The sequence below is a fragment of the Hyperolius riggenbachi genome, chromosome 6 (assembly GCF_040937935.1).
Source record: "Hyperolius riggenbachi isolate aHypRig1 chromosome 6, aHypRig1.pri, whole genome shotgun sequence".
NCBI classification, from domain to species: domain Eukaryota; kingdom Metazoa; phylum Chordata; class Amphibia; order Anura; family Hyperoliidae; genus Hyperolius; species Hyperolius riggenbachi.
Genome location: NC_090651.1, coordinates 48,971,788 through 49,115,966, shown reverse-complemented (window position 1 = coordinate 49,115,966; position 144,179 = coordinate 48,971,788). Strand labels below are relative to the sequence as shown.

General features: G+C 46.7%; 1 protein-coding gene across 1 annotated transcript; it reads right to left on the bottom strand.

Moving 5' to 3' along the window:
* Positions 1–38,773: 38,773 nt before the first annotated feature.
* Positions 38,774–105,477, bottom strand: PTGER3 (prostaglandin E receptor 3). Its single transcript, XM_068239229.1, has 3 exons — positions 104,556–105,477; positions 43,915–44,300; positions 38,774–38,994 (listed from the first exon to the last, which is right to left on the bottom strand). Exons 1-2 carry the CDS (start codon positions 105,399–105,401, stop codon positions 44,016–44,018), a joined length of 1,131 nt encoding a protein of 376 aa, XP_068095330.1. The 5' UTR covers positions 105,402–105,477; the 3' UTR covers positions 38,774–38,994; positions 43,915–44,015.
* Between the last annotated feature and the right edge of the window lie 38,702 nt (positions 105,478–144,179).

The window sequence follows — 144,179 nt, the reverse complement described above, 5'->3', positions numbered from 1 at the left end:
CTTTCCAAAATTGTGAGGACGTGCTTGAGTATTTAACACAGAAGACCTCATCTCCCGCAGCCAGTGCTACCAGTGCTAGTACAAGCACCACATCCGCTGCATTTGACACTTTGCAGGAGTTATTTAGTGGTGGTGAAATTACTGATTCACAGCCACTACTGCAACAACAAGAAGAAGGCGCAGGTACACCACCTCATACATCTGAGTTAGGTGGTGGTAGTATGGATGTAATGTGTGAGGAGGGGCATGATGAACCACCTGAAGTTGGTGCAGTTGTGGAGTTGTCTGAGGAAAGCGAAGCTGGGCAGGAGGATTATGATGACGATTATACGGATGCCAAGTATGTTCCCAATAGAGGAGATGACCAGGGGGACAGTTCAGAAGGGGAGCCAGAGAGGAGTAGGAGGAGACGACTCCATGATAGAAGCAGAGGGAGCTCGTCCTCAGAAACAGCTGGGGGCAGTGTCCGGCGCCATGTATCGCCAGCTATGGCCAGCCAGCCAACATGCCCTTCAACGTCAGCTGCTGATGCCACCATAGCGCCATCACCCCAGGGGTGCTCAGCGGTTTGGAAATTTTTTAACGTGTGTGTCTCAGATCGGAGCAAAGCCATCTGTTGTCTCTGCCAGCAAAAATTGAGCCGTGGAAAGGCCAACTGTCACGTAGGGACAAGTGCCTTACGAAGGCACCTGGAGAGAAGGCACAAACAGCTATGGTGAGAACACCTGAGGAAAAGCAGCACCCCTCAAAAGACAAGCCACCCTCCTTCTCCTCTTCCTTCTTCAGGTGCATCGTCTTCATCCTCTTTCTCCCTTGAACCTTCACAGCCACCCTCCTTCACAACGCCTCTGCCCTTGAGCGGTTCCTGCTCCTCTGCCCACAGCAGTAGCCAGGTGTCCGTGAAGGAAGTCTTTGAGCGGAAGAAGCCAATTTCGGCCAGTCACCCTCTTGCCCGGCGTCTGACAGCTGGTGTGGCGGAACTATTAGCTCGCCAGCTATTACCATACAAGCTGGTGGAGTCAGAGGCTTTCCGTAAATTTGTGGCCATTGGGACACTGCAGTGGAAGATACCAGGCCACACTTATTTTTCACGAAAGGCCATACCCAAACTGTACCGTGCAGTTCAGAGGCAAGTGGTGTCATCTATTGCGAAGAGCGTTGGGTCAAGGGTCCACCTGACCACTGATGCCTGGTCTGCCAAGCACGGGCAGGGCCGCTTAATTTACGTACACAGCCCATTGGGTAAACCTGGTGACCGATGGCAGCAAGCAGGGAGTACGTGGCTGTTCAGCGGACCGACTTGTCACACCTCCACGGCTTGCAGGCAGGCCTCCTGCCACCTCCTCTCCTTCTCCTCCAGCTACATCCTCTTCGCTGTTAACATCCTCCTCCTCAGCTGAGTGTCAGTTGAACTCTAGCGGTGCTGCCATCTCCTCTTCCTCTCCAGCTGCACAGCCCCATCTCCCCAGAGCCTACGCTGCATGCCAGGTACGACGGCGTCACGCAATTTTAGACATGTCTTGTCTCAAAGCGGAGAGTCACACTGGAGCAGCTCTCCTGGCTGCTCTTAACAAACAGGTGGAGCAATGGCTGACCCCGCACCAGCTGGAGATCGGCAACGTGGTACGTGACAACGGCAGCAATCTCCTTTCCGATTTGAATTTGGGAAAGCTGACACATGTACCCTGCAAGGCACATGTGCTGAATCTGGTCGTGCAAAGATTTGTCTCAAAGTACCCAGGCTCGGAGGACGTCCTGAAGCAGACCAGGAAGTTGTGTGGGCATTTCAGGCGGTCTTACACGGCCATGGCACGCTTTGCGGACATTCAGCGAAAAACAACTTGCCGGTGAGACGCTTGATATGCGATAGCCCGACTCGCTGGAATTCCACCCTGCTCATGTTCTCTCGCCTGCTAGACCAGGAGAAAGCCGTTACCCAGTACCTGTACAACTACAGTAGAAGGACACAATCTGGGAAGATGGGGATGTTGTGGCCCAACAGCTGGACACTGATGCGAAATGCATGCAGGACCATGCGGCCGTTTGAGGAGGTGACCAACCTGGTGAGTCGCGCTGAAGGCACCATCAGCGACTTGATCCCCTACGCTTACTTCCTGGAGCGTGCCGTGCGTAGAGTGGTGGATGAAGCTGTGGAGGAGCGGGAACAGGAACAGCTACGACAGGAGCAGTCATGGGACCAATTTTCAGCCGAACCACAGGTTTCCTCAACACCTGCGGCACCACAGAGGGGGGAGGAGGAGGAAGAAGAGGAGTCGTGTGGGGAAGGAGAGGAGTCAGACTCGGATGATTATGAGGAAGGTGTTTCTGTGGAGGAAGAAGAGGCGGCAGCGGCAGAAGGACAACCGCAGCAGCCGTCACAGGGGGCTTCTGCTGCTCCACGTTCCCGTGGTATTGTTCGTGGCTGGGGGGAGGAAGAGGAGTTGCGTGACGTCACTGTGGAAGAGCAAGAGGAGATGGAGAGTACGTCTGGATCCGACTTTGTGCAGATGGCCTCTTTCATGTTGTCCAGCCTGTTGAGGGACCCCCGTATCAAAAAACTCAAGGCGAATGACCTGTACTGGGTGGCCACGCTACTAGACCCTCGGTACAGGCACAAAGTGGCAGACCTGTTAGCAACTCAACACAAGGCGGAAAGGATGCAGCACTTGCAGAACAAGCTGTCAATTATGCTTTACAATGCATTTAAGGGTGATGTGACAGTACAACGCAGTAAAGGTACCACTGGCAGTATTCCTCCTCCTCCTCACCAGTCCACGCAGGCAAGGACAGGACGCTCCAGCGATCTCGGGGTGATGTCGGACATGCGGACATTCTTTAGTCCAACGCCTCGCAGTAGCCCTTCGGGATCCACCCTCCACCAACGCCTGGACCGGCAGGTAGCCGACTACCTGGCCTTAAGTGTGGATGTACACACTGCGACTGCGAGCAGCGACGATGAACCCTTGCTCTACTGGTTGCGCATGCTTGACCTGTGGCCAAAGCTGTCCCAATTTGCCATACAACTTCTCTCTTGCCCTGCCGCAAACGTCCTGTCAGAAAGGACCTTCAGTGCAGCTGGAGGCATTGTCACTGAGAAGAGAAGTCGCCTAAGTCATGACAGTGTTCAGTACCTGACCTTTATCAGAATGAACGAGGCATGGATCCCTGAGGGCTATTGCACGACTGAAGACTGAGTCAGTCCCCACACACAGCATCTCTGCCTGCAGGCCGCTTGACTGTCTTTTCCGCCACCACCACCACCAGGGTCCAGGACTCTAGGCGGATTCCAGAATTTTTAAGGCCGCTGCTAGCAGCGGCCGCTATACTAATTTTTCTGGGGCGTGCACATGCCTGCCTAATTTTTCTGGCTGAACTGCAGGCGGCTGCAACAAAAAAACAAAAGGCATGTACATGTGCCCATCCCCCTTCGTGATCATTACCTTGCCACGGTGAAGGGGCTTGCGTATCACAATGAAGCAATGACCGCCGGCTATATGAGTGTCTCCGGTGGGGGTGGCACACCAAAGATAATAAGGTCGTTGTTTTATTGTGGTCAGACCAAATTTAAACAGCTGGACAGTCACTGTTCTGTCATTCAGCTACATCAGCCGGGTGACCATATGGGCTGAAAAGCCACCATCACCTGCACTCTCTTCATGGTGCGCACCAGTCCAGCACGCCCGTCACTACACAAACGGCTGTTTGCAGTCACTGCATACCTTTCACTGCATCTGTGACTGCACATAATACCTGGCAGTCAGTGCATAACTTGCACTTGAATGGATACAGTTTTAAACAATTTAAAAATACAACCATCTACATTTTCAAACAATTTAAAAACACAACCATCTACATTTTAAAACAATTTAAAAATACAACCATCTACATTTTAAAACAATTGAAAAATACAACCATCTACAGTTTCAAACAATTGAAAAAAAAGGCAAAAAACTTGCCCTCCGTAAAACATTCTTGGCAAATGCTTTCGACTTGGTTTGTCTTTTGCTGGGTCAAGGGTCCTTCTGATCACAGATGCCTGGTCTGCAAAGCACGGTCAGGGCAGCTACAGCATAGGTCTCAGCAGGCTCACACTTCGGGCCAGAATCCAACCTTCATTCCCCGCCCATTACCCGTGGTGACAATGTCAGACTTGCCCGCCTCCATATGATTCTCGAGAAAGGAATGTGGTGTCATCTTTGCCCGCCATAACTGGTTCTCTTTAAAGGATTTAAAGTACATTCATTTCAAATACAGCAAGCCCTTGATAGTCCTCCTGTATTGTTATTTTTGGTCACTACCTCGGGGCGGGCGTGCATGCCTGACTGCTGCCCTCCTTGGATGTGTAGTGGTAGCCGTTGCTCAGGCTCCACACCGGATTTCATCCCTCATTCCCCGGCCATTACCCGGGGTCACAAATGGCAGACTTGCCCGCCTCCATATGATTCTCGTGAAAGGAATGTGGTGTCATCTTTGCCCGCCATAACTGGTTCTCGTTAAAGGATTTAAAGTACATTCATTTCAAATACAGCAAGCCCTCGATAGTCCTCCTGTATTGTTATTTTTGGTCACTACCTCGGGGCGGGTGTGCATGCCTGACTGCTGCCCTCCTTGGATGTGTAGTGGTAGCCGTTGCTCAGGTTCCACACCGGATTCCATCCCTCATTCCCCGGCCATTACCCGGGGTCACAATGCCAGACTTGCCCGCCTCCATAGGATTCTCATTGTAGCGGTACTGAACAAGTACACAGCAAGTAGAAAATGTAATTTAAAAACAAGACGTAAGCTTTTTAACAATGCCATGGAAAGTTGAGAAGGCAGTCACACATTACCTGACATCACTGAGTGAGGAAGAGCAATCTCGCCATGTTGCGCAGTAGTCCAGCATGGCCGTCACTACACAAACAGCTGGTAACTTGCGGGGCGTTACACAGTTAGTTTGGTGCGTCAGTGTGAAGCAGTACTCTAATTACACTCCCTGATTGATGTATACACATGCAAGATGTTTGAAAGCACGTTAGGCCTGCAATTTAACATTCAATGTGATTTCTGCCCTTAAAACGCTGTTTTGCGTCACATCCAGATTTTTCCCCGGGACTTTTGGCGTGTATCCCACCCCGCCATGCCCCCCTCCAGGTGTTAGACCCCTTGAAACATCTTTTTCATCACTTTTGGGGCCAGCATTATTTTTTCTATTTTTCAAAGTTCGCCTCCCCATTGAAGTCTATTGCGGTTCGCGAACTTTTCCGCGAACCGAACCTTCCGCGGAAGTTCGCGAACCCGGTTCGCGAACCTAAAATCGGAGGTTCGGCCCATCACTGATGGCTGGTGATCCCATCGCTAATCTGCTGAGAGTGAGTGAGTGATGTGGCGCCGGTGCAGCACATACCCGGCATCCTGGGGATTAAATGCAGCAGGCCAGCAGGGAGGAGGAAGCAGAGGGAGGTCAGCACAGTACCAGTGCCTGCAATGCACAGCCTGATGTGTCTCTCCTCTCTGGTCCAGCTTTGCACACACACCGTGGTGCCATCCACACATTGTATTGCTTCAGGCGGCAAAAAGTCTAGAACAGGTCCTGATAAGAACACATACTGAGAATTGAATCTGGCATATAGGTAATAATAGCACTACAGGGTAGAATTCATACATATAGAATAAGAACAGATAATGAGAATTGCAATAAGCCTCTAAGCCAAGAGAAGTAACAGTACAGCAAAGGACAGTGCCCTACAATCCAATTAATTCTAGGTATCTGGGGTAGTGAGGATCGTAATCAGCTAATTACGATTACGCAAAATTTTGCGTACATTTTCGCAATTACGCCTATACGTAATTACAATTTGTAAATTGCATTGATTTTGTATAGTCATTCTTAATTTCACGTAAAATTTCACATTTTTTCGCGTTATTTCGTGCCGACTTTGGCAGTGAATAGGAAAGTCCCCATACATGCTATTGACACCAAAATTTCTACATGTGTTAAGGAGAATAGTGGGTACAAGTCAAATTTTCCAAAAATACCTTGTAGTCTTTGAGAAAATCGATTTTAAAATAGCACAAAGAAAATGGTTTTTATAATGAAAACTGACAGTTTAAAGACCATTTATCTTTGCATTTTTAAAATCGATTTTTCTCAAAAACAAAAAAGGTCTTTTTAGAAAATAATTTTTTGACTTGTAGCCACTATTCTCCTTAACATATGTAGCATGGTAGCAATACCGTGTATGGGAGCTTTGCTGTTGCCTGCCAAAGTCGGCAGAAAATTACGCGAAAAACTTGAAAATTACTGGAAAAATTACGCGAAATTATACTATATTATAACATTACTATTACATTCGAAATTAATTAAGATTTTCTCTGAAATTTCACATTATGATTACGATGGGTAATTGCGAATTTTGATGTGAATATTTCCATATGTAAAATTTCGGCTCACTACTGATCTGGGGTGGAGGCTTTTTGAAAATGGCCTCCCACCAGGATAAAAAATTCCTACCGATAACTGTTCCCATTTGTCAACATTGCATAGCACCCTGTGTAGCTGCACAGCGTACGAACGCTATGGGCGGGACCTGGTTAACAATTAAAATAGATGGTCACACACAATTAAAGAGTACAGGAAATTCTAATTTAGGATACAATGCATGTAATTAATATATTGCATCATTTAATTGAATATGTTTTCACTGGAATCAATCAAAACATCTATAATTATGTGCCACATCAAAATGATTGATGAATGCTCTGCTTGCTACTATTCTGGATGTAATTGCATATCATATATTGAGAAATGCTGTGATGTGCTTATTCTCAGTGGATCTCTGTAGAGCATCGGTGTCAAACAGTAAGGCCCGCAGGCCGAAACCCCCCCCCCCCCCAAACTTACACACACATTATACAGTATGTGGCCGTCGATACTGTAGGGGGGTCGGGGGAAAATGAACTGAACTTACCCGGGGCTTCTAATGGTCCCCCGCAGACATCCTGTGTTGGCGCAGCCACTCCCCAATGCTCCGGCCCCGCCTCCGGTTCACTTCTGGAATTTCTGACTTTAAAGTCAGAAAACCACTGCGCCTGCGTTGCCATGTCCTCAATCCCGCTGATGTCACCAGGAGTGTACTGCGCAGACACAGACCATACTGGGCCTGCGCTGTGCGCTTTTAATGAAATCAGCGGGATCGAGGACACGGCAACGCAGGCGCAGTGGTTTTCTGACTTTAAAGTCAGAAATTCCAGAAGTAAACCGGAGGCGGGGCCGGAGCATCGGTGAGCGGCTGCACGGGCACAGGATGTCTGCGGGGGACCATTAGAAGCCCCGGGTAAGTTCAGCTCATTTTCCCTCGACCCCCCTACAGTATCCCTTTAAAGGGACTCTGAGCAGTAAAAGAAAACAGGATCGGAACTTACCTGGGGCTTTCTCCAGCCCACCGTAGGTCGGGAGGTCCCCTGGCTCCTCTACCGGTCCCTCCGCAGAAATCACGACCGGCGACACCGGGGCCGATTGTCGGGCTGACACTTCCTGAATGATGACGTTTGTCGTCATCACGCTGGCCGCTACACGTCATCAAAAAATCCACTTACCTGAGGCTTCCTCCAGCCTCTGCCAGCCGTTCTGTGCCCTCGCTGCAGCTCCGCTCCACGCTTGTGGTCCGGGGTCCCCTCTGGCGGAAGATGCTGACTGCGCCTGTGTGAGTGGCTCTCAGAATCGCGCTGACGTCATCCAGACTGTACTGCGCAGTAGTTCTGCGCCTGCTCAGAACAGCCTGGATGACGTCAGCGCGACTCAGTGAGCCACACAGTGGCACGCAGGAAGATGCAGGCAGATGCCGACCTGGCAGGTTGGCATCTGCACTGGAGGGGACCGGGAGGCAACGGAGCTGCGGCGAGGCCACAGGTCGGCTGCCAGGGGCTGGAGGAGGTAAGTGGATTTATGTTTTTTTTGTTCCTCGGGTCTTCCCTTTAAAAACATTGTTTAGCTCCCTAACATAGCATAATCCTATCCTTAATCTACTGTACAGTGCCTAATCTTATCCCAGATTCCTTCCTTGCTGTTGGATCTCGAAAGAGTAAAATATCCTACCCTTCATAGCCTTTATCTGTGCTGGATTTTACAAGCTGATCCTAAAGTGGGCGCCATAAGGGATGTAAGCATGTGCTTTTTGTTCTATGCAGCCAATCACTCGCACAGTGAGACCAGAATTTGGCAGAGTTCTGTGCACTAGAAGAATCTGCATGCTTTGTAAGTGTAGTGTGCTGTTTTCTGGGTTTGCAACCCAGGGCCAGAATTCTGGAAAAGCCACCAAGGCCCTGGCCTTGGGCAGCAGCTGGCCAAGGGGTGGCTGGACATAGAAGAGGGATTGCTGCATATGGAAGAAGATGCTGCAAATGGAATAGAAAGGTCACAAATAAGGAGCAACACATGAAAATAGGGAGCTGCTGCCCAAGGAAACATGGGAGAGGGGGCTGCACAAGGAATAGGAGGGGGTACTGCACTTAGAATAAAAGCTGCAAGAAAGATGTCCTATGGGCGGAAAAAGTATAAATCCGTCCTTGGCAATGCTGAGAAATTTGAACTAACTAGAAAATTTCAGCTGGCTGCAAATTGAAATGGAAATGCGGTCTTCAATAACAGCAAAATAGGTTGTAGAACCTCGGCAAATGCTGTAAAAATCTTTCAGTTAAAGTTGAGTTTTCCGTAAAATGTTATCTTGCCTTTGTTTGCGTAACATCAGGTTTCTGTACCGCACTGGACTGAATGCAGATGAGAGGCGGATTGACTTTTATGAGCGGCCCATGTCTTGCTATAAACTATACAATCTGCTCAGCATAGTGAGGACGGTTTGTGTTTTCTCCCCGATTGTCTTATGAATAGGATGAGTAACGGATAGTGACAGCTTCCTGACGTGCTGGGTTCACACTATGCGCTCTGTGCAGGAATTTACGGCACTGTGGAATAGGCTTACCGTGACTCATTAGCTTGCCTCTATTCTATAAATCATTTAGTTCTGTACAGAGACTTGGCTTCAGGAGAGAATAGTCGAGGAGTTCTGTTCTTTTATGTACACTTTACTGCCAAATGTACTGGCACACCTGCCTTTATACCCTAAACAGGGCCGTTTCTGGCCACTTTGGCACCCAAGGCAAGGCAGCTGGTACCCGTCCCCCCAACCCCCAAACTTATGGATAGCAAGTCTGTAGGCTATGTTGATTGGCTATGCGGGCAGCAAGGTTAGATAAAAAAAAATGTTTCTCAAAACAAGTATACAAAAGATATACGCAATATTACCAGGCCAGGTACACCTCACTGGCTCAAACGCTTCCATAAATGTTAAAGGTAGTCTGAAGAAGATGGGCCAGAGACTGTTCTCTGTCGCTGCGGGAGCCTTTGGAAGTCTTTAGGAACCCGAGTGCGTCCAAAGATAGGCCGCTCCATACTGTGCATGCGCAAACACGCTCTCTTGTGCACTCGCACATGCGCAGTATGGAGCCTCCTGTCTTTGGGAACACTCATGCTCCCGAAGACTTCTGAACTCTCCCACGGCTGGGGATTTGAATAATGGAGCCAGCGTTGGAACGAGTGGACCATAAGAGGAACGGGAAGGCTCTATAGGAACCAGATCCTTTTGGTATAGTAGATAGCGCTCCACCATGCATATAAACAGCAGCAAGCTTCATATAAATGATTGCACTCACCCTGTCCAATTGACCACTATTAGACTGGTCATAAGATCGCTCATGTGTTGTCCTCCACGATCAATATCTCCGTTCCGTTGCTCCTTCCTGTTACTACCGGTCTCAGTTGTTATATATACCTCATTGGATGAGAGAAGCTCACATAGTACAGTTCCATTTGATAAAAAGTAAGTTTAATTATAAAAATGCACTCACAATCTGTGGGATCAGATACAGCGCTCAGAGTTTTAAAAACGGGCTCTCTCCCATGCCTCCCGGTCAGGCTCGTTGGGTCCGCTCCGCTCTCGCCGTTCGTCCACCACTTGTAGCTAAAATCCCCACGCTGTGCGCTCCGTGCTTCCTGATAGGAACCAGAGCCTTCCCTCTCCTCAGGTAAGTATCTGGGTTTTTTATAGTATGGCTTCAGACTCACTTTAAGAGAGTTGTGTCTATGGAAAAAAATGATATTGTTTGCCAGTGGCGTAGTGACGGGGGGTGGGGCCGTTGCGGAGCGCAGGGAGAGGGGGTGTCATTAACAATTAGGCTAGTAGTAATACACCAATTATTTGGGTAAATAGTTTGCATACATCTCCAGCATACATGAGATAACCCTACATAGGTAACTAAACCAAAAAGGTAACATTCAAACAATATGTGTACAGAGTTTTCACAGGCTTTAGTGCAAATGAATCAGTGAGAATGGGTCTGCTTCTCTTTTCTTGAAAAAAAACCCAAAAACAAACAAAACACATTACCGTATTTTTCTGACTATAAGACGCTCCGGACCATAAGACGCACCCAGGTTTAGAGGACAAAAACCAGGGGAAAAATATATATATACTAAACCTGCTGCATCCATGGTGAAGGGGCATCTTGAGAATTATGCCTCCTTTGTACCTCGTGTCTCCTTGTAACTCTTGTGTCTCCCTGTGTCTCCCTGTGTCCGCCTCTGTCCTCTTTGTGTCCTCCTCTATGCCCTTTGTGTCTCCCTTGTGTCCTCCTCTTTGCGTCCCCCGTGTCCTCCATTTGTCCCCCTGTGTCGTCCTCTGCATGGGCACAGTACAGGGAGTCCCCAGCATTGCAGCAGGTTGGAGGTTTGTATTGGCAGATGTTCACAAGTCAGGAACTCCCTGCATTTGGACTATAAGACGCAGTGACTTTTTTCCCCACAGTTTTGGGAGAGAAAAAGTGAGTCAAAAAATACAGTAACAAGGTCATAATCTTTGTGAAGAAAGAAAATACACGGGAATTTCCAAGATATTGTGTGTAGAATGTTGACATCACAAGCAAGATGGTGGCTCCCATGCTGGCAAGGAAAAAATAGGCTGTAGAAATCGGGTATGGGAAACAAGTAATGGTGGGCTCACATTGTGGTAAGCACTAAATCAGGGGCCCCAGTGTGAGTTTTAGATGGGCCCTCAAGGACTTTGTTAGTTAAAGGAGTTATCAGGCTAAAATTAACAAAATCAGTGCTACTTACCCGTGGCTTCCTCCAGCCCCAAGCTCCCAGCATGTCCCTCGCCGCAGCTCTCCCTTCAGCCGTTCTCCGCAGCTCCCTCCCGGTCCCTAGCGATGATGTCAGGCCGACCTCCAGAACTACTGCGCAGTCCGCTCCAGTCCACATGGCGGTGATTGACAGCGCCGCTCGCACAGGCGCAGTACAGGCCGACTTGGAGGTCGGCCTGACGTCATCACTGGGGACCGGGAGGCAGCTGTGGCGAACGGCTGACGGCAGAGCTGCGGCAAGGGACATGCTGGGAGCTTGGGGCTGGAGGAAGCCCTGGGTAAGTGGCACTTATTGTGTTAATTTTAGCCTGATAACTCCTTTAATGATACCACTTAGGGAAATCATTAGTTAATGATACCACTTATTTATTGCACATATAGAGGTGCTCTTTACCAGCAAAGCTTAAAGGATGGATGAAGGAGGGCCCCTCTGGTCCAGGGGCCCCGGTGCGGTTGCAACCTCTGCATCTCCTATTGCTACGCCACTGGTAAGCACCTCTGTTATTTCATAATATTTCTAGAGCCCGATTCAATTACCATTGCCAGGTGATTGTTAAACTGAAGCAAATAACAATTAGCACAATTCAATTATTACAACTGTGTTGGGTAAACACTACTAAATGTCAGTGTGGGAAGGTGTTCTTTGATGTGAAAAATTAGCACTGCGTTTACCATCTGCTCTACCCAAGTGCATAGTTTCATATATTAATTACACAGTCCCTATCTCGTTCGTTAGCCGGGGACTACCTGCTTGTCCACAATTTTTGAAAAATGTATTTTTAACGTGAACCCGAGGTAAAAATAAATTGATGATATAAACAATTGTATTTATCCTTCTACTCCTAAAAAATGACACTTTTTTAGATATCCCATAGTTTTATTTTATATTTAAGTAGATTTCAAGTAGATTGAATGTTTTGTTGCCTTTGCTCAATAGCAGTCTATTAAAGGACCGCTATCGCGAAAAAAGTAGGCAGTTAAAATCTGACAGAAATGACAGGTTTTGGGCCAGTCTTTTTCCTTATGGGGGATTCTCAGGGATCTTTGTTTTCAACAGCATTTCCTGAACAGCAGTTGCAAAGTCTAACTGACAAAATAGTTTGCAAGTGAGTTGGGAGGCCGGCTGGTAACTTACTATTTTGGCAGTTAAACTGCTGCTCAGGAAATGCTGTTAAAAACAAAGAAAAAACAAAGAGAATCCCCCATGAGGAGATGGACTGGCCCAAAGCCTGTCGGCTCTGTCAGAATTTAACTGCCTACTTTTATTGCGATAGTGGTAGATATCTGATGGTACTTTTCCGTTAGCCGGGCGCAAGTGTAATAGGGCAAAGTAATGTGTTGTGTGAGCCCGTTAGCCGCCCGCAACTTAAATGTAACAGATGAAGCCGCCGGCTTCGGCTCAGCCTCCTCTCCTCCCTCTGCCTCTCTCCTATACAATACTGGCAGCCGGGGACATGCGTGTTCCCCAGAGTCGTTCATCGCAGCAGGGAATCCTGCCGTTCGGTCTTGCGACCTCTGCAGCAATGTCTGCAGCCTCCCCGCTCTGCTTGTTTCTTGCGACGAACGACTCTCGGGCTGGCTGCCAATGTTCTATAGGAGAGAGGCAGGGGGAGGAGAGGAGGCAGAGCCGAAGCCGGCGGCTCACGGAATACATTACTTTGCCCTATTACACTTGCGCCCGGCTAACAGAAAAGTACCTATCTGATTACATAGAGCTAAAACAGATTAAAAGTTAAAGGGCAGCTCAACTATGGATAAGTAGCGACACGTTATACCATATATCTGTGCTCTTTAAAGGATAACTATTAATAGAAACATTTGTACTGTATTTATCAAATAATAGTATAATGGTTATAGAAGATAAATAATATTCCTAATATAATGTTTGTGTAAAGGGTCTCTGTTTACATCTGTACTCATGAGTCCTAATGTCACTCTTAAAGAAAACCTGAACTGAAAATTAAAAGTCAAAATAAGCATACACAAGTCATACTTACCTTCCATGTAGTCTACTCCTCAGTGTCTTTCTCCTGTCCCGCGTCCTGTTTGTTCACTGTGATCAAGGGAATTTTCCGTCCTCAATTTTGAAAATGGCCATTACCCATAACCGCTTTCTGGTCAGCACACTGTTAAACTGTAACATCGCCCACTTGAGCCATAGGGAAACATGGACATTACCTGGTACATCAGTTTTCCTCTCAGCTATAACTGACAGCAACTGATATTTTACTGACAGCAACTGATATATTTCAGATCTGACAAAATATTGTCAGAACTGGAAGGGATTATTGTCAGAAGAAAATGGTGAGCTTCTGAGAGAAACTGATGGCAAGGTAACTATGTAATGTTCATTTGAAGTTACCTCATGTGTTTATTTTAAATATTTTTACTCGGTACAGGTTCTCTTTAAGCCTAGTACACATGATGCAATTTTCCATCAAATCGATCCGATAATTTTCGATCATTCCCATCAGATTCCGATCAATAGCATGTTCGATCTTGTGTAGTTATCAACAGGAAATCGATTGGAAGCAGTTTGGATGTCTACACACGATGCAACGTCCTATCCAGGGCCACATTTATGGAAAGGCCAAAAAGGCCATGGCCTTGGGTGCTGAAAAAGCAGAAGGGCGTTAGGACTTGGGAAAGATAAGAGGTCACATATCAAAGTTAATCATCTCTCCTGAACTGAAGCTGCCCTGCTTTGCTGCACACACTGCCTGAATTCCAGAGCTCTGCGCATCTTCCTTACTTCCTGGTGTATGATGAGGTAGTCACCACTTGCTCTGCTGCATCTGCTGTCTGTGTCCTGATGATCCCGGGACACACAAGCTTCAGGGATTAGTGCCAGGGTTGTAGAAAGCAGAACTGTTTATCCAATAAGAAGTTATAGCTGGTCAGCCTGAGCTTTCTTCTCTCCCCCCTGACTCATAAATAATCGCTAGTCAGTGTGTTGGACGGAATGCTGTTGGGTGGGTGTTGGTGGCAGCAGGCCTTGGGCGCTGGAAAGTACAAATTCGGCCCTGATCCTTGCCAATTGATCTAACGGAAAATTGCATTGTGTGTACTAGGCGTTATAGGTCGCGTCAAAAAAAAACAAAGGGGAGGAGGGAGGGAGGAATGTGCTGCTCCTGGCTCACACTATACCTTGTACTGTGTCAGGGAGTAAGCTGCTGCTAATCAGTGAATGTCTTCAGAAAAAGACAATTTATGATGGTTCTGTAGCAGCCTGTAGTCAGACGCTTCACAGGAATGTTTATCGGTGAGGTGGACCCGAAAGCCAGAGCAGCCTCTTCTCCTCAGATCACAGCTAACATCAGCCCGAGTGACGGTGTGCAGAGGAAACTGCAACAATACAAGCAGCTCTTAATACTCACTAATGCTGGGAATACACGTTTCGTTTTTGCCTTCGTTTAAACCTTCGTTTCGATTGTGCCTTTTGTCCTTTTCGATCCCGAAATAATCAACCGTACGGTTAATATCACCACCCACGGTTTCGTTTTTTTTTTCGATTCTGTTGGTTTCATTTTTCCAATGATCGAAGGCTGCAAAGAAACGAAACGTAGTACAGGGACGGACGGCATAAACGAATATATAATCGATCTGAACAGCCATCAAGCCTACCAATGGCTCGATTAGATGGATAAAGAGAGATAATATCAAACATGTTCGATCACTAGTCGTTCGTTTTTGGGGTCTATTAATCGAAACTATAATGAGATTATGACTATTTTCACATACGTTTTCAACACTCGATTCGTTTACCGAACGAATCGAAGGCTAAAACGAAGGCAAAAACGAAACGTGTATTCCCAGCATTAGGCCTCGATTCATCATTGTCTTTGAGATAACTTTTTACAGTTCGTTAAATTACCTAATTCGAAGTTTATCGATTTCTAGTTGTATTCATTCGGTAACGTGTCGATAACAATGTAACTATTCGGTAACGTGATGATATTTCCATTTTACAGCGGTAATTTAACACAAGGCCATAAGATTCCCATGGAATTGTGGGTAAAAGGCAGTCTTTTGAACACCACCTAGCAACATTCCGAATAGGGCTTAACACCTGGACCAGGATTCTGGAAGTGGCTTGGGACAATCCCACAATTTTGCCAGCTACGGCTTGCTAGGAGCCTTTTTCTCTCTCCCTCTCTCTCCCCTCTCTCTCTCTCTCTCTCTCTCTCTCTCTCTCTCTCTCTCTCTCTCTCTCTCTCTCTCCATCCTCTTATGTCATCCAGTAAGGAATTGCAGAGCCGTCACACACTGATTGCTATTACACTAAGAGGTGCCCCAGGGCCCCCAACCCCCCCCCCCCCCCCCCAACACCTTAATCGCTACTTATCTGGCTTGCAGTCGCTGCCATGTATCACCTTTTCTTATTTCTTTCTGCTTCAAACACAATTGGGAATGACAGCTGAATGAATAGTGCACCCCCTCCTACACTGCGCCCTGAGGCTGGAGCCTCTCCAGCCTCTGCCTCGGCCTGGCCCTGAGTGTGGTTGATGGTCTAGGGGGTAAGACAGATACCTACTACACACTGTGTCCTGGGTTCAAATCCCAGCTATGGTATATGCGCATGCTTTTCAAAAAGTACCAATCCTTAATCATGCTACTTTTTCTATTGAATTGATCATAATGGTAGTATGGTTTATGCTAGGCTAGCTTTACCATGTAATGTGGTTCATGGTCTAGAGCAGTCGTCCTCAAACTAAGGCCCGCGGGCCGACTGTGGCCCCCTGAGGCTTTTTTACCGGCGCCCCACACACAAAATGTATTACTTATAGATACGGTCAGCTACATATTTAAATATTGGTGGTCCACATATAGAATAGCAGTGCTGGCACCACCCATCCACATGGAAGCCAGAAAGCAGTAATTCACTGATTTTCGATCAAATTCCACATCAGGCGACACTGCTGTCCACTGCAGGTTGTCACCTGGGTATGCTTCACTGTGTGGCCCGCAAAGACTTCTACATCATTTTATGTATACTCCGGCCCCCCAGCAGTCTGAAGTATGTTGACCCGGCCCTCGACCCAAAATGTTTGGGGACCCCTGGTCTAGAGGGTAAGACAGATACCTACTACACACTGCATCCTGGGTTCAAATCCCAGCTATGGTATATATGCATGCTTTTCAAAAAGTACCAATCGTTAATCATGCTACTTTTTCTATTGAATTGATCATAATGGTAGTATGGTGTATGCTAGGACAGCTTTACCATGTAGTGTGGTTCATGGTCTAGAGGTTAAGACAGATACCTACTAAACACTGCATCCTGGGTTCAAATCCCAGGAGAGAGAGAGAGAGAGAGAGAGAGAGAGAGAGAGAGAGAGAGAGAGAGAGAGAGAGAGAGATTTAAAAAAAATTTACGACGGAATTCCGTATACTTCGGAGTACCGTCAGACTGAAACGGTAGCGGAATTTAGGTAGTGGCGGTATGCGGAATTACCACGGAATCGGAAATTGGCTCTTCCGACCATGCCTGCCGGTAAATCCATTCTCTTGCAAATTGATATGGTTCTAGACCTTATTCTTCCCCTTCTGCGCCTTTGAATCACTCTCAGCTGATACATAACCACTTAAAATGGCTCCATCTTCTCTGTCAGCAATGATCTGACAGGAATAACGACAGAGCAGTGAAGGAGATAACTAATCCTAAATGTAACGCTAAACCACGCCCACTTTCATTTTCATAAATTGCACTTTCTGACGTTTTATCGCATCATTACCGAATGATTACAAAATTCTCGCTAACAGCTGTAGATAACTTTGATGAATCCTGAAATCAACTTATCGAGTTCGGTATATTCCATAATGCATAAACGACCGCTGTTGAGCAGAGCGTGTGAATGGGGCTTAACAGACAAGTTTGGCAGATAGTTGGACAGATAGTTGGTAGGTGTGTATGAACCTTTATGCCTAATACACACGGTATGATTTTCCGTGCGATAGATGGATCCGATTGATAAAGTCTTTCACATTGATTGTGGTAATGTACAGAACCAAAACTAGAAAAAAAATAGTCTGTCCAAATATTTTTTGGACTTAAGTGTAAATCAACCCCTATTCAAACCTTTTTTCAAATGTTTTTAAAGTGAGGCTCACACTCGTCCCCCTCCCTCACTGCACTGCTCCCACTGAAACACTGTAATAATAAAGACATTGGGTTTGATTCACAAAGCCATGATAACTGTTAGCACGCCTGTGAAAACCCCCTTAGCACTTCTAAACGAGCTTTTCGCACGCAAAACTTTATGCGCGCAAAACTTTATGCACGCAAAACTTTATGCGCGCACTGCACAGAGCGCAGGGCGCTCCGCGCGAAGTGCCCATTAAAGCCTATGGGACTTCGCGTGCGCAAAACTTTGTGCTCGATCTGATTGGGAAATCCGGTGCTAACCTACTTAGCACCCTGGTTAGCACGTCTAAAGACTTTAGACGTGCTAAGTAGGTTAGCACCGCTTTGTGAATCAAGCCCCTTTCCTACAAAAATTCATAACCATATTTCTATTGACCTACAATTCACTTCAAAAAAATCTTTATAGAAAAGCCTCCCATTGACTGTCTGTTTCTCTGCAATACTGCCGCAATGCTGAAAGAGATCCCTGGCAAAAGCATCTTTAAAGTCTACCTAATGGTGGCCATACATGGTACAATTTTCATTTTTTTTTTCGATTAGATAATTTAGTTTGATTATTCCGATAGATTGAATATAAAGATTTTTCAGCATGTCCAATCAAATTTTTCTCGGAAAAACGGGATAATCGTTCGAATTTCTTGATCGGAAAAAAAAGTATTTTCAGCTTTCATTCGATTCGATCATTTAGATCGAATAAACGGGATAATCGAACGTTTTTATTGTACCATGTATGGCCACCATAAAACTGTAATAAAAGGGATTTATACTTACCTAGGGCTTCCTCCAGCTCCCCTGTAGTCTGTGGGCCCCCTTGGTGTCCGTCCTGCCATGTTTGTTCCACCGCTAGGAGCCGTGGGAAAGTCCCAGACTTTGCCAATCGGGAACTACTGTGAATGCATGGCCCTGGGCCCCTGGCTGCCCAACTCCTTGGTCGCCATCCATTGCCGGGATAGTTAAGCCCCTGTGCAGTTACAAGCCTTAACTAACTGGGCAGGAGCAAAACGCTCGCGGCTAAGTGAGCGCAACTAAAGAGTCGAAGGCTGTGCATGCACAGTAGTCCCCAACTACCCGGACTGAAACTAGTAGAATGTATTGGACTGGACGGACATCGAGGGAGCCCATAGCCTACAGGGGATTGGAGGAAGCCCTAACGTGGTTTCCACTAGCTGCAACATGATCCAAAAATGGGATCGCTAATATTTTGAGGATCACAAAAGCACCATGATTAACATCGTGGTGCTGGTTTTCCACTAGTGCAATTTTTTTTTTCTGAATCTCCACTGCAAATTATAGGATTTTTTTCACTTCAGTGTCACTTTAAGAGCACAGATAAGATATATGGTATATTGTGTGAATGTTTAATTCAGAATTGAGCTGCACTTTAAATGTTATTCTGTCTTAGCTCTGTGTACAGTCCGATATCTGTATCGCATCTGAAGGAAGATGAGAAATGGATACAATCTCTATGAGTGCTGCATATTTTATTAGTAAATGCGTAGTCTGCTCAGCAGAGAGAGGATGATTAGCTACGTCTCCGGATTTTCCTTACGAGTACAATTAATAACAGATGACAACTTCCTGATTGTCTGCTTTCCCACCATCCAGTCTGTGCATCAATGTGCTTCATTATCACGGAATACGTGTGCAACACATTCTACACCTTGTCCAGACAATGGTCGTTAGCTACTCTCTCTTCTCTTCCGTAGAAAAAGAATAATCCCTGACACAGAACTGAACTGTATCATTTTTCTTTCTGATTAATCTCATGCTCATCAGAGAAGGGCATGATGGGAGCAGAATGCCACATTATATTACACTTATTCAAAGTAATGATTTGAAATAAGACTTAAGAAAACACTCAAAATATATGTTAGAAAGAAAAAGCTGATGAATGTCTGAACAACATATTCCCAGGGTCAATACAAATATAACACATCAGATGTCACAAATTCTTGGCAGTGTGAGCAGCAACTTAGCTGCATGGATTCTTTACAGTGAGTCATCTGACTGGTGGGGAACTGAGAAAACACATAATCCTCAAACTGCTCCTCAATCCTCCCATCTAGGTGTCTTCAAAGCTTTATGTGGTCCTGTCCAATAAGAGTGGCACCCACTGTAGCTGGGGGACTAGGAATTATTGCAGGAAAATAACAGAAAGCTCCTATTTTGGATAAGATAAGGACACTGTGGTCAGAAGGTAATTGAATCCCCACCCCACCCATTAAAAAGATATTATACAGTAAGTCAGGGGTGTCAAACTCAAATACAAAGTGGGCCGAATCTGAACACTGGGACCACCTTTCGGGCCAATCTTAATGTCTAGTGGCCAACTCCCACCCCTATAAAGATCTTTGGTGTCTGATGGGCCTTCCCGCATCTCCTATGCATCTCCTATGACACCTGCCTCCCATATACAGTTCCCTAGTGTCTAGTGCCCCACACCTCTCCTATACAGTTCCCTGGTGTCTAGTGGTCCCCCTCCCATCCCTAAACATTCCTTGGTGTCCAGTGACATACTTCAGTGTTGCCAACCTTGGAAAAAGACTTTTACAGACAAAGCTAAACAAATTTAGTGACAGAACATGTTTTTTTTACTGATGTCTAAAATTACTGAAATTAAATTAAGCGTAGTATGGATACAGAGGCGCCAAAAGGATTAAAGTATCTAAAAAGGTCTAGAGTGGGGCAGACATAATGCAAAGCAAGGAAAACACTTGCCAAATTTGATGGCTCTGCAGGCAAGATGTTTGCTGTGGGAGGGACAGTAAGCTGAGGCAGTAAGGAGTAAAATTAACACTGAGCTGGGTGGAAAAAAAAAAAAGAAAAGAGCAGAAGTGATGACAATTTTGCCATCACAGAGAAACAGTAAAGATGGAAACCAGCAGAAATATTCTTATTCTAAATCTGACAGTGAACACTAGTAAGAACAGGATAGGCAAGCTAAAAAAAAGTATTTTTTTTTTTTTTCAGTTTGGAGTTTCATCCCATTTTAAAGTTTCAGTTTTAAACTTTTGGAGTCTGTTTATTTGTTTCCATACAAATAACACCTGGATCTTTTGAAACTGGCCCTGAAAAAGTCCTCCAGTCAGGGCGCAGGTGCATTCCAGCCGTGCGTGCTCCTGTCACACTACCGTGGCCGTCAGCATTCTGTGTCTTTGCAGTAGTACTGTGCCGACTGGCATCGACTGGAGGACTTTTCGGGGCCAGTTTCAAAAGATCCAGGAGTTGGAGGAGAGCAGCGAGAGAGCGACAAGCCTGGAGGAGGCTGGAGGAAGTCCCAGGTATGTGTAAAACTTTTCTTTCCATCCGTCTCAGGTTCTCTTTAACCTCCTTAGCGGTATGGACGCATTGTTACGTCCATTACCGCCGGAGGTCGCCGCTCAGGCCCTGCAAGGCCGATTTTCATCAAGTAAAAAGCAGCACACGCAGCCGGCACTTTGCCAGCTGCGTTTGCTACCTGATCGCCGCCACTCTGCGGCGATCCGCCGCGAGCAGCGGCGAAAAAGGGTCCCCCCAGCCGCCGACCCCTGCGCAGCCGGACCAATCAGTTCGGATCGGAGGCAGCTGACGTCAGGACGTCGGCTGACGTCCATGACGTCACTCCACTCGTCGCTATGACGACGAGGTAAGCGAAACAAGGGAGGCTGCTCATTGCGGCCTTCCTTGTTAATTCTGATCGCCGGAGGAGCGCCCTCTAGTGGGCTTTCATGCAGCCAACTTTCAGTTGGCTGCATGAAATAGTTTTTTTTTATTTAAAAAAAACCCTCCCGCAGCCGCCCTGGCGATCTCAATAGAACGCCAGGGAGGTTAAAGGACCACTATTGTGATAGAGTGCAATTTTAAATACAGGTGTACACATAGACAAGACAAATAACATTTGTATTGCGCTTTTCTCCTGACTCAAAGCACTTGAGCTGCAGCCACTAGGGTGAGCTCAGTAGGCAGTGTTAGGGAGTCTAGCCCAAGGACTCCTTGCTGATGATGTGCTGGTTCACTGAACAGGAAAAGATTTGAACCCTGGTCCCCCATGTCAGAGGCAAAACCGTTAACACTATCCAGACACTGAATACTTATGTATAAGAAGTACATTTCCCAAATTACCATTCACTATACATTACTTTTCTCATACGTAGCTGTCACTTACAGTAGGGAATAAAATTAGACAGGCTTTGGACTAGTCCATCTCCTCAAAGGGGGGGGGGGTGTTCTCAGTCTCTCCTTTATTTTTTACTAAAGCAATTCTTGGAACGGGTGTATACAAAGATGTCAACAGGCCCCTCTACTCACACTATTCTGATAGTCTGGATGGACTGAGTAACTGCCATTGAGTAAACACTTTCTAAAATAAAATAAGAAGTTTGCAACCCCCATAAGGAAATTGACTAGTCCAAAACCTGTCAGATCTGTCTGAGTTTTACTGCGACAGGAACATCTGATAAAAATAGGTTATAGTGTATTTTTATCTGGGAGACATATACTTCATATAAGTAGTTCTTAACTCATTTAGGACCAAACGCTCTGGTCCGTTTAACAACCAAAAACTTTTTTTCTGTTTGGCTCACAGTGATCAGGAGGTCAGGAGCCAATGAAAACAGCTCCTGACGGAGTTACGGAGCTCTGCTGTCTTTCGCTATTGCATCCTGTGCATAGCTCTGCTGTCTTTCGCTATTGCATCCTGTGCATGGGATCGGGTATTGTTAAAACAATGCCACATCAGGCAGCCACAGGTGTGGCATAGTTTTAACCATGCAAAAATCAAGTAACCCTTCGCACTCTCGCATGCAAATGTTCAAACAAATGCATTCACAGATTCACTCATCCAGGCACCACTGTTATCCCTACAGCTAAGTAAAAAGCCGGGGTCTTAGTTCACAGAAGAATGCATTCTTATGCTTAGTCACCTACACTGCGCAGAAGTACCCAGGTAAACATAGGTGTCCTAACTCTGGCCCTGTAACATGCATAGTGCAGGCATGCAAACATTCATTGCATCAAACCTATCAAGGGATTAGGAGCACACATCCTAACTTCCTCTCCTGGGATAGATAGCGTATCATACCAATCGCACAATGGAGCTAACGTAATGCATAGCTCACAACTGTCCCTCTTTCGGAGGGACAGTCCCTCTTTGGGAGCCCTGTCCCTCTGTCCCTCTTTCTTCCTCATTTGTCCCTCTTTCAGGACTTTGTCCCTCTTTCTATGTAAATGTATACATTTATCTACTAAAATATGTGTTTGATTGACTCTAAACTTTATTCCCATCCTTTAAATTGACATATTACTAATTTAAAATGTTAATATGAAGGAAAGTTAATCAGGATAGAAAGGACCAGTGTGGTTTGAATTATAAAACAACATTTTTCTTTTGAAATCTTTATAGTATGCGTGACTACTGGCGGGGGCGTGATCAGGGGTATGGCAGGGGCGTGGCTTAAGTGTCCCTCTTTCTCATCTCAAAAAGTTGGGAGGTATCGTAATGTATCCATGCGCACAATGCACATACACCAGCATAAGCTGTGTGCAGGCTGACAAAAAACACAAACGGGAAGAAGTGAGTGCACTGAATTAAAACCCTGGCCACAGGGGGTCAGTAACTGTATGAATGCATTTGTTTGAACATTTGTATGCGAGTGTGCGAAGGGTTACTTGATTTTTGCTAACTTTCTGGCCACACCCCCTTCAGCACCTCTCTTTCCTTAATAACTTATTTAATGTCCTAACTAGAGGCGATGTGCCTGAATATATGTTTTTTCTATAGTTTTAACCATGGTCTGTCTCAAAGTGGTTAAAGAGGAGCTGTAACTAATAGAGATGGCCCAAACGGTTCCCCGGCGAACTTCCGGGGTTCGCGATCGCGGAGAACAGCAAACTTCTCCGGAAGTTCGATTCGCCCCCATAGTGCATCATTAGGGTCAACTTTGACCCTCTACATCACAGTCAACAGGCACATTGTAGGCAATCAGGCTACACTCCCTCCTGGAGCCACTCCCCCCCCCTTATAAAAGGCAGGCAGCGTCAGGCATTGGACTCACTCGTGTGCCTGCAGTAATTAGAGAAGGGAGAGCTGCTGCAGACTCTCATAGGGAAAGCTTAGTTAGACTCTTGTAGGCTTGTTAGCTTGCTCCTTGCTGAGTCTTATTGCTAAAAAAGCACCCCTCAACAGCTCTTTTGAAAGCTAATCTTGTGATCTTTTTTTTTTTTTGTGTGTGTGGCCAACTTATATACAGCCCTGTCAGTCAGTCTCAGCTGGCCTTTGGTGTAATTTCTACTGTGCCACTGCCAGGCCCAGCACATTCAGTGACTACCTGTGTGTGTGTTACAGGCAGCTGCAGATTTGTAATCCCATCCAAATCACTGCACCTGTTCACTGTTCAGTGCACCTACCTACCTACATGAGCGCACACAGTTAATACCACCAGTCATTGCACCTGTTCACGACGGTACCTGTGTGTGTGTGTGTGACAGGTGCACTGCAGCTGCAACAACAAAACAAAAGGCATGTACATGTGCCAATTCCCCTTCGTGATCATTACCTTGCCACGGTGAAGGGGCTTGCGTATCACAATGAAGCAAGGACCGACGGCTATATGAGTGTCTCGAGGAGGGGGGGGGGAATAATAAGATCGTTGCTTCATTGTGGACAGACCAAATTTGATCAGCTGGACAGTCACTGTTCTATCATTCACCTACCTCAGCCCGGCGACCATATGGGTTGAAAAGCCGCCATCACCTGCACTCTCGTCACGGTGCGCACCAGTCCCGCACGGCCGTCACTACACAAACAGCTGTTTGCAGTCACTGCATACCTTTCACTGCATCTTTGACTGCACATTGTATTATACCTGGCAGTCAGTGCATACCTTTCATTTGAATGGATGGCAGACTTGCCCTCCATAACAGATTCTCGTTAAAGTATCTAAAGTTGATTCATTTCATATACAGCAGGGCCTCGAAAGTCCTCCTGTATTGTTATTTTTGGTCACTACTTCGGGACGTGCATGCCATGACTGCTGCCTTCCTTGGATGTGTGGTAGCCGTTCCTGCTCCTTTGCCTGCAGCGTGCCTGCTACCTTCCTTGGATGTGCGCTGCTAGCCGTTTCTTAGGCTCCCACTCCGGACCGGAATCGAACCAGGATTCCCTGGCCATTACCCGTGGTCACCATGGTACTGAGAAAGTACCATTGAAAGTTTCACACAGTTGAATGAATGGCAGACTTGCCCTCCATAACACATTCTTGGCAAATGCTTTCGATTTGGTTTGTCTTGCACTTGGTCAAGGGTCCATCTAACCACAGATGCCTGGTCTGCAAAGCACGGTCAGGGCAGGTACATTACTTATACAGCAAATAGGTCCTTACTTGGATGTGTGGTGGTGGTAGCCGGTTCTCAGGCTCCCACTGCAGACCGGAATTGAACCCTAATTCCCCGGCCATTACCCGTGGTCACAATGGCAGACTTGCCCTCCATAATAGATTCTCGTTGAAGGTACTGAACAGCAGGGCCGGCCCTAGACTTTTTGCCGCCTGAGGCAAATTTTGAAAAAATTATTGCTGCCGCCCCCGCCGAGCTGGAGGGGTAGCGGGCAGGACGGGGGTATTGGGCCTAGCAGCGGGGAGGGGGGTTGGACCCCCCTTCCCCCCTCGCCTGGATCCCCCGTCCTCCGCTCCCCTCCAGCCTTAAAGGGATACTGTAGGGGGGTCAGGGGAAAATGAGTTGAACTTACCCGGGGCTTCTAACGGTCCCCCGCAGACATCCTGTGTTGGCGCAGCCACTCACCGATGCTCCGGCCCCGCCTCCGGTTCACTTCTGGAATTTCAGACTTTAAAGTCTGAAAACCACTGCGCCTGCGTTGCCGTGTCCTCGATCCCGCTGATGTAATCAAGAGCGCACAGCGCAGGCCCAGTATGGTCTGTGTCTGCGCAGTACACTCCTGGTGACATCAGCGGGAGCGAGGACACGAGCGTGCAGGCGCAGTGGTTTTCTGACTTTAAAGTCAGAAATTCCAGAAGTGAACTGGAGGCGGGGCCGGAGCATTGGTGAGTGGCTGCGCCAACACAGGATGTCTGCGGGGGACCATTAGAAGCCCCGGGTAAGTTCAGCTCATTTTCCCCTGACCCCCTACAGTATCCCTTTAAATAGATCAGAAGCGCTACTCGTAAGAGGCAGTGGACGGGGAGGACTCACCTCTTCCTCGCTCGATCCAGCGTGCGCTCCACTGACGTCACTTCCTGCAACGCCGTCCACTTACAATACAGTGGGCGGCGTTGCAGGAAGTGACGTCAGTGGAGCGCACGCTGGATCGAGGAAGAGGTCAGTCCTCCTCGCCCACTGCCTCTTACGAGTAGTGCTTCTTATCTATTTAAGGCTGGAGGGGAGCGGAGGACAGGGGACCCAGGCGAGGGAGGGGGGGGTCCGACCCCCCTCCCCGCCGCTAGGGCCAATACCCCCGTCCTGCCACTAGCCCTCCAGCTCGGCGGCCGGCTCCCCACACCCACCGACGGGCGGATGCCGCCCCTAGAAATGTGCCGCCTGAGGCAAAAGTTTCACCCCGCCTCATGAGCGGGCCGGCCCTGCTGAACAGCAAGCAGAAAATGTAATTTAACAAAAATAGATGTAAGCTTTAACAACGTTAGAGAAAGAACCATCGAAAGTTGATAAGGCAGTCAGACATTACCTGATATCACTGAGGAAGAGCAATCTCGCCATGGTGCGCACTAGACCAGCATGGCCGTCACAACACAAACAGCTGTTTTGCGGTGTGTTACACAGTGAGTTTGGTGTGTCAGTGTGAAGCAGTACTCTAATTACACTCCCTGATTGATGTAGCAATACTCTAATTACACTCCCTGATTGATGTAGCAATACTCTAATTACACTCCCTGATTGATGTATACACATGCAAGATGTTTGAAAGCACTTTAGGCTTTTTCCCTGGGACTTTTGGCATCTATCCCACTCATCCATGCAAAAACTCAGATGTTAGACCCCTTGAAACATCTTTTACATCACTTTTCTGGCCAGCATAAGTGTTTCTAGTTTTCAAAGTTCGCCTTCCCATTGAAGTCTATTGCGTGAACCGAACTTTTGCGGAAGTTCGCGTTCGTGGTTCACGAACCGAGAATCGGATGTTCGGGCCGTCTCTAGTAACTACATATGGTGAAATGTAATACATTTTCCAGCAGGCCAATTTTTATATTAATAAACCAACATAAGAAACACTATTTATTGCTGTATTTTTAATGTAACAAACCCTCCCAGTGACATTTACCCTTGGCTATTTAATTATGCAGCCTTCTACCCCAGAGCACCTAGGAGACCAAGTGTTATTCTTGCTCAATTCACAACAAACATTCCGCAGTGATGCGCCTTGCCAACAGTAAAAACGTCACCATCTGAGATAAATTTAAGAATGTAAATCAGGGTGAGAAAAGACTTTACAATGGGCAAACTGACTAAAACATTTATAAAAAATATATAAAATTGTATTCATTAAAGGGACTCTGACCTCTAAAATGAAACTAAATTGGTACTCACCCAGGGCTTTCTGCAGCCCACCATAGGTCGGGAGGTCCCCCGGCGTGGTCCTGGTTCCTCTCCTGGTCCCTCCGCCGCATACCGCACCGGGCTCCCACTTCCTGAACGGGGACGCTCTTCGTCATTACGCCGGCCACTGCGCGTCATCACGGCTGCCGGCGTGACAGTACTGTGCATGCACGATTTAACCGCGCATGCGCAGTACTGTCATGTGATGACGCGCAGCGGCCGGCGTAATGACGAAGAGCGTCCCCGTTCAGGAAGTGGGAGCCTGACACCCGGCGCTGGTGTCCCCGGTGCGGTATGCGGCGGAGGGACCAGGAGAGGAACCAGGACCACGCCGGGGGACCTCCCGACCTATGGTGGGCTGCAGAAAGCCCCAGGTGAGTACCAATTTAGTTTCATTTTAGAGGTCAGAGTCCCTTTAATGAATACAATTTTATATATTTTTTATAAATGTTTTAGTCAGTTTGCCCATTGTAAAGTCTTTTCTCACCCTGATTTACATTCTTAAATTTATCTCAGATGGTGACGTTTTTACTGTTGGCAAGGCGCATCACTGCGGAATGTTTGTTGTGAATTGAGCAAGAATAACACCTGGTCTCCCAGGTGCTCTGGGGCAGAAGGCTGCATAATTAAATAGCCAAGGGTAAATGTCACTGGGAGGGTTTGTTACATTACAAAAATTCCGCGGAAAGCGGTGACCATCCCTACTAGATAGAGAGAGAGAGAGAGAGATGAATTTACCTGGCTATCTGGGGTTCTCTTTGGACAACTGTTGAACACGAAAGGCAAGGCCATGCTACACATCCTTAAGCAGTGGCTGGATGGTGTAATGGTTAAGGGCTCTGCCTCTGACACACGAACCAGGATTTGAATCTCGGCTCTGTCTGTTGAGTAAGCCAGCACCTATTCAGTAGGAGACCTTAGGCAAGTCTTCCTAACACTGCTACTGCCTATAGAGTGTGCCCTAGTGGCTGCAGCTCTGGCGCTTTGAGTCCGCCAGGAGAAAAGCGCGATATAAGTGTTATTTTTCTTTTGGACTGAGCATAAATTGTACATGCTAGTCTAGCTTCAGCTAGAAGTGTTGGTGGTATAATGGATCTGTTAGTTACCTACCATACACTGATACCTGGGTTCAATCTCCAGCTCTGGTGCTTTGAGTCTGCCAGGAGAAAAGTGTGATATAAATGTTATTTTTCTTTTGGACTGAGCATAAATTGTACATGCTAGGCTAGCTGCAGCTAGAAGGGTTGGTGGTATAATGGATATGTTAGTTACCTACCATACACTGATACCTGGGTTCAATCCCCAGCTCTGGTGCTTTGAGTCTGCCAGGAGAAAAGTGTGATATAAATGTTATTTTTCTTTTGGACTGAGCATAAATTGTACATGCTAGGCTAGCTGCAGCTAGAAGGGTTGGTGGTATGATGGATATGTTAGTTACCTACCATACACTGATACCTGGGTTCAATCCCCAGCCATGGTATGTAAGCTGGCTTTTGAAATACTGGAACTCCCTGGCAGATAAGACCCTCCTCCCTCCGGTAGGAGGGAATACGCAGAAGGGGAGAAGGGGAGAAGGGTGGAGGGTAGCAGCTGTCCCTTATCTAATTAGTGTAGGCAGACAAGTGAGTCAAATGGTATAAGGACCTTGCTTGGAGGAGGTGGAGGAGGAGGAGGAGGAGGTGGGTGGGCCTCCAGCAGTGAGAGCATTGTGTTTGGCAATAATGTGCCTGCTGACTGTGATGTAGAACAGAGGTCCCCAACCTGGAGGCCGCGGCCCCCTGGGGGTCCGTTGGCAGATTTCTGGGGGGCCGCGGCGGATCTGGCCTTTCTCCCTCTCCCCCCAGCGGCCGCCGTTCCTGATACCTTATGAGCGGCGGCCGCTTTCTTCCTTATATTCCCCATGGCCCCTCTCGCATCTCGTATTACAGCAGCGCTTGCTGTGCGACTGCTGTAAGGAGGGAAGGAGGCGGGGCAGCGTTCCCATGGTAACGGCGATCGCCGCTACAGGAAGCCGCTGCCCTATTTCCTACCCTTCCTACAGCAGCCGCGCGGGAAGCGCTGCTGTAATACGAGGTGCTGCAAGAGGAGAGGAGCTATGGGGAACATAAGGAAGCGACTGCCCGCTCGTAAGGTAACAGGAGCGGCGGCCGCGCGGGGGGAAGAGAGGAGAGGCTACACTGGGCTAACTGTACTGGCGACACTGGGGCAGCGATACTGGGCTAACTATGCTTGCTATTCTGGGCTAACTATACTTGCTATTCTGGGCTAACTATACCTGCTATACTGGGCTAACTATACCTGCTATACTGGGCTAACTATACCTGCTATACTGGGCTAACTATACCTGCTATACTGGGCTAACTATACCTGCTATCCTGGGCTAACTATACCTGCTATACTGGGCTAACTATACCTGCTATACTGGGCTAACTATACCTGCTATACTGGGCTAACTATACCTGCTATACTGGGCTAACTATACCTGCTATACTGGGCTAACTATACTTGCTATTCTGGGCTAACTATACCTGCTATACTGGGCTAACTATACTTGCTATTCTGGGCTAACTATACCTGCTATACTGGGCTAACTATACCTGCTATTCTGGGCTAACTATACCTGCTATACTGGGCTAACTATACCTGCTATACTGGGCTAACTATACCTGCTATACTGGGCTAACTATACCTGCTATACTGGGCTAACTATACCTGCTATACTGGGCTAACTATACTTGCTATTCTGGGCTAACTATACTTGCTATACTGGGCTAACTATACTTGCTATTCTGGGCTAACTATACTTGCTATACTGGGCTAACTACTGGCTATACTGGGGTAACTACTGGCTATACTGGGCTAACTATACTTGCTATACTGGGCTAACTGTACTTGCTATACTGGGGTAACTACTGGCTATACTGGGGTAACTGTACTTGCTATACTAGGCTAACTGTACTTGGTTTAGTGTGGTAACTGTACTTGCTATACTGGGATAACTGTACTTGCTATACTGTGGTAACTGTACTTGCTATACTAGGCTAACTGTACGTGCTATACTAGGCTAACTGTACTTGCTATACTGTGGTAACTGTACTTGCTATACTGGGGTAACTATACTGGCTATACTGTGGTAACTGTACTTGCTATACTGGGGTAACTGTACTTGCTATACTGTGGTAACTGGACTTGCTATACTGTGGAAACTGTACTTGCTATACTGTAGAATCTGGGAAAAAAGGGGGGGCTGCTGCCGCCGACACTAGCCACGCCCACTCAACCCCCCCCCCCCCAGGGGGGCCCCGGGGAAAATTTTGGTCGGGATAGTGGGCCCCGGGCTCAAAAAGGTTGGGGACCCCTGATGTAGAGGGTCAAAGTTTTGCTTTACGGGCGAATCGAACTTCCGCGAAAGTTTGCCTGGTGCAGGCGAACGCGAAGCCCCAAAGTTCGCCTGGAACCGTTCGCATATTCATGCGAATTTGCATATTCAGCAGTAGTGCATTGTGGGTAACCACAAATGTTCACTTATAGCTGAATTATTGCAGATTTCCTTCTGTTTTAAGAAGGCAAATACACCAAGCTTTGCTTTTTTTAGTAGGAGGGCTTTTTGGTTCCTTTTATCCCCCTATACATTCCTAGTAGTTTGGGTCACCCTGAGCTACTTGGTTACTCTGCTGGACATACTACATAGCGGAAAAAATGCAAGTTTACACTGTCATGAAATCCCATTTGAACTTCAAACAGTGTGTATAAAGCAAAGTGCAAACGTCAAACAGTGTGTATAAAGCAAAGTGCAAACGTCAAACAGTGTGTATAAAGCAAAGTGCAAACGTCAAACAGTGTGTATAAAGCAAAGTGCATGACTTAACCTCGTGAGTGACATCACGCCCCCGCACCCAAGAGGATTGCGCTTCTCATCAACCCAGCTTATCCCACAACAGGCAGATTAGTTGGTTTTCAGCTCCTGCTATATATGTTGTTTTTAGATTACAGGAAGCCCTATAGAATCCATTTTTGGTTTCAGGTCACTTGCCATTTCTCTTTCCATACATTAATCAATCTTTAAAGAGAACCCGAGGTGTGTTTAAAGAATGTTATCTGCATTAGAGATGGGCCGAACCTCCGATTTTAGGTTCGCGAACTTTCGCGTAACGTTCGGTTCGCGTTAAAGTTCGCGAACCGCAATAGACTTCAATGGGGATGCGAACTTTGAAAAAAAAAAATAATTATGCTGGCCACAAAACTGATGGAAAAGATGTTTCAAGGGGTCTAACACCTGGAGGGGGGCATGGCGGAGTGGGATACATGCCAAAAGTCCCCGGGAAAAATCTGGATTTGACGCAAAGCAGCGTTTTAAGGGCAGAAATCACATTGAATGCTAAATGACAGGCCTAAAGTGCTTTAAAACATCTTGCATGTGTATAGATCAATCAGGTAGTGTAATTAAGGTACTGCTTCACACTGACACACCAAACTCACCGTGTAACGCACCGCAAACAGCTGTTTGTGTAGTGATGGCCGTGCTGGACTGGTGCGCACCATGGCGAGAGTGCAGGTTTTGGTGGCTTTACAGCCCATATGGTCGCCTGGCTGATGTAGCTGAATGACAGAACAGTGACTGTCCAGCTGATCAAATTTGGTCTGACCACAATGAAGCAACGACCTTATTATCTTTTGTGTGCCCCCCGAGACACTCATCTAGGCGCCGGTCATTGCTTCATTGTGATACGCAAGCCCCTTCACCACGGCAAGGTAATGATCATGAAGGGGAATGGGCGCATGTACATGCCTTTTCTTTTGTTGTTGCAGCTGCCCGCAGTGCAGCCAGAAAAATTAGGCAGTCATGTACACGCACCAGAAAAATTATTACAGCGGCCGCTGCTAGCAGCGGCCTAAACAATTCAGCAATCCGCCTGGAGTCCTGGACCCTGTTGGTGGTGGCGGAGAAGGTAGTCAAGCGGCCTGCAGGCAGACATGCTGTGTAGAAGGACTGGGAGCGACTTAGTCTTCTTGGGGCAGGCCAGGCAGCCAGTCACACGGCGTGCAGGCAGAGATGCTGTGTGTGCGGGGACTGACTTAGTCTTGGGGCGGGCAGCAGCCCTCCGGAATCCATGCCTCATTCATTTTGAAAAAGGTGAGGTACTTAACACTTTTGTGACTTAGGCGACTTCTCTTCTCTGTGACAATGCCTCCAGCTGCGCTGAAGGTCCTTTCTGACAGGACGCTTTCGGCAGGGCAGGAGAGAAGTTGGATGGCAAATTGGGACAGCTCTGGCCACAGGTCAAGCCTGCGCACCCAGTAGTTCAAGGGTTCTTCATCGCTGTTCACACCAGTGTCTACATCCACACTTAAGGCCAGGTAGTCGGCTACCTGCCGTTCCAGGCGTTGGTGGAGGGTGGATCCGGAAGGGCTACGGCGAGGCGTTGGACTAAAGAACGTCCGCATGTCCGACATCACCATGAGATCGCTGGAGCGTCCTGTCTTTGACTGCGTGGACACGGGAGGAGGATTAGTGGCAGTGGTACCTTGCTGGCGTTGTGCTGTCACATCACCCTTAAAGGCATTGTAAAGCATAGTTGACAGCTGGTTCTGCATGTGCTGCATCCTTTCCACCTTCCGGTGAGTTGGTAACAGGTCCGCCACTTTGTGCCTGTACCGAGGGTCTAGTAGTGTGGCCACCCAGTACAGCTCATTCCCCTTGAGGTTTTTTATACGGGGGTCCCTCAACAGGCAGGACAGCATAAAAGACAACATCTGCACAAAGTCGGATCCAGTACCCTCCATCTCCTCTTGCTCTTCCTCAGTGACGTCAGGTAAGTCAACCTCCTCCCCCCAGCCGCGAACAATACCACGGGAAGGTTGAGCAGCACAAGCCCCTTGCGACGCCTGCTGCGGTTGTTCTCCTGCCGCTGTCCCCTCCTCCTCCTCCTCCTCCCCCAAAGAAACACCTTGCTCATCATCCTCTGAGTCCGACTCGTCTTTTGCACACGACTTCTCTTCTTCCTCCTCCTCCCCCCTCTGTGCTGCCGCAGGTGTTGAGGAAACAGCTGGGTCTGATGAAAATTGGTCCCATGCCTGTTCCTGCCGTAACGGTTCCTGGTCACGCTCATTCACAGCTTCATCCGCCACTCTACGCACAGCACGCTCCAAGAAGTAAGCGTAGGGAATTAAGTCGCTGATGGTGCCCTCACTGCGGCTCACCAGGTTGGTCACCTCCTCAAACGGCCGCATGAGCCTGCATGCATTTTTCATCAGTGTCCAGTTGTCGGGTCAGAACATCCCCATCTTCCCAGACTGTTTCATTCTACTGTAGTTGTAGAGGTAGTGGGTCACGGCTTTCTTCTGTTCTAGCAGGCGGGAGAACATGAGCAGGGTCGAGTTCCAGCGAGTCGGGCTATCGCAAATGAGGCGTCTCACCGGCATGTTGTTTTTGCGCTGAATTTCCGCAAAGCGTGCCATGGCTGTGTAAGACCGCCTCAAATGCCCACAGAACTTCCTGGCCTGCTTCAGGACATTCGCTAAGCCAGGGTACTTTGCCACAAATCTTTGAACCACTAGATTCATGACATGTGCCATGCAGGGTATGTGTGTCAGCTTCCCTATATGCAAAGCGGCAAGCAGATTGCTGCCGTTGTCGCACACCACGTTGCCTATCTCCAGGTGGTGCGGGGTCAGCCACTCATCCACCTGTTTCTTAAGAGCAGCCAGGAGAGCTGCTCCAGTGTGACTCTCCGCTTTGAGACAAGACATGTCTAAGATGGCGTGACACCGTCTTACCTGGCATGCAGCATAGGCCCTGCGGAGCTGGGGCTGTGTAGCTGGAGAGGAGAACTGCCACTCAGCCAAGGAGGAAGAGGACAGCGAAGAGCATGTAGCAGGAGGAGAGGAGGTGGCAGGAGGCCTGCCTGCAAGCCGTGGAGGTGTCACAATTTGGTCCGCTGCGCCCTGCTTGCCATCGTTCACCACCAGGTTCACCCAATGGGCTGTGTAGGTAATGTAGCGGCCCTGCCCGTGCTTGGCAGACCAGGCATCCGTGGTCAGGTGTACCCTTGACCCAACGCTCTTCGCAAGAGATGACACCACTTGCCTCTCAACTTCACGGTGCAGTTGGGGTATGGCCTTTCTCGAAAAATAAGTGCGGCCTGGCATCTTCCACTGCGGTGTTCCGATGGCCACAAATTTACGGAAGGCCTCAGAGTCCACCAGCCGGTATGGTAACAGCTGCCAAGCTAACAGTTCCGCCACGCCAGCTGTCAGACGCCGGGCAAGGGGGTGACTGGCCGAAATTGGCTTCTTCCGCTCAAACATTTCCTTCACGGACACCTGACTGCTGCTGTGGGCAGAGGAGCAGGAACCGCTCAAGGGCAGAGGCGGAGTGGAGGAGGGTGCCTGTGAAGGTGGAAGGGAGAAAGCGGCAGAAGCAGATAATGCACCTGATGGAGGAGGAAGAGGAGAAGGAGGGTGGCTTTGCTTTTGTGTGCTGCTGCTGCTTTTGCTCAGGTGGCCATCCCATTGCTGTTTGTGCCTTTTCTCCAGGTGCCTTCGTAAGGCACTTGTCCCTACGTGAGTGTTGGCCTTTCCACGGCTCAATTTTTGTTGGCAGAGCGAACAGATGGCTTTGGTCCGATCTGAGGCACACACATTAAAAAATTTCCACACCGCTGAGTCACCCTGGGATGTGGGCACTATGGGGACCTCAGCAGCTGATGCTGAAGGGCAAGTTGGCTGGCTGTACATAGGTAGCGATACATGGTGCCGGACACTGCCACCAGCTGTTTCTGACGAAGAGCTGCCCCAGCTTCTTTCAGCAACTTCTCTCCTCCTACTACTCTCTGACTCCCCCTCTGAACTGTCCCCCTCTTCATCTCCTCTATTAGGAACATAAAGAGGATCCCTATCATCGTCATCATCGTAATCATCCTGCCCAGCTTCGCTTGCCTCAGAAAAATCCAAACATGCACCATCAGTAGGTCCTTCATCCTCCTTACACGTTACATCCATAGTGTTGCCGCGTAACTCAGACATATGAGCTGCTGAAAATTCATCTGGCTGTAACAATGGCTGTGCATCAGTGATTTCAACACTAAATAATTCTTGCGAAGTGTCAAATGCAGCGGAAGTGGTGCTAGTAGTAGCGCTGGTGGCTGAGCAAGATGAGGTGTTCTGTGTCGCTAAATACTCAACCACGTCCTGACAATCTTGGGAGGTGATGGGACGTGCCTTCTTCCGAGCACTGTACTGTGGGCCAGGTCCACACGAAATTACATTTACACGACCTCGCGCAGACCTGCCGGGTGGCCTTCCTCTGGCTCTGGCACTACCTCTTCCTCTACCTGTTTTGTCCATATCGGGTATGCACGGAGTGGTATATCACACTGCGTGCACTCACGTAGGTAGGTGGGTTCACTTAACTGCACAGGTATGCACACTGATGCGGTGGGTTCACTGAACAGAACAGGTATACAGTGGCGGGTTCACTGAACAGTACAGGTATACAGTGGCGGGTTCACTGAACACAACAGGTATGCAGTGGCGGGTTCACTGAACAGAACAGGTATACAGTGGCGGGTTCACTGAACAGAACAGGTATGCAGTGGCGGGTTCACAGAACAGGTATGCAGTGGCAGGTTCACTGAACACAACAGGTATGCAGTGGCGGGTTCACTGAACAGAACAGGTATACAGTGGCGGGTTCACTGAACAGAACAGGTATGCAGTGGCAGGTTCACTGAACAGGTATGCAGTGGTGGGTTCACTGAACAGGTATGCAGTGGTGGGTTCACTGAACAGGTATGCAGTGGTGGGATCACAGAACAGGTATGCAGTGGCAGGTTCACTGAACAGGTATGCAGTGGTGGGTTCACAGCACAGGTATGCAGTGGTGGGTTCACAGCACAGGTATGCAGTGGTGGGTTCACAGCACAGGTATGCAGTGGTGGGTTCACAGAACAGGTATGCAGTGGTGGGTTCACAGCACAGGTATGCAGTGGTGGGTTCACAGCACAGGTATGCAGTGGTGGGTTCACAGCACAGGTATGCAGTGGTGGGTTCACAGAACAGGTATGCAGCCAGACAGGAACAAGTTAAGCCTAACTAATCTTTCCCTGAGAGACAGTCTGCAGCAGCTCGCCCTACTCTCACTAACGCAGGCAGCACACGAGTGACCATAATGGCCGCCGCTGCCTGCCTTATATAAGGGGGGGTGGGGCTCCAGGGGCTAGTGTAGCCTAATTGGCTACACTGGGCCTGCTGACTGTGATGTAGAGGGTCAAAGTTGACCCTCCATGTGCATTATGGGGCGAACCGAACTTCCGCAAACATTCGCCTGCGGGACGCGAATGCGAACCACTGAAGTTCGCATGGAACCGTTCGCAGGCGAACCGTTCGGCCCAACTCTAATCTGCATACAGAGGCTGGATCTGCCCATACAGCCCAGCCTCTGTTGCTATCCCAAACCCCACTAAGGTCCCCCTGCACTCTGCAATCCCTCATAAATCACAGCCATGCTGTGAGGCTGTGTTTACATCTGTAGTGTCAGTCTCAGATGCTCCCCCGCCTCCTTCATAGCTCCGGTCCCTGCCCCCGTCCCTTCCCTCCAATCAGCAGGGAGGGAAGGGATGCAGGCGGGGACTGGAGTTCTGCAGGAGGCGGGGAGAGCAGCAGACTGACACTATGGAGATAAACACAGCCAGCTCTGACAAGCTGTTTGTCAGCAGCATGGCTGTGATTTATGAGGGATTGCAGAGTGCAGGGGGACCTTAGGGGGGGTTGGGATAGCAACAGAGGCTGGGCTGTATAGGCAGATCCAGACTCTGTATGCAGTTAAAATTCTACAAACCCACCTCGGGTTCTCTTTAAGGAGATTTATTAGGTATGGGAGAGGGAAACAACTTTCTGTTTGAAGGAGTAAAGAAGCGCCGAGGTGTATATAAAACTGTGTTAAAAACACTTAAAACATAGGAGGTAGAGGTGGCTTACCTCAATAACGACAGACTCAAATGACACAAAGTTTATTTAGCACAGGCAATGCATTTTGTGGGTATGAGCCTGCTTCCTCAGGCCAATAAAAGCGCCAAAGGATTTATAAGCCAATAGCATTGAGCGCCTCTACCTATGCAATGCTATTGGCTTATGAATCCTTTGGCACTTTTATTGGCTTGAGGAAGTGGGCTCATACTCACAAAACACATTGCCTGTGCTATATAAACTTTTTGTCTTATGAGACTGTCGTCATTGATTATGGTTTAAAGAGGAACTGTAACCAAGGACTGAACTTCATCAGTAGCTGATACCCCCTTTCCCATGAGAATTATTTACCTTTTCTCAGACAGTCAGGGAGCTCTGTGTGGCTGATATTGTGGTGAAACCCCTCCCACAGTGTGAAGTCAGCACCTAGGTACTGACATCACACTGTGGGGCTTGTTCCATTGTGGGAAATTAGAGTGGTTTCCAACTGCCAAAAAAGCAGCATGTCCTTCCACAGAGATCACCTGCCAACAGTAAAAATGTCACCATGTGGTAAATGTCAGAATGTAAATCAGGGAGAGGAACGATTTTACAATGAGCAAACACTGACTAAATAATTTAGAAAAAATTATTGAAAAAATTAAGCACTTTTTTTCATTACTTTATTTTCACTGATGTTCCTTGTGTTTTTAACTCAGTCTTAGGGCTCGTTTCCACTATCGCGAATCTGCATGCGTCCAACGCATGCAGATCCGCACATGTAATACAAGTGGATGGGCCTGTTTCCACTGTAGCGTTGTTGAGGTGCGTTTTTTTCAGCGTGAAAAAAACGCACAAAAGAGCCAACGATTTCGCCTGCGTCGGGAATCCGTGCGAATCGCCGCTAATGTATTTAATAGTAAAAACGCATGCGTTTGTTACATGCGTTTTTACCCGCGATTTCGCGTGCGATTTCGCACCTTTTTCAATTTTATTTAGCCCTGGCAGTGTCATGGTTAATTTCGCATGGCACCCTGCCATGCGAAATCGCAGGCGAAATCGCGGGTAAAAACGCATGTGGAAACGCATCCGCATGCGTTTTTACAAGCGTCGGAATGCGGCCGAAATCGCGTCGCAACAGTGGGAACGAGCCCTTAAGGTGGCCATACATGGTACAATTTTTCAATTAGATAATTTAGTTCGATTATTCCGTTAGATCAAATATAAAGATTTTTCCAGCATGTCTAATCATTTTTCCCGAAAAAACGGGATAATCGTTCGAATTTCTTGATCGAAAAAAAAATATTTTCAACTTTCATTCAATTCGATCATTTAGATCGAATAAACGGGAAAATCGAACGTTTTTATTGTACCGTGTATGGCCACCATTATACTGTATATACCTGGGAATCTCTTTACTCCTTTGTGCATTCCCCCCCCCCCCCCCCACCACCACCAATAAAGGTTTACACCATTGTGACAGTCCTTTTTACCTGGAGAGAAACCGCATCCAGTCCAGGTTGGACATACGAAGTGGAGTTGAGTTATTAATCTTCACCTGCCTCAAGTGGTCGGTTGCCCCTCATGCAACCCACCTTTGAGAGTAACTTTTTGTCACCCATTTCCCCCTATTACAACATACTACGCTATTTGGGCTCCCGTTGTCACTGTGTTTTTTTTCGAGGTGTCAAGGCTCCCCACTTTCTCTCAACTTTGTGTTTGGCAAGCTGAGGGGAATCGTCTTTAGATCGAGGAAGAAGGCTTCAGAAAAACACCCTAAAAGCAAAAAATACGCTCGCCCTGTACACTCGCTCCCAACCATTCTACTTTTTTTTTTTAAATAAATAATTTAGCCATATTCCTGCCTTATCTCCCCTCTGATCCATCCCCCGCCTTCCCACCATCCATTTCACAGAAGTGCATTAATATAAAAATATTCCTTTGTAGAATAAGACATGCCGAAACTCAGTCTGATAACCTCCTTTATTTCCCTGCGTGAATTTCATTGTAAAGACTCCGTCATGCACATTACAGACACGGCCTCTTTGGTTATGCTTGTCGGACGTATTTAATAAATCTTTGTAGAACATGCATCGTGGTGACTCTGGATGCTCTGCTTTCATGGTGCACAACACGGCCTTCAGTATACAGGCGGGATGTGTAGACTTATTCTCTGCATTGCAGTCCTGTGAATAGATGTGCACACTTTACAGTTTTATTTTATTTGGCACAGAGGAGACGTAAAAGTTGTCCATAGTTAGCAGCTTTAGATTCCATCACTGGAACGGTGGGGGCCACCCGGACCCTCTTCACATTTATGGTTAAAGGATCATTCCGTTTTGAGTGAGATTTCAGTTAGGAGGAGAAACCGGTGAATGGAGTCACCCATTGGATAGTAATGCCTTTCTGTTGGCAAGGTAACGCACCAGCTCCAGCTTTTACTGTGATGTCTAGATTCTATACAAAGTTACTGAGTGCTTTAATCCCGGTGGGTTTGAGTGGTCCGTAGGCTGTTGAGCTTTGCTCTAGGGATGGTCACGCCTAGGAGAACTCACGGAGTAGCATGTGACTTGTTTGATCAGCAAAGCTCTGATCAGGGCCGGCGCTACCATAGAGGCAAAGGGGGCAATTGCCCCAGAGCCTGTAGGGGCCCCAAAGGTGTCTCCCCAATCTTAACTGTTGCTCTCCAGGGCCTCTGCAAAGTCTTTGGCACAGTAGTGTCATCTGTGCTGGCGGGCAGGTGAGACACTATACTGCCAAAGACTATGCAGGGGCCCCAGGGAGCACAGTTAAGTTGGGAGGAGATTGGGAAGGAGTGTCAGCAGCCAGCTCAGGGGCCAGGAGGGAAATTTTGCGGTAACAAAGGGACCCTAATGCAGATTTTTGGTTAGGGTTGTCTGACGGGGGGCCCCTGGGTTTCTTTTGCCCTGGGGCCCCATTGGTACTAGAACCGGCCCTGGCTCTGATTTGTTTTGATCACATCTTGCTTTAGCACATGATCATGACTAACATATCAGGGAGTTACATATCTTCTTTCACCTAAGGAACATAGCAAGGATTTAAAACCTCATACCTCCAGTGCATCATCCAATCCTAGTTCATGCCTTCATCACATCACAGCTGGACTACTGCAATGTTCTCTATACAGGCCTTCCAAAGACCTACACCACCTGCAATTAGGACAGAATGCCGCTGCTGCAAGGCTGTTAACGAGCCAACCCCGCCATTGCCACATAACACCAACCCTTCGCTCACTCCACTGGTTACTAGGGATGATCACAGATATGCAAATTCTTCTGAGTTGATGCAAATGTACGCAAGATCTTATGCAAATATATGCAGCTTGAAAATGGAACAAACAATTTAAACCTGGGTCTAAATTGACTGGTCCATTTTCAAACTGCATACATTTGCATAAAAAAATTGAATAATTTCAGAATAATTTGCATCTCATTGATCATCCCTACTGGCTACTGTTAGAACCGAGAATTCTGTTTAAGGCCTCCTTTCCACGAACTGTTGAGCTGTGTGCCCAGCAAGCAGTTACCAGTGAGCAGTTGAGAGAGCATTTCACTGCCTATCAGCGGTCAGTGGAAAGGAGGCCTAAGTTTGGCTTATTGACATTCGGAATACCCAAGCAGCTCGGGGTGACTAGGATAGTCAGTGTTCCCCAACCCTGTCCTCAAGGCCCACCAACAGTGCATGTTTTGTGAAAATCCACAGAGGTAGTTAATCAGCTCTGCTGAGACACTAATTACCCCACCTGTGATTGTTTGTGGTTTTCTGCAAAACATGGACTGTTGGTGGACCTTGAGGACAGGGTTGGGGAACTAAAAGAACTGAAATGCCCTCCTACTATAAAGTCAATACTCAGTGTAGTTAGTTATTGACATTGACATCAAGCTACGTACACACATACGACAACGATCGTTCATTGTGAACGACGAACAAACTTTTAATTGACGAAAGAACGACCTAAGTAAAGTTAGCTTTTAAAGGTGTGTAACGATTTGATCGTTAGAACGAACGTTACATCACGTAAAGCAACTATTGCGCTTGCTCATAAAAATGAAAAGCTCCATGGAGAAATAGCGAAATGCGCATATCAAGCCTAGTACGAACAACCGTTTTCCAATGATGTACTACTTTTGCAAACTATCGTCGTTGGAAAAAATCCGCCAAGCTAGATTGTTCGTTTTTAACAATCTAGCTCATCCATCGTTAGACTTAATGGTCATTGGCTGCTTTTTTAAAAATGATCGTCGTTTGAAATGATCGGGGAACGATTGTTTCAAAAGACTATAGTCGCATGTATGTACGCACCTTTATATATACCATGTATATCTATCACCTGACCAAGCTGATCACATGCTTCTTGATGAGCTCTCCTAGACATGACCATCACTACTCTGCTCCTCTGATGCAGCCATTATGAAGCTGAGCTCAGGTTTAGGATCGGTCAATGAGATTGAAAGAAATTCCAAGGTGATAAAGGATCATGAAAAATTCGCATGCAAATTTATGCAGTTTAAAAACCAATTAAATTCCACCTTGCTGGGGTTAGATTGATCCATTTTCAAGGTAGATATATTTTCATACAGAATTTGCTTATTCCTGTATCATCTGGTAATTGTTTGCATCTCACCGATCAGCCTTTCAAAAGGGATAAATGGAGAATCCAATGGTAATGCTAGGTACACACAATACAATTTTGTGTTAGATACATGGTTCGATAGATAATTTCCATCATGTCCGATATTATTTTTAATCGTGTTTCTGGTCAATTTCTCCAGTGAATGGAAATTGATAAGAAAGGATAAGAGAATCGAGGGGGGAAACGAAACGAAAATCATTGAATGGAAAATTGACCAAAAAAACGCATTGTGTGTACCTAGCATAAGGGTGAGAGTTGAGTCCCAGTGCGGTGGCAGCCTCTGGATCGCGTATTGCTACGCCATAGCTGGATCCTCTTTGAGGGAAGCACCCCGTAGTGGATTATAAGCATGGTTGCCTGACCTCCATCCACATTTACATTCAAAGATGAGTTCATGCTTAATTCCCAAATACTAGTAATCCTCCATTCACCTCAGCTACTCATACTATGCAGTATATCTCAGTCACAAAGGGGTTGATTCACTATAACAAATAGTGTGCCTTATCAGAGTTAACATACCTTATCAGAGTAGCATAGCGAGTGCTACGAGCTTCGAGCCCAATAGGCTGCCTGTCAAGTTTCCTGTCAAGTGACAGGCAACCTATTGGGCCAATCAAAGTGCGGGGATAATGTCCTTTAAAGTGACTGGACCCGCAGGGGCTCAGGGCAGGAAGAGTGGAGCTCTCGTCATTGCCAATTAGCAGGCATGAGTTTGTAGCGCTCGCTATGCTACTCCGATAAGGCACATTAACTCTGACAAGGCATGTTAACTCTGATAAGGCATGTTAACTCTGATAAGGCACGCTATTTGTTATAGTGAATCAACCCCATAGTGTCAACCAGTTGAAGCTAAATTGGGAGGAGCTTGCAGTTTCCGTGAGATCACTTCCTGGAACTTTTAGCTCTGGGTGCACAGAAAAATAAATAGGCGCTGTGGCTACCTTTAGGCACAAAAGAGTGAAATGTACCATTAGTGTTGAAAATTAGGTCTGAGCTTGATCCTGTGTGTGGCACTGTAGGGAATGAACTGTTACTATGGGGTGGGGAGGAGGGACAATTTGATGAAGTGGCTTCTGGTGGGCGGGTTAAGAAGGTGAACAGTGTGTTCAGCCGTTGATGCCAGCCTGCTAGATCTTTAAGCGACCGCGGGGGGCACTTGTACATGTGCTAGATACTTAGTCGAGGCGCCTGACTTGGATTAGTTCCATGTAGTACTTGTACAAAGCTTTAGTGAGAGAGGCAAATCAGGAGTGGAGATGAGTTTCAGATTGTTTTGAGGTGTCAGGGTTGGCCAGGAGGTGGGAATGTAGTGTATTCTGAGGTAAATGTATACAGGCAGCATGGTGGCATAGTGGATAGCACTCTTGTCTTGTAGCACCAAGGTCTCAAGTTTAAACCTGGGCCAGGACACTAGGAGTTTGTAGGTTTCCTCCAGGCAATCCAGTTTTCGACCACACCCCAAAAATATATAGATAAGGTAATTGGTTCTTGTTGAAATTAGTCTTAATCTACAATAGAGACATATATTTAGGCCCGTACACACGCCTGACTTAAGTCGGAGGAGGCGGACAATAACAATCGCCTCAGGCGTGTACGATCCCCGAGTGTTTTGCTCGGCAGAACTACTCAACCCCAGCAACGCAGATACCCCGCCAATCCCACTGTTTGCGCCGTACACCCACCCAATGTTCGACATCATGCAAGCGCCGCTCTCAGTCCCTTTGCCGTCCCCTCATCACCCCACATAGCAACACAGGACACATCCATCAAAGGTGTGTACACACCTTAAGAGATTAGATTGCAAGCTCTTTTGATGGACAGTTAAGGGCCCTGCCACACTGAAATTTGCAATCACGATACATTTCACAGTGATTTTCATGCATTTCCAAGCACACGTCGATTTTTGGGTGCGATCGGCGGGCACGACTGCACCCCATAGTGTAAAAAAAAAATTAAAGGCAGATTTTTCAAATGGGAGATCGTATAGCACTGCATTTGCTATGTGATTTTCATGTGCTCTCATTCATTAATCCCAATGACATACGCAGGCAAAATGCAGCATGCACTGTGTTTGCGATTGGGCCAAAAACGGATCGCACCACTCTGTACAGGGCACTTCACTATGGTAATCACAGTGGCTTTGTGATCGCCAAAACGCATCCGCTTTGAAAATCGGATCGAAGCGCATGCAGCATGAAAGGGCCCTTAGTCAAATGGGTGCTACATAAATAATAATAGATTTACTGTGCCCCGATCATATAGTGTCAGGGGAGCAGCACTGAATGGCGCTGTCCACGCATTCCATTGCAATGGATGTAACGATTGGCTGAGCTGGGAACTCAGACGTTGAGCGCTTGCCAACTCTGCAAAGCATGAGATATGCTTGTAATGTCAGTTCTTGGCTTCCAGTTTCTCAAGAAACAAAGCGTATCCAATAGATGACTCAACGCACCAACATAAATCTGTCTCGGATACATCAGCGGAATGACCCTTTAAACGATTTGCGTTTTTTTTTCTCCTTTTGTAGCATGCAAGTGTCTGCAGACACATCCGTCATCCCTCCGGTTTCCTTGCTTCTGTGTTTAATAGGACGGGCTGCTCCTTGCGTCCGTCGCTGGAGCAGTTCGACACAGCGTTCGCCACTTGGCAAAACTTTCGAAACAGAATTTCCCTAAGCAGGAGGTAGACCCAGGGGTCGAGTATTTGGTTGAGGGAAGCCAAGCGGACGGCTGTCAGAAAGAAATCACAGTCTTTTTGCATCTCTGGGCTTACTGTTGCCATAGTCGACTTGCAGCGTTCAACTGAGGTATGGTTGAAGATCATTTTTAGCATAATTACCTACGGAGAGAAGAGAAAAAAAAGCTTATTTTTCTGTATGTCTTTATACAGTTAAACAACTACAAAATCAGGGGTGCAGTTAGGTTATGTATTCATTAAAAATCATTTAAAGAGGAACTGTACTGAAAATGACATAATGAATAAAATGTCTTATTTTTTTACAATATTTATTTATAGATTATTTAGTCAGTGTTTGCAGGGGTGTAACTAGAAATCCCTGGGCCCTCCTGCAAGAATTTGGATTCCCCCCCCCCTCCCCCGGGCCCGCTCAGGGCCGTTTTCGGGGTCGCAGCATGAGGAGAGAGCATTTGACATAGGGCTCTCTCTCTCTGGCTCTCTCCTCAGCGCTCCCATCCAGCATCTATCACTGGCAGCAGGCGGGCAGGACACATCCCTCCATCCACCGCGGAGGTCTCCGATCTCAAAGTGCTTCACGGTACTTCCTGTTTAAACTGGAAGTAGCGTCAGACACTTAGACGAACCTCCGGCGGTGGAACGCAGTAAGGTATGTGTTCCTGCCCGCTGCTAGTGATAGATGCTGGAGAGGAGCGCAGAGGGGAGAGCCCGAGGTGAGGGAGGGAGGGACTGTCCCCGCTCAATGTATAATGATCTCCCCTCATGCGGAAAACCCTCCGCCCCCCCCCCCCCCCCAAAACGGCCCTGAGCAGATCCTAGAGGGGCCCCAGATGCAGAGGATGCATCCCCTATTAGTACGCCCCTAAGTGTTTGACCATTGTAAAATATTTCCGCTCCCGGATTTATATTCTGAGATTTATCACTGGTGGTAACATCTTTAGTTCTGCCAGGTGATCTGTAAGGAATGTTTGTTACTGAGAGTTCTATGCACAGAGGGAGATCCTGCTTGCTTATAGTTGGAAAAAGCCATTATTTCACACAACGATCTTGGTCTTGGGCATCACACTGTGGGAGGGATTTCACCACAGTTACAGCCACACATCTTTCCCCCTCCCTGATGATCTTTTTGAGAAAAGGTAAAGTAAACCTGAGGCAAACCTATTAACAAAAAAACAGGTAAGAAGGAGGCGTCCTGTGTCCTCCTGCAGTTTACTGCCACTGCCCAGGACCCTTTTTAAGATCCTGAACGTGCTCTGTTTAATGCAGGAGCGCAGCTGTGCTGCACAAGCACGCCTGCACAGTAGCACAGAGCTGCTCATGGACCAGCAGCTCTGGTTTATTGCACAGGCGTGGTCTTGCTCCCACTGGCACAGTACAACTTCCCTAAAGAGGAGGGCTACCACATAACATATCCAACAAGCTCCTGTCGGATATGTTCTGGAAGTCCATGCATGGCAACGGTGGGGGCCAGGAGGACGTGGGAAGCCTCTGCAAGAGGCTTAAGTATTTTTTTATATATATATATTTTTTTAACTCAGGTACTCTTTAAGTGGTACCACAATATATTTTTATTTATTTAGTCAGAGGGGAGCAGCTCCACATGCAGAGCAGCCACAGCGGAGCACAAATTACGAGATCCATCCCCAGGTCCTCCTTCAGTATTACGCCCCTACCTCTGCTATAACCATTCGGCAGCATCCCATCTCACTGTAGGCTCCCAATGCTGGTCATATGCCATTGTGATCCTACGGAGAGATGCTACTGCATGATGATAGGTTGCAGTGCAGAAGAAGAGAGGACCCGACGATGGACGAGGTAATTGTGCCTCACTGTAGCTGCCCTGCATACTGAAAGGCCACCTCTCCTGTGTGGCTGTGTGTGTTTGTGTGAGGGGGGGGGGAGAGGTGTAGAGAAAGGAGTGGGGGCACCTGCAGGGCTTATGGGAGGGGAGGGACAAGCTGCAGAAGGTGTAGAACCAGCCTTGAGGAGGAAGCATTGAACGTGTATGGATGGTTTTAGGTACCCTTCCAGCCCCACCAGAAAAAGCAGGAAGTACAGAGAAATATCTCCAATAGCAACACAAATAGCAATGATAAAAACAGATCCATGAGGCTTTTATTGCCATCTGTGTCCCTGCTAAGGAGATTCTCCTAACTTCCTGTCTCAGCAGACAAAACTTGGCAGATTTTCTAAATATTCATATGAATATAGCGCCAACATCTTCCTGACGTCCCTGGTTCAAATCCCAGTTGGGGCACTATCTGCATGGAGTTTGCATGTTGTCATGTATCTTCACAGGTACTCCAGTTTCCTCCCACATCCCGCAAAAAGCATAAGTTAATTGGCTTCCCCCTAAATTGGCCCTAGACTATGATGGACATATGGCTATGGTAGAGATTAGATTGTGAGCCCCTCTGAGGAACAGTTAGTCACATGATATTTTTTTGTCCAAATAGACGCAGCTAAAGGCAAACTGGACAAGTATTCTAGTCCAGTTTGCAAACAGTGGTACCTGCGGGGTGCGTGGGGCCGCAGCCCGTGCACCCCGACGGTTTTCTGTGTCGGCGTTTGGGGAAGAAAAAGAAAGCTTCTCTGAACCAATCGCAATGCCTGTGATGAATGGACATGACCCGGATCAGAGGCCATGTCCATTCATAAGAATGGTATTTTTTTTTTTACTTCATTAAAGGGACTCCGAGCTCACCCAAAAAAAGAAAGTTGTACTCACCAGGGGCTTTCTCCAGCCCAGTGCTGGTCGGGAGGTCCCACGCCGGCGTCCTGGCTCCTCTCCTTCTCCCCGCTCCGGAATGGCTGACAGGCCGCAGCCCGGGCGACACTCGGCAGAGTGTCGGGCTGCTCCTTCCGCGTATGAAGCGGCTGACATCACACGCCGGCCGCCTCGCGTCATCACGGCGGCCGGCGTGAAAGTACTGCGCATGCGCGATTAAAGCGCGCATGCGCAGTACTTTCACGCCGGCCGCCGTCATGACGTGAGGCGGCCGGCGTGTGACGTCAGCCGCGTCATACGCGGAAGGAGCAGCCCGACACTCTGCCGAGTGTCGCCCGGGCTGCGGACTGTCAGCCATTCCGGAGCGGGGAGAGGGAGAGGAGCCAGGACGCCGGCGTGGGACCTCCCGACCAGCACTGGGCTGGAGAAAGCCCCTGGTGAGTACAACTTTCTTTTTTTGGGTGAGCTCGGAGTCCCTTTAATGTTAAAAAAACTACCTTGTAAGCCAAGGAGTGTTTATCGCCATCTAGTGGCAAAAAGTGAAATTACCCTGCACAGATTTTGTATTTAAAAAAAAAAACAGTAAATACCCTCATGACATACATATTAAAAAAAGATAAGTCCCTAAGGCAACTATTTATGGATTTGTTTTTTGTTGTTTTTTTTTTGTTTTTTTTTAAATCGTTTGCTTGGTAACTGGGGGTGGGGGCTTTGGAAGTGATTTAATTACAGTACATTAATTTTAGTAGATAAGGGTTTACAATTGATGGGACACACACAAAAAAATCACAGAAAAAATACACCTTTATTTCCAAATAATATATTGTCGCCATACATTGTACTAGGAACATAATTGAAATGTTGTAATAGCCGGGACTAATGGTCAAATAAAATGGGCGGGTTTTATTTATAGTAGCATTGCTTATTTTAAAAATATAGGGGGTGGAATTGGAGAAATAGTGTATTTTTTTCTTTTTTGTGTGTGTATTTGTCTTCAAAGTGCATAGAAAAAGTAATTACTGAAAACAAGTATCGCCCACAAAAAGCTAACTTTGTGGCAAAAAAACCAAGATATAGATCATTTACATGTGATGAGTAGTGATAAAGTTATTGGCGAATGAATGGGAGGAGCACTGACAGGAGAAAATTGCTTCCGTCCTGAAGGTGAAAGCACCTGCGGGCTGTAGTGATTAAAAGGAAATAAATAGGGCAGCCTCCATATCCCTTTCGCTTCAGTTGTCCTTTAAAGGATACCCGAAGTGACACGTGACATGATGAGATAGACATGGGTATGTACAGTTCCTAGCACACAAATAACTATGCTGTGTTCCTTTTTTTTTCTTTCTCTGCCTGAAAGAGTTAAATATCAGGTATGTAAGTGGCTGACTCAGTCTTGACTCAGACAGGAAGTGACTACAGTGTGACCCTCACTGATATGAAAAAAAAAACAACCTATAAAACACTTTCCCTAGCAGAAAATTGTTTCTGAGAGCAGGAAAGAGATAAAAAGGTTCAATGGTTCATACATTTTAGCTCTGGAATACTTCAATGAATGTGTCATTGAGCAAAATCTATAAAACAGTTAAAACATAAAAAGTAGATTTAAACATAAAATAAAACTGTGGAATATCTTAAAAAGTAATTGTTAGGAGAAGGAAGATAGATACAATTGTTTATTTCATTAGTTTATTTTCGCTTCGGGTGTCCTTTAAAGTCATACAGTATATGAAGTAGCATCTACTTTTTCACATCATATATTTACATGTAAATTGCCCCCATTACCACTCCGATGGCTTCTGACTAGTTTAGCAATGACTCTGCTGCAAGATGCTTTTGATGTGCTAATTAAGTTCATAGCAGCTTCACATCTGTTCTTTGTTGACTGTTTCAGCATTTTTAGATTCTTCGACAATATATTCGCTGAGGAAATGTTCGGTTTTCTGCACACATAATAATTATGCCATTCCTTTTTATAACTAACTGTCTGCAGATATAATTGTCACGGCTCCCGCAAGAAAAACATGTGACCTGACACAGCCAATCGCAATCTCCCTATCACTTTCCTCATGCAGATAAGGGCACTCATGAGAAGTAAGGAAAAGTGCAAAGCCAACACTTCTTCCAGAACTTACAGCAGATGAAATGAATTATTCTGCTATATTACTGCAGTAAAAACTATTTTGCGCATCTGCAATTCAAAATATTTCCCTGCCTGTTATTTTCTCCAGCTGGAATTTGCAAACAGACAGGCCGGTTTTATACTTAAACGGTGCGGCGATTGCTTCCCTGCCGCTCCATCACCGCACCAATCAGTCTTCATATGACCCTGCACCACGGTGCGGTGACAGGGTTATATGCATCGCGCCGCCCCCAGCTCATTGACATACTCCCTGCTGGGCAAGAAGTCACTGGGATTTCCGTCGGTCCACACAGGCGCGCCACGCCCCCTTCGTGCACACTGCCTCTGTCGCCCATTGACTTGCACTAATGCATGATCTGTGCGGTAAGCACAGATCATGCGGTAATGCGCTGCGGCCTTTGCGACAGCATTGCGGTAATCTGGATACTTCCGTCGCACCACATTGCGTCAATTGTGCAAGTCACTATAGACTTGCTTTGTGGCAGGGAAGCAGGGGCGTATCTGGGTAATATAGAGCCTAACACTGAAATTGCGCCCTCTTCCCCGCCCCCCATTCAGAGCCCACTTCCCCGCTAAAAACAACAACCCTTATCGTCTTCATAAGTTATAGTTGCCTATGTAATTTGGCTTGGCATATTGCTAAAGTTACTTTTTTGGAAATATCTCTTCTTATTCCGTCTCTGTACTGTATTGTAACATTAAGCCAAGTGCGCCCTACATACAAAAATTAAGTAACCATGTTCTCCACATAACAGAACTAATCGGATTTGAGGTCTGAGTGATGAGGGGGCCTGGGGGCAGGCATGGCGGCGAAGCACAGGGGCAGGCATAAAGGTGAAACACAGGAGCAGACATGGGGCCCAGCACAGGAGCAGTCATAGCGCCCATGTTGCTGTGGCGCCCATAGCATGAGCCATGCCTGCACCCCTCTACATACGCCTCTGCAGGGAAGAGTACCTCAGTGCAACGCAACAGGTTCAGTGTGCAAGGGGCCTCAATCGCACCATACTCCTGGTGGATCGGCCAAAAACTGCGTCAGAATCACTGTAGTGGAAAATGGTAGAAACGTGATCGAATCTCAGCGCAATCATATTTCTCAATGGAAAACAGCCCTCAATGTAAAATTCCTCAGAGGAGTCGCTCTTTAGGCAGCAAAAATTCAGCAAACCCTGACAACACGGAGAACATAGTTCCTCTGTGGGACTCCTTTTTTCTTTATTCAAAGTAGATGTGATTTACACTTATGGTTACAAATGTTTCAAACAAATCTATGCAGTGTCGGATCAGAGCGCTGCGGTTTTTTATTTATTGACATTCCCGGGGTCGCAACAAATCATGTAAATGTATTGTCTGCACCGGCTCACATAAGCATCGGACAGCTCTGCAGACAGCCTGTCACACAGACATGTATGGGAACGTGAACCGGAGTCAGGCTGTATCCTGTCCGCTCCGAACGGGACGTAACGCTGTGCGCGAAACTTTATCCTCATCCACGCAAGAGATAGAGAATAAGCTATAAAACCCTGCAAAGAATGCGACGCTGCTAATAAAATGTGTCATCGTAAAAGAACACACAATAAACAGGACTGGTTCATACTCATTAGATAATACGAGGATATTTACAGTGTCGTAAAAAATATTTAGCTTCACGTTGCCGATGTGCTGTAATATCTGGTATAAGATAAAGGGACTTTCACCCTTTTTTTTCTGAAAAGTTTTTTTGAAAACCTTTTAGGGCTGGTGTACATCAAGGGCTTCATTCACAAAGCCGTGCTAACTCATATAACCAGTTTTGCGTGGAATTGCGGCTGTTTTTGCGCAAAAATTTGCGATTGCATGCGAAAATTCGCAATTGCGCCCAAAAACTGTTACAGGCATTATAACACACGCAAAACACTAGCGCTAGGCTTTGTGAATCAAGTCCCAAGAGAGCTTCTGAACGCTTTTAAAAACGCTAGTGCTTTGAAAAGCGCTTGGCTAATGTATTTGAATGGGATGGAGCACACCAGCAGCATTTAGAGGTGATTCAGCCTCAATGTTAAAGAGGCTCTGTAACAAATTTTTCAGCCTTAGTTCTTCTATCCTATAAGTTCCTATGCCTGTTCTAATGTGCTCTGGCTTACTGTAGCCTTTCCTAATTGTACTGTCTCTGTAATAAATCTTATCTCCTTTCCTCTGTCATGTCTGTCGGGCTAAGGCTTGAATGTGTGGAATGTGCAGAGCTGCTTGTGATTGGATAGAAGCGATACACACCCTCTGCAGGCCCCCTGCACACTCTGTATGACTCACACACTCTGTTTATGTGAGCATATCACAAGCTGGTTAGTTTGTTTGTAAACACTGCCTAAAACTGTTAATTACAAGCCAGGATTGCAGCAGAGAGTGGCAGAAACAGCACAGAGGGGCACAGGAGAAAATAAGGAATAGAATGGTATGCTTTTTAGTGTAAGAATATTAGAGTACAGATTCTCTTTAAGTATAGGAAAGTGGAAAATCGCTCTGAAAACAGCTAGAACAGCGATTTTCCAAGCGTTTTTGTTACAGAAGCTGTTCAGTTCCAGCTCTACTGTAACAAAAAATTAAAAAAATGCTACACCAAAACGCTCCAAAAATCACTCGGCATGATTAGAAAATTGCCCTGCACATGCCTAGAATCGCTCTGAAAAATCACTTCAAAAAGCACTGAGCGTTTGCGATTTCGCTAGCATTGTTTAGTGTGCACTGGCCCTTAGGCCCCATTCACACTTAGAAACGCAAAACGTTTTGCAGGAGTGATTTTTCCGCGATTTCACGCAGAAAAATCACTGAACAGTGCGGCGATTTTGCCGCGATCGCGTTTAGCGCTTCTATAGCACTGAAACGCAATCGCCGGGAAATTGCCTGAAAATGGTGCAGGCGACGCATTTGCGTTTTTGCCTGGTTTTGGGCGATTTGCGGTGATTAGCGCAAATCGCCCAAGTAAGAACGGGCCCATAGGGTTTCATTACGCTAGCGCTTTTAAAAATTGCTAGCATTTGAGCGTTTCGCTGAAATTGCAGCAAAACGCTCTAGTGTGCACTGACCCTTTGAAAAACTGACGGTTTTACTCCTGATTTTTGCATTGTGGTGGGGGTGCAATGCCATGCTTCTGCTACAGCACACCACAACTCAAAAAATGACAAACATATGACACTGCAGCAGAGTGCGTCCACATGGTCATATGCAAAGTGTCGTGATCAAGCACAGGTGCAGCAGCGGCTTTCCACTCGGGCTACAGCGGAAATAGCTGCTCCTACGCTAGAGCCTGGGAAGATAAATATTGCAGGCGTTACTGCGTCTGCGCCACAGCCGACAACATGCTACAAAACTTGTGTTTGAAAAAACGCACATTGCAAAGCGCAAACAGATGCATTTTTTTAATGCAGCCCATTGATTTGCCTTAGCTGCGTTAACGCTAGTGTTTTCCGCAACGCTAGCGTTTCTGCCTAGTGTGTTCCTAGCCTCTGTAAATTTACCCATATTCCACTACCACCATTTCCGGCGCCCTGTCAACTGAATCTTTTTTTCTCGGTTTATACGGCACCCAAATTAGCGTGCGTCCCTTTTAAATGTGGGCAAAAGTATGCATTATCAATAAGAGGCTACTTAAACAGCTGGTCCATGTTATAAGAGCGTTTATCTGATCGTTGGCGATTTGCAGGGCCGGGCCGAGGCATAGGCTGGAGAGGCTCCAGCCTCAGGGCGCAGTGTAGGAGGGGGCGCACAATTCATTCAGCTGTCATTCCGAATTGTGTTTGAAGCAGTAAGAAATAAGGAAAGGGGATACATAGCAGTGACTGCAAGCCAGATAACTAGATATTAAGGTGTTGGGGAGGTTGTGGGCCCTGTGGCCCTCTTAGTCTAATAGCAATCAGGGTGTGACAGCTGGGGTGGGAGGGATGGAGGGGCGCACTTTGGTGTCTCAGCCTTGGGTGCTGGAGGAACTTGTCCCGCCTCTGGCGATTTGCTACTGATTCCAAAGGCACTTTGCTAATGTAGTTCTGTGGCAGTAATCCCAATAGAGCGATTTGTTTTCCTTCAAAATTACAAATGCGTGCCCGCAGAATTTTACGAGCGATTGCAATTGCCTACAGGATCGCAAACAGATACAAACACAAAATCTTTGGTGTAATGCTTGAAATCGCATGCTAAAAATGTGGAAAAGAATCGTCACCAAACCGCTTAGCGATTGCAATTCCTAGAAGAAAAATGTACGGTAAGCATTCAGTCCTCCTACAAAAGCCTGTGCCAGAAAATACAAGCTACCGACAACAGGAAACACAATGTTGTTTATGAAGCATCGGCCTCATCAAATGAACATGAGATTGTTCTGTTTATCGTGTGATATTTTACCCTGGCACATTTTAGTAGCAGCAACACGTTCTTCACATTTCCATGAAGGGAAATAAAATCTCAAGTGAACATTGTTCCCACTCCAAGCTGATAGAATACAGCCTCGTTTCCCATACATGTGTACATACCGTGCCGCTACAGCGCAACAGAGAGCCAGCACACACAAGGGGCTTGTTTCACTAAACCGTGATAACTCAAATATCACACCTTATCAAAGTTATCACACGTTATCAAAGTTAACACGCCTTATCAGAGTAGCATAGCGAGCACTATGAACCTGCAGGGGCTCAGGGCAGGACGAGTGCCATTGCCAATTAGCAGGCATAAGTTCGTAGCGCTCGCTATGCTACTCTGATAAGGCGTGTTGAATTTGATAACGTGTGATAACTTTGATAACGTGATAACTTTGACAACGTGTGATATCTTTGATAAGGTGTGATATTTGTCTTATCGCGGTTTCGTGAATCAAGCTTAATATATGTATTATACACAATATAAAGTGTGTATGATGGGAGCCCGAATGGTGCAGTACGTCACAAAGTACGGTACATAATAATGAAAATTACGTGATGTGAATACTCACAAAGGGAGGTTGCATAGGGAAAAACCAACCACTGAAAGCAGGTGGGGATGCACAAACCTGACTCCACTGGGGTATCCAGAGAGGGTGGTGATGGTTGCACTCTTGAAAAAATGTAAAACCGCTAAAATGCCAAATAAAGCGCCAAAGGGTTTCAAAAGCCAGGTGCAGATAGCCTCTGTACCTGCCCTTCCGCACTTTATTTGTCCCGAGGAAGTGGGCAGAGGCCCATGAAACGCATTGCCTGTGCTCATTAAAAATACATTATATTTATACATAGAAATTTGTCGTTATTGATGTAAACCACCTCCCCCTTTTCTATTTTATTTGTTTTTAACTCTGTTTTATACACTCCTGGGCACCCTTTTGTGTTACATACAAAAGATAATTATGGAACCTTTTTTCAAAAAAAGTGCTAATGTCCCCTTTAAAGAGAACCAGAGACGAAGCACCCTCATGTATTTTACCATATACATCAGTGGGAACATTAGAGAAAAAATCCCCCACTGAGCATTCAGTCTGGCTTTGCTCAGGAATCATTATAGCTGAGTCATTATAGCAGAGCCAGAAGGGGGCAGGCTCAGGCTTGAAAAGACATCAGAGAAAACAGACTCAGCTTTAATAATTCCTGAGCAAAGCCAGACTGAATGCTCAGTCTGGGATTTTATCAGGGCTGATAACAAGCAGGCTGAGCAGTGAAGGATGAAACAGAGAACAGGGTAGGTGCTTTCTCTAATGTCCCCACTGATATGTATGGTAAAATACATGACGGTGCTTTGTCTCTTCACTTTCAAGACAACTGAGCTCTAAATGGGTAAAATATATAAAAATCTATCAAACAAACCTTCCCCTAAGAGAGGTTTATAAACAGTGCGGGCCTTTGGGGAAGGAGTGAAAGGCACTACCTACCTTTGAGGGTCTTCTCCCCAGCCCCCAGCTCCACCATCTCCTTCAGCCAGACCCATAGCGGCAGCAGTTTGAAGCTCCCACGGTGGTGTAACGCATTCCCGGCCTCCAAAATGCATGCTGGGAGACAGGAGAGTAACTAAAAACTTTGGATGGGGCCACCTCCCACCTTCTCTCCATGCCTAGACTCCTCAAGCATCACTACAGTGCACAGCACTTGGGAAGGGGTAGAGAGGCTGGGGATAGAGTAGTAATGTACACAAGAAACTGCTGCAAACTGAATAGGGACTGTCTACAAATCTTTGTCTACAAAACCTTGTATGACTCCTTATCAGTGGCTGAGCAGATGCAGTCATTAGAACAACTAAGCAAAGAGCAGGACGCTTTTTCTCTCTTTGCCCTTAGTCGTCAGTCTGTCAGGACGGGGACCCCTGTGGTTTCTGGGCCTTCCTGCGGCTGCATTCCTTGCAGAGCCTATTGTTACGCCACCCTACCGGGAGATTAATACATTATAGGACTTCATCTCCCGGACATGCACTGCACTGCAGTGGCGAGGAACGCCCTATACCACCACTGGAACTTCAAAATGAGGCACCCGCAGGTCTGGCTGGAGAAGGTGGCAGAGCACATTACAAGTGGGGTGCCAGAGAGCAGCCCCCTGAATCTAAGAAATTCCTGTCAAACCCCCTTCCCTCCTAATGGCCTACACCATTTATGAATCTCCCTTAGGGATTGTACACACAGGAAGTGTATATACTAGTACGCACAGGAAGTAAACATACATTCTAAATTCTGTGCTGCCTGAAACAAGGCCAAACAAGCTTACAAACTGAGCCTGATATTACATGATTAAGCAAGACTACTGCTTCCAGGACCAGCTGACTATGGTCATTGTAATTTTCACATCAATTACGTCACTTTGGGTCCAGACTTTTTAAAGTGTACCTGAACTGGCATGTAACACGATGAGATAAACATAGCTACATATAGTACTAGTTCTACTAATACGTTGCTTGACGTTCCTTACTATTTCCCTAGAGCTGTCATCTATGCAAATGAGGCCATCGCACAGCAAGTGGAATTCAGCCCTTGTTTTGAAAAGTAAGTAGAAGGCGAAACATCCTGATGATGCGCCACCACACTTAATCGGCGCGAAACGGCTGTCGACCTCCCTTACTGCCTATACCTCTCTTTCCACTTCCAAGGAGATGTAATGTATACCTTTTAACTGGATTTTTGAATTAAAAGTGAAGTTTTAAAGGGATGTGCAAGGCCTCTTTTTCTCTTGATTGGAACTGTTGCATAAATGATTGGCCAATTGCACTCCATGTTTATACCATAAAGTTTTTCCTGTGCACGAAGCAACATCTTTCTATTTGAATTAGAAGGCGAAACACTTTTACCTGGCTGAGGAAACACTGCTGATAACAGTTTAGTGCAAAACAGTTCAAAGGGTTATTATGTCTGTTTGTTTTGCAGCTGAATGAAGCAGGTTTTACATCAGACTGTCATGGCTGCCATTTAAAATACAGTCTTAAAAATTCAGATCTTAATCTCAGAAGATAAAAAATTAACAATCTGTTCTATGTTACTAATGTACTATTTACCATTAGTACTATACATACAACTAAATATCACATCATTAGTTTATTTTCAGTTCAGGTTTTCTTTATCTATAAAGGTAATAAGGAATTCGGAGACTTCTGATGTAGTTTTAGCTCTTGGCTGGAACATGCTGGACAACAGACCCACACTGTCTTGGATTTATTACAAAAAAAAAGTCTGTTTCTGGGTCTGTACTACTCCTTACCACACTCAGTCATAACGGACGGCTCCAACCCTGGAAGTGTTTATATCCACATTTTAAAGTGAACCCGAAGTGAGAAGAATATTGAAGCTGCCATATTTATTTCCTTTGAAACAATACCAGTTGCCTGGCAGCCCTGCTGATCTATTTGGCTGCAGTAGTGTCTGAATGACACCAGATACAAGCATGCAGCTAATCTTGCCAGATCTGACACTAATGTCAGAAACACCAGATCTGCTGCATGCTTGTTCAGGGTCTATGGATAAATGTATTAGAGACAGAGGATCAGCAGGGCTGCCAGGCAACTGGTATTGCTTAAAAGGAAATAAGTATGGCAGCCTCCATATCAGTCTCACCTCGGGTTCACTCTAAAGCCCATCTGTTGAGTCTGGCATATCAGCGCATGTAGCTCGGTCCTCTGACCAAATCCATCCTGCCACAAATTACTGACCTGAGACCTGCCATGTGCTGACGGCAGACAGACATGGCAAATGAGATTATCATCATCTGAATGTATCATCAAGTAATTTACAAACGCAAATGTGCAATGAAGCTTTGCAGTAATGATTCCAAGCATCATGTCAGCTACTGAAGTAAAAAAAAAAGAGGTTTCCCCGACTTTATACGAATATACTGGACTTCCTTGTTCCATCCATATAATATACTGCCTGCTATTCCCTGGCTAAAGTTTACTTGCCATCAGCATAAAACTGCAATGGCCCATCCCCATCCCCTCACAGCCTCTGAGCCGACTCCCAGGACTCCTCCCACCACACTCCCAGCCGCACAAAATCATTAGGTGTCCATCAAACCCCAAAAGCATAGTGGATGACTCCATTATCCCCCTCCTCCTTTCCCTTACACATCCAGAGTCTTACCTAATCCAGGCAGGACACAGGAGGCAGCACCAATTCATACCTCCCAACTTTTTGAGATGAGAAAGAGGGACAGTTAAGCCACACCCCTGCCACACCCCTGATCACGCCCCCATCACACCCCTAGTCACCCATACCATAAAGATTTCATAAGAAAAATGTTTTTCTATAATTCAAACCACACTGGTCTTTTCTATCCTGGTTCATTATCCTTCATATTAACATTTTAAAATTAGTAATATATCAATGTAAAGGATGGGAATAAAGTCAAACACATTTTTTAGTAGAGAAATACAGGTATATATATTTACATAGAAAGAGGGACAAATGAGGAGGAAAGAGGGACAGAGGGACTGGGCTCCCAAAGCAGGACAATTGGGAGCTATGATCACCACCTATGCATGGCATGTATGGGGTCACCATAGCAGGAGGGAAGGGGACACACATTGGGGGCCCCTACAGGCTCTGGGGCAATTTCTCCCTTTGCCTCTATGGATGCGTCGGCCCTGCAGGGCAGTATCTGCAAGGAGTTTGTATTTCCTTTGTCTGCGTGCGTTTCCTCTGGGCACTTTGGTTTCCTCCCACCTCCCAAAAACGTACAGATAAGTTCATTGGCTTCCCCCTAAAATTTGCCTCCAGACTAGGATATAGATAGTCCCTGTATGCAATTTCAGTGTTTGCCATAGCCTCTATATTACCCTGGTACGGCGCTGATTTTATGGCTGACAATACCACACCTATTTCAGGTGTGGTGCAGGAGAGTGGAGCTCTTAATATATAAATGCTTGTTCTCAGATGCCACTTTAGCTATGACTATAGACCCAGGAGGGTCAGAAAGCTCTTGTGCTGTCATGTACCATTGCTGTGCATGTTATCCATTAATCAATAAAGGATTTGAATTTTAAATGACAAGGAAGGAGTGTGGAGAACTTTGCTCTGATAAGCTGCTCAAGGTTTACAATCCTTTCATTGGTACTGCAGGTAAAGAACACGCAGTACTGTGCCGCTATGAGCATTCAGTTTTGGTGCATAGTCATTTCAGTAAATATATAACCTCTGAAGCAGCTACTTCCCTCCTGCCTTATCTATGGTCCCCGGATGATGATGCAAGTGGCATTCTTTACCACAATGAAACATTCCATCCCGGCACACTGCAGCTCTCCTCTGAGGTCACCGGAATGTATTTACATAGTTGTCTACCATCCTGTACCGAGGCATTCCATCACAGCTCAGCCACACGCTTGTGCCAGCCGCACAGCGACCGTCACAGTATACACAGCTGTGCTCCTGGAGAAGGGACTGCTTTACTCCTGATACAGGTGGCAGAGAGGAGACAGCAAATCAAGCAAAGCTCCAGGAAGGGTTAAATACCCCCCCCCCCCCCCCAATAGTTGATCTCTTCTTACAATACTTGCACTATTTTTCTGCACGGATCAGTGAATAATGGCGCATAGCGCCTATGCATAATAATGGCGTTGCATTAAAAAGATACGCTTATCGCTATTTATCGTTAGTACTGCATAATAATGGCGCATAGGGAAAAAAGAAGAAAAACGGCACACACTAACGTTATTTATCAATAGTGCCGTTCATTTGCCAAACAGCAGACGTTATTTAACTGCAAAACGGTGAATGGATTTAATGTAACACTGTCAAGGTTAAGGTTAGGCACCACTGGGGGGGTCTTAGGGTTAGGCACCATCAGGGGGGTCTTAGGGTTAGGCACCGCCAGGGGGGTCTTAGGGTTAGGCACCATCAGGGGGGTCTTAGGGTTAGGCACCATCAGGGGGGTCTTAGGGTTAGGCACCGCCAGGGGGGTCTTAGGGTTAGGCACCATCAGGGGGGTCTTAGGGTTAGGCACCACCAGGAGGGTGGTTAGGGTTAGGCACCACCAGGCGGGTGGTTAGGATTAGGCACCACCAGCGGGTCTTAGGGTTAGGCACCACCAGGGGGGTGGTTAGGGTTAGGCATCACCAGGGGGGGTCTTAGGGTTAGGCACCACCAGGGGGGGTCTTAGTGTTAGGCCCGGTTCACACTTGCGGTGGCCCTCCGGAATCGCCGTGCCGGAGCCGCACCGCCTGCAGAACGGACGGAACGGACGCACGGCATAGCAATTAAAGCCTATGCGTCCGTTCACATGGGTCCGTTCTGCAGAACCGGAGCCGGACCGGATCCGGGTCGGATCCGGACTCCGGCCTCCGTTCCAACATGCGCTATTTTTTCATCCGGCCCCTCCGGCAGCCGTATCCGGGGCGGAGCCGGACTGCACCATCCGGCCAATACAAACAAATGGGAACCGGAGGCCGCACAACACACTGGCTGAGAAATCCGGATCTTCTACCCCACTTCCTATGCGGATTTTTGCGGCGATATTGGCTGGGGACACATGGGCAAGCATTTTGGAGTGGAGCAGCACGAGCTGGAGGTGTTGGCAGGATGTTGGCAGCATGTCGGAGGTGGAGGTGAGTGCTAAACAGCAGAGGGCCTGATTCCACAGGTCCTACTTCTGCTGACCTCCCAGACCCCAACATTTTTTTTTTTTTTTACGTATATTTTGCCAAACGGATCCGGATCGCATCCTGATTGCCACCTGATGCAACCTGACCGGATCCGGATCGGATCCGGATCAGAACCGTACGGTTCCGATCCGGATCCGGTCCGGATCCGGTCAGGTCATCCGGTCCGTTTGGCAAACAACCGCTAATGTGAACCGGGCCTTAGGCACCACCATTGGGGTGGTTAGGGTTAGGCACCACCAGGGGGGGTTTAGGGGTTAGGGATAGGTACAGAGAGGGTTCTGTGTGTTAACGCTAAATAACAATAAGGCCTCTTGCACACTGCAAGAAATTCAGATTCAGATTCCGCTTTTTAATCAGTTTTTACCTCCGATTCAGATTCAGATTTGCAGTGTGCAAGGAGAAAACTGCAAATCTGAATCTGAATCGGAAGTAAAAACAGATTAAAAAGCGGAATCTGAATCTGAATTGCTTGCAGTGTGCAAGAGGCCTAAGGCTTCAACGTTAAATAACAATAAGGCTTTAATGTTAAATAGCGATAAGCGGCAAATGGATTAGTAGCAACACCGTCCGCCATTATTCGCAGGCGCCATTTTCAGATGGATCCGTTTCTGAATATATATTATCTTGCTTACAAATTGCACTATAACATTTCAAGCAACAGGCTACGGATCCATGACATGAGAATGCATCCTATCCATTCACAAGAGACCAGTGACATTACTGAGAATGTAATATATCCATTCACTAGACACCAGTGACATGACTAAGAATGAAGCCTATCCCTTCACTAGAGACCAGAGACATCATTGAGAATGCAGCCTATCCATTAACCAAAGGCCAGTGACATCACTGTGAATGCAGCCTATCCATTTACTAAAGACCAGTGACATCACTGAGAATGCAGCCTATCCATTCACTAAAGACCAGTGACATCACTGAGAATGCAGCCTATCCATTCACAAAAGACCAGTGACATCACTGAGAATGCAGCCTATCCATTCACAAAAGACCAGTGACATCACTGAGAATGCAGCCTATCCATTCACAAAAGACCAGTGACATCACTGAGAATGCAGCCTACCCATTCACTAGAGACCAGTGACATTACCGAGACTGCATCTTATCCATTCACTAGAGACCAGTAATCATCAAAGGTGCACACCATCCAGTATTCAAGTTTCTTTATTTATAGCTCTTAGTAAAAGACATCAATAAAAACAGGTCTGCATGATGATGACCCACAGGCGTTTCGACCCTTCTTTCTCAAATCATTGCAGATAATATAGATTATTTAGTCAGTGTTTTCCCATTGTAAAGTCTTTCCTCTCCCTGATTTACATTCTGAAATTAATATATACAGAGGGCTTGATTCACTAGTGAAAAGTCACTCAGTGCCCGAAATGTAGCTTTTACGGGCACTAATAGCTGCGCAAAGCTACATCGCGCTTAGTCCAGGGCAGCGTGAGCAGAGCCATTAATAGTGCCCGCTTTGAGGGCACCCGATGCGTCGTTTTCAAAGCATCTGCGCACTATTAACGGCTGCGCGCGCACTGCACTGGGCTGTGCGCGATGTGTGGGCGCAAACCACTTAACTCTGAGGTTTGCGCCCAGTAGGTCTTTATGCACATTAACCAGCTTAGCGCTGGTTAGTGAATCAAGGCCAGAATGTTGGTTACTGACAGTCCTATGCATAGAAGGAGATTCAGCTTGCTTGACAGTAGGAAAAAGCTGTTATTTTCCATAATGCAACAAGGTTCACAGACAGGAAACTGTCAGGACCACAGTCATGACATCACACTGTGGGAGGGGTTTCACCACAATATCAACCATACAGACCCCCCTGATGATCCGTTTGTGAAAAGGAATAGATTTCTCATAGGAAAGGGGGTATCGGCTACTGATTGGGAAGAAGAAGCTCAATAATTGGTTAAAGTTCCTCTGTAACAATATTTAGGGCCCGTTCACACTTATAATCGCAGAACGCCGGCGATTACCGCCGGCGTTTTGCGGTAGTGATTTTCCCGGAAAAATCACTGGACACTGTGGTGGTTTTGGAGCGATCGCGATTAGCGTGCTTCGCACGCTAATCACGATCGCTAATCGCAGAACACTCGTCGCCGGCAAACCGCTGCATGCAGCGCGGTTGCAGTTATCGATAACCGCAACCGCGGCAGTGAAAACACTGCCACTCGCTACATTGTGTCTTGGTTTTTGCAGAACCGCTAGCGGTTTGCTGTGAGCGGGAATCGCGAGAACGGGCCCTTAAAGGGTTAATCGACTAAAACAAAACGAACTACAGTACATAACATAAATCACCACAATACAAGACATTTTGTGACTGAATAGCATAAATGGATATATTTAGATGCAATTGATTTGGCAGGCAGTGGGGGATCTGCTTATTATAGTAATTTATTTTGTGGTGACCAGAGCGACAATGTTTTATGAACCTCACGCACCATTTCTTTATGCTTATGTGCTTTCACCACTTGTCATTTTACATTACAGAGAGCCCTTTAGGCAGTTTTCCCATTGATTCCTTCTCACAGTGCCAGCATTCCTCCACACAGCTACTGAGGTTTAATGGATACTAGATTCAGATTATAAGCGTTAAGGAAATGCATTTGGCGAAAACCACGGTGACCAACGGCCCCAGAAAAGAAAACTGTGCCGGAGACCTGAATTTATTAGGAAATAATTACAGTTTTCTGGTGTGGCACTAACTGCACCTCTGAAAGGGTTATAATAGCTCATGAATAAGTCAAAGGACCAAAGGATGTCAAATAGTGAGTTATTAAATGCTGGAATTCCGTTTGGCTTCAAGGGATCCGTTCAGCTCTAACTTTTATAGCAGACCTGAACTCAGAACTTCCTCTCTGCTCTAAGAGATAAGCAACAGCATAACAACATTTAAAGAAAAAAAAACATTTCTTTGTTATAGCCCACACAACTCCTGCAATAAATCTGCAGTGTGTCCACTTCCTGCTTTCATGGAACCAGACAGAGGGTTAACATCCTGTGTTTACAAATTAGCTGAGGCTGCCGAGATTGCTGTGCTGACGCAGCTGAGAGCTCAAATTGCAATTGTGATTACTTGCGGCTGCGGGGGAATTAGACAGGCTCTTCTCTCTAAATACAAACAGTGTGGATTCATCTGTTTTCCTTGCGTCCCGTGCAAAAGTTCAGGTCCACTTTAAAGTGAAACTAAACTCAGGACTTCCTCTCTTCTCTAAAAGATTAGCCACAGCATGATAACCTTTATGGAAAAGAAAATGTCTTAATTGTTTTTAAAGAAGGCACTAAAAGAGTTAAGCCTCAGGCCAGTTTCCGACTGCAGATTGGTGTTAGCATTGCGGTGCAGCCTGGTGGCTGAACTGACAAAACCAGGCCTTTGGGGATTACCGCGTTAGTGTAATCCCCAACTGGCAGCCTGGCCAAGCAGGAAGTAACACTCACTTCCTGTGGCCGAAGCGGTCACGTGCACGGAAGCGTATTGCTAAAAATATGCTTTCGCGCATGCTTGACACATAAAACTTGTGGTGGATTTTCACACACACAAACGGCGCCATAGACTTGCATGACTTCCTATCCGCAAGTCTCCGCAGAACTGCACGGTAACGTAGATTTGTCCTAGCATCGAGGATCCTGCAAAAATTGCATCCGTACCTTGTCGGTATGAAAGTCTCCGTAGACTTTCATTGACCTGCGATGGGGTGCAGTAAAAATACTGCACTGCACCGGCCCAGTGTGAAAGCACCCTCAGTGTTTAGCATATGGACAGAGCTCTCCTGCAGCCTATTCACAGTTGCTGATAAGTACTAGTTAGAAAGGTTGATCTACCTAAGCAAACACAAAACACAAAGAAGTTAATTTCTTCAACAACTCTATGTGGAGTAGAGACTTCTCATTGTGTGCTTTACAAGAGTTCGGGTCCACTATAGGCTCCTTTTACACTTGCCTTGCCCTTTGCCAAAGGGTAACACAATGACAATGCAAGGCAATGGGGCCTAGCACACTTATCGTGTTACGCCGGAAGTGCCCGAGCGGCTCCCAACCTGCCACACTTTTTATTTTAAAATTATAATGGGTAAAAACTGAGAAATAATTATTTTTTTCATTTTTTTCTTCTTATTTCTGGTAAAATGCATATACAATAAAATAATTAGCTAAATGTACCATCCAAAGAAAGCCTAATTGGTGGCGAAAAAAACAATGTATAGATCATTTTGGTATGATAAGTAGTGAAAAAGTTAATGGCAAATGAATGGAAGGAGCACTGAAATGTGAAGATTGCTGTGGTCCATAAGGGGAAAACCCTCAGTTTTGTAGTGGATAAACATGAATAAAGAAAAAAATGACATGCTACTTATTGCTTGTTAAATATCAAGTGTATTGAAACTCATGGCAGTATTTACACAGCAAACCTCAAACCGCAATAAAACCTGTCAATGCTGCCCCACCCCATTAAAGGACTTACGAGGCCAAGTACAGTAAAAAAAAAATAAAAAAAGTTAGCTACCTGGATCAGCTTGTAAGGCACGGAGGACGCCGTCCGCGCCCTCCGTGCCATTCCGCCTGGTCCCCGCCGCCGAACAGCCCCCCGAACGGTCCCGACCGCGCGGCCCGGGTCGGGCTCCCCAGCCTGTACCAAGATGGCCGCCGGAGCTGGCCGCGGCTGCGCAGTCTGCATAGCCGCGAGTGCGGCTACGCAGTTCTAAGGCCAACCCCCCGATCCACGCTACTGTTACGTGATCGGGGGGTTGGCCTTAGAGCTGCGCAGCCGCACTCGCGGCTATGCGGACTGCGCAGCCGCGGGCAGCTCCTGCGGCCATCTTGGTACAGGCTGGGGAGCCCGACCCGGGCCGCGCGGTCGGGGACCGTTCGGGGGGCTGTTCGGCGGCGGGGACCAGGCGGGAGGGCGCGGACGGCGTCCTCCGTGCCTTACAAGCTGATCCAGGTAGCTAACTTTTTTTATTTTTTTTTTACTGTACTTGGCCTCGTAAGTCCTTTAAGCCTTGAGACATTATGTGGCTGACCAAAAAACTTCAAATGTCACTTTTGCCAATGGATTTGTATCCTTTATTTTTGCATATGCCTTGCAGGCAGCTTACCGCTTTCAACAGTCAAATCACGTCTCCTGTCACTTTAAGATTTACATCACTTTCACTCAAGCTCTAAATCACTGTATCGTCTTTATGCCCAACAAAGGCCTTGGATATATTGCAATCCTCAAAGCTGTTTCCTCATCACAAAAGCTTGACAGCATACCAGCTAACCAGCATAATCACACTTAGGGGATACTGCCCAGGTTCCCAGTGCATTCTGTCTTTGACCACTCTCCCCTGTGCACTGCGGGTGCAGGGCCGGTTCTCTCATGTAGCAAGGTGAAACATTTGCATCAGGAGCAGAGATTACAGGGGCAGCATTTCTGTACTGTGTTTACACTTACAGCATGCAGTCAGAGTAGGAGGAGAAGCGAGAGGAGAGTGAGGTGAAGAGGTCATCATTGGGGAAAAGCAGCTTGCTGTGCTGTGTGAGGAGTCTGACAGTGAGTGAGGAGGGTGGAGGCAGGAGAGCAGCAGTGTTTCATTTGACTTGCACAGCTGAAGGGAGGAGGTTGCACTGCTGTCCTGACTGAGGAGGAATGGAGAGGCTGAGCAGTTTGTTTGTCACAGACTCACAGCTAGCCAGTGTGCTATTGTGTTGAGCTGCAGCATGTCATGTGAGAACATTAAATGAAGCAGAGTAAATTGTCAGGGGCTGTGCGATCATTCCAAATTGTGTGTGTGTTTGGATGGTGCGCATCCTCACAAGTTTGCCTCAGGCAACAAAAAGTCTAGAACTGGCCCTGTGCCGGTGGTCTGTGCTTATGCCCGTTACACACCTTTTTTCCCTTCCCAGCTGCTATTGTATCAGACTGTCGAGCGGGTAGATGTTCACTGTGGGCCTCCACACATTTTAAGACGCAAAACCCTCTGCTCTACACAGACACGGAGTCCAGAGGCTCTCCTTGGATGATGGCCTGGGAGTACCAAAATTAGTCAATGCATTTTACCTGGTTTACCAGGTTTCTTCTGGAGTCAGGACCGATTGGGTTTTTCCTTTAGGAGCACCCCCTTGTGGGCTTTTTTTGTTAGTATTGCAGTCATAATTATCGTAGAATCTCTAATCTCCAAGGGACCAGGCAAAGTAGCTTACTATATCAGAAGTTTACTATATCAGAAATTGTCATACACATAAAGTATACTATTGTATAGTATCTCAATTCAGTCAATGATTGGGAGTTATTATTTTTTTATCAATGCTTCAGCAAGTTAGCACAGTGTCTAAGCTAGATCAAAATGCAGAGTGCTCAGTATGCCGGGATTTGGATGCAATAATCATGCAACAGCTTGCACAGGAATCATAGATTTCACAATTTAATGCAGGTACAGTACTGACAGTGTGCTCACCTGTCCACATATCTGTGCAGCCTGGATGATGGTGTAGCGTTGCAGCCATGCACAAGCAAGTCACAAATGAAAGGCAATTCCCTCAGTAATCAGGCAGCAGCTTGCACAGGAAGCATAGAGGTGCGTACACACATGCGACTATAGTCGTTTGAAACGATCGTTCCCCGATCATTTCAAACGACGATCGTTTAAAAAAAAGCAACCAACGATCATTAAGTCTAACGACGGACGAGCTGGATCGTTAAAAACGAACGATCTAGCTTGGCGGATTTTTACCAACGACGATCGTTTTCAAAAGTAGTACATCGTTGGAAACGGCCGTTCGTACTAGGCTTGACATGCGCATTTTGCTATTTCTCCATGAAACTTCTCATTTTTATGCGCAAGCGCAATAGTTGCTTTACGTGATGTAACGTTCGTTCTAACGATCAGATTGTTACAAACATTTTAAAACTAACTTTACTTAGGTCGTTCTTTCATCAATTAAAAGTTATTTCGTCGTTCTCAACGAACGATCGTTGTTGCATGTGTGTACGTAGCATAGGTCTTACTGGCTGGTGTTTTTGAGGCAATCCATGCAAGCCTATAGTAGCATGCAATATAGCTCATAGGTGACATATGATGCATGCGCCTGCCCACTTTCCACTATAGCCAGATACAGAATACCTCAGGGGGCTAAAAAACAGGTTTACTATAACAGAAGTTCTAGACACTATATCAGTATTTATTATACCAGGTGTTTCTCCCATATACTTACAGTAGCAATAAATTAAAAGTCAATTAGCTTTTTTCATTTGTTTGTGACAGATGCCTTTGAACTGAACCGCCGATGAGATGATAAGCAAAGCAACACATGCAGCCCCGTCCACAGAGGCTGCCGATATATCCCTCATTTGCGCTATTTCACATTTCCATATGCAGAAGCCTTGATTGACGCAGAAATGCTCACATTTGGGAACACTGCTTACTACACTGTCTGATGGCATCTTTTTGTCAGATGCCGTATTTTAGAACTTTTCCTGTAGTGTAGCTAAGGAGCTATGGGCCCCGGTGTGAGTTTTACATGGGGTCCCCCCAAGTACTCTATACATAACAATTGATACGGCACACCAAAACCTGCCAATGGCAACTACAGTGTCAGAGGTGCAAGAAGGTGATGGGGAACAGCTTGCTAATGTCTATTATCAATCAAAGCATTAATAGAAGTGATTATTACAAGCACAGGACCAATAAAGAGCTAATACTGCGGTTGATGGGCCCCAGTGTGGTTGCAACCTCTACGACCCCTATTGCTATGCCACTGTGTGGAGGGTGATCAGACAGCACCCTACAAGGAAACAGCACAGAGACAACAGGAGCCCCGATGGTGCAGTATGTCACAACAATGAGTAATGAAAAGTATGTAGTGATAGAATACTCACAAGGGGAGATTGCAGCCGGGCAACCAACTGCTGCAGCAGGTGGAGTACTCAAACCCGACTTCACTCGGGTGTCCAGCCTAGCTCTCAGAGAAAAATAACCAGGAAGGTACCAACGTGGTCAAACTACCACGTCAAATAGCACAACCCTCCAAAGAAGGTTGACTAACACAATAGGTAAAGAGGCGCCCAGGATATAATAAAACTATGTTAAAAACAAATAAAAAGATAGGACGAGGTGGCTTACCTCAATGAAGGCAATTTGTGTAAAGAACAACAAATTTTATTATGCACTGGCAACGCGTTTCATAGGTCTAAGCCCACTTCCTCAGGCTGAATAAAGTGCCAGAGTAGTATTTGAGCCACAATAAAGGAGCCTTTATTGTGGCTCAAATACTATTTTGGCGCTTTATGGACACAAATTGTTTTCATTGTGGTAAGCCACCTCATCCTTTTTTTATTTGTTTTTAACATACTTTATTACGGTATATCCTGGGCGCCTCTTTATCTCATTGTGTTTTCCTGAAGTTGCACTGTAAAGCTGGCCATACACTGGCCCGATTTGCCGCCGTTCGACAGCAGATTCGATCACTGGGATCGAATCTGCTGCCAATCGTTCACGCGAAACGCACTTGCCAATCCGAAATCGGATCGGTCCGTCGATTGCGCCGTGCGGGAAATTACCGTCGATCGCTCGCAGGTAGGGAGCGCGTCGCTAGCGATCCGATACAGGTATACATTGCCTGACGCTGGCTCCCGGGCATCTTCTCCGCGCTGGACCGCTCTGTTCCTGCTCCATCCCAGCGTACATTAACTTCCTGTGTCACTCCAGTGACCAGGAAGTTCAAATAGAGGGCACTCTATTTGAACTTCCTGGTCACGGTGTGCCACAGTGTACGCTGGGATGCGGTGCAGTGTGGGATGCTGGGATGCGGTGCAGCGCGGAGAAGAGGACCCGGAGCCAGCTTCAGGTAATGTATACGGGGGGGGGGGGGGGGACAGGCGGCAGGAGCAGCTCAACAGATTGTGATCGGTTTCAGGCTGAAATCGATTCACAATCTGTTTGCAGTAAAGGCAGCTATACGATCCCTCTCTGATCAGATTCGATCAGATAGGGATCTGTCAGTTGGTCGATCTAATGGCAAATCGACCAGTGTATGGCTACCTTAAACCTCGTTATTCAGGAATCATGCTAAGAACTTGATAAAAAAAAATCTTCCCACCAAACACCAATCAGCCATATTTACAGTGCGGATTCAATGGTTATTATAAAGTATGTTCTTTGCTTTTTAATTTCAAAAAGTCAGAAGAGACAAAGTTAGCTGGCCCTCAATGCCAGTTGAAAAAAAAACTCACTTGGAGGACCATTAAGTACAGACTGTACTCAACAGCAAAAGATTCCTTGATTCCCCAATTTCCAGAAGTATAGCGTCCGGCACCAGTACTGCAGAAATGTCAAGACTTTAATGGGAAACATACAGCTACAGACACTGGGGGTGACAAAGCCCTAAAAATGCTGCAGCTAAAAATTGCTCAAAACTGTAGGGAAATAAAAGTAATAGATATAAACTTAAAATGCTTCTTTTTCTATGTAATTGCCAGTCCAATGACATTAGTGGTATAAGTTATACAAAAGACTTAACAGCCCTCCTCTCCATGAAGCTGCGTGATGCCTGGATCACTTGAAATGACCTGTCCATTCCATTTGCAATACCTAGAAGTATGATTAGTACAATGTATTTATCCTCCATATTCTTGCATTCAGTTGCTCTTGAGGAAGTGAAAGCAGTTTCACGAAAGCTCAGCATTATGTATAATATTTTCTACAACATTACAGTGTTTATATCATGTACTGTATATTATGCAACTTGAATACACTTGTACCTCCCTTGCTTGTCCATTACACGGACACTTTTAATGCAATATATATATATATATATATATATATATATATATATATATATATATACAGTGGAGGAAATAATTATTTGACCCCTCACTGATTGTGTAAGTTTGTCCAATGACAAAGAAATGAAAAGTCTCAGAACAGTATCATTTCAATGGTAGGTTTATTTTAACAGTGGCAGATAGCACATCAAAAGGAAAATCGAAAAAATAACATTAACCTCCTGAGCGGTATGGACGAGCTCAGCTCGTCCATCGCCGCCGGAGGCTGCCGCTCAGGCCCTGCTGGGCCGATTTTTATCAAATAAAGTGCAGCACACGCAGCCGGCACTTTGCCAGCCGCGTGTGCTGCCTGATCGCCGCCGCTCTGCGGCGATTCGCCGCGAGCAGCGGCGAAAGAGGGCCCCCCTAGCCGCCTGAGCCCTGCGCAGCCGGAACAAAAAGTTCCGGCCAGCGCTAAGGGCTGGATCGGAGGCGGCTGACGTCAGGACGTCGGCTGACGTCCATGACGTCACTCCGCTCGTCACCATGGCGACGATCTAAGCAAAACAAGGAAGGCCGCTCATTGCGGCCTTCCTTGTTTATTATGGGCGCCGGAGGCGATCGGAAGAACGCCTCCGGAGCGCCCTCTAGTGGGCTTTCATGCAGCCAACTTTCAGTTGGCTGCATGAAATAGTTTTTTTTTAGTTAAAAAAAAACCCTCCCGCAGCCTCCCTGGCGATCTCAATAGAACGCCGGGGAGGTTAAATAAAAGATAGCAACTGTTTTGCATTTCATTGAGTGAAATAAGTTTTTGAACCCTCTAACAATAAAAGACTTAATACTTAGTGGAAAAAACCCTTGTTTGCAAGCACAGAGGTCAAACGTTTCTTGTAATTGATGACCAAGTTTGCATACATTTTAGGAGGAATGTTGGTCCACTCCTCTTTGCAGATCATCTCTAAATCCCTATGGTTTCGAGGCTGTCTCTGTGCAACTCTGAGCTTAAGCTCCCTCCATAGGTTTTCTATTGGATTAAGGTCCGGAGACTGACTAGGCCACTCCATGACCTTAATGTGCTTCTTCTTGAGCCACTCCTTTGTTGCCTTTGCTGTATGTTTTGGGTCATTGTGGGAAGGAGGTTGTCGTTCAGGATTTCACGATACATGGCTCCGTCCATTTTCCCGTTAATGCGATTAAAGAGACACTGAAGCGAGACTAAATCTCGCTTCAGGTCTTATATATAGCAGGGGCATGTGTGCCCCTGCTAAAACGCCGCTATCCCGCGGCTTAGCGTGGGTCCCTTCACCCCCAACCCACCCCCCGCAAATGTTGGTCGGAAAATGGTCGCTGGAGATATCCTTCCTGGAGGCAAGGGCTAACGGCTGCAGCCCTGCCTCCCAGCGCGTCTATCAGACGCGCATCGCCGCCTCTCCCCCGCCCCTCTCAGTGAAGGAAGACTGAGAGGGGCGGGGGAGAGGCGGAGATACGCGTCTGACAGACGCGCATGGGGCAGGGCTGCGGCGGTTAGCCCTGCCCCAACCAGGAAGCGCTCCCCCGCTGCACGGAGGGGGTTTGGGGGGACAGGGACCCCCGTTAAGCCGCGCTATAGCGGCGTTTTAGCAGGGGCACGCATGCCCCTGCTAGCTATGAGGTCTGAAGCGAGATCTATTCTCGCTTCAGACTCTCTTTAAGTTGTCCTGTGCCCTTAGCAGAAAAACACCCCCAAAGCAAAATGTTTCCACCCCCATGCTTGACGGTGGGGACGGTGTTTTGGGGGTCATAGGCAGCATTTTTCTTCCTCCAAACACAGCGAGTTGAGTTAATGCCAAAGAGCTCTATTTTGGTCTCATCAGACCACAGCACCTTCTCCCAGTCACTCACAGAATAATTTAGGTGTTCATTGGCAAACTTCAGACGGGCCTGCACATGTGCCTTCTTGAGCAGGGGGACCTTGCGAGCCCTGCAGGATTTTAATCCATTGCGGTGTAATGTGTTTCCAATGGTTTTCTTGGTGACTGTGGTCCCTGCTAATTTGAGGTCATTCACTAACTCCTCCCGTGTAGTTCTAGGATGCTTTTTCACCTTTCTCAGAACCATTGACACCCCACGAGGTGAGATCTTGCGTGGAGCCCCAGAGCGAGGTCGATCGATGGTCATTTTGTGCTCCTTCCATTTTCGAACGATCGCACCAACAGTTGTCACCTTCTCTCCCAGCTTCTTGCTAATGGTTTTGTAGCCCATTCCAGCCTTGTGCAGGTCTACAATTTTGTCTCTGACATCCTTGGACAGCTCTTTGGTCTTTCCCATGTTGGAGAGTTTGGAGTCTGCTTGATTGATTGATTCTGTGGACAGGTGTCTTTTATACAGGTGACTAGTTAAGACAGGTGTCCTTAATGAGGGTGACTAATTGAGTAGAAGTGTCTAACCACTCTGTGGGAGCCAGAACTCTTAATGGTTGGTAGGGGTTCAAAAACTTATTTCACTCAATGAAATGCAAATCAGTTGCTATCTTTTATTTAAAGTTATTTTTTCGATTTTCCTTTTGATGTGCTATCTGCCACTGTTAAAATAAACCTACCATTGAAATGAAACTGTTCTGAGACTTTTCATTTCTTTGTCATTGGACAAACTTACAAAATCAGTGAGGGGTCAAATAATTATTTCCTCCACTGTATCTATTGTACCACGTTTTGTAATATGTTAGCACTTTATAAATAAAATGTATAGTAACTAGTTTGGAGGACAACAGTAATATAGAGCAGGCTGCTAAATTTGTTTTGACCAACAAATAACCAGCCAATGGCTACTAAGCACAATTCTGGTAACAGGAACGTCCACTGATAATATCACAAATGGTGGCGACAGACAAGGGTGTGGATGTAAACGATAAGTCAAACTATGGTGTGCGTGAGCTCAATGACATTATCTGCAGCAGCCTAGAGAGGTAAATTGTATAGTCATTATATAGCAACGTAAGATAAACACAAGGAATGGAGGATAATGAATATAACCGTATTCATATAATACAGTACAATCTTGTTACAATAAACTTCAAGTCATCCAGGAAAGGCGGTTTATTATATCAGAGGTCTGTCCTAGACATGGCCCAGCATGTCTGGTACATTTTCTGCTGCTAAGGACCAACTCTGTCCTTCCATTGGAGGTGCAGTACAAGCACTTGCACATTTGGTGGACTACAAAGTTAAGTATACCTTAGGGCTACATAGCCAGGTTGGACAAATTTCAAGGCCATGCCTGCATGAGACGCCTTCTCCTCCCGTGGCCTTACCCACCCCTTCTTCCCTGCCTGACCGGAACGGGGCTCCCCACACTTGGACCACACCTGGCACAGCACCTGGGATTACTATTGGCTTGGACAGCATGCCATTCTGATACCGCCCAGGAGTTGCAGCCTTAGACACACCACTGGACACCTGTCAGACGTGGCAAACTTGGACTACTTCCACGGGTCACGCCATTGGACTGATACATGCTGTCACATCTGGAACTGTCAAACTTCTGTCTTTGTGATGATTACGGAGTGGTGAGATATTGTGGAACTGCACTTTGTGTTACAACCACTGTTGCTGTGATAGCTATGGTGGATATGCTATGCTGTGCCCCTGCATACTAACAACTTTGCTTGCTGCCTCGCTTTCCGAGTTCAGTCCTGGTGCCAATTTGATTGCTTTTGCTGTGGACGGTCCCGCTTCCCATAGGCCTCACCCATCTAGTGTGAGCTCACCTTCTATTTAGATCTGGCCAGTTGGATGTTTGGGCGGTGGTGTGGTGTGGGTCTGTGTGAGGAGATGACCATCTCATGTTATTTTTTCATTATTCACAGTTGTCATATTAGATTTATAAATAAATTTGTACTTTTTCAATGACTGCAGTTAGTTACTATTTATCTAGATTGTACCTTGAGCACCAGTAGGTCTTTTTTCCTCTCTGCTTTACTGTGTGGCTTGGACAAATTACTAGTACAGTATGCAGGGCTCCTTAAAAATTGCAACTGTCACTGAATAGAGGCAGCCACTCGCTTCCTGTGAGTGGCTCAGTAACCTCTGCCAGAGGCGTAGCTAGGATTTTCAGCGCCCGGGGACAAAGACTATTAATGCGCCCCCCCAAAGTCAAGGTTGCCGCGCCAAAAAGGGGCGTGGTCACATAATAAACGTGGGCGTGGTTATGGGTGGAGCCAAATGTATATGGAGGTTAGCAGGCTCACGCTCACCCACCCTCCCTCAGTATGTACCTTCCAGCATGTTCCAAGACAAATTCAGCAATCATGAGCCCCCCCCCATCAAGACAAATTCAGCAATCATGAGGCCCCCAACATAACCAACTCAGCAATCATGAGGCCCCCAACAAGAAAAATTTAGCAATCATGAGGCCCCCAACAAGACAAATTCAGCAATCATGAGGCCCCCAACAAGACAAATTCAGCGATCTTGAGGCCCCCAACAAATCATGAGGCCCCCAACAAGACAAATTCAGTAACCATGAGGCCCCCAAAAAGACAAATTCAGCAGTCATGAGTCACATAAATAGACAGCATTTCACATAAATAGGTAGAATGCCCCCTTAATATGGTAGACACCTCTCACCTGGCAGCAGTTCTCCAAAATACACTCAATCTGACGTGGTTCCCCAAAAATAGGTAGCCCCAGGTCTATAGTTGTCCCCAGAATAGGTGGCCAGCAGTATAGATGTCCCCAGAATAGGTGGCCAGCGGTATAGATGTCCCCAGAACAGGTAGCCAGGGGTAGAGATGTCCACAGAACAGGTAGCCAGGGGTATATGTGCCCAGTATATGTAGGCAGGGGTATGTGTGCCCAGTATATGTAGCCAGTGGTATATATGCCCAGTATATGTAGCCAGGAGAATAATATGTGCCCAGTATATATAGTCAGGCGTATATGTGCCCAGTATACGTAGCCAGGGGTATATATGCCCAGTATATGTAGCCAGGGGTATATATGCCCAGTATATGTAGCCAGGGGGTATATATGCCCAGTCCACGTAGCCAGGGGGTATATATGCCCAGTATATGTAGCCAGGGGTATATATGCCCAATATATGTAGGCAGGGGGTATATATGCCCAGTATATATAGGCAGGGGTATATATGCCCAGTATATGTAGCCAGGGGTATATATGCCAAGTATATGTAGCCAGGGGTATATATGCCAAGTATATGTAGCCAGGGGTATATATGCCCAGTATATGTAGCCAGGGGGTATATATGCCCAGTCCACGTAGCCAGGGGGTATATATGCCCAGTATATGTAGCCAGGGGTATATATGCCCAGTATATGTAGCCAGGGGTATATATGCCCAGTATATGTAGGCAGGGGTATATGTGCCCAGAGTAGGTAGCCAGGGGTATATGTGCCCAGAGTAGGTAGCCAGGGGTATATGTGCCCAGAGTAGGTAGCCAGGGGTATATGTGCCCAGAGTAGGTAGCCAGGGGTATAGGTGCCCAGAGTAGGTAGCCAGGGGTATAGGTGCCCAGAGTAGGTAGCCAGGGGTATAGGTGCCCAGGGTAGGTAGCCAGGGGTATATGCCCAGTATATGTAGTTAGGGGTATATGTGCCCAATATATGTAGGCAGGGGTATATGTGCCCAGAGTAGGTAGCCAGGGGTATATGTGCCCAGAGTAGGTAGCCAGGGGTATATGCCCAGTATATGTAGTTAGGGGTATATGTGCCCATTATATGTAGGCAGGGGTATATGTGCCCAGAGTAGGTAGCCAGGGTTATATGTGGCCAGAGTAGGTAGCCAGGGGTATATGCCCAGTATATGTAGTTACGGGTATATGTGCCCAATATATGTAGGCAGGGGTATATGTGCCCAGAGTAGGTAGCCAGGGGTATATGTGCCCAGAGTAGGTAGCCAGGGGTATATGTGCCCAGAGTAGGTAGCCAGGGGTATATGTGCCCAGAGTAGGTAGCCAGTAGCCAGGGGTAAGGTATATGTGCCCAGAGTAGGTAGCCAGGGGTATATGTGCCCAGAGTAGGTAGCCAGAGGTATAGGTGCCCAGAGTAGGTAGCCAGGTCAGCCAGGTGTCCCCCTCCCCAGCAGGAGGGGAGCAGCGCAGAGAAGAGCTGCTCTCTCTCCCTCGCTGTCCCCTCCAATGTCTGTCCGGTGGCTGGCAGCGGCGGGCGGAACTTACCTCCGTCTCGTCGCAGCGCCGGATGGATCTGCCGCTACTCTGGTCTGGTCCAGACCAGAGCAGCGGCTCCGCACCCGAACTTCCGGCCGGCGCTGGAGCGAGACGGAGGTGAGTTCCGCCCGCCGCTGCCAGCCACCGGACACACATTGGAGGGGACAGCGAGGGAGAGAGAGAGCACCTAAGGTGAGGGAAGGAGGGGGGAGATGGCCCCCCTTCCCCACCGTCCGCACAGCTCTCTCTCTTCTCTGCGCTGCTCCCCTCACCCCCCGCAAGAAAAAAAAAAAAAAAACGAAGCTCAGCTGGGCGCCCTTGGGGACCCGGCGCCCCGGGGCACTTGTCCTACCCCGACCCCCCCTAGCTCCGCGCCTGACCTCTGCAGCATGTGTTCTGCAAAACTTTCTGCTCACACTTGAGCCAATCTCTTCAAAATACAGCCAATCATGATAAGCCACTCGTATCTGTAATGTGAGTGGCTCTGATACCTGTAGGTGGGACTTAGCACTTTACACGCCGCTCTCCTTAGTTTTGCAGCGAAACGGCCCACTCTGATCTGCACTGCCAGTGAAAGCAGCCTGTACTGCACTCCATATGCTACCAGGAGCGTCATCACTAACAAGGGTAGAGATAACCGGGAGTGCTTACAATCCCATGGGAGGACTGTCTGTGACGGTACTTTTATCCGTGATTGTAAAGTGGAAGTGGTAACACTGCATCCTCTTGTTTACATTTACATTGTTGCTTATTTAACCCTGGCTGCTTATTTTTCAGTACAGTACTGTAAATTCAGCGCTGGTGCCATTCTTCTTGTCTTACAAATGTTATCAGGCATCAGCTCACCTGCAACCAGCCTGAAGAGAGCAGCCGACCATGGGTTTCACACTGACATGTGACGCATGCCCCGCCCACTGACATATGACGCATGCACCGCCCACTTTTTACTATATCCAGAGTCAGCGTCACGTGGGGGCCAAACAACATGTTTACTATAACAGAAGTTTTAATATATTAGAGTTTACTATACCAGGCGTTGCTCCCATAGACTTATAATGGAGATTGTCCGGGACCTGGAGAGATAGTTTATTATACCGGAGTTTATTATAACAAGATTATACTGTATGTCAACACAGCAAGTGTGGTCCTAAAGTGAAGTGCCTTATATGCCTTGGAAACAGGGCCGGTTTAAGCAACAATGGGGCCCCAGGGCAAAATAAACCTGGGGGGCCCCCCCAACATATACCCCGGAACAAAAATCGGCATTAGGGGACCTTTTTTGCAGCTGGTATAACAGGGTGTGAAGTCCCAATCGGTCGGAGCTCCACATTCTGGCTATCCCAGCCTGCATGGGGGACAAGGGGTTAAAACGTTTCAGGAGGGGGGACCCCACATAATTTTTTTTTTAAATTCCCACACTCTAAACATAAAAAAAAAAATTTGGGAAAATAGGAAAAAATGCCAGGGATCTTCATACAGCCATATTGCGGCTGTATAGCGATCCCTGGCCAAAGCGCTGCAGCTGCGTATGGACCCCCTGGAAACCCCGTCAGGAAATTTATTGCTCTTTATTTTGATGCATGTAAAAGTACACTACCGTTAGGTTTGCTACTAAAAGTGACATTTACCGCATTTAAAAGTATACTTTTTTCCTTCAAAACTTTAAAATCACTTTTCTCAAAAACTATAAGGTCTTTTTGAAAAATTGTTTTTTCCTCTTATTCCTAATGATCTCCTTAACATATCCTGCAAATTTAGGATTTCTAGCATTTAAGGTGGATTTGCTATTAACCATTAAAGTCGGCAGGTTTTTAAATGTGTATTTTTTTTCCTTTGAAACTTTAAAATCGATTTTCTCAAAAACTATAAGGCCGTTTTGAAAATTTTTTTTCCTCTTGTAGCCACTGGGGGCCCCTACAAGCTCTGGGGCAGCTGCCTCCTCTGCCTTAATGGTAGCGCCGGCCCTTCTTGGAAATAGATGAGCCCGATTGGGCCCGGTCTACTGAGCAGATGCAAGTTGCCTGCGCAGTAGAGTGCACACGATCGGGCTCGGCCATTTCCGCCAGAGCCCGAGCAGAAAGCTGTGCAGGATTGTGGAAAGTAAATATTTATATTGCCTCTGTTCGGGGGCTGCCAGCGCTGGTTCCCGGAGGGTGAGAAGGATGGGGGAAGCCTCATTAGGATGCAGGGGCTTGCCCCCCCTGAGATAAGTACCCCCCTTTTTTACAAATTTGCTTTAAAGAGGAACTTCAGCCTAAACAAACATACTGTTTGTGATTTCATAAGGGCAGCCATCTTTTTGGTTGAAAGGAGGTGACAGGGAGCATGAGACACAGTTCCAACTGTCCTGTGTCCTGATCACCCCTCCCAGTTGCTAGGCAACACGAACAACAACATAGGAAATCCCGTCATGCTTTGCACAGCATCAGGGGAAAAAAGCCCGGGCAGTTGTCTTTGATGGGGCGGAGCTTAGCTAAAAATGTAGCTAAAAATGAGACTTCTATAAGAAAAACAAAGGTGATGTTGTGAAACTGTTAAAGAAACACCAAGCCTTTTCAGTGCTGCTGAGTAGATTTTTAGTCTGGAGGTTCACTTTAAGGAAGAAAAGTATGATTGGATAAAACAGACACAAATATTTCACAAAGCAGCTCCTCTGGACATATCTGCCTTTATTCTGGACTTGCTATGGATGGCGTATATTCTGGTTACACGAGGCTATCTCAGCGCGGACCTCTCTGACCTCTGATGAGAAGTAAGAGGTTCACTTACAGCTGCACGGGTCATTTTACTCCCCAGGCTTTTAGCGAAAGAGCGGCTTTTAGTGCCTCTCGCCATGCGGCATGAACGTACAGCGCTTTGATGGGGTTAATAGCCCAATAATGTGCGGAGATTACAGAAAGGCTAGACGAGACCCGCTGGCAGCAGATCAGAGGGTAATAACTGTGAGATCCCGCTGTCAGCTGTGATTCTGAAGCCCTCAAGGCAAGAAGCAGCAATTGAGGCTCCTATACTGCAGACAGCATCGGGCACTGTGTCCGGGCAAAGACCCCCGTCAGGGCTGCTCTGATTGAGAAGCCCCAGGACCAGTGGCAGCCAATGATTTCTCTTCACTAAAAGGATGAGAATTACCTGACACAGGTCACCATATCCCACTTTCTCCAATCATCTTAATTTATCCCTCTGACATTTGTTGCTTGAAACAATCATTTCTGATTGTTTTGGATCGTTTTGGAAGAATTGCTGTCAGCTCCTTGCATAGAGGCGCATTCTGCTCTATGGAGAAAGTGTGCGTCTGACGCTATGCTGCAGGAACTTTCTTTGACACAAGTGATAAAGAAGAGCAGGTGCAAAGAGTTAAGCTACGTACACACACATGCGACAACGATCGTTCATTGTGAACGACGAACGAACTTTTAATTGACGAAAGAACGACCTAAGTAAAGTTAGTTTTTAAAGGCGTGTAACGATCTGATCGTTAGAACGAACGTTACATCACGTAAAGCAACTATTGCGCTTGCGCATAAAAATGAAAAGTTTCATTGAGAAATAGCGAAATGCGCATGTCAAGCCTAGTACAAACAACCGTTTCCAACGATGTACTACTTTTGCAAACGATCGTCTTTGGAAAAAAATCTACCAAGCTAGAGCGTTCGTTTTTTAACGATCTAGCTCGTCCGTCGTTAGACTTAATGGTCGTTGGCTGCTTTTTTTTTAAATGATCGTCGTTTGAAATGATCGGGGAACGATCGTTTCAAACGACTATAGTCGCTTGTGTGTACGCACCTTTACTCCACAGAGTAATTAGCGCTGCAGAAAAGATAATTGGAACAAGTCTGCCACCTCTTGACCTCCTCCACACTGCCAGAATGAAGACAAGAGCCTAGCTACCAATACTGAAGGCACCTATACTTAGCTAACCTATACTGGCTGCACCTATGCCTAGCTAACCTATACTGGATGCACATATACTTATGTGGAGCTTAAAGACATCTGAGAAACTTGGCTATTAATGTACAAGCGGGTGTTTTTCTAACTTATCCTTTACAGGTCTGCAGTAGAGACTAAAGGCAGTGGCGGACATATGGCCGTGCAGGCCGTGCCGCCGCACGAGGGCCCCTGAAGTTCCGTTGCTTCAGGGGCCCATTAAGTATTGCTGGGGTTTTTTTTTTTTATTGTACTTTTTTTTTTTTACCTGGGGGGCCCTGAAACCTCCCTCCCTCATGCCTCGGGGCCCCCCCTCATGCGGCGGGAGAGCGGAAAATACAGGAAGTCTTCGGGGCTCCAGCAGACGCTAGAGGCCCAGCCGCTTGGTCTCCGATATGTCTCCAACTTAGAGACATATCGGAGACCAAGCGGCTGGGCCTCTAGCGTCTGCTGGAGCCCCGGAGACTTCCTGTATTTTCCGCTCTCCTGCCGCGCATACCGGGAGGGGGGCCCCCCGAGGTGAGGGAGGGAGGGAGGATAGGAGTCGGGCCCCCCACCCGGATAGCTACCCACCCACCCGGCTACCTACCTACCTATCCACCTACCCACCCGGCTACCTAACCACCCACCCGGCTACCTACCCACCCGGCTACCTAACCACCCTGCCGGCTCCCTACCCACCCGGCTACCTAACCACCCACCCGGCTACCTACCCACCCGGCTACCTACACACCCACCCGGCTACCTACCCGGCTACCTAACCACCCACCCGGCTACCTACCCACCCGGCTACCTACACACCCACCCGGCTACCTAACCACCCACCCGGCTACCTACCCACCCGGCTACCTACCCACCCACCCGGCTACCTACCTGGCTACCTAACCACCCACCCGGCTACCTACCTACCCAGCTACCTAACCACCCACCCGGCTACCTACCCAGCTACCTAACCACCCACCCGGCTACCCACCCACCCGGCTACCTACCCGGCTACCTAACCACCCACCCGGCTACCTACCTACCCAGCTACCTAACCACCCACCCGGCTACCTACCCGGCTACCTAACCACCTTGCCGGCTACCTACCCACCCGGCTACCTACCCACCCGGCTACCTACCCGGCTACCTAACCACCCACCCAGCTACCCACCCACCCGGCTACCTACCCGGCTACCTAACCACCCACCCGGCTACCTACCTACCGAGCTACCTAACCACCCACCCACCTACCCACCCAGCTACCTAACCACCCTGCCGGCTACCTACCCACCCTGCTACCTACCCGGCTACCTAACCACCCACCCGGCTACCTACACATCCACCCAGCTACCTACCCGGCTACCTACCCACCCACCAGGCTACCTACCCACCCGGCTACCTACACACCCGGCTACCTACCTGGCTACCTAACCACCCTGCCGGCTACCTACTCACCCGGCTTAATACCCACCCACCCGGCTACCTACACACCCACTCGGCTACCTAACCACCCACCCGGCTACCTAACCACCCACCCGGCTACCTACCCACCCACCCGGCTACCTACCCACCCGGCTACCTACCAACCCACCAGGCTACCTACCTAAAGACCCACCAGGCTACCTACCTACCCACCCTGCTACCTAACGGCTACCTACCCACCCGGCTACCCAGCCACCCACCAGGCTACCTACCCACCCGGCTACCCAGCCACCCACCAGGCTACCTACCCACCCGGCTAAGGGCTGCCTACCTACCCACCCACCAGGCTGCCTACCTACCTACTCACCAGGCTACCTACCCACCAGGCTACCTACCTACCCACTCACCCACCAGGCTACCTATCCACCCAACCACCCATGGGAGCTGCGCTGGAGGCTGGGACAGGAGGTCTGCTGCTGCAGGTGAGTAAAAAATTTTTTTATTATTTATATTAGCAGGTGTATGTTCTGGGCAGGTCTGCCACATGATTGCGTGTATGTTCTGGGCAGGTCTGCCACATGATTGCATGTATGTTCTGGGCAAATTTGCTACATGATTGCACGTATTTTCTGGGCATATCTGCCGACATGTTTGCACGTATTTTCTGGGCATATCTGCCGACATGATTGCACGTATTTTCTGGGCATATCTGCCGACATGATTGCACGTATTTTCTGGGCATATCTGCCGACATGATTGCACGTATTTTCTGGGCATATCTGCTGACATGATTGCACGTATTTTCTGGGCATATCTGCCGACATGATTGCACGTATTTTCTGGGCATATCTGCCGACATGATTGCATGTATTTTCTGGGCATATCTGCCGACATGATTGCACGTATTTTCTGGGCATATCTGCCGACATGATTGCACGTATTTTCTGGGCATATCTGCCGACATCATTGCTCGTATTTTCTGGGCATATCTGCCGACATGATTGCACGTATTTTCTGGGCATATCTGCCGACATGATTGAATGTATTTTCTGGGCATATCTGCCGACATGATTGCACGTATTTTCTGGGCATATCTGCCGACATGATTGAATGTATTTTCTGGGCATATCTGCCGACATGATTGAATGTATTTTCTGGGCAAATCTGCCGACATGATTGAATGTATTTTCTGGGCAAATCTGCCGACATGATTGAATGCATTTTCTGGGCAAATATGCTCACATTATGTGTATTTTCTTGAGAAAACCTGCACAATTATGTGAATTTTCTGGGGAAAGGGTCACCAAAACTTGGGCCCACTGTCGTTGCGTTGCACTTTTCAAGGGAACCTGAGGTGAGAATAATATTGAGGCTGCCATATTTCTCTCCTCTTAAGCAATACCAATTGCCTGGTTGCCGTGCTGGTCCTCTGCCTCTTATTCTTTCAACCATAGACCCTGAACAAGCATGCAGCAGGTCAGGGGTTTCTGACAATATTGTCAGAACTGAGAAGATTAAGCTGCATGCTTGTTGCTGGTGTAATTCAGTTTATTACTGCAGCCAAATAGATCAGCAGGGCCGCCAGGCAACTAGTATTGTTTAAAAGGAAATAAATATGGCAGCCTCCATATCACTCTCACCCCGGGATCACTTTAAATTACAGTTAGCTCCGCCCTTATCTGGTCATTGCCACGCCCATACGCTCTATCCACGCCCATTTTTTGCCGCGGCGTGCTTCGCGCGCCACAGGTCAGGGGGGCCCACAATTGAGATTTTGCACAGGGGCCCACTGCTGGCTGTGTCCGCCACTGACTAAAGGCCTGGATACATGCTCAAATTATGTTGCCCACCAGGGATCAGGAGCTGAGCAACGTGTTCTGCTCTATGGAAGGGGTGGTGAGGAGCCGGAGTGAAGTCACGGGTCCGGGGAGGGGGCAGGGAAGTGAGGGAGAACAGTGTTATCTCCCGTCACTTGGCCGAGCGATTGGGTTGCACCGGGGCTGCTGTACACACGCTGGATTCTTGGCAGAGACGGTTGTTATCAGCCCCTGGCCAAGTTTTTTCTGGCATGTGTTCAGGCCTATAGTTGGGGTTTATGTTTATATTAAAAATACATCAACAAGAAAAACTTTTTTTTATCTTCTATGCTTGCTGCCATGTCCTCTTGACTGATGCGGCCTTCCCTTCCCCCATGAGAACGCTGACTCCCTCCCGCTGTTTAAAACATACTGAGCACCTGGGTGCTCCTAAGTTCAGAAAACGTTGCAAATGAACCTCCCCCTAAGGGCCCTTTTCCCTTGGGAAATTTCCACTTGTTGCGTTTGTGCCATGAAGCTTTGGGAACTGATCGCGATCGTGCCTAGAATTGCACAGGCTGACGATTTGCGAATCGGTAAAAAAAAAAAGGAATTGCGTTAGTGGAAAATGAGAACGGTGCTATTGGGGATCGGCAAAATGGCTTGGGCTGATTTTGTGGGCTTTGGGGGGTGAAGCAGGAATTTACTTACATACAAAGCTGCGGAAACCTGCGGCTCTGTGACATGGGGTTACTGAGGGGCCCCCGTAGGTAAGTAAATGAATGCTGCACCTACTAAAGCCCACACGATTAAGGGCCCGTTTCTACTGACGTGAATCTGCATGCATTTTCTGCAGTCAATGGACCTGTTTCCATTACAGGCGAAATTCCCTTACCCCCGCAGGCGAAAAAAAAAAGTCTGCCTCTGTCAGGGCCCGTTTCCACTATACGTAGGCGAATCTGCATAGAACATTTGCATGCGTACGCAAAAAAAATGTTTGCATGTTATATTACTGTCACCATTCATTACTATTGACTTCCGCTTGTCTAAACGAAAATGTATACGCGTTAACGCAAAACCGCTTAAACCGTGCAGAAAATTCTGACAGAGGCGGACAGGGGTTTTTTATCGCCTGCGGTGGTAAGCAAATTTCACCTGTAATGGAAACAGACCCATGCAGATTCACGTTAGTGGAAACAGGCCCTCAGAAATTTCTGTGCGGTTTTGCGTTAACATGTACGTCTTTACGCATGCAGAAGTCAATAGTAATGAATGGCGACAGTAAAATAACATACATAAAAAGTTTGCATACACATGCAAATTCGCATGAAAAAAAATTCACATGCGCATGCAAATCCACAGGCGTTTTTTTCTATGCAAATTCGCCTAGGTATAGTGGAAAAAGGCCCAAAAGGAAACCTAAAATGGGGCAGGAGAAACAAATTATACATACCTGGGGCTTCCTTCATCCCCCTCCGGCCTGAATGCTTCCTCGCTGTCTCCCACGCCGTCCTCCTGCACCGCCTGGATCTTTCACAATCGGCCCCGGAAAGTCCTACGGTCTAGCGGAGTACTGCACATGCGCAGCTCGGTAACACGGGTGCCCTCATTGCGCTCCCATCACCATGAAGATTCTGCACCTGCACAGTACTGCTGCTCCGACTGGAGGACTTTCCGGAGCCAATTGCGGTAGATACTTGTGGCGCAAGAGGACGATGTGGGATCGATCAGCCTGGAGGGGGGTGGAGGAAGCCCCAGGTATGTATAATTTTTTTCTCCTGCACCATCTCAGGTACACTTTAACAAACTTTTCTTTAGAGGTTTGAGATTTCAAAACTTGTGCACAGTTCCCTTAAAAATGAAATAAATATGGCACCCTTATCATTTCTCTCACTTCGGGTGTCCTTTAAGATTTAAGATGAGCTGAGGAAGAGTCAAAGTGTACCTAGTTCTGCTTAAGAAATCTTAAAGAGAACCCGAGGTGGGGATCTTAGAACGAAATCTATACACAGAGGCTGGGTCTGGCTATAGTGCCCAGCCTCTGTTGCTATTTGAATCCCCCCTAAGTCCCCCCTGCGCTCCGCTCTCCCCCTATAAATTACAGCCCCGCTGGCGACACTGAGCGTGTCGCAGCAGGCTATGTTTACCTCCCTAGTGTCACTCACGCTGCTCCCCCGCCTCCTGCAGAGCGCCGGTCCCCGTCCACGTCCCTTCCCTCGCCGCTGATTGGAGGGAAGGGACGCGGGCGGGGACCGGCACTCTGCAGGAGGCGGGGGGAGCGGCGTCAGTGACATTAGATAGGTAAACATTGCCCGACAGCGCGGCTGTAATTTATGGGCTAGAACGGAGCGCAGGGGGGGACTTAGGGGGGATTCAAATAGCAACAGAGGCTGGGCACTATAGCCAGACCCAGCCTCTGTGTATAGATTTCATTCTAAGATCCCCACCTCGGGTTCTCTTTAAAGCATGTAGCTCTCCTTTAAAAGGAACCCGAGGTGTGAGAACTATGGAAGCTGCCATGTTTATTTCCTTTTAAACAATACCAGTTGCCTGGCAGTGCAGCTGGTCAGTAAGGTAATCGCACACCTGAAACAAGCATGCAGCTTCTCTTGTCAGATTTGTCATAGACATCTGATCTGCATGCTTGTTCAAGGTCTATGGCTTAAAGTGGACCTGAACTCTTGCACAGGACAGAAGAAAAACCGAGAGAAATGCACCCTATATGTATTTAGAGAGTTTAGCCTGTCTAATTCCCCCTCTTCTGTGTCTAATCACAAGTTGGAATTTGACCCTCTGTGTCAGCTGACTGCTACGGCTAATTTGAAAGCACAGGATATTAACAATATGTCTGCTTCCATGAAAGCAGGAAGTAGATACACTACAGGATTTATATCAGCTGTAACAAAGATGTTTTTCTTTAAAGGTCATTATGCTGTTGCGTATTTTTTAGAGCAGAGAGAAAGTTATGATTTCAGGTCCGCTTTAAAGTATTAGAGGCAAAGGATCAGCAGGACAGCCAGGCAATGTGCATTATTTAAAAGGAAATAAACATGCCAGCCTCCATATTCCTCTCACCTCGGGTTCCCTTTAAACACCTACATTCCAGCTCAGCGAAAGAGATGGCTTGAAGCAGAAATGCTCAGTGGGACACCTGGAAACTGAAAATGTTAACAGAGCAGTTATATTTAATAAAGACAGGCGGTGGGCGGTTTGTAATAAGCTAGTAGATAAAACATTTAAACTGAGAAAAGAAAGATGTAAAAGTTGTATATATAGTTAGCTTCTCCCTGCGTGCCACAGCAGATGCCTCCGCCTCCAGCGTAACACATACCAATAACTCTACCTGCAGGAGCGGGCGATGCACTGCCAGTTCCTTCCAGCCGCGGCACGCTGTGATAGCCTGTGGGTGAGGCTGATGACTGCACGCTGGCATGCTGTGACTCATAGCTCTGCCACAAGGAGGGAAGAGAGCGGGCACAGGCTGATGCCAAGAGGGAACGCGGCTCCTGGTAACAATATCCCACTTAGCAACAGAACAGCTACGTACAGACACTCATTCCCTTATCATCTGAGATAATCAGCTATTATCATATCTAGCGTCAGCACAGGTGTCCCCCAACAGCAGCTGGCGAAGCCTAATACCAATACACTCTGCTAACAGGCAAATGTCCACAATCTGACACTGATGGCACGATGTGCCACCCCATCGACCATTAGAGAGCGATCTATTGCCGTGCCCACACACTGCAGACGAATTTCCAATCAAATCCAGCATGGAACGGCTGTTCATCCTGTGCCCGCGATGACCTTCCGAGATCCTCCGGCCAGCAGCGGTGAACCCCTGAAAGCTGTCCGGCCACGCCCTTCCTTGTGGCGACCCTGTGCATGGCAGTATTCTGCGCATGCACAATATGGGAAAATCGCTACTGCGCATGGTGGAAGGTCGCGGAAGGACGGCATGGGCACAGGATGACTGCAGGGGGATGCAAAAAGTGTGACAGAGAGTAGCTCCCCTTTTGGGTCAGTGCAATATAGTACTCTAGCGCATCCCAGGTCTTTTTTGTTGTATTTAAATTTGTGGGAGAGCAGCAGAGTTTTTTCTATATATCTGGAACACCATTCTCCTCCATCACCCCTTGGGTCACGTTTTTAGGTGTGTGATTGAGGTTGTGGATTTTCCTGGTGTGTGACTATGGCGTATTCACTGGCAGTGGACCTGGTAGATGACATGGTATCCACGTTTCAGGCCTGCCATCGCGAGCAGGCTGATGAACAAGTACCTCACAATAAAGAATGGAGACGTGTGTTTAGGAATCATCGGAGGTTGACCCTAAAACTTTTGAGACGTAGGTGGACAGTGGTGACATTAGAATCTTATATTCACAACAAGGTTATCCCCTGGGGGGTGCGAGAGAAGGTGAGGCCCTCTGGTCATTTGTTGAACCCACGATTCCTTCCAATTTGGAAACAGGAATGTATCCAAAGAGGTTTAAGAACTATGCAGCTCATGAAAGAGGAGGAGGAGCTACAGGTTCAAGAGATTGAACTTGAAATAGAAGATAGTTTAAAAGAGATGAAGAATTTGAATCACATCCTGAATTTGACAGATTTAATATACAATTAAAGAAAGAGGTTGAGAATACGCAGAAAAGAATAAAAAACACCAAACGTCAGAAGTTCTTGATAGATGTGGAGGAGTGGAATGATGGTAATTATTTTGAATATGCCCCTGGTCAGGCCAAGTCTCGATCTAAATCACAAGGTGGTGAGTCTGAGTCAGAAGGTGAGGTCTCTGATAAATCAGTTGCTTTTTTAGGATCAAGCGGGGAGGAGGGAAACGGAAAAGAGGAAGGAGAGGAGGAGGAGGAAGCAGAAGCCAAAACTATAAAAAAGAAAATGAAAAAACAGAAACGCAAATATCAGCCCAAATCAATTTTGAAAAGGAATATGCCCCACCGTGATGCCAAGAATCGCGGGGGGAATTGACAGGTCAGGTGGGTGATGATATGGAGGGAGAAAATGGGGGAGGGGCCAATATAATCAATTTGTCTGACTTTGAATTGAAACCATCGCATATGACGCTGCTGAATAGAGGGTTAACTTTTTGCCCTACAGCAGTAGGTGATCATTTTGAGGTCTATAAAGACCTCCGCCTGTTTCTACGTAAAGTGGTACTGAAAGCAATGTGGGCGAAGGATTCTGTTGATGGATCTGGACACCCCCCTGAAGTTCCCCCCAGTTCTTTACCAGCACCTGACACAGTGAGAGATAGACAGGCTCTAGCTGATCTTGAGTCTCTTCTAGATGATAACTATACACATGAGACACAAGAAGGAGAACCAGTAGTGAATTCAGGACGAGAACAGAACCTAATTGGTTACAGAAATGTATTCCTACAGGAGGTTTCAAATGTGGCAACTGTAATCATTGTAATGAGTATAAAGCAGGGCGAAGTATTCAACTGGGTGGTCAAACTTTGAAAATCAAGGAATTTATACACTGTCGGAGTTGTTTTGCAGTATATTGTGTAGTTTGCATATGTGGCAGCTTTTACATAGGCCAAACAACCCGTATGATATGCACCCGCTTTCAGGAGCATTGCAACTCGGTAAAAACAGGAGTAGGAGCCGGCAGGTTGATAAGACACGTGAGAGAATGTCACAATGGTAACATTAGTTGTTTAAAATTCGCAGGTATCCTAACTGTAGGGATTCCCCATAGGGGCGGTAATCGAGAACAACTGCTATTACAACAGGAGGCTAAAATTATCTCGATTACAAATGCATGCGGCCCACTGGGATTAAACGATAGGAACGAGCTACACTGTTTTCTTAGTAAACATAATTGAGAGTTAGATCTCCCCTTTAAAATGCTGTACTATGCGTTCATTCAGTTTTTAACTTTTTTCTTTTTCTCTTTGTTCTTTTAATTTGTTGCTTACACTTAAAGTATATATCGTGAATTTATGAAGTGTATAAGTGGATATACCACCCATACTTTTGTATTGTAGGCATGCATAAGAAAGGCCAGATGATCACCATGACAACCTATACTGCCTATCCTGGTGTACGCTATGCTGCCCAATGAAAATGTCCCAGCAGGGTCACGTAAGCGGGGAGACCTGCAATGATGACTCGCGTGGGAAGAGGGCGGTTTTTCGTATACAAACGGAATTGGCAGCGTCCTGGGGTTGCTATGGCTACTAGATACACGCACGCCCGCTGAACGGCCGCTCCCCCTGTCGCACGCCGCGTAAGAGTGTTTTGGTAGGCGGGGAGACTCGCGGCTCGCCAATAGGCTAGAGGCATTCACTGGATGTGACGTTGCGTATAGGGAAGGGGCGTTGCCAAAAATCAGCGCGGCGTGCGTTCCAAGCCGGCTACTGGGCGGAGGTGAGTGAGATGGCCACCATTTAAAAGATTGTATGTCATTGTACTTGTTTGTCTCTGAGGAAGCGGGGTCTATCTCTGCGAAACAGCTGTCAGACATCTTTGTTTTCCCCCCACTGCTGTAACCACTGTGTCTACCCACCACAATAAAGGGTTTTTATGCAGTAGATGCCCATCATCTTCTCGTTCTTTGGACTACAAGAAGGAGATCAGTGTATTAAGTTTACGAAGGTTAAAAAGAAATCTAAATACTTCCCCTCACTCTCGATTAATCCTTACATACGGGCATTCTGTGGTGCTGTGGAACAAGATTTGAGAACAATAAATTGGCAGGCACAGAGCAGAAGCAATCTCACAGATGATGAACAGCATGCCCTACTTGATTTGAAAGAGATGGAAAAGGTAGTATTGAGACCAAGTGACAAAGGGGGCAACCTAGTGTTGTGGGGTGAAAACCTGTACATGGAAGAGGCCCAGAGACAATTGGGTGACCCGGAGGTCTATGTGAAGTTAAAAGGCAATCCATTCCCTGACATAGTGAGACTTCTGAATCATAAACTTGATGTGGCATACTCGGCAGGCATCATCAGTTCAAGTGAATGGACGTATATGAAGGTAACCTCATATCGTATACCCATTTTATATCTAATCCCAAAGATACATAAAAAACTTGATCATCCACCTGGCAGACCCATCGTGTGGAGGGACCCCTCGAAAAGGTGTGCAGGTTCTTGGACCAGGTGTTCAAGCCACTTGTGGAGGGACTCCCCTCCTTCGCTAGGGATACAGGTGAGGTACTTACTCTCCTAGAGGGCTTCCAGGTTCTTTCGGATGATCTGTTGGTGGGTATTGATGTTGAGGCCCTGTATACGTCCATACCACATTATATTGGCATGGCGGCAGTGGAGTTTTTCCTCACAGAGGTTGAGCAGATGCAGAGCGAAAGGAAACAATTTATACTGGAGCTGCTTGAGATTGTGCTAACGAGAAATTGTTTCAGATTTGGTGGGGACTTTTATCGCCAGATCAGGGGGACGTCGATGGGGGCGGCGTGTGCCCCGGCCTATGCTTGTCTGCACCTCGGCTTTTGGGAGCGGAGCGAGGTGTACAGCAATGTGGCCTTTGGGGCACACGCCGCCTGTTGGATTCGTTTTATTGACGACGTCTTCCTGGTCTGGCGAGGCACAAGAGCGGATTTGGCGGTATTCCTTGACCATCTTAATATGAATGATCGCAATATTGTACTTACTCATGTGGTTGACAATAAGGAAATCAGTTTTTTGGATCTGCTAATCAGGAAAGATGACGAAGGTATCTCCACTTGTACATATAGAAAACCAACAGCCGGTAATATGTTGCTACATGCCTCTAGCTTTCACCCCCGGACGCAAATTCGGGGTATTCCCGTGGGGCAGTTTCTGCGGATTCGCAGGAACTGCTCGCGGGAGAATGATTTTTTGAATGAGGCTGAGGCAATGACAGCAAGGTTCCGACAAAGGGGGTATGATGATGAAGTGTTACAGGAGGCTAAAATGCGAGCACAATCTATGACAAGAGAATCATTGATTAAACGGAAAGAGAAAAGTCTTGTGAAAAAAGACAACTCAATCCGACTTATTACCAAATTTGGAACCCATTGGAACCAGTTGAGAGGTATCCTTTCTCGGCATTGGCACCTGCTTCAGCTTGACCCTATGATAGCTAGGATTGTGGGGGATTATCCTAAGATGACGGCTAGGAGGGCCCCCAACTTGCGTGACCAATTGGTCCGCTCTGACTATCAGCCAAAAAAGACCCCGCCCACAACAATGTGGTTGGGTGAGTCGAGACGCCCGGGGGGGATGTTCCCATGTTCCGATTGCAGTGTTTGCCATTTAGTAGAAAGGAGTACTGTATTCTCTGATGCTGATTCGAGACATGAATACAGTATAAGATCGTTCATAAATTGTAACAGTAAATATGTTCTGTACATGATTATGTGCCCCTGTGGATTAAAGTATGTGGGAGAGACGACACGAATTTTGAAGTCTCGCATTCAAGAACACGTTAGCAATGTGAAAAATGCAACGATTGGTTCTCCACTTGTGGAACACTTTTTGAAGTTTCATAATAGTAATCCTGAGAAAATGAGATTTAAAGGATTTTACAAAATGAAATTATCCTCTAGAGGAGGTGACTATGAGAAGATACTAAAACAGATGGAAATTAGGTGGATCTTTAGATTACATACTCTGTCACCAAGGGGGCTGAATAGTGATATGTCCTTGGTTCCTTTTCTCCCTGATTGAGAGGTGAGGTGTTTGGTGGCCCTTGTGATTCAGGGCTGCTGTGGTTTTGTAATGTAGGGCCCGGCAGTCCCTGGCTTGCATTGGGAGGCCTGTCACCCTTTGGTGGATATGGGGGTACGTATGGGTGTCCAAGAATGATGAATGGACTTGCTGCCTATGTGTGGGATGTGCACTCCTGTGGGCTTTAGGCGATTGTTATGGGTCAGGCCCACGGAGTGTGCGTTGCTAATGAGTCCTTTGTAACATAACCGTGTTATGTTTAGATGTCTGCTGGGTCCACTGCCTGTGTGAGTATGGAGGTGTTACAAGTGTGTTGCAGCCTATATAATAGTGCTATGGATACGTTTTTGGTTGCTGTGTAACTGAATAGCGTGGGGATGCGGTGATTGGCTGATGAACAACATCACTTGTTGCTGGGTAAATCAGGACTTTATTTTTATTGGAGCTTCACCAATCATGTGACTATTTATTGAAAGAGGCAAGAGCCAATCCCATCTGACGTTTGAGAAAGCTTGGAGTGAGCCGAGCGAAACTAGTCACGTGACACGGCCATCACGATCAGCTGACCGGAACGCCGACCAGCGGCGCACATTGACACGCTTCTGAGGGGCGGCAGAGGAGTGCTCCGGCTGAAGGACTTAGCACATAGCGGCACTTAGAACTTTGCTAGCCAGCGGGAAAATGAGGCAGACGGAGACAGCCTGAGCAACGGTGGTGAGAGCCCGCAGGGCAATGTCGCAATCTGCTTGCATGTATCCGCTTTGCATGGCATGCTTAATGTAGTCTTGGAAGTCTCTGGTGTACATCAGCTGCGAATAAGTGCTATCATCTAAACAAGCTGGGTCTTTCCCTCATTGATCATTGTGTGTGGCCATTGAAATATTGGTGTGTCCAATCGAGACTAGCACCATTAAAGTTACAAGACTGCTTATATCTGAACGTTGAGTGCTTCATAATTGGATGACCAGTACAGTGACTGTTTTTGCCACACATATGTGAGTTGAAATCGATCAATCGCTAGACACTACAAGTTACGTTTATCTTATGTGAACTATGTGATCGTTCTCAGCTGGAAACCTGTTCAAATTGTGACGGGACAACACTCCCCTACTGCCTACAATTAGCACTGCAATTAGCACCTTGAGATTGTAGCATTCGGTGCTCTGACATCGTATCAATCTGTGCAATAATATGAGTGGTATGGATGGAAGTGTGTGGAGTCAGCTGACCAATTGAAACACGGCCGTGTTTTTAGGGGGGATAAGGGGTTGTTGTAGGAGGTGTTCAAGATATAACAATAAATTTTGATACTGTTTTTTGAAGATACTCTCTGCAAGTCTTTTTTGTAGGATGCAAAAAGCCCCAGGTAAGTTATACTGGTAGATTGCTTTGCCCAAGCGATGGCTGAGAGCATTGATTTCCCCACTCACCCGTCTCCCCGAGACATCACCTGCACTGCTTTGTCAGCACCTGCTGCCCCCCCCACCTCCCCCAAGCCTCTGCCTTGCAATATTACCCAGATGGAGAGAGGACACGGACCAGCAGAAGAACAGGCTTCCCCACAGATTATTATGGGGTTATCCCACTGACTGCTAATGTCTCCATTTCTGAGTTGTCATTAGTGAAAGTGGACCTGAACTCTTGCACAAGGCAGAAGGAAAACAGAAGAAATGCACCCTGTGTGTATTTAGAGAGTTTAGCCTGTCTAATTCCCCCTTATCTGTGACTAATCACAAGTTGTAATTTGATCTCGCAGCTGTGTCAGCTGGCTGCTACAGCAGGGCAGCTAATTTGAAAGCACAGGATGTTAACCCTGTGTCTGTTTCCGGGAAAGCAGGAAGTAGATTAGCTGCATGCTTGTTTCAGGTGTGTGATTCAGCCACTACTGCAGCCAAAGAGGTCAGCAGGACTGCCAGGCAACTAGTATTGTTTAAAAGGAAACATCTATATCCCTCTCAGTTTAGGTTCCCTTTAAAGATAGCAGCCCTTTTCACTCAAATTAAAAATGGATTTGTCTGCGTTCAGCGGGATCCGTGTTCAAAACATGAATGGCCCTTCCCTACTATCCATGGCGGCCTGGAGGGGGAATAGTAATTAACGCCATCTAGTGGATGCGCCCGGCTAATGGAAAAGTACCCAAAAAGGATCCGTTTCAAACGGACCCGATCCTGAACTGACAAGTGTGGACCTAGCCATAAGGGTTAAACCATGAACTGGCTCCTCTATCTGCTGCAGTCTCCAGTTCTGCTTACCTCTAATGGCCCTGATGAGGGAGTCTCCCAACCTCTGTCTCTCCTGCTGGTAATTATATTAGATAATATAGCAGATGCTCCAAAACGTCTAGGTGGAGGGAAGAGAAGCAGGAACTATGGCTGGCAGACACACCACCTCTGATGCTCCCAAAGCTAGCTATAGGCCTAGTGCACACCAGAGCGGTTCTGCTGCGGTTTGCGATCCGCTTGCGGGTGCGGATCCGCTTGGTCAATGTATTTCAATGGGCTGGTTCACACCAGAGCGGGAGGCGTTTTGCTGAAACGCATACTCCCGGGCTGCTGCAGATTTTGGATTGCGGAGGCGTTTCTGCCTCAATGTTAAGTATAGGAAAAACGCAAACCGTTCTGAAAAAAACTGCACTTCAGAGCGGTTTTCCAGGCGTTTTTGTTACAGTAGCTGTTCAGTAACAGGTTTACTGTAACAATATCTGAAATCTACTACACCAAAAATGCTTCCCAAAACCGCAAAATGCTAGCTGAAACGCTACAGAAAAAGAAGAAAAAGTGTTTCAAAATCTGCTAGCATTTTGTGGATCTGCTAGCGGTTTTTGGTGTGCACCAGGCCATAGATCAGTGTTTCTCAACATTTTATTTCTATGTACCCCTATTAAAACCCTGTACTCACCAAGTACCCCCTGCATAGTAAACATTATCACAGGTACCCCACTACCCCTTGACAAATATATATTTAATCCTAGCACATGATACTTGGTTCCTAAACCATTTCCAAGCATTTACTATTGCTTTTAATTAGCTAAAATACAAATCTGGTGTTGTTTAAATAAGATTTATAATTTTCTTAAACTATAAATTTGTTGTTCTTGGTTAAGTATATCACGCCTGAGTACCCCCTGGAACCATCAGAACTACCCCCTGGGGTACACGTACCACATGTTGAGAACCTAGGCTATAGATTATACCAGCGCTGGACAATTCCCAGGAGCCCAGCAGCAAAGCTCCCTACAAATCTCAGCTGTTGTCACTGAGGTTCACTCCCAACCACAGCACAGACCTGGGACTCCACCTGGGCTTCTTGCAGCGAGATGCTAATGTACTGTGCATGTAGCCTTATGCTGTGATGTTTGCACAATACATTAGCAGCTTGCTTAAAGAAGTCCAGGTGGAGACCCAAATCTTTGCATGCTTCACTGGACAGTGACCCTCAGGCCAGGGATTTCTGGTTTTGTCTTCCTGGTACAAATATGGCATACATATAAGGGGTCAGGCCCAGGGCCCACATGCAGCACTTTTTCAGTGTTTGCCGATCGCCTGCAGTGCCAGTGAAGCATAATTTTATTGACTGTATGCTTCACTGTATGTGGCGCAACGCGCTGATCACATGCTTCACTTTCCAGATCAGTTCCATTCCCTCTATCACTGGAAACGAAATGCAACTCCCCATCTGAACTCTTGCACAGGACAGAAGGAAAACACAGAGAAATGCACCCTGTATGTATATAGAGAGTTTAGCTTGTCTAATCCCTCCTCATCTGTGACTAATCACAACTGTAATTTGATCCCTCCGCCGTGTCAGCTGGCTCCCTCCGCAGAACAGCTAATTTGTAAACACAGGATGTTAACTCTATGGCCCATATGCAATTCAATTCTTCACCTGACTTTTCTCCTAGGTGATATTTTGAAACTTGTCAATAAAATGACTTTTAAACCATCAGCAAGCAACAAAAATGCTCAAAATAATTTTGACAGTACTTTTTGATACTTTTTCCATTGCAAAGTGCTAAATTGTTATTTTAAATGGAAGATGAAAATGTTTCTTGTAGGAGAAAACTCAGGTGAAAAAGTGAATTGCATTTGGCCCCATGTCTGCTTCCATGAAAGCAGGAAGTAGACAACCTGCAGATTTATTGCAGGACTTGTATCAGCTGTAGCAAATAAATGTTTTTCTTTAAAGGTTAGTATGCTGCTGCTTATCTTATAGAGCAGAGAGGAAGCTCTGAGTTCAGGTCTGCTTTGTCAGCATGTTTAGCTGGCTTGTGTGATATTATGCAGCCCTACAGCAGGGAGACCGGGAACTTGTTGAGTTATTATTTTGTAGGTTTATAAAGAGGCAGCGAAATCTGACTCAGCCTGGCTGGAACTTGTAATCCAACATTTTTACAGCGAATACGGAATCAAAAAACCTGTTAGTGGAAGCTGAAGAGATGTGAGATGGTTCAGGTCCCCTGATTATACTATAAATGATATTGTGGCATTCGCAACCATAGCTCAGTGGGTAACACTCCTGCCCACCAACCTGCATTGCAGATACACTCGTAGCTGCACAGAGATTGTATACTGTCTCCGTGTCTCTGCGCGGTGTCTTTGGGTGCTGCGCTTCCTCCCACAATCCAGTAACACGCTGGTGGGAGAAGTTAAACAGGATCTGGAGTGTGATGGGGGCGTTACACTGTGATATCCTCAGAAGAGGCAGAAACTGATGTGAGCTGGGCCAGTTCTAGACTTTTTTCTGCCTGAGGCAAACTTATGGGGATGTCCCCCCCTTTCCCGATTTGGAATGATCGCACAGCACCCTAAAATTTACTCTGCTTCATTGAATGTTCTCAGTCAGCGAGGGAGCACATGCAACAACTTGAGACACGACGTGCTGCAGCTCAACACAATAACACGCTGGCTGGCTGCGAGTCAGTGACACAGTCGGTGAACACAGTACAAACATGCTGCCTCTGTAATCACTGCCCATGATGCAATTGTTTCACCTTGCTTCATGAGAGAACCGGCCCTGGATGTGAGTAGTTCTACACAGCCTGCAAAGTGCTGCCAGATATGCTAATGCTATAAAAATACAGGAAATGGGAAGTGATCTGAACCACTGAGCTCCAATGGACAACAACAGCTTTTGAGGGACGTCCCCAGGGACACCCCGTCACCCCCCCCCCCCCCCCCCACCCGCATGAGTAAATGTAACTGCCAGCTATTCCCTTAAAATGTCTGCGTTAGATAGTTGCTCAGTTTACGTACACAATCCTCATCACAGATGGGATATGTAGGATGTGACAATCTTATTACTAGAGATTATTATTATTATTAGAGATATAGTTCTCACCACCAGTATGGAGCTATAGTTCTCACCATCGGTATGGAGCTATAGTTCTCACCATCGGTATGGAGCTATAGTTCTCACCATCAGTATGGAGCTATAGTTCTCACCATCAGTATAGAGCTATAGTTCTCACCATCAGTATGGAGCTATAGTTCTCCCCATCAGTATGGAGCTATAGTTCTCCCCATCAGTATGGAGCTATAGTTCTCCCCATCAGTATGGAGCTATAGTTCTCACCATCAGTATGGAGCTATAGTTCTCACCATCAGTATGGAGCTATAGTTCTCACCATCAGTATGGAGCTATAGTTCTCACCATCAGTATGGAGCTATAGTTCTCACCATCAGTATGGAGCTATAGTTCTCACCATCAGTATGGAGCTATAGTTCTCACCATCAGTATGGAGCTATAGTTCTCACCATCAGTATGGAGCTATAGTTCTTATCATCAGTATGGAGCTATAGGTCTCACCACCAGTATGGAGTTATAGTTCTCACCATCAGTATGGAGCTATAGTTCTTACCACCAGTATGGAGCTATAGTTCTCACCAGCATTATGGAGCTATAGTTCTTACCACCAGTATGGAGCTATAGGTCTCACCATCAGTATGGAGCTATAGTTCTCACCAGCTTTATGGAGTTATAGTTCTTACCACCAGTATGGAGCTATAGGTCTCACCACCAGTATGGAGCTATAGTTCTCACCATCAGTATGGAGCTATAGTTCTCACCATCAGTATGGAGCTATAGTTCTCACCATCAGTATGGAGCTATAGTTCTCACCATCAGTATGGAGCTATAGTTCTCACCACCAGTATGGAGCTATAGTTCTCACCATCGGTATGGAGCTATAGTTCTCACCATCGGTATGGAGCTATAGTTCTCACCATCGGTATGGAGCTATAGTTCTCAGCATCAGTATGGAGCTATAGTTCTCAGCATCAGTATGGAGCTATAGTTCTCAGCAGCATTATGGAGCTATAGTTCTCACCATCAGTATGGAGCTATAGTTCTCACCAGCATTATGGAGCTATAGTTCTCCCCATCAGTATGGAGCTATAGTTCTCACCATCAGTATGGAGCTATAGTTCTCACCATCAGTATGGAGCTATAGTTCTCACCATCAGTATGGAGCTATAGTTCTCACCATCAGTATGGAGCTATAGTTCTCACCACCGGTATGGAGCTATAGTTCTCACCATCGGTATGGAGCTATAGTTCTCACCATCGGTATGGAGCTATAGTTCTCACCATCGGTATGGAGCTATAGTTCTCACCATCGGTATGGAGCTATAGTTCTCATCATCGGTATGGAGCTATAGTTCTCACCATCAGTATGGAGCTATAGTTCTCACCATCAGTATGGAGCTATAGTTCTCACCATCAGTATGGAGCTATAGTTCTCACCATCAGTATGGAGCTATAGTTCTCACCATCAGTATGGAGCTATAGTTCTCACCACCAGTATGGAGCTATAGTTCTCACCACCAGTATGGAGCTATAGTTCTCACCATCAGTATGGAGCTATAGTTCTCACCATCAGTATGGAGCTATAGTTCTCACCACCAGTATGGAGCTATAGTTCTCACCATCAGTATGGAGCTATAGTTCTCACCATCAGTATGGAGCTTTTCTTATCATCAGTATGGAGCTATAGTTCTCACCACCAGTATGGAGCTATAGTTCTCACCATCAGTATGGAGCTATAGTTCTCACCACCAGTATGGAGCTATAGTTCTCACTATCAGCATGGAGCTATAGTTCTTATCATCAGTATGGAGCTATAGTTCTCACCATCAGTATGGAGCTTTAGTTCTTATCATCAGTATGGAGCTATAGTTCTCACCACCAGTATGGAGCTATAGTTCTCACCATCAGTATGGAGCTATAGTTCTCACCACCAGTATGGAGCTATAGTTCTCACTATCAGCATGGAGCTATAGTTCTTATCATCAGTATGGAGCTATAGTTCTCACCATCAGTATGGAGCTATAGTTCTCACCATCAGTATGGAGTTATAGTTCTTATCATCAGTATGGAGCTATAGTTCTCACCATCAGTATGGAGCTATAGTTCTCACCATCAGTATGGAGCTATAGTTCTCACCACCAGTATGGAGCTATAGTTCTTATCATCAGTATGGAGCTATAGGTCTCACCACCAGTATGGAGCTATAGTTCTCACCATCAGTATGGAGCTATAGTTCTCACCACCAGTATGGAGCTATAGTTCTTACCACCAGTATGGAGCTATAGTTCTCACCACCAGTATGGAGCTATAGTTCTCACCATCAGTATGGAGCTATAGTTCTCACCATCAGTATGGAGCTATAGTTCTCACCACCAGTATGGAGCTATAGTTCTCACCACCAGTATGGAGCTATAGTTCTCACCATCAGTATGGAGCTATAGTTCTCACCACCAGTATGGAGCTATAGTTCTCACCACCAGTATGGAGCTATAGTTCTCACCACCAGTATAGAGTTATAGTTCTCACCATCAGTATGGAGCTATAGTTCTTACCACCAGTATGGAGCTATAGTTCTTACCATCAGTATGGAGCTATAGTTCTCACCATCAGTATGGAGCTATAGTTCTCACCATCAGTATGGAGCTATAGTTCTCACCACCAGTATGGCGCTATAGTTCTCACCATCAGTATGGAGCTATAGTTCTTACCACCAGTATGGAGCTATAGTTCTCACCATCAGTATGGAGCTATAGTTCTCACCATCAGTATGGAGCTATAGTTCTCACCATCAGTATGGAGCTATAGTTCTCACCATCAGTATGGAGCTATAGTTCTCATCATCAGTATGGAGCTATAGTTCTTACCACCAGTATGGAGCTATAGTTCTTATCATCAGTATGGAGCTATAGTTCTCCCCATCAGTATGGAGCTATAGTTCTCACCACCAGTATGGAGCTATAGTTCTCACCATCAGTATGGAGCTATAGTTCTTATCATCAGTATGGAGCTATAGTTCTTACCACCAGTATGGAGCTATAGTTCTTATCATCAGTATGGAGCTATAGTTCTCACCATCAGTATGGAGCTATAGTTCTCACCATCAGTATGGAGCTATAGTTCTCACCACCAGTATGGAGCTATAGTTCTTATCATCAGTATGGAGCTATAGTTCTCACCATCAGTATAGAGCTATAGTTCTCACCATCAGTATGGAGCTATAGTTCTCACCATCAGTATGGAGCTATAGTTCTCACCATCAGTATGGAGCTATAGTTCTCACCACCAGTATGGAGCTATAGTTCTCACCATCAGTATGGAGCTATAGTTCTTATCATCAGTATGGAGCTATAGTTCTTACCACCAGTATAGAGCTATAGTTCTTACCACCAGTATAGAGCTATAGTTCTCACCATCAGTATGGAGCTATAGTTCTCACCATCAGTATGGAGCTATAGTTCTCACCATCAGTATGGAGCTATAGTTCTCACCATCAGTATGGAGCTATAGTTCTCACCATCAGTATGGAGCTATAGTTCTTACCACCAGTATAGAGCTATAGTTATCACCATCAGTATAGAGCTATAGTTTTCATTTTTTGTGGCTTAAAATGACATAACTTCAGGAAAGCTGCTATCTACAGTATAAGGATCCTCTGTCTTCTCCAGTCTTTCAGGATTTCCCCTTTCCCCCCTCCCCACTGTTTACTGCATTTTACAAAGCAACGCTCTACATCCTTTGGGGCTTTATCAGAATTGAATGAAATAAGCAGTAAAATAATTATTTTTTAACAGATGAAAACACTTAGATGCTGATCTAAAGGGGCCCTCCTCTGACTTATTCCTTTGATGTAAAGGGGCCCTCCTCTGACTTATTCCTCTGATGTAAAGGGGCCCTCCTCTGACTTATTCCTTTGATGTAAAGGGGCCCTCCTCTGACTTATTCCTCTGATGTAAAGGGGCCCTCCTCTGACTTATTCCTTTGATGAAAAGGGGCCCTCCTCTGACTTATTCCTCTGATGTAAAGGGGCCCTCCTCTGACTTATTCCTCTGATGTAAAGGGACCCTCCTCTGACTTATTCCTCTGATGTAAAGGGGCCCTCCTCTGACTTATTCCTCTGATGTAAAGGGGCCCTCCTCTGACTTATTCCATCCAGGCAGGAATCAGGTATAGGCAGGAGGTCGGACCTGTGCTGAGCAACATGTGGATGGTAACTTGAGAATACAATGAAGATAATTCATGATCAGTAATGTCGGGCATACACGGCACGTTTCTGGATGCAATTATGCGCAGATCGAGCCGCTGGCTTGATGCCGGCGCATCCCCACCGGCGCTCCTTATCAGACATTGTCATCGGACCTGTCGGATATTATCAATCGAGCCCATCAGCGGCTCGATTGATAAGGAAAGAAAGTGCCGTGTATGCCCAGCATAAGAAGCTTCGGGATTTCAGATCATCCACGTGGAAAGCTATAGTGCTGCATCTGAGGACTGAAACGTTCTATCACACCTCTCTTCACCTCCTTTCCGGCAATAAACTGATCTAATTACCATATTCTACCTCTTAAATTGGCTATTAGAAGCATCTCAGCCTGTGTGACTCAGGGCCCGTTTCCACTATCGCGAATCTGCATGCGTTTCCTGCATGCAGATTCGCACAGTCAATACAAGTGGATGGGCCTGTTTCCACTTGTCAGTTTTGCTGTGCGTTTTTCTGTGCAGGATTTTTCTGCACGGCAGAGCCCTCAGAATTCGCCTGCGTGTGGAATGCAGGCGAATCGCACACAATGTATTTAATAGGGAAATCGCATGCGCGTTTTTTGCCGCGAATTCGCATGCGAATTCGCATAGGTACCAATGTTAATTCACACAGGCAGTGACATGGTTAAAATCGCATATACCCTCACCTATGCGAATTCGCATGCGAATTCGCGGCAAAAAACGCATGCGGAATCGCATACGCATGCGATTTCATCAGCGGTGGAATCCAGGCGATTCTGCACCGCAATAGTGGAAACGAGCCCTCATACTACATGTTCACTTTAGATTTCCCTTATCCAAAATGACTTTTCCTAATCCGAAAACCTATAGAGTGTGTCTCTCTAGATCCCCCCATGACATGGTCAGTACTGCCTCCTACACACGTGCAACTATTCCGCCCAACTGACTGTTCTGATATCGTGCAGTTGGCCACGTGTGTATAAGATGCTTGAATGACTTGTCCATGTTTTGGATGCGTATCCCTCCCAGTCCTTATATACAAGCATGGCGCTTTAATGATGGATCACTACTTCTAATGAAATGCTGGCAGTTAGGGATGATCAACCAGATGCAAATATTTCCCAGTTCATGCAGGATTATGAACATTTTGTATGCAAACATAAGCGGATTGGGGGTAGGAACACACTAGGCAGAATCACATATGTGTTTCCCACTATGTGCTATAGAAAATGCATATGCAATTCTGTCTAGTGTGTTCCTGCCCTGAAAGAGAACCAATCAATTTATTATAGTTTTTTAATTATTATTATGTAGTATTTATATAGCACCAGCATCCTCCGCAGCGCTGCACAGAGTATATCGTCTTGTCATGTAACTGTCTCTCAGAGGGGCTCACAATCTAATTCCTACCACAGTCCTATGTCTATGTATCGTGTATTTATCGCAGTCTCAGGCAAATTTAGAGAGGGGAAGCCAATTAACTTATCTGTGGGTTTTTGGGGATGTGAGAGGAAACCGGAGTGCACAGAGGAAACTCACGCAGGCACAGGGAGAACATACAAACCCCATACAGATAGTGCCCTGGCCGGGAATTGAAGCAGGGACCCAGCGCTGCAAGGTGAGTGTGCTAACCACTACACCACTGTGCTGCCCTTGGTAGGACCTGCATATTTTTTCATGCAAAATTTACATAATCCTGCATGAACTTGGTATTTGCATTTTATTGATTGTCCCTCCTGACAGTGTGGCACCTAATTTCCCTCCCCATCCAGATTGCCCAAGTGTGTCATTCCAAAACTACAGCATCTCCAGAAATAGAAAGAGTGACACTGCTCTTCTGGATGTAATAAAACATGGATGTTATAGGCACCCTCAATGTGCTGCAGATTCATATATTCATCTATCTGCGGAAACACTCAAGAACTAACGTACCTGAACTTTGGGAAATTTAAAGAGCACATGCAGCAGTTTCAGACTTCTCCTCCCCCCCCCCTCCCCCCTTGAAGTGGACCTGAATCTGAACTCTTGTACAGGAATGAAGGAAAACATAGCTTAACCTGTCTAATCCCCCCTCATCTGTGACAAATCGCAACCGTTTTTGATCTCTCATTTGTGTTAGCTGGCTGCCTCGGCAGAGCAGGTAATTTATAAACACAGGATGTTAACCCTATGTCTGCTTCCACGAAAGCAGGAAGTAGACACACTGCTGATTTATTGCAGGATTTGTATCAGCTGTAACAAAGAAATGTTTGTCTTCAAAGGTTATTATGCTGTTGCTTATCTTTTTAGAGCAGAGAGGAAGTTCTGAGTTCAGGTCCGCTTTGAAGTGCACATGCAGCAGTTTCAGACTGTAAGTTTCCACTGACCCCCCTCCCCCCAACAATTATTTGCTCATCTTATTCTGAGTTCTGAAATAAGCAAGCAGACACTGAGGACTGGTCACTTCCAGGGAATAAGGAAAGAAAGCACTCCTAATAATGCTGAATTCTATCTCACCATAATATCCTAATATGTGGTTATAGGCATTGTTGTATGGGTGCTTACTCTCCTCTTATAAGACATCCTCTTTATTTATTATTAATATAGTGCCAACATCTTCCGCAGCGCTGTACAGAGTATATATAGTCTTGTCACTAACTGTCCCTCAAAGGAGCTCACAATCTAGTCCCTACCATAGTCATATGTCTATGTATGTATCATGTAGTGCATGGTTCATAGTCTAGGGCCAATTTAGGAGGAAGCCAATTAACTTATCTGTATGTTTTTGGGATGTGAGAGGAAACCGGAGTGCCTGGAGGAAACACACACATAGGGGGAGAACATACAAACTCCTTGCAGATGTTGACCTGGCTGGGATTCGAACTGGAGACCCAGCGCTGCAAGGCAAGAGCGCTAACCACTACACCACCGTGCTGCTGCCCACTCTTATGAGACAACAATTTCTACAACCAAATATTAGGATATTATGGCGTGAGATCGAATTCTAACAGGCTGATTCACGTTAGCCTTGGCCACATGGAAAGCAAGAACAGCGCTATTTCTGTGATTTCCACTTAAAATAAGGGGCGTGGGATTCCTGATTAGAGAGGTGTGATGACAATCATGAGTGACACAGAAAGAGAAACTTTCTAAACTTTCAGTAGGATGAGAAGTTAGGGGAGTGGGAACGCTGCGACTTGTCGTCCGCAGAAGAGCAGAGAGCAGGTGTAAAGAGAGGCGGGCTGTACCTACCAGCAGAGGCGACCAGCAGGCAAACAGCACGCACATGATCCCCATCAGCTGGAACAGAGTCTCCATCGTGATCCTCTCCCAGTGCTTGCTGACCTGCGAGGCGGCGCTGCGGCTCCTGCAGCGACTCACCAGCGCTACGATGGTCGCCAGGTTGCAGCCGAAGGTGATCGCCAGCGAGAGCAGCCCCAGCGTGGCGAAGGTAGCCGCGAACGCCACGTCGTCCGTGCTGATAAAGCACCAAGTGCCCGGCCACTGCAACGTGTAGCGCCCCAGCCCCACCAGGGGTAAGAGGGCGAAGGCCAACACCGCCGCCCAGATGCAGAGCAGGACAGTCCCCGTGGCCCGGGTCCTCATGTTGCTGGAGTACCAGTGGGGGGTCCTGATGGCCAGGGTCCTCTCGATAGCCATAGCGCTGGCGATGAAGAGGGGGCACAGCCCGAACATGGTCATGCAGAGCCCGAAGAAGGCGCACAGGTGCCCCGAGGGGTCCACCCTGGCCCACTGCCGCCCGGCCAGGTAGACGGAGATGACGATGGGACTGGTGAGCAGCTGCCCGGTGAAGTCAGTTAGTGCCAGGCTGCCGATGCACAGCAGGAACGAGTGCTTCCTCTTACTCTCCTTCCTCCGGTAGGACTTGTAGATGAGGCTCATGGCCAGGGCATTGCCCACCAGCCCGGTGATCATCATGGCCAGGGAGTAAGCCACCGACACCGACCCCCCTCCTCCGCACCCCCCAGGCAGGCTCAGGTTGCCCCGGCTCCTCTCCTGCTGCAGCCCGCTGGAGATGTTGGGGTCCCACATGCTGGAGTTGTCACAGGCGGCGGCAGCGCTGGTGCTGCTGTCCATGGTGCCCGGCTGCGCCCTGATCCGGGGGTCCCAACCTCATGGCTGTGCGAGAGACACCTGCTGCTGCCGCTCACTGTCGGCCAGTTCCTGAGTATATAAGCTCCGGGGCGGGGGGCGGGGCCAGCGCTAAGAGAGGGGGGCACTGAGTGACAGCAGGGCACTGGGGCATGGCAGGGCACGTTATGTGTTATAATTATATATTCCAAAATGCAGGGAACAGCAGCAAAGAGGGGAGTGCTGATCCCAGGGAGGGGAGGATTGCTTCTGAGAGCAAAAACAGCCTTGAAGAGTCCCAGATCAGCTCAGCCTGCCTCTGATATGGAGATTCAGAGAAAAGAGGAAATCCTACAGTCATTAGATCATAGAAGCAGCAAGTGCCAGGGCTCTGGAGTGGATGTGAGCACCTCAAAATCTGAACAGATGGATGCTGTAGATGCCGCTGCTGCCACCCTGCTGAGCCAAACATCTGCCTGTTACACTTTCTGAATCATTAAAGGGGATTATCTACCCAAAAAAGTTAATCCTTGAGATATGGGCACTTCTCTGCTTGACAAGTTCAGCTGAAATCTGCGATCGCCATATTTAGAAAGCGGAGATTGGTTAGTTCACCACTTTATAGATCAACATAAACATTTGCCACTTTAAAAGTTGGGCACCATAGGCAACAATGTAGGTATTTGCTGCAATCACTGTTTTTTATTATTTAGTATTTATATAGCGCTTTACATAGTGCATATTCATGTCACTGACTGTCCCTCAGAGGAGCTCACAATCTAATCAACAGTGATAGGTCCATTGTAGTCTATGGCCCAATATAAGGGGAAGCCAATTATCTGTATTTTTTTTTTTTTTGGGGGGGGGGGGGGGGGTTGTGGGAGGAAATCAGAGTGCTTGGAGGAAACCCTCACAGACATGGGATGGAATATACAAACTCCATGCAGATAGTGCCCTGGCTGGGATTCGAACTGGGAGACCCAGCAAGGTGAGAGCATGCTTGTTTCAGGTGTGTGATTCAGACACTACTGCAGCCATAGAGATCAGCAGGATGCCAGGCAACTGGTATTGTTTAAAAGGAAATAAATATGGCAGCTTCCATAGGTCTCACACCTCGGGTTCGTTACAGCACAAGTTAATCAATGGTCTGGTTCACATAATTTTTTTTATTCACCTGCAGGAAAAAAAACTTGCAGCCAGTGCGCTGTGGAAGTTATTCATACTTGCGAGTGGCAAAATCTCAGCTGTCCAGAAAAATGCATGCAGTGGTAGCGCGTTTTGTGCCACAGCGGGGGAAGTAAGAACAGCCATACTTAAAGTGAACCTCCAGACTAAAAATCTGCTCAGCAGCACTGAAAAGGCTTGGTGCTTCTTTAACTGTTTCATAGCATCAGAACTTTGTTTTTCTTACCCAAGCCTCATTTTTAGCTGCACAGAAGAAAACTGCCCGGGCATTTTTTCCCCTGATGCAACGCATGATGGGATTTCTGATGTTGTTGTTCTCCTTCTGCTGTTTTGGTGCATTTTTTTTTTTAAACTTGACATTTGAAGCCTAGCGTGCCTAGCTGGGAGGGGTGATCAGGACACAGGACAGTAGGAACTGTGTCTCCTGCTCCTTGTCACCTCCTTTCAACCAAAAAGATGGCTGCCCCCATGAAGTCACAAAGATTTGCCTGTTCTTTTAAAACAGGGTGGGTAAGAGATTATATTACCTATCTATTTTAATTAACATAACTAATGTAACTTAATGACAGTATGTTTGTTTAGGCTGAAGTTCCCCTTTAAAACTATGAATCCAGTCTGCGCCAGTACCGTATATAAAATCTTATCTCCATGTTATAAATGTGGAGTTATAAATAAGCATCAAGGAAGATGCTGGCACTATATAAATCCAAAATAATAATAATAATAAACGGCAATCAGATTTTAAAAGTGGAGGACGACTTTTTTATGAAGTTCTTTATAAATAGGCCCCATACAAAGTGCTATTTTGTTGCTGCTCATCATATATTTTCATAGTACTGGTACGTTCTTCTGCAGACATCCCACATCCTGCAGGCAAGGAGAGCTCATCATCTGCGTATGGGAGAAAGGAGATTTTAGTTACCACCTGTGTAGAAAGGGGTTCTTCAGTGAGGACTGGAACCCACTAGAGCGATTTTGTGAGCGTTTAGGGAGCGAGTCGAAATGCTAGCGATTTCCGTAAACGCTCAGCTAATGTTCATGGATGGGAAAAATTCCACTGGAGCGATTGCGATGACCAAAATCGCAAACGCAGGACATGCAGCATTTTTAGCGTTTCTGCAATGTAAAGTATATAAACGCTGGCGTAATCGCTCGTCAAAACCTACACAGAGCGATTTTGCAAGTGTTTTTACATTACTGCACACTGTAAAAATGTTTAATTAATTGAAAGGACCAATCAGAGTTAAAAACGCTAATCGCTACACAATCGCTGGCAAAACGCTTACACTTTTGAAAATTGCTACCAAAAACGCCAGAAAACGCTCATGAAATCGCTTACAAAACGCTCATACAAATCGCTAGCGATTGCGATTAGTGATAGCGATTTGTAGTGGGTTCCAGGCCCGAGAGTGGTTAAATTGTGGAATATCTTACTAAAGGAAGTAGTTATGGCAAATTCTGCATTTACAAGAGTTTGTGTTTTTTGCAAAAATTGAAACTAACGTAATGAATAAAATTGCTTTTTTATAATATTTATTTATAAATTATTATTTAGTCATTGCTTGCCCATTGTAAAACCTTTCCTCGCCCTGATTAACATGCTGAAATGTATCACTGGTCCCAACATTTTTAGCCCTGTCAGGTACAGCTTTGTGGAATGTTTGTTACTGAGAGTTCTGAAGCCAGTACAAAGTATGCCTAGTCTGTCAGAATGCTCTGGGTGGAGAATTCCACATAGATAAACAGCCTAGGCTAAGCATCACTGGGAGGGTGGGGCTACTGGGGGTCTCCTCTTGTTTCCCCCCATTCCTTTAGACCAGTGATGGCTAACCTTGGCACTCCAGCTGTGACAAAACTACAAATCCCATCATGCCTCTGCCTCCCCGAGTTATGCTTAGAGCTGTCAGAGTATTGCAATGCCTCATGGTACTTTTAGTTCCACCCCAGCTGGAGTGCCAAGGTTCGCCATCACTGCTTTATATTGTAAGCTCGCAAGGGCAGAGCTTTCTCCCCTTTTGTGTCTTGGAATTTGTTATTCATTTCATACCTTGCACTCCGTTATACATTTTATTCATCATTTTACATCTGTAATTGTAACCACCAGTTCTGTATTTTGTACCAGTGTCCATATTTGGTGTATATCATTGTCTGTATCATTATGTTTGTTTTCCTACTTTGTACAGTGCCACGGAATATGTTGGCACTTCATAAATTACTGAGTGTTTCTGAGGCTGAAACTAGAAAAATTATCTCAACATCTCAACAGTGGGTATCCTGAAAAATCTACCGCATTCTACTATATGTCACTACAGGGCCTCTTTAAAATGAAGGATTTTAAACATTGATACTACTGCAACTTTGCTATATGTTGGTTAGCTCTAGTATGTAAATCGTATGCTGCCTTAAAGCGGACCCAAACCAAACATTTTTTTTAATTAAAAATATTTAGTTGCACCACTCTGACACATACAAAGATATAAACACTTCTTCAAACCTATGATCATTTCAGTGCATGCTTTTCACCATTCTCTTTTCATAGCTAGGATTATACTGGGGGCAGCCATTAGCAATTCCTCCATTGCTGGACACCATCTACTCCACCAGTTTGCCGGAAAAATCCCAGCAATTTGAAAGGAAGGGAGGGGTTTCTCAAATAAATGTAAAATATTTCATATTTGTCATCATGCAGCTGAAAAAAGGCTGCTATTTATTATTATAATTTAGAAAATAGATTTTATTTCTGAAATCTTGTATTTTTAATTTGGATCCACTTTAAGGCCCAGGCATACAGTCTTGTTGCTTTGCAATGCAGGTGGACATTGCCTATGCACAATGTGATGTCCCTGCATATCGCACACTGCAACATATTGCTGAAATACGCTCATCAATGTAATTCTGTGCTCAGGCTATAATAGGCATACAGACATCAATTGAAGCGGATCTCTGGTGTTAAAATAAAACCCATGCATCGGCACAGGCAGCAGACATTATAACAGCTGTAAAAACTGCCCAGTTGTGCCATAAATCCAGGTTTTGTTGGTTAGCCACTCCCCCTTTCTGGTAGTTTTCTACCTTTGCAAAATATGGGTTTAAATAATAAAAGATTATGTCATCTGTGGGTGGGAGGAGCCTCATAGTGTGGGCTGAGAGGTACTCTGCTTCTACCTGTGCCACTGAGCCAGCCTATCTCAGAGAGGAGAGGTGAAGAGAGAAGTAGTGCAGTGCCAGCCACAGTATGTCACATTCCAGAGCTATCACAATGCAACCCTGCTGCTTAAAGAGAAACTCCAACCAAGAATTGAACTTTATCCCAATCAGTAGCTGACACCCCCTTTTACATGAGAAATGTATTGCTTTTCACAAACAGACCATCAGGGGGCGCTGTATGACTGATTTTGTGCTGAAACCCCTCCCACAAGAAGCTCTGAGGACCGCGGTACTTTTGGCAGTTTGTTACAATGTAACAAGGTTCACAGACAGGAATTAGCTGCTTACAGCTGTCTCTAACAGCCAAAACAGCTAGCAGCAGCTACATAACCTGCCCACAGTAAAAATGTCACCATGTAATAAATGTCAGAATGTAAATCGGGGAGACTAAAGATTTTACAATGAGCAAACACTGACTAAATCATTTATACATAATTATTGTAAAAATAAAGCACTTTTTTATTGCATTATTTTCACTGGAGTTCCTCTTTAAAGTGGGATAAAACTCTGACAAAGCATTTAATAAATGATTTATTACATATACAGTTATCATATTTGCTTTTGTGCACAAGTAATATTGTCTGTTTGTAAATGACAAATTCCCAAAGTACAGTTTATCTGCTCTGAAAGCTGCCATTGCATTTGCCTGCATAGCTGCTGTATTTATATATTACAATGTATCCGGTGATCACTTCCCAGCTCTCCCTCCCTGGTTCTACAATGTGTACAGTTCAGTGTCAACATTTTGCTGGCTGTATACTAATTGTAGCAAACAAAGCAATGTAAACGAAAGATAATGTTATCACCTCTTCTGATGGAGCTAGAAGCTTTAGGAGCTGCCCACTGAACAACAAAGTACTGTGTTTAACTGTTTGAATGCTGCTCTGCTAAATGTTTCAGTGGTAGTAGATTTTATGCTGTAAATAATCTTATAGAACAAAGAGGAAATGCTGAGTTTTATACCACTTTAGTAGTCAGCTGTTTCTGCATTTAGTTAAAAAAAAAAAGAGGGGGAACAGTTATAGTGTCATTCTTGCCCTTTTTCACTTTGGAATTTACAGCGGAGGTCCGCTTTAATAGTCAACCAATCCTGCCTTTTCAATCAGTAGCCATTAGATGGAGGTGGGTATCCCCAGCACGTCACTGGAATGTCCCCCAGGAAAATCTGATTGGTCGTGCAGAACATTATCGGCCAATTACTGTTGGTTTTCCCAAGACATCCTGGATGCGGAGATGCATGTCTCTCTTGCATCATTAGGAGGCGACCGCTCTCTGCAGTTCCCCAGGGGGGTCAGATTGTGTCAGCGCCACCATGGACTCAACTTCACAATAGTGTCAGTTTACCGGTCATTATATTTGTCCTAATGATAGAGATAAAGGGTGAGAGCTGTCCGTGCTTCCCAAGCTCTGGTGATAAATCACTCTGCTGTGTGTTTGCTGAGTTCACACACCTCATTCAGGGACCTGCAGCCCTCTGCTCTGCTGTAAACCAAGAACATAGGAAAGTTTCTATTTCTTTTTCTACAGAAAAATGCAGCTATTTCCATCCGCGGCGTACACCGTGTTCTCGCTTGTGTTTTCGTGGAATCGCATTTCCATGGTATCTAGGAATTCCATAGAATGGATAGAGCAGTTTTAGAGGGAAACTGTGTGTAATCTGTAGAGTGCAGCAACATTGCCACCTAGTGGCAGACTGTGGTCCCTACACCTGCCTTGGTAAGCCACAAGGAGGTGAATACACAAATCGGTTTTATTATTGATATTTATTTATTCTAGCGGAGACCTGGCGTTGCCGGGTATGTATCTGGCTATTGTTGGCTCTGCCCAACTTTTCTAACCTTAACACACAGTGTGTGAGCTTTTGGGTTCCTCTGCATCAATCATTTACATTTTCCCACAGAAATGAAACCAATCTGATTGGCTGTTTGTGGCTCTGTTATGAATTTACTCAGTCACCCAATGACCGACTGTACCAGGTTTGAGGCTTCTGACATTAACAGGTGGCCACACACGATACAATAAAATGATCCGATTTTACAGAAATTCGATTAATATGATTGGATCTTCCCAAAAAAAAATAAATCGAAAGCTTTTTTTCATTCGACTGAAAAATCCGAACGGATTTCCTGTTTTTTATTTTATTTATCACTCCAGAATGCTGGAAATTTTTCTTGAATTTTTCTAAAGATTGTATGGTGTGTGTTAGATTGTCAATTTATTAATATACACACCCTAGCAATTTTCTCAGAGTTTCCAATCATTTTTATCATAATTGGGGAAAAATTGAACACAGGTGTGTGGTACATTGGTCATATTTGTAAAATGTTACAATCAGTCAGAAAAAAATGATTGCAATTCTTGGATTGAACAGATATTTAAAAATAGCTGCAGTTTACATTTCCCCATTGAAAATGGCCCACTTTCCCTGAATTTTTCAGTTTGGTCACCAAGTGACCAACTGTGCCAAGTTTGGGGACTCTGGCTTTATTTCTGTGAAAATGGCAGCCTTTCACATTTTTTCCTTTGACGTGAATGGGTGAAAAGTGATTGGCTCTGCCCAGGCGTGCAGGGGGCACATGAGACCCCCAGAACATATCATCCCAGGTAGTAAGGGATCTGCCTACCAAGTTTTGCACAACACCCCTACCCCCCGCAATTTTATATATATACATATAGCACCGACATCTTCCATAGTGTGTACAGAGTGCAAAAACAGACAGTAGTGGGGAGCATAGGTGGAGGTGGTGGCTGGAAAGTGTACTGGTTAAGGGCTCTGCCCTTGACATGGGAGACCAGGGTTCAAATCATGGCTACGTCAAGTATCTATTCAGTTAGGAGTTCAAGGCAAGACTCCCTAACACTGCAGGGTGGCCTCTTGAGCGCGTCCCAGTGGCTGCAGCTCTTGAGCGCTTTGAGTCCGACAGGAGAAAAGCGCTATACAAATGTTCAGATTATTATTTTATATTATTATTATAAGTAGTCCAAGCCCCAAGGTGGCTGCCCGTGACTTTTTCAACTCCTGGGTCACAGCTCTCTTGCGCTTAGACACGCGTGTGTACACATGTGAATGTCACATTCTTGAGCGCATGTGTGATAAAGTTATTGCTGACTGAATAGGGACATAGCTAAAATGTCAAAACTGCTCTGGTCCATAAGAGGAAAACAAGGTCTGGATGTGAAGTGGTTGAAGGGAACCTAAACTGAGAGGGATATGGATGTTTCCGTTTAAACAATACCAGTTGCCTGGCAGTCCTGCTGATCTCTTTAGCTGCAGTAGTGGCTGAATCACACCCCTGAAACAAGCATGCAGCTAATCCAGTCTGACTTCAGTCAGAGCACCTGATCTGCATGCTTGTTGAGGGGCTTTGGCTGAAAGTATTAGAGACACAGGATCAGCAGGAGAGCCAGGCAACTGGTATTATTTTAAAAGGAAAAATCCATATTCTTCTCAGTTTAGGTTCCCTTTAAGTCTTTCTGTATTGGAAAACAATACCAGACTCGTCTTTGCTACTAATGTTTTATTTTTTAGCTGTACTACACATACAATTCATTATATCATAAGTTTTTGTTCGCTACAGGTTTGCTTTACAAAAATGTACATTAAAATCTATATAGGGGCTTGGCCAGCATTAGGTCAATGTAAAGGACTTAGGCCCATATGCAATTCACTTTTTCACCTGAGTTTTCACCTAGGAGATAATTTTTCACCTTCTATTTAAAATAACTTTCCAGTACTTTTCAATGAAAAAAGTACCGAAATGTAAATGAAAAAGTAATATCAAAATTATTGTGAGTATTTTCTTGCTTTCTGATGGCTTAACCATTTACCGCCATCCTAACGTATTAAAACGTCATGCTTACCGCTATTAACAGCAACATGACGTTTTAATACGTCGCGCATTCCCGCCGCTGCTACCGCCGTGTGTCCGCCGCTACCGCCGCCATTACCGTCGGGATCCCGTGCTGGGTGATTGGGGAAGAGGACCGAACAGTCCTCTACCCAATCGCAGTGCCTGGAGTGAATGGACGTGACCGCGAACAGCGGCTACGTCCATTCACATAAACAGGAAATGTAACAGTTTAATAAAGTGTGTAAAAAAAAAAAAAAAAAAAGTGAACACGTCCTATGAGTGTTCACTAGCGCCATCTTGTGGCCAAAAAGTATATTACATCTACAAAATACATACATTTTCAAGTATATACACATCATTAATAAAATTACACTTCCAACCCTCCCCCCCAAAAAAAACACTTGTAAAAAAAAAAATCAGCTTAAAAAAATAAATAAATAGTTGCCTTAGGGACTCAGCTTTTTTTATTCTATATTTTATGGGGGAAAATTAATTTTAATTTATTACATAGGGGCTTGTAATTATGGCCAGAACAAACAGAAAAATAACCACTTATATTTCAAAATAATATACTGTCGCCATACATTGTGGTAGGGACATAATCTAAACGGTTTAATTATCGGGACCACTGGGCAAATAAAACGTGTTTGTTTTATCCACAGGAGAATGTTTAATTTTAAAACTATAAAGGCTGAACACTGAGAAATAATGATTTTTTTTATTTTTTTTCTGTTTTTCTCATTAAAATGCATTTAGAATAAAAAAATTCTTAGCAAAATGTACTATCCACAGAAAGCCTAATTGGTGGCGAAAAAAACGAGGTATAGATCATTTTCTTGTGATAAGTAGTAATAAAGTTATTAGGGAATAAAAGGGAGGAGCGCTGACAACTGAAAATTGCTCTGGTCCGTTAGGATAAAAACCCTTGGGGGTGAACTGGTTAAAAAGCATTTTATCGACAAATTTAAAAATATCACCTTGGAGATAACTCAGGTGAAAAAGTGAATTGCATATGGGCCTTAGTGGTGCCTCTGCATGAATGGTCCAGCAGCCTCTACCCCTCGCACTGTTAGCTCCATGACTTCCTGTATAGATCCCATACTTTGCAGAACAGAGTCAAGGACGTTGCGTCTGTTACTATCACTACAGCCGCGCCGGTGCTTGGTGCCGAGCAGGACTTGGCTAACAGCTCAGGCTGTGTTTACATAAAACTGGAACAGAAGGTGACTATTTTCACCTCCCTATTCATATTTACTGTCAGAGGAGACCGAGGTGTATAATGCACACAATTACTGAAAAAGATTTATAAATAGATTGAAGCACTTATCTAGAAAATGTCAATAGCTCTATACCTGGCAGTTCCCGGTTCTCTGCTACAATAAACCGAATGAAAAGGCTCTCAGAGGTGTTTGGTGTTATAATCCTGCATATCTGTAAGATAAAATATTATTTTTACATGCCCACATTTTACAAGTCCCACTTTTCAGGGCCATGTTTAGCACTCACCACTTACACTTTTCCTGCCGCATCTGGACTATGCACAAGAAAAAACACCTCCCATGGTGCATTGGGGCATTGAGTAGGAAATGCATTCAGGTGTGTTTTCTAAAGGTGGAGAGGCGTGGCCTCCTTCACTTATACTGCACCACTTCTTACTAACCTGCGGGAACTAGCAGCGCTGACATGTGTGTACTGTTCTAGCCTGCAAAGATAGTTGTGAGACTATGCAGTTTTCCTTCAATGATGTTTCACTTTTCTGTATAGCACTGTTAAAGCACTTTGCACCTTATATATACCCCTAAGGAAGCCCCTATTTTTATGGGGCGAAACATGTTTGGTTGTGGTGGGGTGATGTGTTAACATTAGTACAATAATTTTGTCTGAAAGAAAGGGTGGACTCTAATATATGAGCATAACGCGATTGCTTTAAAAGGACTTGAGACTATATTACTCCTCCCCCAGAATTGATAACTGTAATATTGGATTTGTAGGCAAACCATTTTTATCATACCGTATAAATTAAAAGTTCAATTTTATTTCTCTTGCATAAGTATAATATTGTGTTGTTGGTCATTCGTAAAAAACACATACACCCCACTTCCTGTGTACTGTTAATAGTACACAGGAAAAAGTGTGGAGACATCTAGTGGACAGAAATGTAAAATACATTAAAAAATAAATCCCTAACCCCCTTCCACACACCTTTCCCATAGTTACCAAAATGAAACACAAGTGACAGCATTTCAAGAAAAATACAACACCTTTCGGGAATTAGCTTTTTTAATATAGTAAATTATTGATATAATATAAAGAAATGAAAAACAGAAAAAATACACCTTTATTTCCAAATAAAATATTGTCACTATACATTGTACTAGGGACATAACTTAAATGTTGTAATAGTCAGGACAAATTCGCAATTAAAATGTATGAGTTTTATCTACAGTAGCACTTTTTATTTTCAAGGTATAATGTCTGAAAACTGAGAAATAATGACTTTTTTCATTCTTTTCTTATTCTCTTAAACACGCATAGGGAATAAAATAATTCTTAGCAAAAAGTACCACCCAAAGAAAGCCAAGTTTGCCCTGCATAAAACAATATATATATCATTTTGGTGTGATAAGTAGCGATAAAGTTATAAGCAAATTAATGGAAGGAGCATGATATGTGAAAATTGCTGTGGTTTTTAAGGGGAAATAACCTGTGGTAGGAAACTGGTTAAAATATGTAGGCCCTCATACTGCATTGAGGTGTAAAATTGGCCAATCAAAATTAAAGGCGTATACAAGTGTCGAAAAGTGTTTTCAAAAAGAGGAGAATAAATAAGAAACACACTTGTACGAAACCAAAAATATGTTCAAAATCTGAGCATAGTAATAAAATGTATGGGGTAACAGACATTCTGCTAGTGATTCTAAGGTAGGAACATTAAAGAGGCACTGTAGTGACAGATAGTAGAAAGCATTCAGGATAACTATTCTTATAGTCATTTTCCTGGTGTCAATATGAGAAACTCTACCTATATCTATATATTGCTATAAATTGGTATGTAACCCCATCCTCCCATTGATGCTTAGCCTAGGCTGTTTAGCAATGCAGACTTCTCCTCCTAGAGCATTCTGGGATACCACGTATATTTTGTACTAGCCTCAGACATCATTGTAACCAAAAAATATTCCACAGAGCTGACATGTAGATAAGGGAAAGACTTTGCAACAGGCAAACACTGACTAAATAATCTATAAATAAATATTGTAAAAAAAAATAATAAAAATGAGCCAGACCTAGAGCTTTTATCTCCTGTTCTATTTCACAAACTATCTTTCTTTATAGCCGGACATGCATTAAAGTGACACTGAAGTGATTTTTTTTTATTATTAAAAAATAATGCCAAGATCATGTGGTGCTTTTAAAGGGAACCTAAACTGAGAGGGATATAGATGTTTCCTTTTAAACAATACCAGTTGCCTGGCAGTCTTGCTGATCTCTTTGGCTGCAGTAGTGGCTGAATCGCACACCTGAAACAAGCATGCAGCTAATCCAGACTGACTTCAGTCAGAGCACCTGATTTCCATGCTTGTTGAGGGGCTGTGACTAAAAGTATTAGAGACACAGGATCAGCAGGGGAGTCAGGCAACTGGTATTATTTTAAAAAGCAAAGGTCATATCCCTCTCAGTTTAGGTTCTCTTTAAAGCATACATGTCAAACTCCGGTCTGTGGGCCAAATCTGGCCCTCAGGGCAATCCCATTTGGCCCCAAGTGGTTTCCCCACTTTGCATTATGTTTGACCCAGTCTAGACCACCAGGGAAGCTATTTTGGGGGGTAAAGCCCTAGAGCACCAGGGAAGCCATATGGGGGAGGGAGGGAGGGGGAAAGCACTAGACACCAGGGAACTGTATAGGGAAGGAGAGGGGTCACTAGACACTAGGGAACTGTATAGGGGAGGGTGGGGGCCACTAGACACAAGGCAAACTGTGTAGAGTAGGGATGACCAGGGACCTGTGTAGGGGAGGGAAAAGGCATTAGACAATTTATAGGGGAGGGAGGAGGGCCGCTAGACACTGAGGTTGGCCACCTACTTATCAGTGTTCAAATTCAGCACACTTTGTCTTTCAGTTTGACTCCCCTGCTTTAAAGCGAACCTAAAGTGAAAAAAAAAATGCCCATTTACTTACCTGGGGTTTATTCCAGCCCCCTGAAGTCCTCCTGCTCCCTCGCCTTAACTCGGAGCTCAGCTGTTCCTCCGCTGTCCCCCTCCGTAATCCACTGCGCATGTGCGGCACCGGCCGCGTGCGTCCTCTATCGCGCTCCCACGGCTGGGGGCATTCTGCACACACCCAGTAGAAATGTTTACTTACTGAGCAGCAGCACAAGCACAGAGCGCTCCTGCCTATGGTTGCACTTTGGAGGAGGCACGCGGCATGGGCCACGCATCCAGCATTGGAGGGGGACCCCAGAGGAAAGACAGAGTGCAGGATGACAGCAAAGGACCAAAAGGGATGACAGCAGGATGAAAAAAAGGGTTTGAAGAAGCCCCAGTTAATTTAATAATGAGCTTTTTTTTCACTTTAGGTCTCCTTTAAGGAACACCTACCGGACCACTGCAATTCCGCCACTTCTGACTCACTCCGCATTGCAAAATACGTAACTACGTAAAGTACTAAACCAACTTGGTCAAGTAATCTCTTGCAGGAAGCGGCAGAGCTTTGCTTCAATATGTCCTTGTCCACCCTGTGCACTGGATGTTGCATGTCTCCCAGCTCAAATCCACAGCCTGCGACTGCAGCATGTCAGCGACAAAAACAAGTATCCCTACACACTACACCTAAATGATCTATATATCGTTTTTTTCAAGACAAACCAGGCTTTCAAAGAGGGGTATTTAGTCCCAAGAACAATTTTGTTTTCTAGGCATTTTAATTGAAAAAAAGGAACAAAAATAAAAAAAAATGCATTATTTCTCAGTTTTTAACAATTCCAATTTAAAAATAAAAAGTGCCAAAGTGATAAAACCATTCCACCAGTTAATGTCCCCCCTAATATAGTCAGATGTGCCCCGAGTATCAGCCCAACCTTCCCAGTATAGCCAGATGTGACCCCAATATCAGGACCCCCGTATAGTCAGATGTGTCCCTTGTATCTACCACCCCCAGTACAGAGACAGTAACGCCGCCAGGATTGGCACCCCTCATTATAGGCAGATGTGTCCCCAGGATAAAATTTCCCCCATTATAGCCATATGTGCCCCCAGAATTGCCCCCCCCCCCCCACCAATTATAGCCAGATGTGCCCCCAGGTAACCAAATGAGCCCCCCATTGTTAGATGTTGTCCCCCCAGTTACCCAGATGCCTGGCAGGTTTTTCACACCCTATAACCCCACCTCCCCCCAGTGTGGATAGCCAGATGTGCGCCCCCTCCCCCCCCATCAAGCAGTCCCTCCATGCTCAAATAGCCTAAAAAAATGTAAATAAAGCTGCCTCTCCTTACCTTACCTCGTTCCAGCGATGACTGAGCCTGCAGCCCGAGCATCCGATCCCCGCTCTGCACTCAGCCGCGTAATGCCGGGAACCCGGGTCCTGGCTTGATGACGTCATCAAGCCGGGACTCGGGTTACCGGCAATACGCGGCTGAGTTCAGAGCTGGGATCGGATGCTCGGGCTGCAGGCTCATCGCTGGAACGAGGTAAGGTGAGAGAGGCAGCTTTATTTACATTTTTTTAGGCTATCTGTGCACGGAGGATGGGGAGAAGAAGCAAGTCAGTATATCTACGTCATGGTGGCTTGGAGGATGCCACAGATGACGTAGATATACTGTAGTGGTGGATTAAGTGGTTAAAAACCGTTTTTATCTATGCAAAAGAGCTTCTTTGAGCTCTTCCACCAACTAGGTTGAATACAGTTCTTTTTTCATGAAGCACTTAACCAGCCAAGAAACAGTGAGAGACAGCTTTAGATAAGGTTTTGCTGCAGGAAAGTTTAAAGGGTCAATATTTCTGCTTTGTTTTATAGCTTAAAAGAGAGAGTGTGGTTTCTAAGCTGCAAATATGAAAGAATGATGCAATGTTATAAAAAACAAACAACTGAAAATAAAAATGTGAGACACTCTTCTTTACTTCTAATGTTCTATCAATTATCCGTACTACACATACAATTCATTATATCATGCGTTTTTTTCTTTTCAGGTTTGCTTTAAACTCCTCCCCATCATTATTGACTGATTGCACTTTCCACTTTGTACGTAAAAATAAAAAGGCCACAGCCTATAATTGAGGACAGTGTTTTTGGAATCAACTTTTTCCGCAATCAACAAAGTAGGTGATCTGATTCTTAGCTGTGGAGAATAAAGAACTGATGATCATTTGTCTGACTGGCAGCTCTTTACACATACGAGTCCATAGGACCATTATTGCGAACAAATATTACATTTAAAATACACTTTTATCTGAGTCAATTTTGACAACAATTTCACCCTCCGTCTTTTTCATTTTTCGTGATATATCGGTGCTACATATTGGCGCTCACTATAAAACACCTAGGCCCAGATGCAATTAACTGTTTCTTCTGTGTTTTCTCCTGAAGGTAATTTTTCATCTTCAGTTTAGAATAACTTTTCAGCACTTTGCAATTGAAAAAAATTGCAAAAAAAAAAAAAAAAAGTAGGTGGAAACATACTATCAAAACTATTTTGCTTGCTGGTGATTTAAAATGCATTTTGTCAAGTTTAACAATATCACTTAGGAGAAAACATTAACTGCGTAAGGGCCCTAAAATGGTAGAAGCCATTTTGAGGAGATGTGTGCCTCTGACCCCACTCAAAAAGGTAAGCTTGATCTTTTATATTCCATGCAAAATTGAATACCCCCTGACTTTAAAGGGTTACTTAACCCTCCTGGCGGTTTGCTAAAAATCCGCCAGGGGGCAGCAAACCTGTTTTTTTTTTATTTTTTTTTATTTTTCATGTAGCGAGACAAGGTCTCGCTACATGATAGCCGCTGCTCAGCGGCATCCCCCCAGCCCCTCAAAGAATAGGATCTCCTGGAGGGCTTCCCCTGTCGCCATGGCGACCGGGTGGGATGACGTCACCGACGTCATCGACGTCGTGACGTCATAGGGGACTCCGATCCACCCCACAGCGCTGCCTGGCACTGATTGGCCAGGCAGCGCACGGGGTCTGGCGGGGGGGGGGGGGGGGGCGGCCGCGGCGCGACGAATAGTGGCAGATCGGCGGGTAGCGGCAGCGATCACATTGCACACGCAGCTAGCAAAGTGCTAGCTGCGTGTAGCAAAAAAAAATTATGCAAATCGGCCCAGCGGGGCCTGAGCGGTGCCTTCCGGCGGCATAGCCCGTGCTCAGCACGGGCTTACCGCCAGGGAGGTTAAAGAGGAACTGTCGCGAAAATTATAAAATTTAAAACACATAAAAGTAAGAAGTACGTTTCTTCCTGAGTAAAATGAGCCATAAATTACTTCTCTCCTATGTTGCTGGCATTTACAGTAAGTAGTAGAAATCTGACATTACCGAGTTTGGGCTAGTCCATCTCTTTATAGGGGATTCTCAGCATGACCTTTATTCTTTAGAAAGACACTCCCTGAAAAGATTTATACACTGATGCTGGCCAGCCTCCCTGATCACCGTACACTTTTTTGGCAGTTGGATGGAGCAACTGCAATTAACTATGTGCATTTTGAAAATAAGGAAATCCCTGTGAAATGTGGAGATGGGCTAGTCCAAAACCTGTCAGTTCTGTCAGATTTCTATTACCTACTGTAAGTGACAGCAACATAGAAGAAAAGTAATTTATGGCTCAATTTACTCTGGAAGAAATGTACTTTTAACAGTATATGTTTACATATATTTAAAATTTTAAGATTTTCGAGACAGAGGTCCTTTAAGGCCAAAAAAAAAAAGAGTTTCACTTATCTAGGGCTTCTTGCAGCCCTTGGAATCATCCTGTGCCTGCGCCGTCTATCCGAGTCTCTCCAGCAAGCAGCTGTGACTCCCGCAAAGCTGACTGGTCATCGCCGGCCGGCGGCTACTGCGCTTGTGCGACCGCAAGCCGCACGCATCCTGATCAGATACTGTGTACTCCCAGAGTAAAATGCACTATAGTTTTCTTCCTATGTTCATGTCACTTGTATTAGGCAGTGCAAATGTGACAAATTTTGGACTAATCCATCACCTCACAGGGGATTCTTAAGAATTCTTCATTCTCCAATTTACTCCATGGATGGCTGCCAGAATAGTGGGCACAGGAGAACTCTGGCTTTTCTGCACCATTGTAAAGGTCCAGTGCAGAGAGGGCTTTTAAAAAGAATAAAGAAAATACTAAGAATCCCCCATGAAGAGATGAATTAGTCCAAAACATGTCAGATCTGCCACATTTGTAGCAGCTACTGTAAGAGACAGCTAAGTGTTAATAAGAATGATTTTGGAGTTCTAATGAATCATCCAAGAATTCATGCAGTAATAGCTGGTAATGTATATCAGCTGTTGGGTGTCTGCCACAAATAGAGCTCTGTTGCTCATGCACAGGGCATGGCTGTTGTTTACATTGGTATCCTTCCATTTCTAAAAATACAGTAAGCAATAGGAAGTGCTCACCAGCAAAATGAGACAGATAAATTGTCATATAATGTGTCTGGCATGCTAGATAGCTCCGTTTCTATAACAGTGACTCAGTATAATGAAGGGAGTTTGTCAGCGTTGAGACTCTAGCACCTAATGCAGCCTTGTGCGCTGTGTAACCAATCAAACTTCAGCAGGTTTGGGGTGGAGACATTACAGTGATGCTGAAATATACAAATCACTGCTACCTCCCGCATCCTGCAGTAATACTGTATAAAAAGCACAGCAGGGAATTCAAATTCATAGCACTGGTAAAAATCTTAAAAACGGGGGAACGCGCATGTTTAGTAAGAACTCCTCATGCCGACTGCTGCCCCCGTTCTCCTCCGTCCCATTCTGTTATCTTCTAAAGGCTCCATGATACTACTGCCAGGTTGATAAATAGTGCGCAGGTGCTGCCTGGTATGTCCCTGATAGAGATGGCCCGAATCTCTGATTTTCGGTTCGCGAACCGCGTTTGCAAACTTCTGCAAACGTTCGTGAACATGCAAACTTTTGCGAACCGTAATAGATTTCAATGGGCAGGCGAACTTTGAAAACTAGAAACACTTATGCTGGCCAGAAAAGTGATGGAAAAAATGTTTCAAGGGGTCTAACATATGAGTTTTTGCATGGATGAGTGGGATACACGCCAAAAGTCCCGGGGAAAAATCTGGATTGGACGCAAAGTAGCGTTTTAAGGGCAGAAATCACATTGAATGCTAAATTGCAGGCCTAAAGTGCTTTAAAACATCTTGCATGTGTATACATCAATCAGGTAGTGTAATTAGAGTACTGCTTCACACTGACGCACCAAACTCACTGTGTAACGCACCGCAAACAGCTGTTTGCGTAGTGACGGCCGTGCTGGACTGGTGCGCAACATGGCGAGAGTGCAGGCCATGGCGGTTTTCAAGCCCATATGGTTGCCAGGCTGTGCTAGCTCAATGATAGAACAACAGTGACTGTCCAGCTGATCAAATTTGGTCTGTCCACAATGAAGCAACGACCTTATTATCTATTTTCTTGGGTCAGGTGTGCCCCCCAACCCCAACACACTCATATAGCCGTTGGTCATTGCTTTATTGTGATATGCAATCCTCTTCACCGTGGCAAGGTAACGATCACGAAGGGGAATTGACACATGTATATGCCTTTTGTTTTGTTGTTGCAGCTGCAGTGCAGCCAGAAAAATTAGGCAAGCATGTACACACACCAGAAAAATTATTATAGCGGCCGCTGCTAGCAGCGGCCTTAAAAATTCAGGAATCCGCCTGGAGACCTGGTGGACCCTGTTGGTGGTGGCGGAGAAGGCAGTCAAGTGGCCTGCAGGCAGAGATGCTGTGTGGGGACCAACTTAGTCTTGGGGCAGGCAGTCACACGGCGTGCAGGGAGAGATGCTGTATGTGGGGACTGACTTAGTCTTCGGGCAGGCCTGAGCGTGCTTTGCAGACCAGGCATCCGTGGTCAGATGGACCCTTGACCCAACGCTGTGTGCCAGAGATGACACCACTTGCCTTTCAACATCACGGCACAGTATAGGTATCGCCTTTTTTGAGAAATAATTTCGGCCTGCTATCTTCCACTGCGGTGTGTGGCTATGCTTTTGTGTGCTGCTTTTCCTCAGTTGGTCATCCCATTGCAGTTTGTGCTTTGTAATCATGTGCCTTCGTAAGGTGGTTGTCCCTATGTGGGTCTTGGTCTTTCCAAGGCTCAATTTTAGGTGGCAGAGAGTACAGATGGCATTGCTCTCATCTGAGGCAAACACACAAAAAAATGTCCACACCGCTGAGCTCTGGGGTGATGGCACTTTGGTGGTGGCGACCGACTGAGTGTTAAGTGGGGTGCCAGAATCAGAGCAGGAGGAGGAAGATATGTCACGCTTGCGTGCGGAAGCTGAGAAAGATGAGGTGTTCTGTGTTAAATAGTCAACTACGTCCTGACAATATTGGGGGTTGATGGCACGTGCCTTCTTCTGAACACTGTACTTTGGTTGAGGGCCGCACGAAATCAGAGACTTGCCAGGTGGCCTGCCTCTGGCTCTGCCTTTTGTTTTGTCCATATCGGGGGGATGAAGTGAAAGGCATGCACTGACTGTACTAATACAATGTACGGTTACACAGGGGCAGTGAACAGGTTGCAGTAACTGCTGGTACAACAATGTGCGGTTACACAGGTGGAGTGAGCAGGTTGCAGTGACTGGTATTACAAATGTGCACACACACAGGTACCGTGAACATGGGCAGCGACTGGTGGTGGTATATAAAACTGCGTTCGCTCACGTAGGTAGGTAAGTGCACTGAACAGTGAACAGGTGCAGTGATTGGAATTACAAATGTGCAGCTGCCTGTCACACACACACACAGGTACCGTGAACAGTTGCAATGACTGGTGGTATTAACAATGTGTGCACTCACATAGGTATAGGTAGGTAGGTGCAGTGAACAGGTGCAGTGAGTGGGATTACAAATGTGCAGCTGCCTGTCACACACACACACACACGTACCGTGAACAGGTGCCATGACTGGTGGTATTAACAATGCGTGCGCTCACGTAGGTAGGTAGGTGCACTGAACAGTGAACAGGCGCAGTGATTGGGATTACAAATGTGCAGCTGCCTGTCACACACACACACAGGTACCGTGAACAGGTGCAATGACTGGTGGTATTAACAATGCGTGCGCTCACGTAGGTAGGTAGGTAGGTGCACTGAACAGTGAACAGGTGCAGTGAATGGGATTACAAATGTGCAGATGCCTGTCACACACACAGGTAGTCACTCACTGAATGTGCTGGGCCTGGCAGTGGCACAGTAGGAATTACCACCAAGGGGCCAAAGGCCAGCTGCGACTGACTGACAGGGCTGTATATAATGCAAGTGGGCCACACGCAAAAAAAAAAAAAAATAGATCACAAGGACAAGATTAGCTCTCAAAAGAGCTGTTGAAGGGTTCTTTTTTAGCAATAAGAATCAGCAAGGAGCAAGCTAACAAGCCTACAAGAGCCTAACTAAGCTTACCCTATAGCTCTTTCTGCAGCAGCAGCAGCAGCAGCTCTCCCATCTCGATTCACTGCAGGCACACGAGTGAGTCCAATGTCTGACGCTGCCTGCTTTTTATAAGTGGGGGTGGGGCTCCGGGAGGGAGTGTAGCCTGATTGGCTACAATGTGCCTGCTGACTGTGATGTAGAGGGTCAAAGTTGACCCTAATGATGCACTATGGGGGCAAATCGAACTTTCCGGAAAAGTTTGCGGTTCTCCGCGATCGCGAACCCAGGAAGTTCGCTGGCAAACCGTTCGGGGCATCTCTAGTCCTTGATTGCGCGCCCGCAGGTGGGAGAGCTCTGCACATGCAGACTATGGGCTCGATTCACAAAGCGGTGCTAACCCAGTTTGAGACTTTAGGCGTGATAACCATAGCACCACACTGGTGAAAAGCCAGTTTAGGCGTAATAAGTTTAGGCATGCTAAGTTTAGATAAGTTTAGATCGCATGCAAAGTCCCGCACGCAAAGCAGCGCCATTAAACTCTATGCGAAGTGCACCAGACTTTGCTAGCGCAAAACTTTTGATCAGCTGTGCACTGCGGTGCTAAACCAGTTGGTGCCTAAACTTATCATGCCTAAACTTATCACACCTAAACTTATCATGCCTAAACTGAGTTTAGGTGTGATAAAGGGCTTTTTACCAGCGAGCTAACTGTTAGCACCGCTTTGTGAATCAGGCTCTATGGCCTCGATTCACAAAGCGGTGATAACCCAGTTACCACGCCTAAAAGACTTTAGGCGTGATGACCTTTTCACCACTGAGTTATCACCGATTTTTCCTGCTCTTCGCGCGAAGTTACCGCGCGTAAGCGCGTGAGAGCGCGCGCAAAGTCCCATAGGGCTTAATGGGAGCTTCGCGCGAAGCGTCGGGTGTTGCGCGCGTACGCGCGGCAACTTCGCGCGAGTTTCTTCTTATCATGCCTAAAGTGACTTTAGGCGTGATAAGGGCCTTTTCACCACGGTGCTAACACTTTGCACCGCTTGGTGAATCGAGCCCCATGGGTTTGATTCACAAAGCGGTGCTAACAGTTAGCACGCTGGTGAAAAGCCCTTTATCACGCCTAAACTCAGTTTAGGCATGATAAGTTTAGGTGTGATAAGTTTAGGCGTGATAAGTTTAAGCACCAACTGGGTTAGCACCGCAGTGCACAGCTGATCAAAAGTTTTGCGCTAGCAAAGTCTGGTGCACTTTGCATACAGTTTAATGGCGCTGCTTTGCGTGCGGGACTTTGCGCGCGATCTAAACTTATCTAAACTTAGCATGCCTAAACTTATCACGCCTAAACTGGCTTTTCACCAGCGTGGTGCAATGGTTATCATGCCTAAAGTCTCTAACTGGGTTAGCACCGCTTTGTGAATCGAGCCCTATGTAGTTGTAATGTCATGCGCATGCGCAGAGTGCTTCTGGATGTGGGCACGGAATCAAGGACATGCGTTGCCATGCAGCACCTGCGCACTACTGACCGACCTGGCCTGACTGAAAGTAGCTTTAGGGCTCCTTTAGAAGGTAACAGAGGGGGTCGGGGCAGCAGTGGGCATGAGGAGTGCTTCCTACACATGCCTGCTGCATCCATTTTTAAAATTTTACCAGTGCTAAGGTATCCTTGGTTCACATTGGGGCGCTGCATACCCTGTAAAAACAGGACTGTGAGGCAACATAGACCACGATCAAACTCGATCACATAAGGTGCCAAAATCTAAACCATTAAGTCGCAAGCTACATTTTTATTAAAGAGGAACTCCAGTGAAAATAATGTAATAAAAAAGTGCTTCATTTTTACAATAATTATGTATAAATGATTTAGTCAGTGTTTGCCCATTGTAAAAGCTTTCCTCTTCCTGATTTACATTCTGACATTTATCACATGGTGACATTTTTACTGCTGGCAGGTGATATCAATGGAAGGAGATGCTGCTTGCTTTTTTGGCAGTTGTAAACAGCTGTTCCCAAAATGAAACAAGGCTCCCAAAGTATGATGTCAGAACCATGGTCCTGAGTCCTGACATCACACTGTGGGAGGGGTTTCACCTCAATATCAGCCATACAGAGCCCCCTGATAATCCGTTTGAGAAAAGGAATAGATTTCTCATGGGAAAGGGGGTATCAGCTACTGATTGGGATGAAGTTCAATTCTTTGTTACGATTTCTCTTTAAAGGGACTCTGACCTGTAAATAAATGCAAAATCGGAACTTACCTGGTTCTTTCTCCACCCCATCGTAGGTCGGGAGGTCCCTCGGCGTCCGTCTGGCTCCTCTCCCAGGGCCTGGCCAGAAATGGCTCACGGCGACACTGGGCCACCTCGCGTCATCACGGCGGCCGGAGTGACAGTACTGTGCCTGCGCGGTTTAATCGTGCATGCGCAGTACTGTCACGCCTGCCGCCGTGATGATGCGAGGCGGCCGGCGTGGTGATGACTGACGGCATCTTTCAGGAAAAATGAGCCCGACACGTCGCCGGCAGTGCTGCTCATCAGGATACCGGATATCCGAATAGACTCGGATATCCGAACTTTTTAGGCCTATCCGATCGGATCCGGATTCCGGATAGCTGGACGGAAATCCGGATAGCTCTATGCGGATAGTTGGTCGCATAACCCGGATATCCGCGGATACCGGTCGGATATCCGAATCCGGGTACTGTAACCATGGACATGATGTCAATGACGTCATTCAGCCAATCAGAGCGCTCCCAGCCTAAGCCCAAGCACCCAATCACAGAGGGGAACCTTGGCCAGTCCCTCCTGTATATAAGGAGGGGGGCATGTTAAGAATCTCGTCCTTGCTTTGTGACTGCCACTGAGATAGTTTGTCCAGTGTGTTTGGCTGAAGCAAGTACATTATCCCAGTGATAACCCAGCGTTTTAACACTAAAACACCTTCTGGTTTTACTGTTTTACTGTGTTGTAGTTAGCTTAGCTAGTCTGTGTAAATTGTTAGTGTCAGTCAGTCTTGTCAGTCAGTCTTTCAGCTGCAGCAGCTGCCTGTGCCTGCTACTAGGTCCTGTGTCTTTGTGTGTGCTGTGTCTGTGTGCACACACTCCAGGCTCCTTGCTGCTGGCTGGGCTGCTATTACTATTGCTACTGTGGTTTTATATTGTGTAGTTGCAGACAGTGCTAGTACTACAGATTATTGCTGCTGTGCTGCTGCTGAGTGAGCAGTGTCAGTGTGTTTAGTTGTTGTACTCCTGTCTGTCAATCTGCTGATCATTTCCAAGCCCGCCGCCAATAATAAAAGTGCACCAAGTACCCCACACACATCATCTGTGACGTCGACTCATCAGTGACAGTGAGTCTTGTACTATGTCTGGCACTGGCAGTGTGAGACGGGGGAGGGGCAAGGCCAGAAGGAGAGTGAGCAACATTGCGGCCTCTGGCAGCAGTTCTGCCGCATCAGTCATTCCGCCGCTACCCACTGGCAGTCACGCTGCAGAGACGCAGCAGCGTGTTGCGTCAATTTTCAAGCAGGGTCAGCGGCGCAGATTGGAGGAGAAGGACGCCGTGTCTGTGATGCAGCAGATGGCGCATGACGAGGAGCAAGCCAGTGACAGTGAGGCCACCACCACCAGCCCTAGCCCTAGAGAAAATATTCTCAGGAAAATTGGCTTTACAGAAGAGTCTGAGATGCTGACAGTAATTGTTGGGGGGGAGCCCGTCCATGATGTGTCAGCAGAAGAGGAGTTTGAGGCGGGCTCATCATCCCAGCAGTTTGACGAAGAGGAGTTTGATGATGAGGTGAAGGACCCGGACTACCAGCGACTGGAGGGGCATGTCAGCTCTGACTCTGAGGAGGAGGAGTCAGTGTGTATGGCACGCAGGTTGAGCATTGCAGGGATTGGCAGGAGCAGCAGTGGGCATGGAATACGTGACCCGCAGGCTGCTGCTCCATCTGTCAGTGGCACGACTACCACCAGCCACACCACTCAACCCCAGGCCCCAACCACCACCGGGAAAAAATCCACAGCAGCATCCTGTTCTGAGCCACGTAAGGGAAAACTCCAATCCCCAATATGGCAGTTTTTCCATCTGCCCTCACTGGACAGCAAATTTGTAACGTGCAAATTATGCCATGTGAAGCTGAGCAGAGGGTCTCACCCCTCCAGTTATGGCACCTCCAGCTTCATCAACCATCTGGGCAATAAGCACAAACCTGAGCATCAGGAATTCAAGCTGCTGAAGGAAGCTGGCGCTGGCCCTTGCAGAGGTCAGAGCACTATAACCAGCTTTGCCACTCCTGCTGACACTGAGGCCTGTTCAGGCAGCCAGTCCTCCTCAGTGGTCTCCTCTGTTCCCTCCTCAGCTTCCCGTGCAAGCCTAAAACGCCCCCACCACCAGACCCTGCTGAGTGACTCTTTTGTGGTTAGGGCTCAGCCTCCCGGCAGCCGTCGCATACGCCAGCTGAACGGCTTGCTTACACGGGCCATGTCCTCCCAGCTCCTCCCGTACTCGTTTGTGCAGGAGGGGAGCCGGATGCGTGCGCTCCTGCAGTGCGCAGTGCCGGATTGGCCAATCCCCAGCCGGCACTACTTCACACGCAAGGCCATCCCAGCACTGCACTGCTTTGTAAAGGCCAACGTAGAGCGTGGGCTGGATCATGCGCTTGGTGCGTGCGTCCATGTGACAATGGACTCATGGAGCAGCCGGTTCGGGACAGGCCGCTATTTGTCCTTCACCGCGCACTGGGTCAGTTTGGTGGAAGGGGGTGAAGAGGAGACAGCAGCATCATCACCCCGGTGGGTGGTGCCACCCCGCAGCAGGGTCAGGGGAAGTGCAGCAGCTTCCAGCTCTGATCCGGTTCCATCCGCCGCCAAACAACCCCGCCTCAGCAGCAGCGTGAAGGCCCACCACTGCCAAGCGCTGCTGCAGATGGTCAAGGTGGGCAAGAACAAGCTGACGGCAGACCACGTCTTGGCCAAGCTCCGAGAGCAAGAGAGGAGTTGGCTGACCCCCAGAGGCCTCAGAGTCGGAGAGGTGGTGGCCGACAATGGTGCAAACTTGGTTGCCGCCATCCAGCGGGGAAACCTCACCCACATCCCCTGTCTGGCCCACGTCCTGAACCTAGTGGTGCAGAAATTCCTGCACACCTACCAGGGGATGGACACTCTTTTGGGAGCGGCAAGGAAAACGGTGGGTCATTTTCGCCGCTCGGGTGGTGCCACAGCGACCCTTACAGCCGTGCAGATGGAGCTGAACCTCCCACAGCACCGCCTCATTATAGACGTTCCAACACGCTGGAATTCCACCCTGGCGATGTTGGAACGTCTGGTTGAACAGAGGCGGGCTGTCAACCTGTACCTGGCCAGAGCCACCATGGATGCCAACTTGTTGGGGACCGGCACCACCCACCTCCCAGACATCATCCGCCCTGCTGAGTGGGGAAAAATGCAGCTGGTGTGCTTTGTGCTGGCACCCTTCCTGGAGGCCACCAACATGGTCAGCCGGGACCATGCGTCGCTGTGTGAGTGGTTGACCATTGTGTGCATGCTGGACAAGGCCCTCGATGCTCTGCTGGAAGTGGGAGAGGAAGCCTTGATCCAGCAGCAGGAGCAGCAGCAGCACACTTCACAGTCCACCTCTGTGCAGCAGGAGGAGGATTCGGAGGAGTTGGAGGAGGACTTGGAGGAGTTGGAGGTCCCTGACCTTGAAGAGGAGGGGGCACAGCGGAGTGCAGCTGCAGTAGTGCGGAGGTGGAGAGAGCAAGATGAGGCTCCGGAATCAGAGGAGGACGACAGCACTGTCAGCGGTGCAGAAGATGATAGGTCAGCAGAGATGGCAGCCCTCTTCCCCATGGCAGTGCACATGCTGCAGTGCCTGCGCAAAGACCCAAGGGTGAAGGAGATGAGTGCTCGGGAGGACATCTGGATCACCCTGATGCTGGACCCACGGCTGAAGGGGAAGCTGGCTCAGTTCCTGCCTGTAGGAGGAGACCCTGTGCGCCGAATCAGGGACTTGCAGCGGATTCTGGTTCGGCGCTTGGAGGAAGCCTTCCCCCGGACTCCCACCCCCCCTGCTGTCTCAGTCCAGCCAGCACAGCAGCAGGTGCCTGCATCCAGCATCAGCAGGCGCCCAACAAACCTGCTGTCTCTGACAAAGGCGCTCTATGCCACACCAGTACCGCTGCCTACAGAGGAGGTGCCTGCAGCAGCATCCGGCTCTCAAAGCCAGAACCAGCACCTGACCCGGATGGTGGCCGACTATATGGGGTCCTATAGCGGGCTTGACACCGACACCCCTGTGGACCCCTTGGAGTACTGGGTGAAGCACCTGGATATCTGGGGCGAGCTGGCGCAATACGCCCTGGAAGTGCTGTCCTGCCCAACTTCCAGCGTTATGTCGGAAAGGTGCTTCAGTGCGGCCGGTGGCGTGGTCACTGAGAAGCGCTCTTGTCTGTCAGGCCAGTCTGTGGACAGACTGACTTTTTTAAAGATGAACGAGGCTTGGGCAATTGGTGAGTTCCTGGCCCCTGTTGTTGGCAAGAGGGGGAAATGAAGTGGCTGAGTGGTTATCACTATGCCTGCTTAACCACCCTTTACCACCACAACCTCCTGACTCCATCTTCATGAAGCCAGGTTCCTATTTTTTGAACTGTGCCGTGGTACCTGCCATGGTCAACTATGTAAACACAATAGCTGTGTAATTTTTTTGGAGGTGTCTGTGCTGTCCGAGTTGTGGGGCCCCAACTGCGGCAGTACGACCGACCGCTTCCTGGAACCTCTCCTAATTTTTTACTGTGCCGTGGTACCTACAACAGTGCCATGGTCAACTATCTAAACACAATAGCTGTGTAATTTTTTTTGGAGGTGTCTGCTGTCCGAGTTGTGGGGAGGCCCCAACTGCGTCAGTACGACTGCTTCCTGATACCACTCTGATGTTGATTGACAGCCATTTTTTTTGGGGGGGGGGGGGATTTTAAGTCCACTCCCCACATCATCAGTGTTTCCATTTTCAAAATTATGATGCTACATGCCTCATATACCCTAAAAAACCTTTTTAAAGCAATTTAAAGGCCACTTCCGGGATTAAACACGGATATCCGAATCCGATCGGATACTAGGGTCGGATATCCGAATCGGATTCGGATCGGAAAATTTTGAATTCGGATATCCGACCCGGATCGGATAGCGGGGTATCCGGATCCGAATCGGATCCGGATTTTGAAAAGGGGTATCCGAGCAGCACTGGTCGCCGGGAGCCATTTCTGGCCAGGCATTGGGAGAGGAGCCAGAGGGTTGCCGAGGGACCTCCTGACCTAAGATGGGGTGGAGAAAGAACCAGGTAAGTTCCGATTTTGTGTTTATTTACTGCTCAGAGTCCCTTTAAGCAAAAGTTGCAAGGCATACAGTCAATTAAAAGTATGCTTCACTGTAACTGTGAACACACAAGTCATGTGCCAAAGGGTCAGTCGCTCAGCACTGTAACGCGCCAGTGTGAACGCAATGTTACAATATATTGCATTGTGTTAGCAATGTGATTATATTGTCTGATGCAATGCAATGCAACACCCCAGTATGAACATAGGTGCGTACACACCAAAGCATATTGTAAAAGATAAACAAAAAAAACAGTTTTTTTTCTAATTATGTTATTTGACTACAGTTCCTCTTTAAATATTTTAAATATTCTTTTACATCAAAACTCTAATGCAAAGTATGATTTTTGTTAAATATGGAATACACAAGAATGGGAGACAATTACTTTTGTCAGTCAAATTATTTCAGAGTCAGAGATCTTCTTTTTAATGGAAAGGGTACAAATAAATCTGTCCATATTGGTAATATTTGTATTCCATAGGGTATTGTTATGTGTGAAGTCTTTGATATTCTGTAGCCAGAGGCAACCTGTCTGCACCTGAAATCAAAGCATTGTGAAAGTGACTGTCGTTACCTTTTTTGATATACAGTAAAAAAAAAAATTTGTATCGTTCTTTTTCTGTATCTAAATTTAGCAACGATAATTATCAGTTCCAGGAGAGGCATAGCACTATGTTAGATTCAGGCATAGAAAAGAACGGTTATTACATAAGCCATAGGAGCTTTATTGAAAGCTAGAGAGAGTGAGAAGAAATTAGACATTGCCTGTATTCTGGGACGTTATGTGTGCAAAGTCTTTGTTAATGTTGCCTATAGCAACCAGTCACATCATTGTTTCAGCATCAAACTAGCATTTAAAAAAAAAGTGTTTTTGAAGAAGTATGACATTATGATATGTCGGTTATTCTAGCATACTGTACACATAGGATCTCAATCAGGGACACACTTCCTGTGACCAGACACAAAGGTCCTTATTCAAATCACTTTTTTTTTTTTTTAAGTTTTCTCTTAGGAGATACATTTTCCTCTGTTTAAATTAATTTTTCAGCACCAGGGGCATAACTAGAAATCACCGGCCCCCCTGCAAAAATTTGACCTTCATACTACATGGAGGTGGTAAAATTGGTCAGTGATTGGTCAATTATAATTAAAAGTGCTTCCTCCAGCCCCATAAGCTTGTTTGAGTTCCAAGCCGTCCTCCTGCGGTCTGCCGTTCAATCCTGGTAACTGGTTCAGTCGCATCAGTGCGGGTCTACTGCGCATGCGCGGGAGGTCCACGCATGCGCAGAAGACCCAGACTGGACCCGACTGAGCCAGTTACCGGGATTGATTCTGATCGCGGCTGAACAGCAGACCGCAGGAGGACAGCTAGGGACTCAGACAAGCTTATGGGGCTGGAGGAGGCTCCGGATAAGTATTGAATCTTTAGAATTTGGAGTCTTTGGTACACTTTAAGGCTAGGTCCACACTGTGCTGCAGCCTCCATGAGTTTGGTCACCGACATGCCACAGATACCATTATCTATGACGTCCGATTTCTGTGCAGTGTCCATAAAAGTGATGACAAGATGACACTTTACACTCCATCAATGCGATAGAGGTTTAATATGGACATTTCTGAATGGACCCTATAGACAATATAGGATCTGTCAACATGTCCAGCTGTCTGTTTTATTTGCAAAACATTCCAAATTGGAGTGGCCTAACCAGTCTACAGACCTTAATCCAATAGAAAATCTGTTGAGGGAGCTGAAGGATCGATTTGCCAAACATCAGCCTTAAAACCTTACTGATTTGGAGAGGATCTGCAAAGAGGAGTCTTTCAAAATCCCTCCTGAGATGTGTGCAAACCTGGTGACCATCTGCAAGAAACATCTGAACTTTTGTAATTGTCAACAAGGGTTTTGCCACCAAATATTACATACATACTAAAGTGTTTGGCTGAGGAGTCAATGGGGTGAACGCCTCTAAGTCAGAATCCCCCTAAACGGGACGATACCGCAGTGCCGAGGAGCCCAGGTCAGGCCTGGGATAGCCGCAGCCCCCCCCCCCCCCCCCCTGTAAAATCTACAGAGGTAGTTAATCGACTCTACTGAGACACTAATTGTTTGTGGTTCCCTGCAAAACATGTTCTGTTGGTGGGCCTTGAGGACAGGGTTGGGGAGCTCTGCTGTACAGCACTGCGTAAGATGTTTGCACTATATAAGTACTATATAATTATAATAATAATAATAATTATATTATAAATTAAATAAGTTAAATAACTAATATTATAAGTTAAATAAATTTTAACCCATCATTAACACAGAGGTTCCCAACCGGTGTGTTGTGACACATTTATGTGTTGTGCCAGCACCAGCTATGTGTCGCCGCTCTCTGTTCCACCGCAGATCGCCCTCCTCAGGGCTACAAGAAAATGGCTTCCGCCGTCCACATTTGCAGACATGCGGCTGCCATTTTTTTGTAGGCTTGCACTAACTACAGGCAGAGGGTGGAGGCAGAGCATCGAGGACGGAGCCGCAGTGCGAAGGAGTGGCTCAGGGAGGAGAAGAAGGGGTGGAGTGGTGGCTATGGAGGGGTGAGTTAGGGAACTTATGTGTAAACTAATAACTTATATGTAACTTACGTTTGACTTCTTCCTGTGGCCACTGGCCAGCATTTTGCAATTGGTACTCATGTGAGAGCAGAGACACATCTCGGCACTAGGCAGCAGCAACAGCAGCATATTGTCCCTGTACCACCTTTTAGTACCAGCATACTGCCCCTTATTGTGCCAGCAGCAGCATATTATTCCTGCAGCCTTTCGCTCATTGCAGCAGCAGGATTGTGTCCCTCCCCCTCCCATTGTGTAAGCTGGCAAAAGTATATCATTTCTGAGCCCCTTATTGTGCCTGCAGCATCCGCAGTTTTTTTACTAAGCCCCTCATTGTGCCTGCAGCATCAGAAGATTGTTACTGAGCCCCTCATTGTGCCTGCAGCATCAGCAGATTGTCACTGAGCTCCTCATTGTGCCTGCAGCAGCATCAGCAGATTGTCACTGAGCCCCTCATTGTGCCTGCAACATCATCAGATTGTTTCTGAGCCATTCATTGTGCCTGCAGAATCAGCAGATTGTTTCTGAGCCCCTCATTGTGCCTGCAGCATCAGCAGATTGTCACTGAGCTCCTTATTGTGCCTGCAGCAGCATCAGTAGATTGTCACTGAGCCCCTCATTGTGCCTGCAACATCATCAGATTGTTTCTGAGCCATTCATTGTGCCTGCAGAATCAGCAGATTGTTTCTGAGCCCCTCATTGTGCCTGCAGCATTAGCAGATTGTTTCTGAGCCCCTCATTGTGCTTGCAGCACCAGCAAATTGTCACTGAGCCTCTCATTGTGCCTGCAGCATCAGCAGATTGTTTCTGAGCCCCTCATTGTGCCTGCAGCACTAGCAGATTGTTTCTGAGCCCCTCATTGTGCCTGCAGCATCAGCATATTATCACTGAGCCCCTCATTGTGCCTGCAGCATCAGAAGATTGTTACTGAGCCCCTCAATGTGCCTGCAGCGTCACCAGATTGTTCCTGAGCCCCTCATTGTGCCTGCAGCATCAGCCGATTGTTACTGAGCCCCTCAATGTGCCTGCAGCATCAGCAGATTGTTACTGAGCCCCTCTTTGTGCCTGCAGCATCTGCAGATTGTTCCTGAGCTCCTTATTGTGCCTGCAGCATCAGTAGATTGTTACTGAGCCCCTCATTGTACCTTCAGCATCAGCAGATTGTTACTGAGCCTCTCATTGTTCCTGCTGCATCATCAGATTGTTACTGAGCCCCTCATTGTTCCTGCTGCATCATCAGATTGTTACTGAGCCCCTCATTGTGACTGCTGCATCAGCACATTGTTACTGAGCCCCTCATTGTGCCTGCGGCATCAGCAGATTGTTACTGAGCCCCTCATTGTGCCTGCAGCATCAGCAGATTGTTACTGAGCCCCTCAGTGTGCCTGCAGCATCAGCAGATTCTTACTGAGCCCCTTATTGTGCCTGCAGCATCAGCAGATTGTCACTGAGCTCCTCATTGTTCCTGCAGCAGCATCAGCAGATTGTTTCTGAGCCCGTCGCTGTGCCTGCAGCATCAGCAGATTGTTACTGAGCTCCCCACCACTGTGCCTCCAGCATCAGCAGATTGTTCCTGAGCCCCTCATTGTGCCTCTAGCGTCAGCAGATTGTCCCTGAGCCCCTCATTGTGCAAGCAGCATCTGCAGATTTGTTACTGAGCCCCTCATTGCGCCTGCAGCATCAGCCGATTGTTACTGAACCCCTCATTGCGCCTGCAGCATCAGCACATTGTTACTGAGCCCCTCATTGTGCCTCCAGCATCAGCAGATTGTTTCTGAACCCCTCATTGTGCCAGCAGCATCAGCAGATTGTTACTGAGCCCCTCATTGTGCCTGCAGCATCAGCAGATTGTTTCTGAGCCCCTCGTGCCTGCAGCATCAGCAGATTGTTACTGATCCCCTCAATGTGCCTGCAGCATCAGCAGATTGTTACTGAGCCCCTCATTGTGCCTGCAGCATCAGCAGATTGTTACTGAGCCGCTCATTGTGCCAGCAGCATCATCAGATTGTTACTGAGCCCCTCATTGTGCAAGCAGCATCTGCAGATTGTTACTGAGCCCCTCATTGTGCCTGCAGCATCAGCCGATTGTTACTGAGCCCCTCATTGCGCCTACAACATCAGCACATTGTTACTGAGCCCCTCATTGTGCCTCCAGCATCAGCAGAATATTCCTGAGCCCCTCATTGTGCCAGTAGCATCAGCAGATTGTTACTGAGCCCCTCATTGTGCCTCCAGCATCAGCAGATTGTTCCTGAGCCCCTCATTGTGCCAGTAGCATCAGCAGATTGTTACTGAGCCCCTCATTGCGCCTGCAACATCAGCACATTGTTACTGAGCCCCTCAATGTGCCTGCAGCATCATCAGATTGTTACTGAGCCCCTCATTGTGCCTGCAGCATCAGCAGATTGTTACTGAGCCCCTCATTGTGCCTGCAGCATCAGCAGATTGTTACTGAGCCCCTCAGTGTGCCTGCAGCATCAGCAGATTGTTACTGAGCCCCTTATTGTGCCTGCAGCATCAGCAGATTGTCACTGAGCTCCTCATTGTGCCTGCAGCAGCATCAGCAGATTGTTTCTGAGCCTGTCGCTGTGCCTGCAGCATCAGCCGATTGTTACTGAGCTCCCCACCACTGTGCCTGCAGCATCAGCAGATTGTTCCTGAGCCCCTCATTGTGCCTCTAGCGTCAGCAGATTGTCCCTGAGCCCCTCATTGTGCAAGCAGCATCTGCAGATTGTTACTGAGCCCCTCATTGCGCCTGCAGCATCAGCCGATTGTTACTGAACCCCTCATTGCGCCTGCAGCATCAGCACATTGTTACTGAGCCCCTCATTGTGCCTCCAGCATCAGCAGATTGTTTCTGAACCCCTCATTGTGCCAGCAGCATCAGCAGATTGTTACTGAGCTCCTCATTGTGCCTGCAGCATCAGTAGATTGTTACTGAGCCCCTCATTGCGCCTGCAGCATCAGCAGATTGTTACTGAGCCCCTCATTGTGCCTGCAGCATCAGCAGATTGGTTCTGAGCCCCTCATTGTGCCTGCAGCATCAGCAGATTGTTGCTGAGCCCCTCATTGTGCCTGCAGCATCAGCAGATTGTTACTGAGCCGCTCATTGTGCCAGCAGCATCATCAGATTGTTACTGAGCCCCTCATTGTGCAAGCAGCATCTGCAGATTGTTACTGAGCCCCTCATTGTGCCTGCAGCATCAGCCGATTGTTACTGAGCCCCTCATTGCGCCTACAACATCAGCACATTGTTACTGAGCCCCTCATTGTGCCTCCAGCATCAGCAGATTGTTCCTGAGCCCCTCATTGTGCCAGTAGCATCAGCAGATTGTTACTGAGCCCCTCATTGTGCCTCCAGCATCAGCAGATTGTTCCTGAGCCCCTCATTGTGCCAGTAGCATCAGCAGATTGTTACTGAGCCCCTCATTGCGCCTGCAACATCAGCACATTGTTACTGAGCCCCTCAATGTGCCTGCAGCATCATCAGATTGTTACTGAGCCCCTCATTGTGCCTGCAGCATCAGCAGATTGTTACTGAGCCCCTCATTGTGGCTGCAGCATCAGCAGATTGTTACTGAGCCCCTCATTGTGCATGCAGCATCAGCAGATTGTTACTGAGCCCCTCATTGTGCCTGCAGCATCAGCAGATTGTTACTGAGCCCCTCATTGTGCCTGCAGCATCAGCCGATTGTTACTGAGCCCCTCATTGTGCCTGCAGCATCAGCCGATTGTTACTGAGCCCCTCATTGTGCCTCCAGCATCAGCAGATTGTTACTGAGCCCCTCATTGTGCCAGCAGCATCAGCAGATTGTTCCTGAGCCCCTCATTGTGCCTGCAGCATCAGCAGATTGTCACTAAGCCCCTCATTGTGCCTGCAGCATCAGCAGATTGTTCCTGAGCCCCTCATTGTGCCTGCAGCTAGTGTTGGGCGAACACCTGGATGTTCGGGTTCGCGAACGTTTGCCGAACATGGCCGCGATGTTCGGGTGTTCGCGCCGAACTCCGAACATAATGGAAGTCAATGGGGACCCGAACTTTCGTGCTTTGTAAAGCTTCCTTACATGCTACATACCCCAAATTTGCAGGGTATGTGCACCTTGGGAGTGGGTACAAGAGGAAAAAAAATATTTGAAAAAGAGCTTAGTTTTTGAGAAAATTGATTGTACAGTGGTGGGTGAGCGGTGTACTACTATTCCCAGCAGCGACACAGAGCACAATGCTATACAGTGGCAGGTGAGCGGTGTACTACTGTTCCCAGCAGCGACACAGAGCACAATGCTATACAGTGGTGGGTGAGTGGTGTACTACTGTTCCCAGCAGCGACACAGAGCACAATGCTATACAGTGGTGGGTGAGCGGTGTACTACTGTTCCCAGCAGCGACACAGAGCACAATGCTATACAGTGGTGGGTGAGCGGTGTACTACTATTCCCAGCAGCGCCACAGAGCACAATGCTATACAGTGGCGGGTGAGCAGTGTACTACTGTTCCCAGCAGAGACACAGAGTGGCAGTAAACACAATGCTATACAGTGGTGGGTGAGCGGTGTACACAGAGTGGCAGTAAACACAATGCTATATAGTGTGGGTGAGCGGTGTACTACTGTTCCCAGCAGCGACACAATGACTGGGGGGACCCTGGCTAGCCTGGCTGGAGAGAGAACTACCCTGCCTGCCTACCGAAAGTTAAACCCAGACAAATGGCGGAGAAATGATGTGGATCGGGTATTTATTTACCCGAACCACGTGACCCGTTCGGCCAATCAGAGCGCGTTCGGGTCTGAACCACGTGACCCGTTCGGCCAATCACAGCGCTAGCCGAACGTTCGGCCATGCGCTCTTAGTTCGGCCATATGGCCGAACGGTTTGGCCGAACACGAACTCGAACATCACCCGAACAGGGTGATGTTCTGCAGAACCCGAACAGTGGCGAACACTGTTCGCCCAACACTACCTGCAGCATCAGCATATTGTTACTGAGTCCCTATACTGAGTATGATATTGTTACTATCATACGGGACGTGTCATGTATATCTGAATGTTTGGCATGATGTGACGTGTCTCGGATATCTGAATGTTTGTCGTGATGTTTCACGACCTGGAAAAGGTTGGGAACCACTGCATTAACAGCTTCAACAGAGTTATCTTGTTTGAGATAAGTGCACTGCTTTTGCCCTCAGTCAACAGAACTCCTTGTGCTGTAAATTCTTGGAATGCTTTGATCTCTCTGTACTAGCAGAAAATATAGAAACTGAAAACAGTCCTCTGTTATTGTCTCATTTTGCCCCTAGGGACAAATGGCCATAAAAACACATTACAGCAGTACTAATTAGAAGCAAAGGAAATGTAACAAAAAAAATGTGCTAAAATAAATTGGCCTGTAGCACATGCAAGCCACTAAATAAATTGGCTGCTAGAGGGTTAACACAAGTCAATGGGAGTGTTTATTAAAGCGGTATTGTCACCATAAAAATCAAATTTCAACAGCAACTGGTCTGAGTGTATTAAGTGATAAAGATGCTAATCCTGCATTCAAAACTTTTTTCTGCTGTTATGGTTTGTAGTTATCACATACCTTAGGAGCACTGGCCCTAGTGCCAAAGAGTTGAATGCTGGGAGTTCCTTTTATCTATAATATATTCCTCATCTTCCATTTATTTCCCCGCCTAGCTGCTTATCAGAAAAACCTTCTGATTACTTGTGTTTACAAGCAAGGCTGAGGTGACTCAGTGATTGGATGTGTAAATAGAAAAAAAAGACAGTGCAGTTAGTATACACCTCAGTGGGAGTGTCTGAAGACTCTGGGAGGAGGGCAGATAATGAATACACAATGAGCAAGAGAAGGGAGGGGGGAAAACAAGAGTCAAGGAGGATATGATGTCAGCATTAGCTTGGCAAGATAGCCACTGCCTAGAGTAGGATTTTCTGCTTTTCCTTTATAAAATTCACAGGAATCATTACGTGGATAGCACAATACATCTGTTATGTAAGTAGAAGTAGTATTGATCTACTTATATACGTGTTTTTTATTTCTAGGTTAGCATGGGTGTTGTTCTTTGAAAAAAAAAACAACGAAAATGACCTGAAAAATGCTCTGCGGTGTGTCTCCAGCCTAAGGTATTGAGAAACAATCCAGTGTCTCCTGGCTTCACTTTCGATTGTTGGAGGAAAATATTTCTCACAAGAAGCAGTCAGAGGGGTGATATGATTCATTATTGCTGTCTGGACTTGAGCGTTGGGCAGATCACTTTCCACAAAATATGTGTCCAGAGTCTCAAAAGTTTCAGGCTGACCTGATTTAGCGCTCTTTCCCCTAAGCAACCATCTTTCCTTCGAAGGTAGAGATTGTATTGTATCATTGGCAGTGAACAGTGTGGTGCTTCTGCCCTGTAGCGCCAGATTTAGTGAGTTCAGCTTCCCAAATATATCAGTGAGGCAGGTAATTCCCTGTAAAATTGGCATTATGTGACAGAAGATCAATAAAGCTCAGCGGTTTACCTCACGCACTTTGATTACTTGCTTTATTTCTGGCCTCATTCAGCGAAACATCCAGACTTCACCGTGTAATTCAAACACTCCTACAGATACTTTTACTAGACTAAGCTGGCAAATGTCTGTATAAAATAGCAAAGCCATCGCAGTCACTGCTAGAAATGCTCAGTGAGATGCTAATTCTGGCTTCCATACACATTTAATGCAGCTCAAAATTGGGCCAATCCGATGCACTTCCTGTGGGTTTTTATTGGTCGAAATCCGAGCCTGCATAGAGTTTATCATTATAGGATACCAGAGCCGAAATTAGTATGAGAAACGGGGGGAGCAGGCATGTATGGTGAGCTGTGCTGATACTCACCGCTAGTGATGATCGAACACCCAGATATTCGGGCTCGGGTCGGCTCGGCCGAACATGGTCCAGATGTTCGGCATATTCGGCCGAACACCGAGCCTAATGAAAGTCTATAGGGATCCGAGCATGCCTGCTGGAAGGGACGCAGCATGAGGGGAAAGCCATGGCCAATTGGTGTGTGGGCTGGGCACTGGGCAGATACATACCATGAGTTCCACCGCGGATACTTCTCGCTCTAGTGTCTGACGCAACTTCCTGTTTACCTGGAAGTTGCGTCAGACGCTAGAGCGAGGAGTATCCGTGGAACTCACGGAAGGTATGTATCTGCCCGCTGCTGCCCAGTGCCCAGCCCACACACCAATTTAAGCTGGAGGGGAGCGCAGAGGGGAGAGCCCCGAGGTGAGGGAGGAACGTCCCTCCTCCCCGCTGACTGTGGCCATGGCTTTCCCCTCATACTGCGTACCCTCCAGACCCCCAAAAACGGGCCCGTGCAGGCCCCCGAACAGCGCAGCCGAGCACCGCATGGTGCTCGGCTCTGCTCAAGCCGAACCCGAACACCCCGATATTTGGGGAATAACGAACAGTGGCGAACACTGTTCGATCACTACTCACCGCTCCCCCCGTTCTCCATTCTGCCCCTCTGCTGCCTCTAACCGCTGCCTCACTGCTCGCACTTCCTCCTTCAAGCCGGAAGGAGGAAGTGCGTGGTGGTAAGGCTTGCAACGCGACCAAAAGGACGCGAGCAAGCTATTTGGAACGCAGGAAGGACGTGCACTTATGGGTACACCGTACACCTGAGCTAATTAAAGCTCATTTAAATCATGAATTTGAGTGCTTGAGCACTCGTTATTACTTATGAGAGCATCCCTGATAGCGTTGACATCTTCCGCAGCACTTTATAGCACATACAGTCTTGCCAATAGTGATGGTTATGTCTAGCAGAATTCAAGGAAAAGCATGTGATTTGTTTGATCAGCTGATAGATTTGCAAAGCTCTCATTTGCTTTGATCACCAGGGCCGGGCCGAGGCATAGGCTGGAGAGGCTCCAGCCTCAGGGCGCAGTGTAGGAGGGGGCGCACAATTCATTCAGCTGTCATTCCTAATTGTGTTTGAAGCAGAAAGAAATAAGAAAAGGAGATACATGGAAGTGACTACAAGCCAGATAACTAGAGATTAAGGTGTTGAGGGCCCTGGGGTGCTTCTTAGTCTAATAGCAATCAGTGTGTGACGGCTGGGGTAGGAGGGATGGAGGGGCACACTTTGGTGTCTCAGCCTTGGGTGCTGGAGGACCTTGTCCCGGCTCTGTTGATCACATCCCGCTTTAGCACCTGATCTTGCCTGAAGCCCTGAGTGCCTCTTATTGACTTTTTAGGCACTTGTATTAGCCTGAGCAAGTACCCACCCCAAAATGCATTGCCTGTGCAAATAAAATGATTTTTGTTAATCCTCACTTGTTGGCGTCTTATCCCAGAGTATAGTGGCATTTTGCGCTATTGAGCTCCTGGTGTCTATGTTTTTTCCCTAAAGCGAATGTTCACCTCACCCTTTCTTGGTACCTCTGGATACCTTAGAGCCTTCCTGCCCCACAGTTATTACCCTCCTTGAAGTTATTTGACCAAATGGAATATGCCTTCAGGAACTCATGAAGGGTTCAAAAGTATTTGCTTTACCAAGAACTTCCCAATGTTTAAGGATGAGCAGGTCCATACTGAATATGCCCAAGTGTGAGCTGACACATGCGTAGCACTGAGCTGCCCATCTTTGGAAGCACTCAGGGACATAGGCATTTCCAAAAACTCCCAAAAGTGCAGAATTTCAACGGGGGACTGCTGTGCGGAGCAGTGCTTTTCGGCGCTGCTAGATTTGGGCGTAGCCAGTGCTGCCATAGACTATAATGGGAATTAGTCTATAGCGGCGCTCAGTGAGTAACGTCGGCTCCATCAGAAGACGGAGCCGAGGTTGCTTAAAAAAAAATCACAATAATTCAGCCTCCAGCAATAGCTGGAAGCCAAATTATATCATTCCCCACCATACATGGCGGCCTGGAGGGGAATAGTAATTAACACGGCCCGGACTTGTGCAGAAGCAGGATCAGCCATATACCGCTGTATCCTGCGCCCAAGTCTACCGGCGCCGA

Bases quoted from the DNA above. Each gene is read 5' to 3' on its own strand.
- PTGER3 (XM_068239229.1), bottom strand. From the start codon at position 105,401: ATGGACAGCAGCACCAGCGCTGCCGCCGCCTGTGACAACTCCAGCATG. The intron at 44,301-104,555 runs GTAGGTACAGCC...TTCTCTCCGTAG, and splicing joins CCTGCTGGTCGCCTCTGCTG to GTAATTATGCTAAAAATGAT.